Source organism: Lepidothrix coronata, unplaced genomic scaffold (genome assembly GCF_001604755.1).
Source record: "Lepidothrix coronata isolate B3197 unplaced genomic scaffold, Lepidothrix_coronata-1.0 Scaffold169, whole genome shotgun sequence".
NCBI lineage: Eukaryota > Metazoa > Chordata > Aves > Passeriformes > Pipridae > Lepidothrix > Lepidothrix coronata.
The window spans coordinates 1,497,053-1,641,231 of NW_016690349.1; the positions used below are offsets into that span (position 1 = coordinate 1,497,053).

General features: G+C 39.3%; 1 protein-coding gene across 7 annotated transcripts; it reads left to right on the top strand.

The window, feature by feature from the left end:
- The first annotated feature begins 2,387 nt into the window (after positions 1-2,387).
- On the top strand, positions 2,388-86,603 carry DICER1 (dicer 1, ribonuclease III). 7 transcript variants are annotated; one of them, XM_017829830.1, is made up of 31 exons: positions 2,388-2,498; positions 19,889-19,954; positions 20,861-20,961; positions 25,081-25,233; positions 27,339-27,531; positions 28,430-28,592; positions 29,005-29,135; positions 29,750-29,884; positions 30,673-30,833; positions 32,110-32,278; positions 34,278-34,750; positions 38,417-38,549; positions 39,462-39,704; positions 39,799-39,953; positions 41,356-41,488; positions 41,948-42,023; positions 43,144-43,283; positions 45,549-45,728; positions 46,542-46,755; positions 46,837-46,990; positions 48,502-48,684; positions 48,998-49,103; positions 49,195-49,370; positions 49,652-50,435; positions 51,811-51,966; positions 55,209-56,091; positions 58,145-58,413; positions 60,967-61,129; positions 61,223-61,298; positions 83,138-83,203; positions 83,397-83,552. In XM_017829830.1, the coding sequence occupies exons 5-31, from the start codon at positions 27,388-27,390 to the stop codon at positions 83,521-83,523; spliced, it is 5,793 nt and encodes a 1,930-aa protein (XP_017685319.1). In that variant the 5' UTR covers positions 2,388-2,498; positions 19,889-19,954; positions 20,861-20,961; positions 25,081-25,233; positions 27,339-27,387; the 3' UTR covers positions 83,524-83,552. The 7 variants fall into 7 exon arrangements, with proteins under 7 accessions (XP_017685319.1, XP_017685324.1, XP_017685317.1 ...); XM_017829835.1 differs by lacking the exons at positions 2,388-2,498; positions 83,397-83,552 and adding exons at positions 2,579-2,725; positions 86,565-86,603; XM_017829828.1 differs by lacking the exon at positions 2,388-2,498 and adding an exon at positions 2,579-2,725.
- The last annotated feature ends 57,576 nt before the right edge of the window (positions 86,604-144,179 follow it).

A 144,179-nucleotide genomic window follows, 5' to 3' on the forward strand; every position in this document is an offset into this window, starting at 1 on the left:
CAGCATCACGGCTGGTACCAACGGGAGGGAACAACAGAGGTCACCATTGTCTCGCAGGAAGGAATCTCTTCAGAGTCCATTTTAGAACCTGATGAGACGAGTGGAGCCAAAAAGCCCCGTTTCCACTGGTGTGATTACAGAGTTCTGTAGCATGAACAAAGAGAATTATTTGTGACATCATGATTTTTTTAATGTCAATTTTCCTCCTCTCTAACAGAATTTTTTTTTCCTGTTACTCAACAGGAAGAAACAGAAACACCATCCCCCCAACCTTTACTGATGATTTTTTAAAAAGGGGGAGATAAATGTCTCTATTTTCTTGTCTTTTAACAGTTACCCTACAGAGTAAAGATCAGTATTTCTAGTCCTAAAGATATGGGGAAGGTTTTAACTTGGTACATTGTTACTCATTCTTTTCTGGATTTTAATAGATGGGCTATTGTATTCTTTTCATCCCACAGCCTGTTTGCTTTGTTTTTATGGTTGGTTGTGTGTTTTTTTAACCACGATCTGAATGCCAACCAGTTTGAAGTATGTGGAATTTTTTAGAGTTGCATATTACATTGATGACTTCATCTCACGTTAAAAATCTTTGTAAAGAATTTGTGAAATCAACATAAAAGTAAATTCTTAATTTAGGCTTAAACTCTGAAGGTTAGCTGTCATTATACATATATATATATATATATCTGTTTCTTAGAATGAAGAGAGGTTAGTGGGGATAGAATTGTAAAGAATAGCACAAATTTTATCCTAACTGTGCTTTTAAATCAAAAACTCCTGTCAGCAGGCAGGCTCAAGGAGGAAGTAGCTGTGGAGAAAGACACCCTTTTTTATATGAAAATAACTTCCAGAATTCTCCTGGCATTCGTCTGTTTTGTTTCCTAAGTATTCTGCTTGCTTTCTCTTTGAACCTACTTGAATTGGATAAAATTCACTATTTAACCATGGCCTGCATTAAGGAGGGTTTCTTTCTGTTCTACTTTATGTTGAAATAATAAAGAATGCCAATTTCCTTCAATACTTCAGCTAAAATTGGAAAAATAGACCCATATGTTCTGATGTTCCCACTGGATAAGACTGAACAGCTGCCCCTCTTCCTCAGCTTTTGTCACGGGATATAATTATTCTTCCATCCATAAAAAAACAGAAGGATGCCTGTTCAATGCTAAAAAAATACCTAATACTGTAACATTTAACAACATGGGCATTACAGAAGATGTGCTTTAAACAGCAACAGAGGTTGAGCCAAGAAAATACTTAATTTGATATTATGTCTGGCCTCTATATCAATTTTAATCTGAAATAATTTTACTAAGGTTGGTTTAAATTAACCTTAGAGTGCTCCAATTAGCTTTATCTTCTCATATTGATTTTGTAGGCACAGTTATACTAAAGAAGATGGCAAGTCCCTAGTAGAGAGCAGATGGGACAAGGGAGGCTGAACCTCCCATCACAGATCTTTCACTGGATACACACTGCCTTCAGCACAACTTACAACGACAGTGGCTAGCAAGACGTGGCTTTGCATTGCATTTGTGGTCATCTTCTTTACTAGGCAACAAGGACAATCTCTAACCAGTCCTTATGCAAGTGTATGTGATCACAGGACAGGAGTCTCTTGGTCACCCGGCTTAACACAAGTGTAACTGGCTGAAGGGTTTTGGTGGTGGAAAAGCCTTACTCTACATCACCTGTTCAATCCCAGATATCTTAGGACACTTTTAAAAAAAATAGTAGTAGTTAATAACATCTACTCAAGCAAGGGCGCATTGCCAAGAAACTGGAGTGAGACTAGTGGTGCAGACAGTCAACAATCTGCCTCAAGCAATGACAACGGGAGATGCTGTTTTTGGGAGCCCACATAAACCCAACCCCTCCCCGCCATAATTTATTCTTTCTCCGCATGGGCCCACAGCTGGGCTAACGGCTCCCGGGTGGAAAAGCAGCACTTTGCCTTTGGCAGGAAGGTCACTGCTGATGGAATTGGCCACCTGTGTGCATGGAGCGGTGGCATTTTGTTACACAGTCACGAGAGAGTTCAGCACTGCTCTGTCCATACACTGCTAAAGGGGGGTGGCCTTTTTCCCTACGGCTTGCCACGCGACATAACGACGCCATTCCCTCAGATCCGCCTCTCCATGGCCGGCCCAGCCTCAGTGGCTCCCTTATCCCCACAAAGATGGCGGGCGCCGCCTCCCGCCTCGGTGCACGAACCCGCCCGCGCGCCTGCGCGGCGGGGCCTAGCGCCTCGCAGTCCTGCGGCGGGGGAGGGGAGCGCGCACGCACGTGAGCGCCCGGACGGCCCGGCGGCTCCGCGGGCCGCCGCTGTGTCCCGCTGTCCCATTGGCCGCCTCGCGAACCTTTCACCTTTTACCCGGCCCCGGCAGCCAATCGCCGGGCTCCTCTCATCGCGTGGGGAATGCGGAGCGTGCGGTCTGCGCAGGGCGGCATTCTCGGAGCGGGGTTGCGCCGCGGGCGCTGGGCGGCCCCCGTTGGTACGGGCGGGAGGGGCGGGGGCGGCGCTCCGTTTGCGTAGCGCCGGCCGTAGCGCGGGGGGAAGGGAGGGAGGGGGCGGCCGTCCCGGGCCCAGGTGAATGGAGGGACCTGACAGCTGCGGGGACTGAGGCGGCGGCGGCGGGGAAATGGCGGCGGCGGCAGCAGGAGCACAATGAGACGCGGCCTGTAGTGGGGGGAAGCGCCGGGCTGGGTCCCGTCCGAGCAGGTAGGAGATGGCCCCCCGGGGAGCTGCATGGCGGCCGAGCGCGGGTGTGTCGCGCCCGCAGCTCCCGCGGCCCCGGAGCGGTGGGATGGCGGCGGTGCTTTCCTCCCTCCCGCGGGGCCCGGGCAGCGCTGCCCCGCCTCCGCCCCGGCGGCCCCAGCACTGGCCCCGGGCCCGGGGTCGGCCCGGGCAGCTCCCCCGGCGGCGGCGGGGCCCGCCCGGCCGGGCCGCGCCCCGGCCCCGCTCGGCTTTGTCTGTGCTCAGCGCCCCCGGGGGCTCCGCGGCCCTCCCGCCGTGTCCTCGTGGGCCCGAGGAGAGCAGTGGGGATTGTAAAGGAGTTTCCAATCTGCAGCGCTGGTGTTAAAGGCGATGTGAGAAACTCCTGTGGCTCCGCACGTTGCTTCCTTTCCATTCTCTTCCACTGTAAACGAAGGCAGACGTTGTGCTGTGTGATTGTGCGTTGAAAAAAGAAAGGTTAAAAAGATATATATTACTTCACAGGAGTTTGTTGCTGTGTTAGGTAAGGTAGCCTGAATAAGTAGAAAAACGATTGTCATACTGATACCTGTTAAAAAAAAAAGGGATCTTTTTTGTGTATTATATTTAAGGAGAAATTAGTGTTTCAGAAAAGTGAATCTCATAGTGACTGGTGAATCTCAGTTAGTAGCTAATAAGTAGTCCGAGGAATGTTGGCACTTACGGTGATCAGTATTCTGAGTTCTGAGTATTTTGGTGTTAAGGTTCTGGTCTTCAAGTTATGTGGTGGACTCAACTGGTGAAAGTGCATAGATTGGGAGATTGTTTTCTCTTTTGTTTCCCTAAACGTGGGAACCAAAACAGTTAACTTTGCAGACACTCGGTTTGCACCGTTTTACACGTTTTCTTCAAATAAGCCGCTTTGGATGCTCTGCTGAAATGCTGATGGCACGTGTGTGTTCAGTAGGCTGGGTGGTGCTTGTTTTAGCAAGTTCATACAGACACAAACTGAAGTTCATTTCTATTATGCCATTATTATTCTAAATTCTTCTCTTAAGAGAGTCTTTCCCGTTGTCTGTCTCTATAAGATACATTGTGGTCTGTGACCTTTGAAGGTGCTACTAGAAGTTTTCAGCTGGAAGGTATAGTGTTTAGTAATTGGACTGTTACTTTATCAATTAATCTGTAGAATTAAAAATGACGTAAATATTTATTCAGAAGTGTTGACCCTGAATTAGCTACTGCAGTTCTTTAAAGCATCTTAGTGATACAGTTCTGTGAAAGTGGCAGCTCAGTACTTGGCAATCACAGCGTGATGAATACTAGAATTAACAATTAATTGAGAATGAAATGGCATAAATATGCCTTTGTATAAATCTGTTTTGAGTCCATATATGTAATACTGAATGCAGCTTGGGTATTTTCTCTTCATCTCTCTTCTACCCTAAAAGGACTGTATTAAACTTAGAGAAAGGTAGATGGAAAATCGACTGAAGCTTTTCACCCGGTGAAGGACATACCACTGAAGGGATAACAGACATGAAACAGAGAGTCATGAAAAAAAATAGCATAAGGAAGTGTTGTTTGTTTGTTTACCCTGTTTTTGAAAGATTTCTGTATTCTACAGATTGGAAAGAAATGCCATACTCCTTTACACTGTGCGTAACTAAAAGACGTGGTGCAGCAGCCTATTGGGAATGCCAAAAGTTTACAAGAAAGTGGAATCTATTAATTTATACTGAAGATCATCAGAGACTATAAAAACAGGAGTATCTTTTCAGTCTTGGCAAACAGCAAGGTGGCTGGTTCATGGTACTCCTGCTTGCCCTGTGATTATACTGTTTCATACATGTCCACCACTGGTTACTGGTAGAGGGAAGCTAACAGAACTGTTTTGTCTGATATGTTACACCAATGTTTTTCTAGAAGTTATTTTTTTATTTTTTTTTTTTTTTTTAGAAATACCTTGGTCATCTGTAGCCTACAGGAAGGAAAAAAGCAAACCCTGCAGTTAAAAAACCCAATATATTGCCATTTTTTTTGTGCAGTCCATATATGTTTCTCATTTCCCGCTTTAAAAATACGTACTTTGCCAGTTTTTCAGCAAAGTGAATGGATTGGCTTTAGCACAGCTGATCAGAATCCAAGTATCAGGACTTGACCCATGTTTGCTTTCAGTATGAAGTGACTAAATGTGCATTGATCTGTACTGAATGCGAATTACTGGCAAAACCAAATGCAAACACGTGTATTCTTCCTGGAAGAGCAAGGATTCATTTAGTAAAATGGATAATAGAGCTGAAATACTCTGATTTCTCTTTAGATAAGCAAGAGTTCAGAAAGATTTTGTAAAGGATTCTAGGCTTTAGAGGTGACGAGCATTATAGGAAGTGCTAAGACTACAGACAGGATTTTTATTTCAGGGCATAGGTTAAGTCTATCAGGCAGCAGGTAGAACATCAGAACATTCTGAGATGGGTTGTTCTGTTATTCTGTAATTCTCTGTGACCTTTTTTTTCCTCTCACGTAGGTGATACAAACTAGGGGGTACCCTGAACCTGCTAGATTGTTGGCTCCTGTGTCCTGATGCCTAGCTATGTAACCCCTGACCATCTGTATCCCATCACCTTCATGTGTTCAGCAGTAATTTCTTCAGACTGATAACAGAACTTTGATTTTATTCATTTATTTATTTTTTTAGGAAGTGGCTGCCTTTAAAGAAACTACAAGTGTAATTATAGTATTGTGTAGAGCAGGAGTGTCTGTATAATTGTGTGCAGTATGCTTTTAGAATACTTTATACTGAAGGCTAAGAATAGTTGGTGTAGATCAGAAAGCATGATTTTTCTTTACATCTTCCAGATATCTTTTTATCATCCTTTATCCTTTTGTGACTTTCATATGTATTGTGATAAACCTGAAGAGAAGAAACCTGATACATAGTAAAAACTAAAAGTTAACTTTTTAGCTGAAGTTACTGCAGTCTTTATTGGAATGGCAAGGTTTGGTGTTCAAACTGTGTTGATCGTCTGGGGATGTGGTGGATTTAGGAATGTAATTAAAGTAAGCATTCTAGAATGCATAATCTAGAGAACAAAGCAGTGCCCACTTTAATGTATGCCATGATATTATATTAGGTGAACTCTTGGTAGATCTTGTACACCTTACTTAGTAACATCACAGTTTTTCAAGTTTGTGTGTTGAGCAGTATCTCTCAAATTCCCGTGTTATTTCTGCTCTATCTTGCAGACTACATTAGTTAAATCAGTTTTCCATGACATTTGTCACCTTCAAATTTATGAGGTCAAGAAGCAGAGAACTGAAACCAGTATCAAGGAATTTGCTTGCCTTGTTGCACAGCTGCAGGTGTTGAAATCCCCTTCTGGTGGAAAAAAGAAGGAAGAGCAACTTCTCCTTTCATAAACACTCCTGGATCCAAGAGACTTTAGTACCGCTTGTCGTGACCTTTCCTTGAAGTGCAACTTACTTGTGAATCTGATCTGTGTTTTGGTTGGTGTAGGTGTTACTTTTGAGTCCCTTCTGACCAAGGGAAAGAACCAAAAGTGTTCTCTCTTGATCTTTGATAATATGTAATAGTAGAATAGCTTGGTTTGCTGTGCTTTCTTTCTCTTTATGTCAGTGGCTCTGTACTTCTGTGATGTAAGCAGGCATGATCTGTTTCTGCCTGTGTTTTAAATCTGTTATTCTTCATAAAGAATGAATTCCTTGGGATTCATTAAATAAATGTGAGAGATCTGAGATGCAGCAGGGTGACTGCTGACTTGAAGGACTGATTGCTGGAAACCAGTTTGGGGCTGTTTTAACTGGCCTTGGGATTTTTTTGGATGTTTTAAATTGCTTACCAGTATCCTGGTGGGTTTTCATTTGTACACAGATGCACACACAAAAAAAGTGACCCCAACCCCCCCCCCCATATTGTGAATTATTAAAAACTGATTGCCAGTGTCTGTCTCCTCCTTTTGAATCTGATTCTTGATAAATCATCAGGCCATGTAGCAGCCTTTTCCTCAGCTGAGGTGCTGATAAGTAGCTGGGTAATGGTAATAATAATTGGTCTCCTTGAAAATAAGAATTTTGAATTTTTTTTTTTATCTTCTATTTTTGAAAACTGAATTAGAGTTTTTGACCTGCCCACTTACTGACTGCGTAAATCTCCTTTGCTTAGGAAGTGAGGCAAATACATCTTGCTTTTTGAAGTTAATTTGTTTGACTCCATTGACATGATTTGGCTATGCATGCATGTCTGGGCTGGCTACCTTTGCAATTCATGTTGCTCTTTCATTTGGAAAGTCTGATTTGTTTCTTATCTAGATCAGGTTTCTTACAGCTTCTTTTAACTGTTACTGGCCTTTTATGGTGTTTTTTGCTCTATATTTTCTTGTTCAAGAAGAAATGAGCAAGGCCTGCCTATCTGAAGGTGAAGTTGCCTTGTAGCTGATAGTAAAAACTTCTAGAGGTTCTCTGGGGTTAGGACGTTTCCCAGGATTCAGAAGACCTAATTTACCTTACCGACTGGGTTTTGGCAAGTTAATTTAGGTATCTTTGTTTTCACCCCCTCCTTTCTTGAACTTTCAAGTGTGTAAATAAAAGGCAGTTTTTAGATGTTTATGTATTTGCCTCTGTACATTAAAACATTTAAATATGTTTAAGCTGACTTATGAATTGGGGTTTTATGAATTCATAATGTTCATTGATTATATTTGATTTTCTTTAATCCGGATATTAGTGTCTGGTATCAATCTCAAGTAAGACTTCTAATTCCTCACTGAAGCTTTGTATTTCTGAGCAGGCAAACCTGTCTGCCTTGCTATACCTTTGTGGTTGATGGCTTTTGTTTTTGGAAGAGGACATAAAATGAAAGAAAATGCTTACAATATAACCTAAAGCTTTGATCAGTCAATTTTTTTTAGTGACCCACAACCTTCTGCTATCTTTCCACTGAAGTTAAATGTCTATATTGGCAACTTGCTATGTAAAGTTATTAAGAAGTGATGTGAGGTCTGTGAAAAATTATTTTTTTTTGGGGGGGGAATCACATGCCCCTCTCCCCAGTTCCTGAAGATTCGTGGCTCTTGCTGTCTGACATAGTGCTGTCTCAATGACCTCCAAGACTGTAGAAACCAAATTACTCTTGGAGATGGATAATGAGCATGAAAAAGTATACTACTTCTTAAAACAAAACAAAAAAATCCCCGAACGAACCGATATTTGAACCTCTGTTTCTGCTGCATGTTCTTTGAGTCCCCAGGAAGATGTGTGTGTATTTGTCATTTATTCTTCTTGCTACTTAGTCTTCCCTGTTTCTGTGTGTGAAACAGGGAAACAAAATAAGAAGAAAATTGGAATATGAATATTTTCTACCAGTGTAATGAACAGAATCAGCATGAATGGCAGAGACTGTAAGGGGGAAGTGACAGAAGGATGTTACTGAGAGCCATGGGATTATCTTTCTATCTCTTTCATTATTTCTACAGTTACTGTCAGCAAGGTCTCATGCACTGCCTTACAATTTTCTGCTACTTGTAAAAAAAGTGTGTGGGGAAAGTTTTCCCTTTCTTCATTATTTCTAGAGAATATTGAACTCTGTCAGTGTCAGCCTCATGGGTTCATTGACACTAAAGAAAGATAGCAAGCTGTGACAGGGCAATAAGAAGCTGTCTGTGTACTTTCAAAGATTATAAATAAAAAATAAATGTATACCCAGGTGTTCAAGTCCATAGGTTTATATACTGAATAGATCAGTTGATTTGTCTCCTGTTTAATCACAAAGACTATGAGTTAGTGAAATCTTCCACTAAAGAAGTGTGGCTACACCATCAGCGGAGGGATTTGATAGGAATGAGTTTGAGCAGTGACAGGTGATGAAGCTCTGGAGGAGGAAGTGTGTAGGTTTTAGGAAGGCAAAGCATTTTTGCCTTCAAGTATTTAATTGAAAAAAGGACTGGAAGAATGCCAAAACCATTTATGAGCTCCCTGGGTCTTTGAAAGACATACAATCAGCTTCCAGGAGATGAGCAATTTTCCCTATAGTAATCTTTGCATAGTTGATACTTTACTGTGTCAAAGTTGAGAAGTTAAACCTGCCTTGATTAATACTAAATTGTCTGGAAAATGGTCTTCTCAAGACTGTATTGCCTAAACTGAATAGAAGATGAGTTTCTAGTGACAAAATTGATGATTTATTAAACTATTGACCATCCTACTGTATGAGGGTCTGCAAGGAATTATTGAATGATTTTAGGGAAATGTAGTGACTGGCATAATGATGAAGCAGGTGCTGATTTCTGGCAAGCATTTGGAGTTGTATGCCAATAATGCTTCTAATGTGTACATTGACTGCCAGCTATTAATAGTTGTTAAAACCTTTTATCGGTTCATCCTGTTACTGCTGTCTGCTGTCTCTGTTTCCTTTTGCACCATTCAAATAGTTATGGACTACACAGCCAGAAGTTTTGGATTTGGAAGTTTTAGGTTTATTGTCATTAGTGTAACACCATTCAGCAACAGTTGGCAGTAGAGAAGAGAAGCTGGTGTATGATTTTAAATGACAGTCAAAAACGTGTTGAATCCAATTTCCTTGTTTTCTGTAATGTAGGCAGTCAAGTGGCTGTCAAAATGGATGACAACCTTCTCCTCATGCCAGCTCTAATACTCCTCTGATTCCCATCAGCTACTTAATTCAGCTTGCTGTACCAGGAGAAAACTTGCCTAGGTCAAGGGAAAAAAAAATCACTTGGTTGTAGCATGCTGAACGAGTTTTCTCCCAGAGAGTCAGGCAATTGTCAAAGCTGTTAGAAGGAGCAGTGACAGTGGGGCTGCTTCATCTAGCACTAGGTTGCCATCAGATTGAATCTGCAGTCTCATGAAAACTAATCCAAAATACCACTTTCCACTTGTGTTCCTTTATGAATACTGACTTTTCTCACCTATTAATTGGAATAATTGCTTCATGTTTTTCTCCTCTGTCTACTTTCTCACTTATTGTTAGTAGCTGCTGTTATAAACAGGTGTGTTATTACAGTAATCTTGTTGTTTTGTGTATGAAAGTCAGCTGTGGAAAATCTAGGATATGAACCAAAGTGGGGGGAAAAAAACCTTACGTTATGTTATGAAAGTGGAATAAAAATACAATTGGATTTAATGACACTTCTTTAGCGAGTACTATTCTGAGGTATGAGCTTCTTCTTAGCAAAGGTAACAACAATCGTAGTGTAGTAGTTGAGATAGAACACTTAGACTGTAGCTGTTAGCTTGGGAAACTTCAGATCTGAAGTTATGCCTAGTTTAAAACCTCTCATTTTTAGCTAGTGGTAATTTGGAGTTGTGACTCTGTAATTAGGGATCTGTACAAGAAAATGCTTAAAATTCTAGGACTTATTTTCCATTTTTCCTCAAATTTAGTTGATTATATGTTCCAAGACAGTAGTAAAATCAGATACAAATCAATGCCTAATAACATAAAAAATGAATGTTTCCTTTATCCAGTTTTCTAGTCTTATGAAAGTGATGGGATGAGGTTTTTTTGTAATTATATGTTCAAGTTTTTGGGTATAATTTGATTAGCTTTAAAAGCTTTTGAAAGTGCTTATATTTTAGTGAGGGCAGGGGAAATCATTGTCCTGATTTAAAAAAACAAACAAACCCCCTAAAACCAACCACCATTCCCCAAACAAAACCCAAATCAAAACAGAATAACTCCCTAGTTTGTTCACCATCAACCTGGTAGAGATTTGTAATCCTTCGTTTGAAATCAAAACATTGGGAACCCAAACTATCCAGAGCAGAAATCATTATATAATTATGTCGGAAGTTAAAAAGTAACAAGTTGAACTAGTTGAGAGGAAAACTTTCTGATTTTCTTCTCCACAGCTTGAGTGAGATGTTTCTCCCCACCCCATAAATTTGCCTTCAGAGTAGAACTAGGAGTGGGCCTGGCTATACAAATTTTCCAGACCATGGTTTTGGAATTTTTTTTTTTTCCATTGGCTAAACTCAATTTTGTGGTGAAAATTGACCACTGTTTTTGTTAAACCATGTAATTAAATGGTGGTACATCTTAGATATGTTTTTGATATCGTATATAATTGAATGGTGATACATCTTAACTGGCTATATTAGATCTTTAGTCAAGAATATCCAAAATGTAAACAGTGTGCTTCTCAATGTTACGAGTTGAGCTCTTCAAGTATGGGCTAAACTCAACTCTTGTTTCCTGTTGGATTTATAGGATAAACAATATTTACGAGTTCAAGTTTACAAGCATACTTCTAAGAATATTGGTTGACTGTATGTGTAATTTTTATATGAAGTGGTAGCCAAAACTTAATGCAGAAATATTTTCAGTTGATATTACGTGACTGTCTAGAGGGTTAATTGAAAAGATAAAGTCAGCAAACCTTAATATAAAATAGATTCTGTAAAAGTTTGCATTCTAATTAGGGGGTACATGATCATGGAGGTGCTGCTCAAAACAGTAAATTCTTTTACCTGTTAGGCCTGTGAGGAGCATAGGCTGGATCTTGGGCTTTAGCTTGCCATGCATTTTAGATGGCATTTCTGCCTAGAAAAAAAACCCTTAACTGTGTCCCCCCAGGCTGTGGTATTTGTTGTTAAGCTTCATTTCTAAAGTTTTATGGTAAAGTGAATTAGCAAGATCATTTCATCTAAGAAACAGTTTATTCTGTGTGATTTCTTTTATTTTGTTGTTATTGTCTGACTCTAGGTGTGGTCACAAATTACCTGGAAACAGTTGAGGAGACAGTGTATAGATTGAAGAGTAAGAGCGATGCTCTTGGGTGTTTAACCTTCCCATATTAAATGCATGTTCAAGTGAGGCCTGGGAACCTTTTATCATACAGCATTTTGTCTTACTGCTGAGTGAAAATGAAAGGGAAGCGATAAAATGTAAAGTGGCTTTCCTATGTTTTGTCTGCCTCAGAGATGTGTCTCTTCTGTGATTACTTTGACTGTACAGCCAACTACAGATTTTTATAAGCATATTCAAGAAAGCTAAAATGAAATACCAGTCTAGTGAAATGATGGTACGTTAAACTTCTGCATATGCCACGTGTTTAATCGGACTAGAAGAGGAGTAATAAGGTCACTCTTCTCAGTGACAGCTTGTTCATAAGAGTTTAACACACTTGTACTTTTCGAAATAGCTTCACTGCTTTAGTTGATTAGTCTAAGTTTGTCTAACCGCTTGTCTGTGCAGCAAGGTCAAACTTGTAAAAATTATATACCTTTAAAATTTCATTTCAAAACTGTATTTCTCTTGCAAGTCTTAGAGGCCTAGACTTACAGCCTATGGATGCTTTTTCAGCATTTTTAGTATGTATCTGGAAGATGCAGAGGTAGCTTGAATTGTAAATTATGATATTATGAAAATGGCCATTTTTAAAGTAATTAATTGAAGAGAAGTGAGAGATTTCCTGTTGTTCAGTGTTGAGAAAGCAGTTCTGAGAAAGAAGAGGGAAATCTCCATTGAAAGTTAGGAATGTAATCTGCTTAAGTAATTGTGAAAGTCATACTAATCAATTATCTGCCTCTTTGGGCATCTTAGTGCATCTGTGTATGCCTACTCAAATAAGCAGCTCATTAGCTGATAGAAGCAAATGATTAGTCAATGAAATTGAAAGCCAGTTGTATTTAAATATTTATTCTGCATAATTTAAAGTTTTTTATTTATTATTATGAAAAATGTAAGATGTGTTTGCATGAATTAAGGTGTAAATTCTTTCCAAATACACTGTAGTATGCAGGGAGAAAATTGTTCTATGTAATTAAATATACCAATTGGTAAGCTAAATGCTATGATTACTTGAATGTTAATGGCTGTGATGCTGTTCTCCTCCTTAACCAGATGGCTGTATTTGATGGTTGTGAATCAACCTAAATGATATCAATATGTATGCACTTGTTTCTAAAGAAAACTACAAAAGCAAGATAAGTTCCTAACTGACAGAAAGGGTAGTTATGCAACGACTTTATATGTAAGCCTAACCAATATAAATCAAGATTAAATTAGGGGTGTTAATGCCTCTGATTTAGTTGGACTTGGTGTATTGGGATGTTAATAGTGAAATAATTTACTTTAAAATGCTTGATTATCACCCTGTTTTTAAGCAAAATTATTTGGTATCTAAAGACAAAATTTTAGTAAGGTGGCTTGTTTTTTTTTAATCTGAAGTATCTCTGCTTTTCCAAGACTTTGGTTGCATTCATGTTTTCTGGTTTGCTTCTAGAAACTTGCTCCTTTCCTTCACACTAGATTGAGTTCTTTGTCACTTAAATGCTGGCAGTGCTGCTTCTGATCCAACATATCTGGCTGTGTATTCATTACAGCGACCCTGATCTCCACTTCTGTGCTGTGCTGCTTCATGGATGTCTTCAGAGAGTCTGGATTTGATGGACCTCTGGAGAAACAGTCAGTCTGACCTGGAATTGGTCATCTGCAGGGTACTGTGAGGATAAATGAGAGCAAGAAAGTACTCCTAGTCCAGTACTCATTGCTAAGTGAAAGAATTGAAGTGTTTACAGAGCTGCCCAGACTTGAGGAATGATACAGTGAGAACTGCAAAAGATTGTGTGTGAATCTGAACTTTCCCAGATTCAGAATGGTGGAGATATGTTCCACCGCTTGTCTCATTCTGCTGTCATCTCTGTCAGAATGTTACCTGCCAGGCTGTCACTATTTTTTTTTTTTTTTTGGTAGGTCTTAATGTATCCAGAGTAGAACCTTAGGACACCAGCAGAAAGGGGAGCTATATCAGGCTCTGCTGATGCAGCTGTCAGGTCAGCCTCACAGAATTTGGCCTCATTTTTTTCTGAAAACTGAGAACTAATGAAATAAGAAAATGCCTCAGAGTTTTTGCTGATGGTTGTTTGATGTTGGCTACTGAATGTTGCTGCAATCAGCAACCTGTGAAACGTCTGCTGCTATACTTCTGGTTATTAAATGATACCAGACATAATGATCGATGGTTAGGCAACTTCTGTGCAAACTGCAACTAACATGGTAAGAAAAGGATTCTTTCTTTGGTTATCAAAAAATAGAAAATATTAATTCAGTGCTCGTGGAGCTGGTAATTCCAGATAAAGCAAGATCTACTGTTATTTTTAGAAAAAAAGTCTCTACTCAAAGTTGTATGTTTATATTCCGCCCTAAAAATGTAGTTCACAAGTGATTGAATTACAGGACTGTGTTTTAGTATTACAGAAGGAAGTAACTCTCTTTGACTGATGGCTGGACCAGGGTCCTGTAGATACATGTGTCTTTTTCAATGCAGTATTGTGCCAGCTATACAGACAGGATCTGGAATTGAAACAACCATAGGAATATATTAATTCTGAGTTGTGCTTGGCAGAAGAGATAATTGGCAGGTCCAGTACTGTATTAACTTAGTTACATTGCTTCCAGAACCCAAACTAGTGTCAGAAGCCATCAACTGTACCACTTTCAGGGATTTAATGCCTGAAAGTTATTACTTAGGCCTGAGTAATTTTAGATAATAATACAGAAAAGTGTAATTGTTTAACAATAATTTCATTTTCTTTCCTTCTAATCTACCTCTGTAATCATTAAATGAATATTTGGTAAATGCTGTATTCAGTAAACCACAACTTAATTTTGTCTGGAACAATCCTTTCATTTACATAGCTGGGAATACTTTTGCATATATGCAGGAATAGCTTTTGCTCCATTCTAAGAAATGAAGGGTAAAAAAATTACCTCCCCCTCTACCTCCCTTTCTTTTAAAGTCATAGTAGCAAGAAAAGCTTCAAAAACTGAAACAAACTGGTTTATCATTCCACAAGGAGGAACAACTTGGATACTGTTTTTTAGCCACATTGTAAGAGTATCCATCACAATAAATGTAAGGTGCAGAGCTAATGTGGGAAATAGGACTAATGGTGCACTGGGCTGAAAAGGTCTGAAAAGGACTGAAAGGACTGAAAACTGTAATGTAGACTTGGCGTTAGAGACAGAGACCTGTTAATATACATTGAGAGAACTCTCTCAAGGTCTCAATTTTTCCTTTTTTATCTTGCATTCACTCTGCTTCTGTGGAAGTTTGAGAGATGGATGAATCAGGAAGGGGTCTGTTTTCTGATTTGGGTCTGTGCCCTGCAGGGGTTAGTGGTGCTCAGTTGCAGCAGTGTTGGAGCGACAGGACCCTTTTGAACCAATTACTTCACAACTGACATGGTTGGCGGTTTATCTGTTCAACCTTGTTCTACCTTTCCTAGTTGATCAGAATGGGAAAGGCTTTCAAAGGAGGGGAAAAAAGCTTTAAAATATAAAGCTTCTCAGTCAATATTTAGACTCCTATAACACCACATACTAGGGAGAGGAAGATGTTCCAGTTGGGTTTTGTGGATCTTGAGTATTTTTATTTTTTTAATTCAGTCATGACTCCATATTTACTCCTAAACCTAAGACTTCCATTTTAGACATCTGTTAAAAATAAAGTTTTTTATCATCAATGAAAACTTTGAAGTTACTCAGCACAAGAAGAAGTCCTCAAATCTTTGCAAACCATTCTAGTTTTTTCTACCTCTACTTCAGGACTGACAATACACAAAACAAGTATGTCTCATCTTGTACTATTATTTTTTTACCACTTTATCTTAGATAAGGACTTCAGCTCTCCCATCACTACCTTTTTGCCAAGTAAATTCTTGAATATATCTGATTCAGTGTCAGTATCACATCAATTGTTCTGGAAGGTCAACAGTGCTACAGATAACATGTGATATGAAAATACTGCATGAGGCTTCAAGCTTTATACTGATAAAATGTAGTATTTATGACTTCTCACCACTTTGGAACCCCAGATAGTATACAAATCTTGGCTTTATTGGACAATACTGAAAAATGAAGATTGATGCATTAAAAAAAATTAAAATTGTTAATTGATACGTTCTGCTGCAGTTTGTTTAACCAAAAAAAATTTAAAAGAATGCTCATGTTGTATTCTAAATGCATGTATTTACATGGAGGGAAATAACAGTATCTTTTCCATTTTGCAGTTAATTCAGATCATTTTACAATCATGCACATTCTTGCCATCATGAGAAATTCTGTTCATCTTCTCTGAGAGTCCTTGAAACACTGTTTGTATGCCACAGAGCATTTTCATAGAACTATAGAATTTCACAGCATTTAGATTGGAAAAGAACCATAAGATCCAACCATCAATGTAATACTGCCAAGTCCATACTAAACCATGTTCCTAAGTGCCACATCTACACATCTGTTAAATATCTCTAGGGCTGATGTTGACCACTTTACTGGGCAGCATCTTCACCTTTAGACATTCTTACATATTCCAAAAGAAAAAATTAAAAACACCAGAAGCAGGGACCCTATGGAAATGTCTTAGAAATTATTCGCATTTTTTCCGTCAATAAAATGAAAGAACCAAGAATGTTTTTTGTTTGCTGTGGGTTTTTTTTCTCCCTTTTGGTGTTCTCTCTCTGGAGATTGGATTCTGTGGTATTGGTGGAGCAATTTGGGAGCAAAAATAATTTCTTTATGCTACATATTTTTATGAACTTGACTTCATCCCAGCTTCACATAAAAGAAAATTCCGCAAGTTTTTCGCAGGGTAAGAACATGTGAAGACTAGTAGTGTAATTGCTGAGAAATCTTTCCTTTTTAGGAAGACATTAAAAACTACAAAGCTTAAAATATGGAATAAATAATGTGCTAACTAATAAATAATACTTGTGCATTTTAAGGTTGCACTAGGAAGAGTTAGTTTGCACAGTTAACAAGGAACACTTTTTTGGGGTGATCTAAGGCTGGAATTCGTACACTGGTTCTTGGGTGATACTTAACTTGATATTATGACCAACTATAGGAGATTCGAACTCTCATTTTAGAGTTGGTAGAAGTTTTAGAGCTTTATTTAAAATCCAAGTATCTGTTGGTGTTGCAGGATGCAATTACTGACTTCAGAGAAAGCCTTTTGTAATGTAGAACACTTAGTAATTTTGGATGTTGTGGCACAGAGATAACAGAGCTGTTGAATATGGGGAGCTTGACTTTTAGCCACATGGAGAGAAAAGGTTTATGTTTATGCAAATAATGGGATTGAAGTCTCCACATGGGGTTATATTCAGGGGACAGCTGCTGCTTTTACTTATCCTAAGCAAGAATAATTAATGCTTTGGAACTGTACTTGCCTCACAGCTTGCCCCCAAATTGGGGAAGAGAGAAATCCCTGCCCTAATGTCTGCTTAATTGCCTTCCTGTTGAAAGACATAGGTGCCTGAAAGGCTTGAACATAACCTTTAAATAAAGTAAATCATCACAAGCAATTAATTTGGTACCCAGGTAAAGTACCAAATGATAAAGAAATGCATGGACATGATCGCTTATCCCTACTTGTGATGCTGATATGATAATACCTATAAATTAGAATCTATAAATTTACCTGTGATTTTTCTATGCAGTGGCTTGAAAAAACTCGAATTAAATATGTGGCATAATTTAATTCTAATAAGTTTAAATCTAATAAATGTTTTTCAGAGTGCTTGTATAACTCAGATTTTTTTTATTTAGAGAAGTGTGTGCCCTGAGTGTAATTTTTTTTTTACCTGGCTTGTATGGAGAAGGCTTAGTTCCTTGGATGCTAAGAGTATTTTGTTTTGGAGTTAATCTGAGGCGGAAAAAAGTTTGTACTGTTGTTTCTGACTAACTTTATTGTTTGGATCACAATAAACCAAAGAAAAACGGTTGAAATATGAAGTTGCTGGAATAACACATGCAAGAGAAGGATAAGTCCTGTTTTATAGTCACCCCTGCCCCCAGCATCTGCGACCAGCTGTAATTATAGACGGGATGCCAGCCCAGAAGGACTTTTTCCTTCCAATCATAATGGCAGTTTTTACCTTACCCCCTTTTGATAATGCAGGAGTTGGGTTCATGCTGGAATTCATTTGTATTTGTATGGAGATTATTCACTTTATCATAGCTCTATTGAGAGCTTAAGAGCCCAATTGCATAGACCTTCTTGCAAGATAACTTCATTTTCAAGTTGTTAACAGTTTAAGTGGTGATTTATTTGATGGAGAGAATTGGATATTAAAGCACAAGAACTTTGATAATCTGTTTCAGATTCAATCAGTTGCTTATAGTGTTATAGCAGGTCTTTTACTCTAAATTTTAGTCATCCTTTTTTGATAGCAAGTTGGACATCATATGAATGTGATTATTTTCAAGGGCTGAATTCCAAACCCATGAAATAAAAATAAAACCCGTTGATTTGTTTGTATCCTCTGGTATATTCGGATACCTGGTTTTTGCATTAGCAAGTGTTTCAGTAGCAAATAGCCAAGATACTTGAAGGTCTTGGCTGAGGTTTGCAGAAGTAACTAGTGGTTTGCTTGCAGATTTTTAGAGTGCTGGAGATTTGCAGAAGTACCTGGTGTGTCACTTCCTGGATGCTTCTCTTGATGTCTTTACAGGAACCGATTTTTTTTTTTCACGTTGGTGCTTTTTTTCTTGGAGTATTTGTTGTGTTTGTGGTGTGTCTTGGAGTTAAGACTCTCCAAGTAGCTCGTTATCTTGGAACTCTCACGGTCTACCCGTTGAAAAAATGGGTGAATTTTGAGCTCTTAGAAGAAAATGTAACATTAAAAAAAAAGGGTAGCATTGCTGTTTGATAGCACACATTGACATTGCTAAAAAATAAGTTTCTAAAATGTAATTACGTGATTCATTTTTCCTTTTTGCCCCTTTTGCTTGTTTTTAACAAGATGCCCGGACGCTACGGAGCAAAATTTTTTCTATAAATTAATTTTTCTTTTTAATGCGGTAAAACCAGCCTTGCCGGCTGGGGCTCCAGCGTGTGGGACGTTCAGTGCTGGGCAGCCCCGGGCTGTGCCGCTGTCCCCAGGGCCATCCCGGCGGCAGGTGCCCGCGGCCGGCAGCGGGAAGGACCGGGAAGGATCGGCCACACCGCACCAGGCTTTGTCTGAGCGGGTGCACCAAGGCCATTTAGATGCTAATGCGATACACGCTCGCTGTTTTGTACTAGACCTTGACTGCATCTCAGGAATGCGGCCTGTCTGGTTTTGGGTTGGCATTCAAAGGGCCCACTGTAATTCCTGCCTGCCGATCGATTGATTAAAGCCGCGGTCTTCTGGCTCTCGGCTTTGATGTGCCAAGGAAGCGGTTTGGGTTGGTGGAGAATTACATACGTTTTGGTTTTCCAGATCTTACCTACTGATCTGGGTGCTTTGTGTTTGCCATCTGCGATTAGGCAGTAAAGTAAATTTGCTCTGTGAAGCCACACATGGCATTAGCTTTACTGGCAAGGGTTGAGCCTCCTTTTCTGTTCGTGTTTGCTTTATGCTGGGGTAGCCAAATGCTATATTGTTCCTTTTAGCTTTTCTTGCAAATATAGTGGGGAGTACATTTCTGTATTTTTACCGTGGATGTGGCAGTTTTCTGTTATTAGGTTATTTTCTGGTTGAATGGAATACATATTTTCGTTCATGTTTAGAGGCAGTGAATAAATGAATAACCTAGGCATAACAGGAACATGTTATAATAAATCTAAGTTCTACTTACTGCATCCTAGCAGTAATTTGCTGTATTTTGTCGTGAAAAAAGGATATATTTATGTATGCTGCAAACAAGAATTTAAAATGTAGCCCTGGGAATAAAATTTTTGTAGGTCTATTTTATACATGAATGCAGTATTCATCAGATTTTCTGTGCTGCACTCCTTTTGTATTCTTGTTGTAAAATAAAACAATAACTGTTTATTTTGTTTTCTGGAAAAACGTACATTTTTCCAGAATTTTCTTTTAAATGTGTTGAATGATAATTTTTTTGTAGATTTCTTTACTGCGTTAGGTGAAGTATGTAGAGGGAGCACAGGGGAGGAAAGCTGTAAATCTGTTTGGCCTCAGCTAGCAATTACTTTAGCAGATAAAACAAAACATGCAAATATCTCCTGAGCACTTAAGGCTGATCTTTCAGACGCTGTCTGTATCCCTAGCCAGAAAAGGACATATGATAATTAGATTTTGAAGGACCATGTGTTCTTGCTACAGAGCTAAATATTAAAATGCAAGAAAGCAGACTACCACATGGCACAATTGATTTTTATGGCAGTTCATGTTAAAATGCTCTCTCTTTATATTGCCTTTTAGGTTACCTAGGGTGAAACAAAATTACAGCCTTGGAGACTCTGGAAAAGCTCACCATCAGCATTTGAGGTAAAAATGAACATACTGAAGTAATCTTGGGAGTGTCCTCCTTGTTAACTTTGTGGAACTGATTGGAGTAGAAATTTTCATCAAGATCCACTTTGCATTTAAGTTTTCAGTATTGATTTAAAAATTTTCTCTTTTCAGGTCTGGGGAAACTCATACTTTTAGGTGTATATATTGTGTAAATTTTTTATTTTAGATTTTTAAGAACACTTTGGATCTGCATATATATGGTATTTTTGCTTTAAGTTATATTTTTATATTACATGTAAAAATATATTTATTTGACTAATGTATGTAGAAATTCACTGTCATGAATGACTGTCTTTCAGAGTTTTATGTCTAAATCACCATCTTAAATGCACAATATTTTTACTTTTACTAAATAAACACGTGCTAATGTAATAGGAAGAAATGGTTGTTGCTTTTTCATGAGTTGACTGTACTGCTTGCAGCTACAAATTGAAATAATTTAAGGAAGTTCGAATTCTGATTTAATTTTTTTAATGTTTAGCTCAAGTGAAATCAAAGTGCATGTGCATGGAAAAAGCAGTACAATTTTACAGACCATAGTAAAATTATATTGAACACTCTACTACTGTATTTCTCATATGAACCTGTTATTAATAATAGTAACCTGTAAATAGGATTAGGGAAGTACATGCACATTTAAGCTACCAAAAATTATCTTCTATATCACTCTTTTTTAAATTTTAGTTTCTAATAGTAAACTAAAACAATTCATGTTCAAAGTGAACTTAAATAATTCATTTCTGTCAACCAATTGTAGTGTTGGCTCAACACATTTAAATGTTTATATACAACTGAATTACCACAATTAACCCTGCTGTCATAGTTCCCTTTTCAAATAATTTTTATAGTTCATAGTTCTTTGTTGTTGTTGTTTTTAAGAGCCGAAGCTTGCAAATTATGTGATTAATCTACAAGCTGATATCATGATGTCAAAATGCAGTTCAGGAAGCATAAACACAGAGGCTGCGGAAATTAAAACGGTAAGACTGTGCTTTGTAGTGTGCAAGAAGCAGGTTCTGATGTATCACTGCGCTGTGTTCTATTTTGTATTTAAAGCTACTTCAGAACGATAGATTAATGTAACTTCTGTGTGAGGTTACAGAAATTTACTGTGAATTTCCTTGGAAAGAATAATGAAAGTAGCTACTTCATTTTATCCAGTAGCATAGATAAAGATGTTTGTCATGAAACACATGCTGTGATATTTCTTCTGAAGCTGAATATGATTAGAAATCTATTCAGTTTTTTAAAAGGATGTCTGGGCATTTAGGTATTTCTTATGGATTTTATATTCCAATATGGTTGTGTTGGTGAATACAATCACTTAAAAAAAAAAAAAAGGATGAGGAGAGGGCTGATACAAAAGGTTAGAGTTATAATTGGATTTATATGTTGTTCCCAGTAGGAGATAGAAGGGAAACGGTGAGGAAAGAAAATGACAAATTGTTAATATCTTAGTTTCAAAAGTATGCTTCAGTTAGAATTATGAATTTGTCAAAAATATGAAAAGAGGCTTTCCAATTAAAGCTACACAGCAGAAGAATGGACCTGTGGTTTGAAAATGTAGAGTAGACAGAAATCTAGTTTCCTGTTCTAGCTGTTCCTCACTTTGCCTCATGTCTTAGGTACCATTTACTTCATGTTTTATGTTTTGTCCTCTGTGTTAAGGAGGTAAAAGAAGAGGAGTCTGCTCTGGTTCTACACCACTGATTAGGCAACTGCATAGATAGGATTGTTGCACAGGGCTTTATACACAGCGTTTTAAAAAATGAAAGTTTGTTCCAGAATCTGGCTGCATGTCTATATTCTTTAAAGGAGAATGTTTATTCTCAATGCCTCATGCACTGGTGTCACTACAGCCCTGATTTTTGTTTTCACTTTGCACTGCTTTACTGGTAAATGCCCTCCAGCCCGTGTGTGTTATGCTGATAAATAGTGCTGTAATTCTTGTAATTCTTTTACCATAGAGACTGTTCCAGTGTACAGCAGCACAGCTGTTGTGTGGACGGTGTCTTGTTGGTAGAGCCAGACTAATTGCAACAGAAAGTGTTTATTGGGCTTTTTGCATCAAATCCAGGTTTGGTCATACTGATGACTGAACACTAGATGAAGGACTTAAGAGTTTGTGCAGTTTTCTGAGTCTGCAAAGCATCATGTTATATTCCATTTCTCTCCTGTAGACAGACGTTTAGGAGGAGCGTGCCAGGAATTCCAGCTGTTAACTGTTGTATTACTTGTAGAAATGCTTCGGAAGCAGCCCATCCAAATGTAGAGCCTCAACGTAATCTTTATTAATAAGCTCTGTAATGAAACTTTCCTGAACAACAGAAAGCAGACTTTACTACTTTGGTATGCCTTGGGTAGGCTATTAGAGGCCAGTGTTCTGCTTGTGCTGTTAGACAGTTCTGTACCAGAAAAATAGAACAAATAAAATTCTTCTAGTTCACAATAAACTTTCACAATGAATATTGATGATTGAGCTAGTGAAACCAGGGAAGATGGTCCTTACAGGAATGCTTACATTTGAGCTTTGTTTGTCCTTCTTGAAAGGGAACACATCTGAAATACCTTTTTTTTTGTTTAAGAACATTCTAAGACCAAGTATAAAAATTGCTGTTAGATGATGCACATGATAAAGATCTTTGAAGGATAAGAGATAAGGAGTGTCTTCTACAGCTGTGTTCTGTGTTAAAGACAGCATAATGTAAGACATTTCTGATTCATCTTATTGAATAATATTATTTGACAGTTGTTTGATGTTTGAGTTTTGGGCCCTTTTTTTTCCAAATAAAACTGGGGGTGTTTGGTTTGGGATTTTTAAGTTCTCATAAGAGAACTGAAATGACGGGAGTAATATTCAAAAAATTTACTTTTGTAACGTTTTTGGAATATCACAGCAAAAGTCAAATCCTTTTAAAAAGTGTACTTTTAAAGGAGGTTTAAAAACCAATGTAGAAATCTACACCCTCACCTGGGCAAAAACAATTCTTGCCACTGAATTCTTACAGTGTAAGTTGATGTGGAACACACTCAGTGACATTATTTACATTTTGTAAATGAACATTTACATTAATTTTGTACTATGTATTTTATATTTGTAATATTTTGCATTTTGCTTTCTACTTGGTTCTCCCTTACCCAAGTAAGAATTCTATTTGTTAGAAAATTCAGCAAGTTAATGTTTCATGTAGCACTTGAATGTAGAAATTGCTATTAAGAAATTGCTTTCAGACTTTTTAGGTGTTCATGTAAGAGAATATGATTCTATTAATTTTTTTATAGTTGCGGTTTATTTCCTTTAGAATAAGTGAATTATTTTTACCTCTTGAGGTTTTTTTGGCTGATGCTGAGAGTGTTTTTAGAGAATAATTTAGACATTCCTGGAAAAGATGAAAACCTAAAGCATTGGAAATAATTTCTGTATCATGAGAATTATATTGGGCACAAATTAACAAATCAGTGTAGAAAGCAAATGAAATACATTGCATATGGCAGTAAGAACTTCTTAACTTGGTATGAATATAACACAAACTATGCATGCAAATGGTGGTAAAAACTTGAAAGATGCATCCCTGTGACTCTGGTCTCTTCTCTGTCTACTTCAGTGTCATTCCATAAATGCTTTAAACTGTCCTCTGAGCAGAACTAGATCCAGGATGTCTTATTCTGAGTGAGAGCCCTGGCTGGTGTGGCTTATATTCCTTAGTGCAGCAAATCTTGAATTTTTTGTGCACCAAGGGTGGCTTCAACTTGGATACAGTCATGTGGCTGAAAAACCTACACATATAGTTCTAGAATTACTGAAGGTTGGAAGAAACTGCTGTTACACGTTATTGACTGTTCATTCCCAACCTTGAATACCCTTCTGAAATAAAGTTCTTTAAAGGGGTTAGTTCTAGCTTTGCAGTTCACTATCTGTTCACATAAATGTGCATTAAAGTAAGGACATCAAGTTGTTAATTCTGCTCTTAAAACTGTCAAGATTGATGGTCACTGTTATTTTAGTAGAACAGATAAGCTTGGGCACTGTGCTGCCTTATCAAGTTTCTGTAACTAGTCTAAAGCCCCAGGAAGCAAGATTTGTTTCAGGTGTTTCTCCCTCCAAATTCAGCTTCAGCAAGTTCTTACAGTTTCTTATTCTATTAATTTTCAAAATAATGTAGTGGACAAAGATGGAACATCATAGCAAGTATATTTATTACTCAAAGCTGGCTGAGCAGGACTAGTTTGGGGTTTTTTTCTGCTTCACTGTTAGCTAGTTTCAGTTAGCTCATGTTCAGTCGATTTCTGTCCACAGATTCGGAACACATGCACTTACATCTCAGATGTTTTCAATTTAAAATCTGTTCTTCAAGTAGATGTGTTTTTTTGCTTTTTATTTGTAGATGGTCCTGTAGTATTTTTCTTTTATTGAAGAACTTGATATTCTTCCTTGCTATTGAAATAGAAACTTAGAATGATACAATTATTGGCTTACTCCCATAATAATGTTGACATTGATCTTGTCAGATCTTATATACTTCCAGTACGAATCATAGAAATGAAGGCCAGGACTAGGAAACTTTATTACAGCAGAAAGTAACAGTGATGGTTTAGGGAGGATAACTTTTTTTCTTTACCTGAATTAGCTCAAATTCCTTCCCACTATATGATATTTCAAGTGTGTTCAGCCTTATGTGAGCTCAGCTCTGCTATGGTTACAGTGGCACGCAATGCTGTTATGAACGTGCGTATACTTCTTCCTTTGCACTTCAAAAGTTTTTTTGAGAATGCTTTTTTGATCTCAGTGACATGATTGTACTTTGGGGAGGTTTTTCATGAAGATACACAGAAACCAAAATTGTAGTTTAGAGTATATGTTGTTTCACAGCTTTTCCAGATCAAGCTGGAACTGTAGGTAAGTCTAAATTCCCTTGCTTCTTGCAGCAGGGTAGCTAACCTGGTATCACTGTTATGAAATGTGTAGCAAAGGAGATAGAATTATTTGTCATATTGGATCCTATGTTGTTTTTTATTAGCAACCTTTCAAAATAAGGTTGGTTTTCTTCTCTTAATTCCCTCCTGGCGATGTTATAGAGCTGTTTTATATGTTCTCAAAGTTGTAGTTACCATTTGAAAAAGAAACACAACATAGGTGGAACAGTAAACAAAGAAGAGGTGCTGCTCATCTAAAGTGATTTATAAAACTGAAGTGACTGGGCTTACATAGAAGAATGATTGAGGAAACAGCTTCAGCTTTTACTATGGAAAAGGTTTGTTGGTTTTTTTTTTCCCTGGTCCCTTCTAGAAATTATTATGACACCAATGAGGCCTCTTTTTAAATAAATCAAACATAAGGGTTTTTTTTCACAAATTGCTGTATGTAAGTAGAGAAGCATGCTTGAGACCCTTTCAATGAAGTATTGTAATCATGATAAACACAAGAGAGGGGTTGGTACTAGATGATCTTTAAGTTCCCTTCCAACCCAAACCATTCTATGATTCTAAGGATTTTTTTGAATGTGTTATCAACTAGTGCTAAACTCATTGGAATATGAAAAGAGAAGCTAGATATATTAAAGGAGAGCTTTGTCTATAAGCTTGGAGAAGGAGGTGTTGGGGATGACACACCTTTCCGTACAGTTTCTCCCTTCTTCCCTGCTCTCATGCATCTAAGCCGTCAATTCATACAAAAGCTTCTCTAAAGGTTAGCAGTGCCCAGAATTTCTCAATGCTTTCTACTAGTGGCTGGGGAAGATTGTGTGTCATGCTGCTGTCCTTGCCACATGACTGATTTAAGCTGATCAGTCACACATTGATTAACATCAAGTACACTTGGTGTGAGAATGCTCAGTAGATCAGAATGTCAGGGATGATCAGATTGCTACATGAAGCTGTATAACAAATAAACTGTTCTATGATAATGTATCTTTCCTGCCTGTTGTCTCCCATGACCCAGAAGTCCCAGTGGAGGAACAGCCACGAAACCACTAGTTCCAAAGAGGGAATGACCCGGAACATCTTTAGTTGTGCCAGATTAGAACACTCTATAAAGTTACTCGTTGAATTATTAGAACAGAACCTGTGTGCGTGTGTATGCATTTTTTGAAATGTATAGAAACAATCTGAAAATCTGCAGGAGTCTTTTTTTTTTTTTTTGTATTACAACTGAAATGAATAAATGACATGTTACTTATTTTATGATGTGTGTAGGCTGTGTTTTTTTTGTTTGCAGCTAAATAAAGTAATATCATATTGATTGATTTTATCTGTTTAGGTAATCTGAAATATTCAGGCTGAAATGGTAGCTTAGGTTACAGGACTGAAAAAGTAAATGAAAAGGTTTGCATGAGTTTGGAGACTGATTCCAAAGCAACTGAAAAAAAACACTAAGAAGTTACATTTACCTTTTTCAGTAAGTAGCGTTTGCTACTGAATGTTTGTTTTCAAAAGATAAATAATTCTTTATGATGGAACTTGATGTATAATGTTAATTCAGCTTAACCACCATGTCCTTCTGGGCTTTCTCTGACACTTTGGAAAGAAATGAGGCAAAGCTTTATCTCTTGTTTTTTACCTTGATGATTCCTAACAAGTAGCAAATTTTTTTAAGCCCCTCTGGTGATGACGACTTCATAGCCTTAGTAGGAAAGTGTTTTCCAGTGCATAATTGCCATGGAGTTCTGAATGCTTTGTTTGTTTACCAATTTGAGTATCTTTCAGGAAATTGGTGGTTAACCTGATATGGATCCAGGTCTCCATTAGTCCTTATCAGAGTCATCAGCAATTATTTATAATGCTTCTGCCAGTTCCTTAAAAAGATAACCTTATCAGAATGTGTTATTTGAAAATACTGAAGTTCTTGTGTAGTTTCTGTTCTTTTCCTGCCAGTTAGAATAAAATTCGTGTTTGCGTGCGTGTAAAGGCTTTAACTGGTCACAGGGACTTCTTGGTTGGAAAGAAAAATGGAAAATCTGATACTTATGCCTATGCTGTAGAAAATCAATGTTTTTCTTTCCTGAAGTAAAGCTAAGACAGCTTTACTTTTTAAAATTTTTTCTTCAAGATATTTTAAATGAGATTGTGAGAACATAAATGGAACTTTATATTAAAATGTATGTGTGTAAATCCAAATGCCTGGAATGAACTTTGCCCTGTAAAGAACAGCTTCTTTTGAATTTCTGTTGTACTTTGTTAAACACACATCTTCAACTGGAAGAGTGCCTGTAAATTTAAAATCAATGTTTTCTGCTGAAAATCGTATGAGAAGAAGAACTTTGGTTAGTAAAATCAAGTAATGTCCTTTTCTTATAATAAATTTTCTCTTCTTTTTTGGGATTGCAACTGTATCTAATACTGTTTCTTTTTCTTCTTATAGTAGGCTGGGCTGGAACAAAAATGCAATGAAAGAAACACTGGATGAATGAATGAAAAGCCCTGCTTTGCAATCCCTCAGCATGGCGGGACTGCAGCTCATGACCCCTGCTTCCTCCCCAATGGGTCCATTTTTTGGACTACCATGGCAACAAGAAGCAATTCATGATAACATTTACACGCCAAGAAAATATCAGGTACTAGTGATAGTACTAATAGAGTAATGTTAAAAAAAAGTACAGTTAAATCCATTAATTTAATGGAAAAAGAGCCAGAGCAGGTGGAGAATGTGCAGTGTTGCACACTGCCTAAGCATGTCTCTCTGAACTCCACGTGTTGGGAGTTAATTCTTTAGTTTGACTTTGCTCTACATTTGTTATATTCCCATTCCCTCTTCTCAGTTTTCTTTAATGAGCAGAACAACATTTAAGGTGAGTATTCTCCTGCTCTCTGCAGAACGCTGTTACGGACAAATAGAGTAAACTGTGACTCTCAACTGTATGCACACATCATGTCTTCTTCCCCCATCTTATGTCTTCTATGTAGTAAATTTTGATTTTTGGTTTACAGGCAGGTCAAAGCAGCTCTGTAAAGTCAGAAATCTCTTCAGGTTACCTTGTTTTTCACTTTAACATAAACTGTTTCTGAGTTCTAGAGTTTCACTGCAGAGGTGCCCAAAAGCCAGTATTTTGTTAGTATTACTGAGGAGCTTCAATCACCTTGAGCTAGTGTACTTGCTTATTTGGCTGCATTGGTATATGCAATTAGATTGAAAAGCTGTAGCTTCTTCTCACAATGTATCTAGTAGCAGAATCATCTATTAAAAAGTCATAGTTAGAAAGCCACCTGAGAACAAATTGTGGCACTGAAGGATTTTAGATTTAGAAGCTGGACTATATATAGTGTGTTAATATTTTTTAAAGATTGTAACAGTACATTGTTATGAAAGAGAAATGTTAATTCTGTGGCAGTGTAAAGATCTCAGGATCGAGGTACTACTGACTTGTCTATAGTTTATTTATCACTTGTGTTATTTTTTGTCAGCTTTTTCACTGCATTGCTGCAAGTAAGGACATTATTATTTTTTAAACCTAGGTTGAACTGCTTGAAGCAGCTTTGGATCATAATACAATAGTCTGCTTAAACACTGGCTCAGGGAAGACTTTTATTGCAGTACTACTCACTAAAGAGCTGTCCTATCAGATCAGGGGAGATTTCAACAAAAATGGAAAAAGAACTGTGTTCTTGGTCAACTCTGGTAAGACAAAAAGTTCCTAAACACACTGCTAGTATTTCCATGGAATATTCTGGAACAGATGTTGTCTGATAGCAAAACTGGGAGAAACTGTTGCATAAAGTCTTCAACAACAAGGATGTGATACCTTTAATCTTTTGTTTATAATCACTTTAATATAAACTTTTAATATATATTGCATGTTTTGTTTGCTAGTTTAAAGTTAAGACATTGAATCTGAAGTGCAATTTAGTTACCGGTCTGTTTCCTTGATGTGGTTTTGCATAAAGACAGTTGCCGTGTACACCTGGTTTAACATTAGTCTAAGCTAAAGATCCTGTTATAAAACCTAGTGTTAGGTAATATGACAGACATCTTGAAAATCAGTGTATGGAAAGACCTTTATGTGAATAAGGTTTATTTTTTTTTTCTTAAGCAAATCAAGTTGCTCAACAAGTGTCAGCTGTCAGGACACATTCAGACCTTAAAGTGGGAGAATATTCAAGTTTAGAGATAACTGAATCATGGACAAAAGAGAAGTGGAGTCAGGAATTCTCTAAGCATCAGGTAATGTATTAAGTATAAACTATAAGCTAAATGTACAGTGGGTTAGGCTGGGTCAGAATTGATTTCTTCCAATTATACGTTCAGTTTTTTCTAAAAGAAATGCAGCATATTGGTATTATTTGTGTATTAATTTTGAGACAAAACATGTAGGCATTATGAGGTTGCTTTTAAAAAGCTGTCCTTTTAGTCTTTTGTTTTCAGTCTCCTGGACTTGTAGTTCATGATGATGATTTAAGAAGATATTTTGAGTGTGCATGCTATACCTTAAATGCCATTAAAATTTTGTTAAATATTAGGTTAAAAATATGATAAAATTGAATGTTCTCTGGGGATGCAGAACATTGACATTTTATTCCTGCTTTTTAAAGTACATGCTTTTTAAAGGCATGTGAATATATATAATCTATATATATAAACCCCTTCAGACAGATTATTCTCTCCTGTAGAGAATGTTTTATTCTCTTTTGTCTTTACCTGGTGTAGGTAGATGAGTAGGGATTGATATTTGCTAATGTTGTGTAACAAGGCCTGCAGAAGGCTTTCCTCCTTCACCTTGGTCTAAGACAGCTGATACTTTTCTTGTACTGACACGTGGTTTTTTCCTTTCAATCTAGGTTCTGGTTATGACATGTCACATTGCTTTGACTGTTCTGAGAAATGAGTATTTATCCCTGTCAAATATTAATCTTCTGGTGTTTGATGAGTGCCATCTTGCAATCCAGGATCATCCATACCGTGAAATTATGAAGGTGGGCTTCCATTGCTTGAATGTTTTAATACTTGGTTGAGAAGGAGAAGTCGGCGGGAGGGCTGGGGAATTGGGAACCATTTAAGGCAACTTTTTCTACCAAGGAAAAATATTAGTGGAACTGTATGTTAACATGTTCTGGTACTGTGAAATTACTGCAATGAGTTAAGACTTCAGTGATATTAAAAGATAGAAAAATAATGTATTTACCGTATTTTATAGTGGGGATTAAAGAAAAATCTGGCATTAACAGCGAAGCTAAATTTATGGAATTAGGGGAATTTTTTTAATTCATTGATAAAATATTTGAGTTCGGGAATGGTATGTACTAATCATTTTTTATTATTTTTAAAATACTGATTTCTAGAGATGTTTCTAGGACTCTTTCCAGAATATTTTTGGCTCCATGTGGTATTTGGCTTATAAGTGAAAGGCATAATAAATGTATTTTCAAATCTCTCTCCAAGTGCATGTACCTTTTTATATGGTGTGGAAGTATAATATATATTGCGTCACAAGAATATTTTGTATAATGCTAACTGTTTATATTTTTTCTACATTGTAAATATTTACCTTTAAATATGATGGCTGTTAAATGTTGTTCTGTTTTTAGTTTAACTTCCAGTCAGTAGAAGAGAAAATATTAATTCAATGTTTAGTTCCTTTTGCAACACCTGGTATTGAAATAAAAATTTCCAACCTAAGCATCTGAAGTTTGCAGTTTGCTAACTTGATAGTAGGTTTTCAGGATAACTGTCCTAAGGAATTTAATTTGATTTTACTTCACAGATCTGTGAGGATTATCCATCATGTCCACGAATTTTGGGATTAACAGCTTCCATTTTAAATGGGAAATGTGATCCTGCTGAGTTAGAGGAGAAGATCCAGAAACTGGAGAAAATTTTAAAGAGCAATGCTGAAACTGCAACTGATTTGGTGGTCTTAGACAGGTGTGTTCTATAATTAGAGCTGTTAAATTGATGCTTGCATATTCATTTTGGAATAAACCAGTAGCAATATTTACTCTTTTAAATTTTAGAAAAGTTTGTGTGTATGTGATGCCACTACTTCTATTTAGGGCAGAGATGGAATGTTCAACGGCTTTTTGAGTACAAAGGCTGATTTGCCTTGATATTCAGAGATTTTATGTAGTTGTTAAAAAACCAAAACCAAAAAAAATATCAAAAAAGACATCAAAACAACTGAAAAGAACCTCAAGGAAAAAAAAAAAAACACCAACACACCACCAACCTTAAAAATTCACATTCCATTAAACATTTCTGAACTTGCAAAATGCACTCTTATGTTTGGAGTGTAACTGGTTCATGTCCAGTATATGCCATAATGTTTCTATTTAGAAAAATGTTGCAACATCCACAGTACAATATGTTCTTAATATGGAGAAGTTGCCTTTTTTTCTTCTTTTTTTTTTCCCCCCCAAATGAGTAGCCTGGATTTTAAAGGCTGATGAAAGGCAGAGAGAGATGAGAGGAAGTGGTAAATACTTAAGTAGTAGAGGAAGTGAGTTACAGAATCTAGAATCCTGTGAATGTTATTTAAAATAAAGGTAGTAATAGTGTAATGACTTTTTGTAGGGGAAAATTAGGGTGAAGTGATTTCCATGTATCTTATTTTCTTGCACCAGCTGTACTGCATTGTTGAGTTTCAGACAAAGTTTTTAAAGTGGTTTTTTCATGTTCTGGAACAGATGTGTGTGTGTGAATGTTTTAAATGCATTTTTCTGAACTTGTGTGAACCATTAGCTTTTAAGAAAATTTCACTGCTATTCAAGAGTATTTTACTTGTGTAAACATAGATACATAGACATAAATTTACAGTATGTGGATTGGTTTTGTTTTGCATATGAAGAGAGTACACTTTGGAAAAACAAATGAAGATGATGGTCAAGGAAATTCAGTTTATTTTGCCTTGAATTCTGCAATATTTGAAATGAGGATAGCAATATTAACATCCTTTTTAGGAGTGTATTAGGATGAACAGTATTTTAGAATGAAGTAGTTCAATATTTGGGGTGGTGGAGGTTTTTCTCTACTAAAGTATTTATTTAGCTGTATAACTACTAATCATTAGTAATTCATGGTGGGGAAAGAAATGCTCTTGAATACGTCATGCTGCTGTTGTATTTGATGTATAACCTTAAGAGGGTGAAAAAACTGTGACTTTCAGAAGCTGTGTTTATTTAACTTGTTCTTTGCCCTCATTAAGATATGCTTCTCAGCCATGTGAGATTGTTGTAGACTGTGGACCATATACTGACAAAAGTGGGTTGTATGGAAGATTATTAAAGGAATTGGATGAAGCACTTGCTTTTCTAAATGACTGCAACATATCTGTACATTCAAAAGAAAGAGATTCTACCTTAATTTCTAAGCAGGTAAGGATATCAAGCTGTGTGAGAAACCTGGGGAATAGGAATCTTACAACTGTTTTTCTTTGCCATGTATGTTACATTACTGAAACCTAACCCAGACATTCTAGACTGTCTGAGCCAAAAGACTTCTGATTGTTGGATTCATTAACAGTGCAGGTCTTTTCATAAGTGAGTGGGGCTTGAATGTTAGCCATTGATTAGAACTTCATCTGGTTTGAGATTCAGATTTGCTTAAAGCACTGAAACAATTCTGCACCCTTTTGTTATGGGTCCTCATCTCTGAAGTCAAAAATTTGACGTCTTCACAATCTCCTTTGACCTCTGAATAATTCAGTATAGAAGAGGAAATAATGCCTAAGGAAGTATTTGGACTGTACTCAGTTGTATTAAGAGTTGATAGGAAGAATTCAGGCAAAAATTCCAGCCATAGATGTACAGCGTCTTCAGTTTATCTTAGAACAACACTGGACTAGTGCCACACCTCTGGGGTGGAATTTGAATCTCAGGCTTGCCCCTGACTTTCTCTGTGTTTGCCCCTATGTTGTCATGCCAGATGGCAGAGTATAATCCAAAAGGTGTGGTGTATTGAGCAGGGACCTGTCATGCCTGGAGTCCACGCATGGTTTTTTTCCCCCCACTTGGGCTTTGTGGTTTGGAATTGCTTCCCAAGTTACACCTATGTAGGTGTATAAGTCTTTGAACAAGAAGTCACTAGTGAGTCACATTCCCATAATAGTGCATGAGAAAAGTGGAAAATGTATTTTTAATTCAGCCAAAAGTATTCCAGTTTCCTTTAACATTCTTGGAAACTGAGGACTTTGATGCTGGACCATAAAATACTATTTCATCCAGAGGGAAAGATGGTACATAAGGCAACCTAGCACAGCTGCGTGGGAAATGGAAGTCCTGATTACTTTTGTACTAAACTTAAAATGTACTAGGCTAAAATATATAAGGAATGCTGGCTGAAGGCAGTCTCCATGACTTGCAGAGTCCAGGAGAGTGGATTAGCTGATAGATTTCTAAAGCTTTAACCCTTTGTGCTTGTTTTCTGATCCAGTAGCTCTCCTAGAAGATGGAGGCATCCATATTAGGAAAAAGAAATGAGTTTCAGCCTGAGGTGCTTTTTATCTTGGCACTGGAGAGTATCCAGCCTCTATATGTAGTTGCAATTAGTTCAGATGATTTTGCCTTTAAGTCCTACAGCTAACAGACTTCACAGAGGGTAGTGTAAAGATGATAGCCAGTTCTTTGCTTTGTCACAGAAGGGAGGAAGAAAGGAAAATCAAAGCAGCAACTATCATCCTGACTGTTACAGTTGAATTTTAGTTCTTCTGTTGTAATATAGGACATCCAAATGAATCTTTTTAAAAGACCATCAGATGGTACTCAAGTGCCTATGCTGTTTTCTCTGAATAGGGTATAGTTCTCTCTTTTTCCTGTTCCGCTCACACACAAACCACTGTGTTTTGTTTTTCCTTTGAAAGGGTAGACTTGCTAAGGCCAATGTACAACTTTCTGGTTATATACTTTTGAAGCCCTGCCAGCTATCAGTAATAAATAAAGTAAAAATGCCCAGTAAACTGTTTATTTTATAAGTTCTGTGTTATATATAAAGGATAAGAATTTCTGCTTTGTTTATCTAGCTGCCTGAAGAAGTATTCTTCTTATTAGTATAATTATCTTAGGGTAAATTTCAAATTACAATTCCACAAAATTGCAAAATATTGACTAAGCTTGGGGTTTTCTTGAGATTCAGAAATGTACAGAGTTTGAAGTTGATTGATGGTAATTTAAGAGGAAGGGGGAACTTGCTCCATTAGAAACACCAAAGTTCCCAAGGTCACGTAAATAACAAAAGCAGACTTCTGCATATTTTTATAACAAAACAATTGTCATAATTCTTACAAAGATTGTACTGTTAGAGAAAAAAGCCCCTAGTCTTAAATGAATAGTTCATGAATGTACTCTTTGAACTGATATTTGAATTCATTTGTTGTAGATATTGTCAGACTGTCGAGCTGTGTTGGTTGTTCTGGGACCCTGGTGTGCAGATAAGGTAGCTGGGATGATGGTGAGAGAGCTGCAGAAGTATATCAAACATGAACAAGAGGAGCTGCACAGGAAATTTTTATTGTTTACAGACACTTTCCTAAGGAAAATACATGCACTCTGTGAAGAGCACTTCTCGCCTGCCTCACTTGACCTGAAATTTGTGACCCCAAAAGTAATAAAGCTGCTTGAAATCTTGCGCAAATACAAACCGTATGAACGGCAGCAGTTTGAAAGTGTTGAATGGTATAACAATAGGAACCAGGATAATTATGTATCTTGGAGTGATTCTGAAGATGATGATGAGGATGAAGAAATTGAGGAGAAAGAGAAGCCAGAGACTAATTTCCCATCTCCCTTTACTAATATTTTATGTGGAATTATTTTTGTGGAAAGAAGATACACAGCGGTTGTTCTAAATAGGTAAAGCTTTTTGTTTTTTAAAAAAAATATTCTGAAGAAAAAAGGCAGAATCAGCTGCCAGGATACTGTCATGAATATGTAGGGGATTATCTTGTATTTTCAGAACTCTATCTATAAAGTTGGTTTAGGAGATCATTCTAGATCTATGTAAAGCAGGTGGAGTGGATGGGAAGAGCATGTGTCTTTGAAAATTGTACTCAAGGGCTTGTTTCAAACCTGAGTTTGTAATTTCATTCCTTTAGAAGGCAAAATGTGAAATACTGTATGGAACCTCTAAAATAGGCATATACTGTTCTGTCTTAATCAGTCTTTAAATTTCTATTTGCAATGGATGTTGGAAACTTCTCTAGCTTACTGAGTGCAATACTTCTGGAAATTTTACCATTACCCTACTAAATCATAGTATTATATGATCCAAGTCTACAGAAAACCAAATTCACCCTTGCACAAATATCTCTTAAGATTTACCAGTACTGCTTTCAGAGTGTTTGTAAAATGCCTATTCAGTCAAATGCTGAGTGCTTTCTTACAGTCTCCACCAAGAAAGATATGAACCTGTGAGTATTTGCCAATTTGCAATACTCTAGTTCCTTATCAGTTCGTGTTCCTGAATGTGCTTCGTGTTAGTTATATATGACACTTAATTGTTAAATGCTGTTTGCCACAAACTATGAATTACGTGATTTATTCCTCTATCCCGATTTTGTTTTTCAGTAGGTTTCTCAGATAGTGTAATAAATGTCCTGTGCGAGGTGTTCCTTGTGTTCTGGATACCTCTGAATCTGACCCCTGCGTTGATACATTTTTGCCCAAGTCAATAGTTTGAATGAATAACATACTCTTTGATCTGCCAACTTGCCTATGTGCGTGTTCTCAACTTTATCTTTTCTCTTTGCCTTTTTTTGCATTTTCAAGTATGTTCACATAAATCTGCAAATATGAGGCAAACTAAGCTGTTCAGTAAAATGAACATATTCTGTTAATGACTCCTGAAGAAATAACATTAACAGAATCTGATAACATTTTTGCTGAGCTGAAATGAGTATTTCATTGCCCTGCATGGAATGAACAGAACTGGGAAAACTTTATTCTTCTCTGTTAAGTTATGAATATGATTTAAATCATACTGGTTTTCTACTGTATGTTCTTGTAGACAGTGATTTATACACTATACAGTATCCTAACTGGTGTTGAACCTGACAGAATATGATGTCTAGATGAAATAGGTAACCAAATTCTGACATTTTTAACCTCACCTTGGGATGAGGTTATTGGCTGCAAAATATAAAACTGTATGTAACTTTTTGTCCCCTTCTCAAAGCTAGTTACCAGACTCTCAAAATGCTCCTTCACCTCATGTAATACATGATCTCAGAATACATGGCTGACCATCAGACCTGAGCTGTTGGAATTAAGACTGGAAGCCTTCAGTGGAGAACCTCACTACAGGCTTATTTGAGTGGAGTAGATTTAGTTCAGGACCTCTGCTGATGATAATTAATATATAGGGGAAAGATTGCTTCCCGAATGAGACAGTCATGAGTGTGTGAATTAGTGTATCACAACTACTTCAGCTTCCAGTAATCCAATATGGATCATTCAATAGAACTAACTTAGAAATAGAACTTCTCTTAAAATGTATTTATTATGGTAGTATTTAGAGATTAGAATACCATTTTATTAAATCCATGATGACTGAGGAAAGACAAGATTCATGGCATGTATTTGTACTTTCTGGGTCTTTGATTATTATTACACTCAACTAATGGAGTGGCTCAGTTATTGTTTAATTTGGTGTATACAGTTGAGTTCTGGTGCCTATACACTCCTTTTCAGAAGAGAAGACATTTTCTAAAGCCCAGTTTCCTTCCATTTGCATTGCTGTACGTCTCAACTCCCTTAGGGAGAGGTTGGAAAGCAGAAGTTCTTGTATCTATTTGAAGAACAGTACCTGTTACCTTCCACAAATACTTATTTAATCTCAAGGTTGAAGTCTTGAATGTTTCTCAGTAACTTGCCCAAGATGTGCAGAGTGAAATGTTTATTCAGATGTTTTTAATTGTCCATTTCTATAACAAATGAAATTAAGTAAGAATGTTTGAGATGCTTAGTAGGTAATCAATCTGTATGACCTGACAGAAATACCATATGAAAAAAGAAATATTAAAAATCCCAGGATTTCTGGCCAGTTATTAACCCATACTTTCTTAGTATATCTTTCTCAAGAGCCTAGAGACTGGATAGAGAAATGTAACTCTATTTAGCCTTGAACTAACAAATCACATTTGTAGCACAGGATGATCCTTATAGTCTATTTCTAGAAGGATTTGCTATTTGCCACTTTTCCATCTTTTTGCCTATATTCCCTTTCCATTCCAGTTTTAACAGATGGCAAAGGGAGGAAGTCTTCAAGGTGTTTTATGTTCCCATAGATTTTGTTAGAAATAGGGACCAGGAAAGGGGGCAAGACTTCAGTAGTTTTTCAAGGGTAGAAAGAGCAGGGAGAACTTTGCCATTTTCCATCTGGTTTGGCAGCAGCTCACTGGGCAGATGGTAAGCATGTAGCTGGGGACTGGCACAGCACCCATCTACTTATATATGAGACAGAACTGCTAGGGATTTATCTGGGAAAGGTTGGAATTGCTGTTGGAGGTGTACAGAGGCAGGGTGTTCTTTGGCTGTGAGGAGCACCTGACAATGGACACGATGCATGTGCTGTTGAGCAAAGTAGTGCTGCGATGGCTGTAGTGAGACATGCAAGGGATCTAATTTTTTATATTTTCATTTGGATCTGCTGCTCAAAAGCCTGTTACAGTTGAGAAGTCCCAGATTCTGTCCATCCTGAAAACTGATCAACTAATGTTGCTACAGTGTACTTAGTTTGATTGCGCATGGTAATGGTGGTTTTAAATCCATAAATGTCTCATTCTAAATTTAGCACATTATTTGTACAAGCAATCTTCTACCTTGTCTTTGAAATCAGAACACTGCAGAAGGCAGTCTTTCCTGCTTCTGTAACCTAAAGAATAAACTGAGAGTAAATAAATTGAGAGCATGGATGCTCCTCATGTCCCTGTTCAGTATTGCTTTTAAAGCATTGGATTAAATTCTCTGAGTTAATTTCACAATTAGTGAATTTCTCACTGGGTAGGCTGATCATTGCTCTTTAGAAAAACAGGTCAGTATTTTGTCACCAGTATACTTGAACAGGATATATCTTCTAATATTAAGTAGAATTGCAATATTATGTTTTAACCTAAAATGTAATATCTTACACTGAGGAAACATACTTTGTTGAGGAAGCAGTTACAGGTCTGTCTTCTAAAATTAAGCACAGTTAACAGAAAAAGAGATAAACAAAAGCAATTGTAAGTAGGGTGCTTTAGCAGCAGGGAGCCTTAGAGTAATAGGTTGGTTTAAAAATATCTAGTTTTACTGTGATAGGTCTGAAATGTGTGTGATGCAGGGCCACTCATGCTGTATAGGTATGCAGTCTGTCTTGTGTTAACCTTACAGAGCTTTTTGGGAAGACTGCAGTAAGTTTTTGTTAGCGTGGCTTAATTGTCATGCTTCCACTTTTTCTTTTGATGTAGGTCTTAAAAACCTAAAGATTTTCTTCCATTTTCTGGGTTGTGTGACTTCTAAAAACACGTGTAATATTTTTAGGTTGATAAAAGAAGCTGGCAAGCAAGATCCAGAACTGGCTTACATCAGTAGCAATTTTATAACTGGACATGGCATTGGCAAGAACCAGCCTCGTAACAAGCAGATGGAAGTAGAATTTAGAAAACAGGAAGAGGTAACTTCAAGAAAAAAAATCTAAATTAGCAGTACCTTCAGAACTTTTTTTGTGTGTGTGTGTGTGTGTGTCTTTAAAAAGCAGAAAAAGCCAACAGGCAGAATCTGGGGCAAAGTCATGGGAAGTTCAGAGAATACCTTTGGTTTAACAAATATGCACACTTATTGGAGATACAGATGTTGTTCATAAAAAAAGTAACAACGTGTTTAGAGATGTTGGTATGTCATGTTACACAAACAGAAATTAAAACTTCACGTAAAATCATGTTTGTGTCTAGTCAGATCTAATTTTTCCACATTTGTGTAAGTGGTAATATAGTAATACTGTAAAGAAAATTAAGGTTGCTGACATATTGCAGTAGTTAAGCTGGTTTTAATATTTATCTTTTATAAAAGTGAATTTCGTAAATCATTAAATGATATAAATATTAATAAACCCCACGATTTTTAAATCAGTTAAAGCTCATCCCAACTGGGTTGTCCTCCTTAGTATTATTTCATATATAGTATAAATATCAGAAGTGCCAGCTCTAGAATATGCTCTATCCCTGAAGATGCTTCAGCCTCAGAATGTTTGGGAAAAGATGCTGTCCTGAAAGCAGCTTTTTTTTTCCTTTTATACCACAACTGAAAAATTGTAAATAAATAGGGGGAATCCTCTCCATTGCTAGTGGCTATATTAGCTTCTTAGACTCATATGATTCCACATATCAGATTTGATTCCTAGAAATCTACTGCTTCTGTTAAATAGTCTTGTATTCCTGAAAAGATTTTTGTAATAGTTTTGCATTTGCATATTTAGAAATATTTTCCCAGTGTCCATCTCACCTTTTTCTTATTGCCTTTTGTTGAATCTCATGATGGAAACAGTTCTTGGACTAATTTCTCAAATTTATCTTCATTACTTTTGCAGGTTCTTAGAAAATTCCGAGCACATGAAACCAACCTACTTATTGCTACTAGTATTGTAGAAGAGGGTGTTGACATACCAAAATGCAACTTGGTGGTGCGTTTTGATTTGCCCACGGAGTACCGCTCCTATGTGCAGTCAAAAGGAAGAGCCAGAGCACCAATTTCCAATTACATTATGTTAGCAGATACAGACAAAATCAAAAGTTTTGAAGAAGATCTTAAGACATATAAAGCAATTGAGAAGGTATGAGGGCAGATGAATGGGCCTGGTCTGGTTAAATGTTTCATAGTACTTTTTAAGGGAAAAATTTCTCATGTTCTGTTCTTGAAATGTTAAGATCCTCAGAAACAAATGCTCAAAATCTGTTGATACCAATGAAACTGAAACCGAACCCATTGTTGATGATGATGATGTATTTCCACCCTACGTATTGAGGCCAGATGAAAACAGTCCAAGAGTTACTATTAACACTGCTATTGGACACATAAATAGGTAAGAGGCATATTTAATTTTTACTTCATGTCTTTGAATAAAAAGTTTCCTAGTCTGTCTCACAACATGAAAGCATAGGCTGAGGCATTTTACACATTTCCTCTTAGGCATCTTGGCAGGATATGCTCTCCCAAAGAAAGTGCTCACAGCAATTTGAAGGCATTATTTGCTATTTTTATCTTTATCCTACCAGAGGTTCTAGCACTGATAATAACTGTAGTGATAATGATTCCTGTTTAATAAAAAGCTTCCCTGAAAACATAGTTTCAAAATGGATAGTTAGATTGGTTTTTTTGCTTGTCAAGCTAGTTTTGAAAATAAATAAATAAAAGAACTGTTGAAACTGTAGTTAAATCTTCCAGTTCTAATATTCACATTTGTAATAGCAGTCTGTTGTCGTCTTTAAAAACCAAATCACAGTAATAAAGGTAAACATAATAAAAGTCCACAAGACAGGATGGTATACTTTCAGGGGAGCTGGTCAAGTATCAAGTTCGTAAGGCCAAGACAATTAGAGGAGGTTCTTAGTGACAGGAAGACGTAGATGTTATTAATACTTCAAAAAAAAAGGCAAGTAAGAAGATCCAGGGAGCTGTGGACTGGTCAATGTAACCGTAGTCATATGGAATAATATGGACCAAGTCCTCATCACAGCAGTTTCTAGGCATGTAAAGAAAATGGGGTTGGCAGAAACCAACCAAGCGTTGCTGGGGGCAGTTTTTGACCAACCAGACTTCTTATCTCCAGTGTGGTTGATTATGAAAAGCCCTGAATGTCATTTACTTAAGTAAAGCTTCTGATGCAATTGCCAAAGTGCCTTAGTAGCTAATTTCTTGAGATGCAGACCATTTTGATTGACTACCTGGTAAATAAAGCCTGTCAAAAGCCTGTCACATTTGAAGGGTGAATGGTAGATAGTAGATGGTTCAAAGGCTATCTGGCAGCTGGTTATATGTGGCATTACTCCTCTACTGTTAAGAGGTTCAGCATAGTTTAACATCAGCGTGTTTGCATTTAATACTAAGTTGGGAGAGAGGGAAGTGAGTACAAGGGAGGAAAGGCTACTGTTCAGAGGGAAAACCATGACAAATAGGAGGAATAAGGCAATAGAAAAATCAGGAGACAATGCAAAACCTGAGACCTGAGATGAGATAGATGGACCTGTGCATCATTACAACCCTGGAATGACCTTGCTGTGGAGACCTGGTGTATATTAAAGGACTCAGAGGTCTTCTGCTCAGTAGTTAGTTGAATATTTGTCAGCAGTGTACCTTTGCAGTGGCCAGTATGGCCTGAAATCATCTTCTGTAGCATCCACACCAGTAAGGCAAGGTTCCACTGAAATGTGTTTAGACTTCAATTTGCAGGTTTTGATGATCTGTAAAATGTTTTGTCAACTTAGGTACTGCGCTAGATTACCAAGTGATCCATTTACACACCTAGCTCCCAAGTGTAAAACCCGGGAACTACCTGACCATACGTTTTACTCTACTCTCTACCTGCCAATCAACTCACCTCTTCGAGCTTCAATTGTTGTAGGTATTTGGGGAAGAAAAAGCATGGAAATAAGCAAATATATTGGTCTAAGAACTGGTCTGTGCTGTTTCTAGAATTAGTATCATAGTTGTTAATGAAAATTTTTTCCGTATTGTGCTCTGTAACTGTATTTAGGTCACTGTTTATTTCTATTATAATCCATTTTCCATCAGTTACTGTTTATGCCAAAGGCAAAAATATTTAGATATTCTTCCAGGGCCTTGTTGTTTCACACATTTGTCCTGTATTGTTTTTGATCGAAAGTATGTCGAGTTCTTGTAATTCTGGTTTTTGTGGAAAAACAGCGTAATCCTGAATATCTTCATAAAACTGTCATCAATGCATTTTTTTAAAAAAACTTTGCTTACTTAATATGCTTGTGTGAAACTAATTAAACAAGTATGGTAAGTAATGTGCTAATCAACCAAAGTTTTGATGAAGTATTTAAATGTTTATAGGGTCCTCCAATGAGTTGTGCAAGACTGGCTGAGAGAGTTGTAGCTCTTATTTGCTGTGAAAAACTGCACAAAATTGGTAAGAACTGAAAAAGCAACCTCTTTAATAAAGTATGTTTTATAGTTGAGAAATTGCGTACGGTGTAGATGATATATGTGATGATATATGGTATACATGCATTTCTGCTGTAGCCATCTATTGTAGCTTCCCTTTGCTTGCCTTGTTTTGTAATATGATCATGTACTTATCAATTTAGCTTAGATCTTATAAGCTAAAGTTAAATTTTCCAGGGAAATCTTGTTATATAACCTATTTTGTCTTAAACAGCAAAACCANAGATTTTACCACTGAATATACTTATTAAAAGGGAAATGAGTCTTGTTCTCTAGAAGATATTGATTATAGGTCAGAAACTATATCCTGCAGCCAAAATATAACTTACCTTTTAAAGTGAATTCTGACAAATTAAAAGATATAATACACAATCCTAAATTTATTGTTTTCTCTACTGTATCATAAATCATGTTCCAAAAAAAGTACATTGAGGGACTACTTCAGCTCTCTTGTCTCTAGTAAATATAATGGAGCGTGTTCTTCGCTGTGTAACATTTTGAAGAGAATTCCATGTTATGAGTTTTTTTGATGAAGTACAGAAGTATTTACGTATCTTTTAAGTAAAAAAATTTGTAGGTCTGGTGTTTATATTTTATTTCTGAATTAAACCCTTTGATCACTGAATTCATACCGATAAATGTATCCAAGAATAACACCCTAATGGCTCAACGCAGTGTTGAAAGTGCATCTTCTACAGTAGTAATTAACTGTTTAGAATGATAGAGTAGTATAACTGTTCCCTCTTTCTTGGCATAACTCCACGTGAGTGATTTTTAAATTAGTATTTCAGTCAAGGATTGCCTTTTATGGCCAAAAAGAATTCATTGGTTTTTGATATTTTCATTATAGAATTCAGCTTTTTAATTTCAGTGGGTTTTACTGTAAATGAGTATTTTTGCCCAAAATTCAGTCTTTATCACTCTTTCCCCAAAGTTCTGCTTTTGGAGCCTTGCAGGAGTGTGTGTATTTTAAAAACTTCTGTGAAGTGTTTTCATGAGCAATCTCATCTGATGTGTAGGATGTGAAGGAACCAAGATTTGATTGTTCATAATGCTATTTCTTCACACTCTTTCATAATAATCAGGTGAACTGGATGATCATTTGATGCCAGTTGGTAAAGAAACGGTTAAATACGAGGAGGAACTTGATTTACACGATGAAGAAGAAACCAGTGTTCCAGGAAGGCCAGGCTCTACAAAACGAAGACAGTGCTATCCTAAAGCTGTTAGTATCACTCACTGCTGTCCACACCTCTGATCAAATGCCTTATGTACTGATGAGACAGAATTGCTAACTCTTAATCATATAAGTATTTTTTACAACATGTCTTACATTTATATTGAAAATATTTTGCAGTTTAAATTCTGTGTAAAATTGCACTGTTACCTGAATTTATGGTACCACATGTTTTGGAAGCATGCGTGTAAGTTCAAGGAGCGTACACTTTCTGTAGGGCTGGTTGACTGTATTAGCCTGGTATGAAAATAAGTGTGAGGAAAATTGTCCTGCAGTAATAGTCTGTAAAATATTTACCTTCTCTGGCAAATGCACTAGAGCAAAGGAGGAATTACTGGCTTTCTAGACAAGGAGATGCACGGGGCTAAACACAGAAATAGGTGGAGTTTTTTTTAGATGCCCGGTTTAATTTGGGAAGTTTACCAATTGAACACAATTTCATAGCTTCTCGTTTAAATCTTAGTATATCAAATAAGTATACTTTTACTATTTTCTCATTTTTAAAATAGTTCTAAATATTATACTCAATATGCCAAAAGGTATACTACAGTGCTGCATTAAGTAACATCCACAGTTCTGTTGTAACAGGCTTCAACCACATCAGTTTGTAGTGTTGGATTTCTTAAATGGTATGTGTATGGGAATTTCAAATACTTTAAAAGTAAGGAAAAATAGAGGAAAAAAGCTGTGTTAGAGTATTTTGCAACTACTCTGGAACCTTCCTTCTTCCCCTGCAATTGTTACAAGTTCTGTCTAAGGTCCTTCGAATAGGACAGGTACCTCATTCAGAATCTGATAATATGCATTTCAGGGAGAAACTGATAGTCTTTGTCATATGGAGCATGGACACCCACATTAGTGGGCTCTAGTGCTGTGTTGTACCTTCATGTGCAGCCTCAGTTATGGTGATAGCCCTTCAGTAATTCCATTCTTGCCATCTTCCACATGCCCCAATTTTATTAGTAGTTCCAGTAATCAGTTACTAGGAAAGTTTTGGGAAGGATACCATGGCATCACAGAGGGAATGACAGATGAGAAAACCTTTTTCATGCAAGACTCCACGAACACTTTGCATCTTTGCAGTGTTTCTTGGTAGGTTGTTACAAGTACTTTTCTCTGTCCTCTTGCCTCACTAGTGATTGGGGTGACTCGTAAAATGCAAGATTATTCTATCTTGTTCAGAGGAGTTGATTTGTCTAGTGATGCATCGTTCTTTCTCAGTTTTGTTTTTTTTTTTTTAATAGGGAATCTAAGAATATTTTTCCTTGCTTTTGTCCCAACTTTTCACATCTGGAAAAGAGGCTTTGGCAAATGTTTAAGGTCTCCAAGATCCTCTTGGGCTTAATGTAGTTATTAAACTTATGAGTAATTTTCCATTAAGTCAAGGCCATAGTTTTACTGCAGTGTAACTTTAAAATCCAGGACTACATGTATTGCAATTTAGTTTTAGACAAACAGGAGGATCAATTTTGAGACCTGCAAAGTAATGAACTCCTACCAAACATAAAGCATGGTTTCTTAATGTCTGTGACAAATACAAACAGTAGAGTTAAAAGTACTGGTGGCTGAGTGTTCACATCTGCAAACTAGAATTGTTATGAGAACTCATATAATGTCGTGCCTGGGCAAAGGGGCAGTCCCTTGAATTTTGTTTGTTTGTCCCAGGTGTATGAAAAACATTTTTGATACTTTTCAGTTCTGCTGGAAGAAGAATCTGTGTTAATGAAGCTGCAATGAAGCTTTATGTGAAAATTGAATTACTGGGATGTAGATTTTTTTTTTTTGCCCCCCCACCCCCCGTTAAGGTCCAAAGAGCTTGGACATAGTGTGCTCCAGAGTTACTGGTTAAATACAGACATTGGCATCAACACTTCAGTTGTATTTATGGTATTTATATATTTAAGTGCTGCCTGTGTTCTACAGTTAAACTGGCATTTTTAAGACAGGGTGGATAACAGAGTAAGATCAGGGATGTAGCAGAAGTTGCCTCTTGGCTAATAGGAAGATCTGGGAGCACCGTGTTCCCTTGATGCAAGTATTTGGACAGATTTCGTGGCTGCCATACCAGGCTGCTGACCAAACACTTTTGCTTAAGAAAAAAACACTACTTGAGCCCAGATTAATTTTTTTTTATTCCTTATTTTTAGCAATGCCTTTCCAAATCAACATGTGACACCTTGTTCAAAGAACAGTATTTAGGTAAACTTCTCTGATTTTTATTGTGTTAATGTTTTTTCTTTTTTTGATTTTTAGATTCCAGAGTGTTTGAGGGATAGTTACCCCAAACCTGATCAGCCCTGTTACCTGTATGTAATAGGAATGGTGTTAACAACTCCTCTACCTGATGAGCTCAACTTCAGGAGACGAAAGCTATATCCTCCTGAGGATACAACAAGATGTTTTGGCATATTGACAGCCAAACCTATACCTCAAGTAAGGAAACTATTTCCTTTCCTTATTCTACATGCCTTACAACCTGTTGCTTTCCACTTGCTCCCCCCGGCAAGACTGAAGAGTTGGAAATGACCATGAGTACTGCTTGTATCTGGCAGCCTCAAGAAAATAAACAACAGTATCCATCCACTCAAGTCTCCACTTTTTGTGTTTATGGATAGAACTATCTGTTCTATTTTGGCCTTTTGTTTTACAAATTTATTTTTTAGGATTTTGCACTTGCAAATCCAAAATGTCCCTCCTTCTTTGTATGAGCTATGACAGGAGTTGACATTTCAGCTACAGAGATGGCCTCCACCCCACTACCTTATCTATACAAAAGCTATGGTAACAACTCCTCAGCATTCCTGGTCTGCAGCAGCAGCAGCAGAAGTTAGCCATGTTTATTGAAATTGGCACCTCTTGCTTTGGAAAATTTTTAGTAGACATTTTCTGTTGGAGAGACTCAGTTGAAGAAGATTTTTTCAAGTTGTATTTTTTGTTGTCCACATAAAAAAACATTTTTTCCTTCATAATAGAAAATACTTTCTTTTCTACCTATGTTTTATAAAGAGAAGAGCTGTAAAGCACAAGGAGAACTATTTAAAAACCCAAATCAGTCATTCTTTAAGCTTTCAAAATCTCATCTGTAATTGAAGGTCATCACAGTTCAAAATTCTGATCCGATTTGATCCAGTTTGCTGTGGGGTTAGGCAAGCATTACTTCAGCATCTGAACTAAACAGCCAGTACTCTGTAGAGGAATCCTACTCTGAATTGTCTTTCGTGATTTCTTTCGGTTTTGTTTCTTTAGATTCCTCACTTTCCTGTGTATACTCGCTCTGGAGAGGTTACAATATCTATTGAGCTTAAGAAATCTGGTTTTACTCTGTCTCTGCAAATGCTTGAGCTGATAACGAGACTCCACCAGTACATTTTTTCACATATTCTTCGTCTTGAGAAACCTGCACTAGAGTTCAAACCCACAGAAGCTGATTCAGCCTATTGTGTTCTACCTCTTAATGTTGGTAAGAACAAAAATTTTGTAATTTACAACTTCTCAGAAAAGTTCAGCCTGGAAAACTGAGTTGTGCATTTTCCTTTTTAAGTTGATGACTCCAGCACTTTGGACATTGACTTTAAGTTTATGGAAGACATTGAGAAATCTGAGGCACGTACAGGCATTCCCAGTACACAGTATACAAAAGAAATGCCTTTTATTTTCAAGTTAGAAGATTACCAGGACGCAGTTATCATTCCACGGTGAGTACTCTATATTTAGGTATGTACTTACTGTATTTATACAAACACTTGTAATAAGGGAGTGTTAGTATCTGCAGCAGAATTGCTTTTCATGAACTGTATGCCAGTAATTTGAAGGTATCTGGTTGCGTCTCAAACAATTTAAAGATTTTTTTTTTTTTAATGAGTAGTTAATCTTATATAGTAGGATTTAAGTGTTTAGGTCTCCCAAAACTCATTACCTTTTTATTAGAAATAGTAGAGCTCACCACAAAACTTATGTAGTATTCTGATAAAACATTGCGACTTCATCAAGAGCTGGCCTACTGAAACTAATTTTCGTTTGGAAGATGGAGTGGGAGTCCTGTTCTCTGGTTACTGCTTATTCACACCTAAGACTTGCTAAAGGAAGGTATGCTATTGATAGATGGGAAAATTACAAGTGATAAAGACCAGTTAATGGAATCTTTATATTGAGTGGTATTCATTTTACGTACTGGATATGCAAAGGTTCTCCAGAATTGGTAGGCTCTGTGGAGGCTTAATTGTTCCCTGTGGACTGACTGGCTTGTGTTGTATCTAGTATATTGTAAACAACAGTACTTGCTAAATATATGTAGAAGATAAATGTAAGTAGTTTGTTTTGGCCTCACCTGTGTCAACACTTTTTGTTTGTTTTTTTTTTTTTTCCCCCCCCCCCCCCAAGAAGCTGAAAAGGTTCATTAATAGTGTGAAAATTTTATTTGGAGATATCCATTTAGATATTTGCATAGAAACTTAAAATGATAGATGCACCAGGTCAAAGTATGAAATCACCTACTATGCAAATCTAATTATTGAATATTGATTTCGTGATTTTTCATCATTAATATTATTTTCCTGTGCATGTTTATCACCATAGTTTCCAATGAACATCAGTAGCTACAGTAAAGATGTTGCAGCATTCTGGCTCTAATTTCAGTCTTCTGTATTACAAGAACTGCATTGTCCTCAAAGGGCTTGTGAACTTACCTTGCTACATATTTGAAGTTTTGTATTCCGTTTGGGGGGTGACTTGGTTAAAAATGACGGTTTAGATGTGAGGTAGTACAATCTTTGTATGCACAGGAACTCTATTTGTACTGATGTAGAATACCACGTAGGAGACTAGATAATAAAAAGATTATCTCATACAGATTGTCAAGTTTAATTCGTAGGTGTTTGGAATTAAGAAATTATAATTTGCAGCATTACGGTTGTCCAGAGCTTGATTTTTCTATTGTGTATTGAAGACATAGATCCTCCATTTAATTTAAATGTTTATCTGTAGAGGGAATTTCACAGATTATAGATTGACTTTATTTGTCCTTATCATAGAGCACGTCTCATTTAATATTTGACTTAGCTAAACAAATGATTTCTACAACAGAAAAGAAAGCTACCAAGCAAAAATCTCAAGTGAACTGTTTAACTGTAACTCCTGACCACATTAGAACACAAGGAACTTAGCAAAAGCTTTACTGTAATGCCAAAATATTATTTTTTTTTTTTAGGTATCGAAATTTTGATCAGCCTCATCGATTCTATGTAGCTGATGTGTACACTGATCTTACTCCACTCAGTAAATTCCCTTCCCCTGAATATGAAACTTTTGCTGAATATTATAAAACAAAGTATAATCTTGACCTAACCAATCTCAACCAGCCACTGCTGGATGTGGACCACACATCTTCAAGGTAACAACAGTCATATTTGTCTGATGTTTGTAGTTTGACAGTAAAATGCTTTTTTTTCCCTTAAATTACGGGATAAAGCTGAGGGCTTGTGTCCTCCAAAATAATTACCGATTTTCTTTTTCTTGAGACCTACCTGACTTATGTAAAACCAATTATAACTCAAGTCCATTTTTTCCCAGATGTAATTGTGCTGTCACTTCACAGCACACTGAAATTGAATACTAAGAAAAGTCATCACTTTAGAAAGTTTAGGCTAGTAAGTTCTGTTCATGAATTATGTACTTACATCACAGTATTTTCACATGGTTTTTAGACTTAATCTTTTGACTCCTCGCCATTTGAATCAGAAGGGAAAAGCACTTCCACTAAGCAGTGCTGAGAAGAGGAAGGCAAAGTGGGAAAGTTTGCAGAATAAGCAGGTAAAATAGAAGTATCTAATTCAAGTGGACTCCTTTAATAGTGATCTGAGAACTTTACAAGGAAAATTCTTTTCTTCCCCCCTCTCCCCAGATACTGGTTCCTGAGCTTTGTGCTATACATCCTATTCCAGCATCATTGTGGAGAAAAGCAGTTTGCCTCCCCAGCATACTTTACCGCCTGCACTGCCTTTTGACAGCAGAGGAACTAAGAGCTCAAACAGCCACTGATGCTGGTGTAGGGGTTAAATCACTTCCTGCAGATTTCAGGCACGTATTTTTTCAACATGATATCTGAATTGATTGGAAAACAAGGTGGAAGCTTAACTATTATTGTGTAAATTGTAAAACTGATACCCTTTGCTTAACTCCTGTCACTTCTCAGTAAAACATAGTTGAAAAATATTGATTTTTGAATGGTGAAGTTACATGCTGCAGTCACAGTTCTTTTCAGAAGGCTATTACTCTTTTCAAACATGTATGTGCATGTAGAGTCTTCTTGCCTTGTGATAACATTTTTTTGTTAACAAACCCCGCATATATTTTTACAGATATCCTAACTTGGACTTTGGATGGAAAAAATCTATTGACAGCAAATCCTTCATCTCTCTTCCTAACTCCTCAGTAGTAGAGAATGAAAATTACTGTAAGCACAGCACAATTGTAGTCCCTGAAAATGCTGCACATCAAGGTGCTAATAGAACCTCTTCTGCAGAAAACCATGACCAAATGTCTGTGAGTTACAGAACATTGCTCAATGAGTCACCCAGTAAACTCCAAATTGATGTCTCGGCAGAACTTGCAGCAATTAATGGTGTTTCTTATAATAAAAATCTTGCCAATGGCAATTGTGATTTAGTTAACAGAGACTTTTGCCAAGGAAATCAGCTGAATTACTGCAGGCAGGAAATACCTGTACAACCAACTACCTCATATCCCATTCAGAATTTATACAACAGTGAGAACCAGCCCAAGCCCAGCAATGAATGTACTCTACTGAGTAATAAATACCTTGATGGAAATGCTAACAGATCTACCTCAGATGGATGCCCCAAAATGGCAGTGACCACCAGTACTTCAAAAGCTAATAATCTTTCAAAAGACAGAGCAGATTCTGAAAAGAGCCCTTCCACTGGGTACTCCTCAAAAACTCTCGGTCCTAATCCTGGTCTCATTCTTCAAGCTTTGACTCTTTCAAATGCTAGTGATGGATTTAACCTGGAGCGGCTAGAAATGCTTGGTGATTCATTTTTAAAGCATGCCATCACTACGTACTTGTTTTGCACTTACCCTGATGCTCACGAGGGACGGCTGTCATATATGAGAAGCAAAAAAGTGAGTAGTAACAATCCACTGTTATTATACCAAAGGCATACTGTAACAAGCCATATATATGAAATTTTTGCCAGAAGACTGAATGGGAACAGGTTGATTTAATTCCACAGCTTTGCTGATTATACATCAAGTAGCATGCATATTAGGAATAAAAATACAGGACTGTGGGCTTAATGTTGTAACTGTGCTTGATTGAAACTGTTTTCTGCAGTTCAGTTTGAAGTCTAAACCAGGTGATTATGAACCTAAGAAAGAATAGGATTGAATAGAACTAAAAGTTCTGGGTTAGTGAGGACATTTGGTGCACTGAACATTAGAGCTGTATTGAGTAGAAACTCTTAACAGGAATGCTTGAATGAAGCATTGAGTTACAACACAGAGCTTTAGGTTATACCTGTACTTGGCCTTTCCTTTGTTTCCTCGATAAGTTCCTTTCCTGGAAAATTTTTAGCATGCTCTTACAGACACACTTAAAAAGGAAACAACAAAAAAATCTTACAAAACTGTTGCATCAAAACTTCTGAAAATATTTTGGACTAAATGTAAATGGTAGGGAGCAGAGTCTTCAGTTCTACTGGAATAAGCAATCATGTGAAAGCTTTTGTTCGTTTTTTTTCTTTCCCCCCACATAATGTGATAACTTGTATTAAATAGTAAGGCTTTGATTGTCTACCTCTAATAAAATGCATCTCTGTGGAAGTGAAATAAGTTGCACTATTCAAATAAAAGAAGTGATTGATTATTCACATTCAAATTTCAAGATTCTAAAACATGAAAAATGTGTTTGAAAGGAGAAAAAAAGATCAGAAGTTGATAGTTAAAAAGGGAAAGGAAGTATGTTTGTGTCTGTGAGAATGCATTTTTCCCTTCCCTTAAAAATATCTAAAATCATTTTAGAGGCTGTTAAAATAACATCTGGATTATGACTTAATAAGATTTTTTGTACAGAATGGTTTTAACACTTTCTACTGCCAAGGTTTAGGTCAGTGTACCCATAAATAATAATTTTTCATTCCAGGTCTAGTCTGAATGTTGATTACACTGGTAATTAATAACACTTGTACAGGTTCTATTTACTGTTATTTCAGAAGAGCAGTAAGTTTGTTTTGCAATTAGAATATAATCTGTTAGATTTCTTTAACCGAAGTTGTCACACCTGATATGCTTGGCCTCAAAGAAATATGAAAAGCAAGATGTATATCTTGTTTTGAGTTTGCTATACTTAGAAAAGCTGAACTCCCTTTTGAGAACTAGAGAAAATGCATAATGGTACAAGATCTGGCTTGACACATAAAATTGTTATGCTCCTTTTGCATTTTAACGTATTTTTATGTAAATATATGTCCAGAGGTTTATGAGAATGTTTTTCTTAAAGGTCAGCAACTGTAACTTATATCGCCTTGGAAAAAAGAAGGGACTGCCCAGTCGCATGGTTGTGTCGATTTTTGATCCTCCGGTCAATTGGCTTCCTCCTGGTTACATAGTAAACCAGGACAAGAGCAACACTGATAAGTGGGAGAAAGATGAAATGGTAAGACTTCATTTAACTATGTTGATGGTAATTGTTCACGTGTCTGTATCCTTTCACCCCTACCTTCTCCTGCCCCACCCCCCAGATACTTTGCCGTGTTTTCAGCCAAAAAAAAAGTAAATCTGTATCTTTTTTTTTCTTTCTAAAACTTCTCTGTCAGTTAGAGAAAATGAGAGGAAAACTAATTCTGAACCTGAAGTAAGGAAATCTTATTGCACGTCATCCAATAATGAGTGTAGATATTAACAGAGAAACAGAGAAGAAAAACTTTCCTGCTTATAGTTAGCCTGCTCTCACGAGTTTTTCTGAAGTTTCTGTTGCAAATTTTAAATGATAAAGTGTTATCATCACTGCTTTTGCTATATGTTCAGGCAGAACACTGTCTGCTTTTTAATAAATAATGAGTTCACCTTTATAGAATATATTAAAAGGAGTTAGTGTTTTTCATAGTGCTGAGGCAGAACGAAGAGTAGAACTGACTTGAGAAAATGTTCAGTATTGATTGCTGGTAGCTACACCGTGGGTATGACTGAGAGCTGCTTCTCATCTGAAGTATGTGCTGGCTTAGACCCCCACTATCTTATCACCAAAAGCTTCAGAATGACGAGTCTTAATGAGAAAAGGTTCACATTATTTTCTGACTAAATGCATTGCATGTTGAGAGTAGAAGGTGATGTTAAGAAATACCAGTGATCACAGCAGTCAGTAACACGATCTTGAAATGTTTGAAACTCGTTTGGGATTCAAGGGAAGGAGGTGGAGGGACTTTTTTCTTTTTCCCCATTCTGAAGACCACACTCGGATTGTAGTACCACCAGAGGGCACATGAGAGGACTGTTAGGTGGATGTACCGTGCAAATAAATGTTTATTGCAGAATAAAACAACCTGATTATTGTGGTTCTGTATTGTGCCAAGATTTCATTTCAGAGAGACTTGCTGCTATATCTTTCTGGCAAACGAGATAGTACATTTGGGACTGGAGCTAATTGTTGGTTTTCAAAAGGTTTCAGTTCTCTGCAACTTTTCAGTGGCCTCTACCTTGTTAATAGTCACTGTTTATTTGTAAATAAAACACACAATTTCAGACCAAAATGCAGACAGCGATGCAAACACGTAGTGGAGGGTTTTGTGCCAAGTAGGTATTTGGCTTTCTTGGATGTAAATTTTGTTCTTCATCCATGGGATGATGGTCTGTAAGTGGAACTAGAGATCTCGTCTCATTATGATCAATTATTACTAAAACATCCTAGTCAAATGTTAGTATTTTTAGTGTTATTAAGCTTTATTAAGGGAAAGGATCTTTGTTCTTTTTATCAAATGACTGATTTCCAAAAAAGTATAAAAAAAGCACTTATGTGTATTATTTAAGAAAAAGATCTTTCTTCTGGGGTTCACCGTTGATTTATTTTTTAGTGCTAATGATAAAAAAGTCAATGATCAGAATTGCTTCCTGGCTTCTTTACCCACTGTTCATTCTCATCACTTTAGAATTTTTTTTTATGTTCAAGAAGCAATATACAGAGAACGTTAGGATAATTCATGTAGCTGTCCTGCTAATTAGAATTTTATTTTAAGAAAATTGCGAATGAAATTATAGTAAAAATTTAAATTTTATAATTTGTTAAATCTTTGCAAAAACAGACACCGAAACCTATTTTGGGGTGTCCATATAGACATGTCTCATTCAGAGAGTTATTTTTATTTCAGTGACAGTTATGACAGGTGATGTGTAACAAGAAAAAATCAGCACTCACTCCTGTTGGGACTGGTTAAAATAATCTTACTTTAGGCATTATATTACTACAAGTATCCAAAGTAACTATCTTAAATCCAATTTCAATTTCTCTTTCTGATCAATTTAAGTTACAGAAGTCCCTGCTGCGTGTATGTGAGATGAGTAATTACAGCAGCAGAAATTCTTCCAGCAGAATGTCTAAACTAAGAACTTCTATAACCACTTCTTTTTTCCTCTTCTCTTACTGAACTTAACTAAGCCTGCTCCATCCTGATGAGGAACACTATGGTCTATTTGATCCTTAGATAGTTTTAAGTGCTGCCTAGTGCACCTTACAGCTGCCACCCACCCACACCTCTGGATGGGTGTGCGTTTTGCCCAAAGGGAAACGTTCCCAAAGGACATCCCCATCTGGTTCACAGATCTGCAAGATTTAGTGGCCGAGCCCTACAATATGACATGTGTAGGTTGAGGGCAGATACAGGCAGTTTCACTTGATTCACAAAGTGTTGGCTTTCAGGACGCAATCTAGAAAAGTGCTTTGAATCTGATCTTGCTCCTATCAAATTCAATGTCAGAATCCCTGCAGGCGTCAGTGATGCCGTGTTGAGCCTGTGAATAGTCCTTTTGATGTTAGGAAGACTACTGGTGCATTTAGCTGATATGTTTAAGTGCTTGCCTGGATAGGGGCCATGGCAAATTGTAAAGCATTATATAGCTCAAGCATATTTGTGTTCAGTTTACAATTTACAGCAATCCATACCAATTTGCTCAATATGAGCAGGGAAAAGACATGAAACTTCATTAGTTTTGCCGTTGTGGGTACGTATGTAAATATTAGAAAATTGGTGACAACTTTGCCTTTTCTTTTATTAGTTAAGGCTATAAGAACAGCCCAGAAAGAAATAAAAAAGACTGAATAAACTCCCCATTGATGCGTTTTTCCATTTGTGTGTTCCAAAACTGAGATTATCACGATTGTGAATATAGTAAACCCTACAAGTTCCTTATTTGCCATAGAAGGATGTAGAAAGAACCTTCAAAATTACATTGATTCAACATTTGTAATAGCCTTACTTAGCAGCTGGAGAGAAGGATGTACCCAGAACTCTTTCCCTAAAATTTGTTAGAGTTTTCTTTTGTGTACTTTGGTGTGCAAGTGTATAATGTTTAGTGGATATAAAGCTCGTTGTATGTGCATCACATTCAAGTATAACCATGGGTTCCAATGGAATGCAGCATGTGTATTATGCAGAACACACACTATTATAGGTTATTAATAAAGCATTTGTGTTCCAGGGCAATTATTCTAGTCTTGGTTAATTAACACTAGTTAACACTAGTGTTAATTAAATGTTGTATTGTGCATCTGATCAGACAGTGTAATTAGGAACATAAAAATCAACCTTATTTTTAGCAGACACTTCTCAAATCCTAGTCTTCTGATCTTTCTGGAATAAAACTGTCTCATTTCCCTCTTCATGTATATTTTGTGTTCTTTCATAGACAAAGGAAAACATGTTGGCTAATGGTAAACTTGATGATTATAATGATGATGAAGAGAATGAAGACCTAATGTGGAGATCGCCCAAGGAAGAAACAGACTTTGAAGATGATTTTCTGGAGTATGATCAGGAGCATATCAAATTCATTGATAATATGTTAATGGGATCAGGGGCTTTTGTGAAGAAAATTTCGCTCTCACACTTTTCAACCACTGATTCAAACTATGAATGGAAAGCACCCAAAAAGTCATCCCTGGGTAATGTTCAGTGTTCATCAGATTTTGATGATTTTGACTATAGCTCTTGGGATGCTATGTGCTATCTGGACCCTAGCAAGGCTGTTGAAGAGGATGATTTCGTAGTGGGCTTCTGGAATCCCTCAGAAGAAAACTGTGGTGTTGATGCAGGAAAACAGTCAATCTCATATGACTTGCATACGGAGCAGTGTATTGCTGATAAGAGCATTGCAGACTGTGTGGAAGCCCTGCTGGGCTGCTATCTGACCAGCTGTGGTGAAAGAGCTGCTCAGCTTTTCCTGTGTTCATTGGGGCTGAAGGTGCTCCCTGTAATTAAAAAGACTGATTGGGAAGGCACTTTATGTGCTACGAGAGAGAACTGTAACAGTGAGCAGAAAACTATTTCACCAAACTCTGTTTCTGCTTCTGTAGCTAATTCAGAGCCTTCTCTGTGTAAAGACCTGGAGTATGGCTGTTTGAAGATTCCACCGAGGTGTATGTTTGATCACCCAGATGCTGAAAAAACCCTTAATCACCTTATTTCTGGTTTTGAAAACTTTGAGAAGAAAATAAATTACAGTTTTAAGAACAAGGCTTACCTTCTTCAGGCATTTACTCATGCCTCCTACCATTATAATACCATTACTGGTAAGTTGTCTTGAAGAACATCTACAGTTTTTCTCCATACTGTAAATGCAAGAGAAGTAGTATATGTTGTGCTCCCATATATATTCTGGTTATAGACATCACATGTTACTTTAAGAAGCCAATAGTCTCTGAATACAAAATCTTAGAAAATAGTATTTTGCCCAATATTTAGAGGGGGATACTTGCTGAGTCTGTATCCTAATCACTATTTATATTTTGACTTGATGCAGACAGAATGTATTTACTGAAGCCTCACCAAGTTCCAAGAAAGAGCAGCATTTATCACCAATGCTGTATCACTAGCTGTATGAGTGACATTAGATCCTCATTTAACAGAAACAAGTTCTTGTAGAACTCTGGAAAGTTGTCACGTACTTCAGGAAATAGCAGTCATATTTAGCAAATCTGTTCCATAATTGTATTCCAAGAATATTATACTTTGTCTGTACTTACAAAGATTAATTGTAGACTATACAGTTTTTATTAGCTGAATGATCTATAGGATAGCAGAATATGGAGACTTCCCTTTGAAGTTGTGAATTTGAAGGCTTAATTTAAATGTAGGCATTTTATTGAGTAAATATTTAAAGTCAAAGTTTGAAGTAATTGACTAAATCTGACTAAATATTAATTTCAGATTAACTGCATAATGTTTCTGTACATGATCTCATGAAAGCTTTTTCATCAGTAGAAATTTGTATTTCTGTAATCTTTAATTGCATTTGCTTATGCTAATTAATGTGATATTTGTTCATTCTAAAACTTTGCATATTTTCCTACAATAATATGCAATCAAAAGCAAAACATAGCAAAATTCCAACCCTATTTGTAGTGATTGGCAAATTCCTCTGCAGCCAACAGTCTGAAATTTTTCTCCATAGTGAATTGGTCTCTTATTCCAAGGAGTGAAAAACCTCTGCTTTAATTAAAGAAATAAGTCTTTTTGAAATGTTACTACATTGATAAACAGTTCTGACAAAACACTGAAATGTTCCTTTAGTTTTTCGTTCTAGGTAATGTTACCCACATATATATTTACTTTTTACAAATATTTCACAAAACCTTCAGATAGAAGGTAGATGATTATTTATATATAGATGTGTATATATATGTATATACATATATATATATATATACATAGACTAACAGAAACGGTGAGACATAGCGACTACTTAAAATTATGTTGTCAGTAGCAGAAACTTTTGATTTCATTTCTTATCTACCAAGTAAGACAACTGTGAATTGCTGTTACTTGTAACTTTTTTTCTTAAGGAGTAGCTAGGAGTTGAGATGTGGCAGCCTCTTATGTTCAGTTGATAAAAAAGCAGCTTAGTGCTAGCCATTTCACTCTCATGTTAACTTCTGTAATAGTTGTGTCTTCCTTCCTTCTCTACCTACCTATCCCTATTTGCATTCAAGAGGGTTTTTGCTTTTGTTTATATTCTAAAAATAGATGTTCATAGCTCTCTGTTCCCATGGCCACTGTCAATTTTCAAAAAAGCAAAGGCTTGGCAATTTTAATTTCCGGTTTAAAAGAACTATTTGAAACAGGAATCTTTGTTGAAGGTTTCTAATGTGTGGCAAATTAGATGAAAAATCTCACATTTTATGTTCCCCCTGCTTTTTAATACATGGCTTTTTGTATTAATTTTTTGAGTTTTGATTGTTAGTAGTTTTCAGATCAGCCTGCTGGTGGAAACTCTTAATTTTACTGTTTCTCAACACAGCGTGATGATCTTGAGTAAAAGCATTAATTGATTATAAGCACAAGTGTTTTGTTAGCCTGGCAAAAATTAACATTTTGTTCAAAATTGGCTTTATTATTGATATAATTTATGTTTTTTCCTGGTTTCTTTTTTTAGTGATTCATTAGCAATCTCTTTAAATGCAAAGGTACCTGTTTTAAAAAATAGATTGTCTTCTCTGAGCATTTGTTAGTTTGTGGAGTTTACATGGCAGCGTACCAAACCTCTTATCCAGAAAGGCCTGGAAAGAATGTGTGTGTTAAACTTAATTGTGGTGTTGTACATTCTTTTATTTCCAACGTTTTAAGATTGTTACCAGCGCTTAGAATTCCTGGGAGATGCAATTTTGGACTACCTCATAACCAAGCACCTTTATGAAGACCCACGGCAACACTCTCCAGGAGTTCTTACTGACCTACGATCTGCTCTAGTCAATAATACCATTTTTGCATCATTAGCTGTAAAGTATGACTACCACAAGTACTTCAAAGCTGTCTCTCCTGAACTGTTTCATGTTATTGATGACTTTGTGCAGTTTCAAATGGAAAAGAATGAAATGCAAGGAATGGATTCTGAGGTTAGTGGAAGTAGAAGAAATGTGTTCGGTATCTGATTTGAAGCATGTCACTGGATTTCTTAGCGTGATGCACATTTTTGTAATGTTTTATGAACACAGCAGCCAAGAAGCAGGCTCCCAGTAATAAAGGATGCAATATGGAAAGTAAAATAGTCTTTTCAGAAAGTAGAAAATCAATTAAAACTTTCAGAAATTAATTAATTTGAAAGCAGTTTGCCTCTAGGCTTTTCTGTGACACTTGATTTTAGTCATTGTTTTGTTTTTGTTTTGTTAGAACAACATGGGACACGCACACTTAGCTTGCTTCCTTCTCGAACTGATTGGAAGCACTACTATAACATAACATTGTGCTGAAGGGTTGCTAAGTTACATTATGCTGACTTGAGGTAGGATATCTGTGCAACACCATGAAAAATACTACCTTGGCACGGTGCTGGGATTATTAAGAGATTTCTGCTATTTTCTTCTGATGGTTTCTACTGGAGCAAGTGTTACTGCACTCTACTCAAGTATGTTTGACGTTCCTAAAGGCTTCATATCTGCTAGCCAGGGAAACATTATATGCATCTTTCGAGTAAGCCACTTGAAAAATAGTTTCACTGAAGACCTGCAAACAAAGGTCATATCTTGTGCTGTGCAGGAAAACTGATGATAATGAACCTCTGTTTTCTGGAGAGTGTACTAAAACTAATTAATTTATATAAGCTGCTTAGGAGATACAAGAGCAAAGGCCTGGTGAATCAAATTCTAATCAGGATCTGGAAGAGATGGACTTTATCTTTTCTTCAAAAGTGTTATCCATAATAGTTTGTCTTCTGCAACGCTGACCAATCTCTTAAAAAATGCTCTTGTCTGAGAATACTCCAGAACTAAGTTAGCATTTACTCCAGCAATACACCAGTACTTTGCTTTTAGTAATTTTGTTTCTGATAGACAATTTAAAAGCCTGGGAATTAAAATACTTCAGTCACATGTGTGTGTTTCTAGCCCTTGCACTCTGTTGCGGAGTGAAAACCATGTTTTATGGGAAAGATTCATTAAGCATTGACTAAGAAATTTGTCACTGAAATTTAGATAATATAAATTACTTTACATTAGAGGATCAAATTGTTACTTGTTTTCTACACAGTATGAGTGAAAAGGCTAAGAACTTATTTTAAGAGCTCATAGTAGTGATTTTTAGCTTTGTTTTGCTTAGTTTTTGCTTGTGTGCAAAAAGATTGCCTAGAAGCCTGCACCACAGTTGCAACCAAATTGTGTGATAGCTGTTTCAAATAAAATCCTTGTTTCATTCTCTCTATGCCTGCTCCCTATCTTGGTCTGGCACTGAATTACTGAAACTCTTATTTCATGAGTTAATGCAAGAGTCTTTGTTTCTACAGTTCATGCCAGCTAGAGTGGTTTCCATGTGTGTCTCCACATCATCTGCTTTTCTTATTTTCAGATCTCACTCCTGAAACATCTGTTGTCCCTTGCCTTATAGCTCTTAGTTTCGCTCTCCTTCTGTTATTTCAGTATAATTCAGAAGTGTTAGTTTGCTCTTGGTATGAAATACACTATTCAAAACAGTTGAATTTATTTTTTACCATCAAAATTCCCATTTGCACTGTTGTATGCATTAGGTCTGACCACTTGCTTGATTTATTTTAGGTAGAAATACTGGGTGGAATATGTTTATGAAGCATTATGGTCTCTCTTAAGAGGACTAAATCAGATTTTAAACCCCAAATAATGACCAAATGGAGTGAGAGGGTAGCTGCTGGAGGAGAGGACTGACAGAAACTTACTTCTTTTTAGGCAGAGGAGCATAACAAAAATTTTGTTTTCAAGTTACTTTGTAGTTAGGTGAATGTATATTACATGTTTTTGAGGTAGTTTAGTAAAGGATTAGGTTACTCAGGACCTTTAAGACATACACTGAATGTTTAGTTTTGCTGATGAGAATAGACTGTTGTCTTAAATCGGTAGCATAGAAGAAAACCCTGTCTGCTACATTTAAATAGCTAAGTGTGCCTGTTAGCTCAGTCTGGTGTTGATGGTTTTCAGTTCTTAATGGCTTATTTTACTGGTGCCTGTTTCATGCTTGTCTTCAGGGGTAAATAAGGTAAGGAAAGGTACATGCAGCTTTCATTCAGAGATTGGACTTACAGATTTTAAAAGCCTTTTTTTTGGAGATGTATAATGTGTGAACTCCTCCTTTGTTAGGAGTAGATTTCTAATATCAACTGATGGAGCTGAGTCTGTTTCTTATTGGAAAAAACAGACCCATGGTGAAATCCTACAGAATTATTCTCAAAGTCCTCTGTACACAATGCTCATTGGGAATTATTTTTTTTTTCACATTTGAAAAATGATACATCTAGCACCTTGGTTTCATTGGGGAATAAAAAACCAATTTCATAGTGGAAAGTTGTCAGTCAAAAACAAAGGAAGCAGCACAGGATATACATTTCTGAAGATCTTTGTTTTACTGTAAGTAAAACAATTGTTTCTCTCTTTTCCCCTCTCCTTCCCTCTCCCTTCCCACCCTTGTCTTTTTTAAATTGCAAACAGCTCAGAAGATCAGAAGAAGATGAAGAAAAAGAGGAAGACATTGAAGTACCAAAGGCCATGGGGGATATATTTGAGTCCCTTGCTGGTGCCATTTATATGGATAGTGGAATGTCTTTGGAAATGGTTTGGCAAGTGTACTATCCAATGATGAGGCCATTAATAGGTATTACTGGCTTTCAAAAAAATATTAATTCTTAAGTGCCGTCTGCTATGAAAAGAACAGAGCTAATTTTTTTCCACTTTTTTTCCCAAATAGAAAAATTTTCTGCTAATGTACCCCGTTCCCCGGTGCGAGAATTGCTGGAGATGGAGCCGGAGACAGCCAAATTCAGGTAAGAATATACTTCCTTTGGTACACACTGACAGAAGATGTTTCTATGCTGTGCTTCATAAGCTGCTAGGAATTCTTAAATGTCAATTAAGTACTTGTAATTTCTTTTGCACTAAGTATCTAACATGATAATTGTGTCCACTGTGTGGTTTTTTTTCCTTGCATAGCTTTTTGAGAAATGTAGTGATTTCTGTTTAACTTTACTGCTTTAACTTCTGTAGAAAAGAGAATGTAGGTCTCTTATTTCACATTAACTTGCCTTAGGCAGTAAGTAATTCTTGTGTATATTTTTGCAGTCCTGCAGAAAGAACTTACGATGGAAAGGTCAGAGTTACAGTGGAAGTTGTAGGAAAGGGAAAGTTTAAAGGTGTTGGCAGAAGCTACAGGATTGCCAAATCTGCAGCTGCGAGAAGAGCACTACGAAGCCTCAAAGCAAATCAACCTCAGGTCCCAAACAGCTGAGACTCCTCTTAAAACTAAATGAAATGGGGGGAAAAAAAATCACATACAATTAAAGCAAACTTAAAAAAATGTTGATGTTGAGAGGAACAAATTGGAAGACAGAATTTAAAGTTTGATAACAGAATAGATAACAAAACATTTAACATGTATAAAATTTTGGAACTAATTGTAGTTATAGTTTTTTGCGCAAACACAATCTTGTCTTCTTTCCTCACTTCTGCTTTGTTTAATCACGAGAGTGCTTTAATGATGACATTTAGCAAGTGTTCAGAATAATTGTTGTCAGGTCCTTTTTGGTTTACTTTTATTGTCAGTACAGCTTTGCTTAGTGTTAGAAGGCGAGGGAGCTTATGCCTAATGCAGTTGCTAGATTTATATATAGTAATCTTGAAATTCTTCAATCTGTGCACTAGTGCCAGTCATAAAGCAGTTGATAAACTGTACTGGATGATTGGGTATAAGAAAGATTAAGTGTGCCAGTATTCTCCTTTTTATTTTCTTTTTTTTTTTCTCTACGTGTCATCTTTTTACATTAAGATGACATTCCCAATCATTATTGCACTTATTTGTTAGGGACAGATTTTAATTGAAATGGCTGGCATACTGATAGAGTGAAACTTCAGTTTCCTTATGCCACACAGTCTTGCATAAAAAAAGGTTCTTGCCTTAAAAATAAATAAACCCTCATTAATAATCTTTATTTTCTGATCTCTTTTGGAACAAACTGTTTTACATTCCCTTCATTTTGTTATGCATTTTACAATGATACAGCTCTATATTTACAGTACAACTCATTACTATAGCTGTGACTTATTACAGGATTATAATAGAAATTATATTCATATGTATGTAATTAGGTTATTTTTAACAATTCTGAGGAGGTGGTTAGTCTACAGTTTTTTTTATACCATAAACAAAATATGGTCTTTGGCTAAAATTCCAGTTTTACACAAACCTGCAAGCTAGATAGTTCCAATACTGGAAACAGCAACAAATAATTGCACAGTGCAAACTGTCACTCTAACAAAATAACCTTAGACATATCACACCTAAGATATGCTGCAGATTTTATAGTCAATTGGTTACGTATTTAACAAACAGAGCACCTTTACACTTAGAGATATTTCCACGTAAATTTCTTACTGTACTTTTCAGAGTTGCATGCGTATTTCATCTACCAAAGCTGTGCTGTTAAATAACATGAAAGTTGATGTTTGAGATATAACTGCCGTACTTTTGATACATCTGTGATTTAGGTCCTTAATTTAGAGAAACTAGCTCATTGGTGTTTTGGTCTACCAGGAGTACGGGGGGGGGGAAATCATACTTTTATTTTTTAGGCTTTGCCTATACTTCTTTAATTAGATTTTCGTAGGCACTCTTCACTTAAATACCTCAGTTCTTTTTTTCTTTTCTTTTTCCTTTTTGTTTTTGCATGCATTGTTTTTTTTCTGTTTTGGTGCTATGTTTATATATTATGCTTGAAATTTTAATTTTTTGCACTGTAACTATAATACCTCTTAATTTACCTTTTAAAAAAGCTGTGGGTCTCTTATTCCCACCAGTATCAGTAGAGGTTTGCTGCAATTTTGCCCTGTTAATTATGCTTGAAGTTTGAGAAAGCAGAGCAAGGTGTTTTAACGTTTTCCAGCACAATAGTTTGAACTTGATGCTGTGTCTTATGTATTAAATTACAAATAAATACTGTATTTCCTGCTTTTAAACCATATTCCTTTCCTCACAAATGCACACTAAAACAAAACAAAAACTGTCAGCTCTTGCTTTCTTAACAAAGAAATAAAATAAATGCCTTAGTGACAAGGGGCAGACATTAAGCTTTTCTGAAATACAGTTTTCAAAAGTTCGTATATTTTCTATCAGTAATTTTTCATTCTGTGACAAGGACCATTCTTGTATTTGAAAGCGGCTTGTTATAGTAGTCAGACCAATAACTAAAATAGTAGCTTATAAAAAATTCTAGCATTTGTTTGGTACTTCAGTCACAAAAATATAACAAGGATATAAGACCTGCAAGTGTAAATTATATGGAACAATAAAAACATGCATTCTAAATTTTCAAATGCAAATTGCTTTGTGTTAGCTGTTTAAAAATTTTTTTTTAAAGAAGTTACTGATTTAAGCTGTAGCTCTCTCTTTCTGGTAGGACTGAAGTTTCTTAGAGAAAATACATGATTAGTGATGTTAACAATTCTGTGTTTCTGGCCAGACATCAATCACTGGATTAAATCAGACCATCTAGAAAGTCTTAAGTAGTTTTAATTGCATTATGAAAAACTAAAATTTAGGTTAGTCTTTGAACACCTAAAGTTTCTTACTGATTGTTACAAGGTTGTAGATTCTCAGGGGTTTCAGGTAATTGTTAGCAGTAAAGTGCTTACAGAGTGCTTGGATGCAAAGAAAATTAACTGAACTTAATCTGTGTTTCAGAATAGTTTAATGATCACTTTGTTACTAGATAAAGCCTATGAATTGGAAATCTGAAATGTGTAGTGGCTGACTATAGTTTCTGCTGCTGATGCGTTTTTAAATGCGTTTTAAATGCCACAATTTTTTCCAGTGTGACCTCATTGAAATATTTTTTTATCCTTTTGAGACAGAAAACCCACATTAGTTTCCATGTTATGCATCTGTGTGTTTTACCCTACAGTTGTTATGATTTTGATACTGGACAGTGTATGCTATTAAAGACCTAAATCTGATCATTTGAAGGTTGGGATAGAAGTCACTTGACATGCTATAAGCACAAGTGTAAGTGGACTGTTGCAGCCCATCTTCAAAAGCAACCACACAGGCTCATCATATATAGTGTGGGGGTTAATTGGCATGAACCTTGGTTTTTTTAATCTAAGTCCTGTTATACTGTACTTTAAACAGTCCTCCTAACTATGCTGCGTTTTTATTTTTATGGCTTTTTTTTTGCGCTGTTCTGTTCATGTAGCACAAATAAGCATTGCACTTGGTACCATGCTTTACCTCATTTCAAGGAAAAAATGCTTAACAGAGAGGAAAAATGTGGTTTGGCCTTGCTGCTGTTCTGATTTACTGAATTTGAAAAAGATAGTTTTAATGCCTGCAATGTGTCATTTACTTGCACAACTTAAATAGGTCATTTTGTAACGTCTGTGGCATTTTTACTGTATGTGGAAAAATACAACAAAGATGTGTAACAACTCTTGATTGTATTTTAAAGCTATTATTTTTCTACTGCATCATTTTACTGTTACGTGAAGTAATTAAAATTAGAATGACCTCTGACTGACACTCCAGTAATTATCTCTGAACAAACCAACATATTACACATATAATGTAGTTTTTGGGAAAAGACAGCCCCTAGTAACTTGGTCAACCTCAACTAAATCTGTGCTCAGTCTGAATACTGAGTACCCAGTAGCGACTTCTGAAGTGTTTGTTCAGCTTGATGCTGCTAAAGTCCATACAGAAAAAAAAGCCTACTATTTTTAAGTCTCTTTACACAGTAGTATGTTGTGACTGCTGAGTACAGAACTTGGACAAGAACTAGCTTTGGTGCTGGGGAGGAATATAATAGTGGCCCAGCAGTGAGGCACTGGATCCTCAGCTGGTGCAAATTGATGTGGTATCATTTTAATCAATGGAACTGCATTCTTTTACACACATGAAAATCTTGTGCTTGTATGTATGTTGCAGAGTTTGGGTTTTCCTCCTTGTAAGCCAATACAGAACCGTCAACTGGAAAATGTGGTTTTTATGTTACTGCATATGACATAACATATGCTACATACTCTATGCATTTATCTGTTTAGAAAGTGAAATCTTTGTATCCTAGTCACAGCAGCACAAATGACAAATGGCATCGTGGTCTGCTGTGATACTGCACTTGCCTCTGCCTGACAATATTCTGGGTTTGTATGTTTTGGATGGGTTCTTCATGAAAACATTCTCGTGGAAATCTCTGTATTTATTACATGAGAGAAGCAAGAAGCATTTTGATTTTTGATACTGAATTACTGACATTGATCCTTTTCCAATTGCTTAAATTTTCAAGAAGTTAATTTCTTTACTTTCATATTAGGTTTTAAACTTAAAACACTACAGTTCATGACCATGAAATGTAATCTAAATATCAACTGTAAATCTGAATTATGTTAGCAAATATCTAGAGGTCATTGTAGTATACTCCACTAGCAGTTAAAATTAATTTCTGTCAAAGCTAACTACATTTCTTAAAAATAAATTTTATCCAATAAAGTCCTTGGGTTTTTTCCCTCTTTTATTTGAATGGCAACCACAGACTACTTTAATTGCTTTGTAGATGCACTCAGAATTTACTGCAGCAGCAAGTTGGAGAGAAAAATGTTTGTGAACAATAATTGGAAATTGCAGGCATTTTTATTGTAAATAGTTTGACTGAAAAGATGGTTAAAATCAAGTAGAATGAATAACAAATATAATTTGATGGACAATAAAATATTTACCATCACATGCTGCAGCTGTCTTTAAGGGACATAAAATGTAATTCATTCATACTGTAATCATGCTGCAGAAGTTTGCAATCTGCACCTTATGGATCACAATTACCTTTAATAGTTTTTTGTAATAATTGTAGCTGAGTATATCTCCAATAAAGTTATGGTCTGTTCACCTTGTATTGTCGTTTTGCTTTTATTTTTAATTCCTCTTAATCTCCCCATAAATCTTCTAGAGTTTACAAAAAAATTGCTTTTCAGTCTAAATAAAAAAAAAATTGTGAAAACAGTATTTCTTGACCTTGCTTAAAGACAAGTCTGCTTGTCTCCTTTCTCTGATGGATGAACTGTCTTCATAGCTATGTGAAGACTCTTAAGGGACACTCAGGTTAAAAATGATGGTGTACGTGGTACGATTTGATCTCTGTGTTGACCATTATACCTGCAAAATGTCTGTGGGAGCTGGGAGGCCCCAGAGCACAAGGGTTCAGTAACACAGGTTTGCACAATCGGCACATGTTTTAAGAATAACATGTTCATATTAGCTAATAGTCTCAGCATTAATGACATCGATTTTAATTATTTTTCTATTTGTTTTCCATTAATATTTCACTTACCCTGGATATTGAAAGTGTGTTTTTAGAGTGTCCTGACTGGCACACCAGTGTCATGTATCTGTGCAGACAAGGCAGACCTGCCAGACAAAGATCAGGAGTTTTCCTTTCTGAAAACTTCACAGTGTAGCAGTCAGTAGCTTGACATGTGCAGTGGTTAACTGTTACTACACATTTTGCCTTAGGTTGTAGAGAAAAGCCTGCTGAGCTGCTGGTGGGCACAATCCCTTTTTCTGGGACTTAGAGGAGCAACCAGAGTTCTCCAGAAAGTCAAAGTGTCAAATCAGTAAAGGTTCTGCTTCAAAGGCAGGTGACCACATTTTTTGCCAGTGTGGGAGCATCACCTCCTTACTGTAGATTTTGAGTACAGCTTAATAGTAACGGTGTTGAAACTGTATAGTGTAAAATAACTTCAGGTCCAGAAACAGAGGAACAGGTTTGGTGCTTGTCTGGTCTTTCCTTAATGCTGCTGCCAGAGTCCAGGTGCAGGATCTATTCCTTAGAGGAAATCTCCATGTCAGTGGACACAGGCAGTAGCGACATGTAAGCAGGTTTTATTTTCCTCGTAGCTGTGATTAGGTCTTTCCTATTGTAGAATGTGAACAGTAATTTCATTTTGGTAAGCAAAATAACCAAGGACCTTCCCGGTTTTATGGAAACAGTATCATTTACTTTGCTGCTTAACCATCTCCACTTACCCGACTTACACTATTTTTTCAACATTACTTTTTATGTATATTTTACTGGAAGTCTTATGCTTATTTTTGAATTGAAGTAATTTTCTTCTGTTAACTTGAAAATTTCCTGTAGTTTTGAGTTCCTGTCCAGCTCTCTGAAGTCACTGGGAAGACATCCACTTGGGCTCTGTAGCTTGTATGTATTCGAACTTAACACAAAAGTCCTTCAGACATAAGTGTAAATTCCAGATGTCAAGCAAAAGGTGAGAAACAGTGATGTGCAAAGGCAGCCTCTGCTGTTCCACTTCTTTCAGGCTCTTAAATAAAGTGTGGCACATTGACCAGCTGCCTACTTCTGAGATAACCCACCTACTGCAGTGAATATCCAGCTGCTTATTCTTTTCTTTTGCCACATGGGCAAAATTTAGAGGGGAGGAACACAGGCAGTCTTCGTCAGGGCTTTTATTGGCATCTAGGATGCTTCAGCTGACTGTAAGACAGACATTGAGGTGCTGGAGCGTGTCCAGAGAGGGGCAACAGGGCTGGTAAAGGGTCTGGAACAGAAGTTTTACAAGGAGCAGCTGAGGGGCGTTTAGCCTGGAGAAAAGGAGACTAAGGGAGGACCTCATTGCTCTCTACAACTTCCTGAAGAGGTTGTAGCCAGGTGGGAGGTCGGTCTCCTCTGTCAAGTAACAAGTGACAGGACTACTAAAGGAAATAGCCTTGAGTTGTGCAAGAGGAAGCTTAGATTGGATCTTAGCAAAGATTTCTTTACTGAAAGCGGTCAGGCACTGGAACAGGCTGCTTAGGGAAGTGGTGGAATCACCATCCCTGGAAATGTTCAGAAGGCATGTGGATGTGGCACTTGGGGATGTGGTGGTGCTGGTTTAATGGTTGGACTCAATGATCTTAGAGGTCTTTTCCAACCCAAATAACTCTGTGATTCTGTGATGATTCTATTTCAGGTGTGCACTCTGCAGACAGCAGGACCTGGGCTAACTCCCAACATTTCTTTGCTGTCAGTGGAGCCACATCAGTAGCTGCAGGGCACTATTTGGTTTTCCTGCCCTTAGATCATCCTTTCAAAATGAGGTGAGCTGAATGAGGAAGAGGCCCATTCCTCCCCAACCTGGGGCTGGCACTCAGCTGATGACATGGATCCCACATGGGATCCCATGTGGTACCCTGAAACTGGAAATGTTCTTCCAGGGAAAATGGTGGAACAAGGAGAAAAGGAGATTTCATCAGGCTACAGAATGGCCAGGGAATCACAAGTTATTGCAGAGTCACTCTCATCTTTTGCCTAAGTGAGGATCGTCCCCTCTAGTGCCACTTGAACTGAAGCAGGGGAGTACGAACTCCCCTGTTCCGGCAGGGAACAGCTGTTCCGGCATTTGCAATAAACTGGGGCTAAGTTGTGGACTTACCTAACTGAAGCACTGAGTTCCACAGGGGGGGACAGCAGGATCACCAGATCAGTCCTCAATTATATATTCCTTTAAAAAAGCAGGTTTTACTGAAATAGTTGAATGGCGCTTTGGCATCAGTTTTAGGGTAAGGTTTTTAACTTTACTTAGTTTCTTATTTATACAGCAGTGTAGAGAGAGGAGCAGTTCTATGGTTGTATGCATTGCCTGTCTCACAACTACCATCATTAGCAAAAAAGGGGCAGTGAACACAGATCTTGCTGAGCATAGGCACCTGCTTCCATGTTTTTATACTTCAGCCACTTAAATCAGTAATTTTTGCTGTTGTGTATTCATTCTTCAGTCACCTGACTTTAGACAAGACCCAGGTGTCTGAACGAAACCCTCCCTGAATCCAGTAGAGCCTCAGTAGCTTGATAGTTAGGATTATTGAGTCATAGAATGGCTTGGAATGAAAGGGATCTTAAAGATCACCTAGTTCCACCCTATCCCACAATGGTCAGGGACACCTTCCATTAGAACAGGTTGCTCAAAACTCCATCCAGACTGGCCTTCAACAATTTCGGGGACTGGACATCCACAGCTTCTCTGCCTGTTTTAAGATCTGCCCTATTCTCACACAATTATAGCAATTAATACCATTTTGCAGCACCAATTTTAAGTTAAGAAATTATTGCTTTCAGGGTGATTCTAGCTAGAATAGCAGGGCATTATGTTCCTGCCAGCAACACTCATCACCTTTTTCCCAACTTTACATAGTAGATATGCTCCAGGCAAAAGAGATCTCATTATACAAACAAGCATGGCATAGGCAACTGTACTCCCTGTCTGGCCAACTGGCTGCTGTGCAGGGCTGTGCCAGCAAAAACCTCGCTTAAAACAAGGGCAGAAGTTCCTAGGACGCTGCCTCAACAATGGTGTTGAAATTGCCAGTGGTGGAGATGGAAAGTGAACTATGGACGATTTAGGAACCATTTTTTTCTGGACCTTTGCTGGGCTTTAAAAAGTTGGCCTTTCTGTGGAATCTGTGAACCAGAAGGGTTCCTGTGTGGAGCATTGAGCACTGCCTGCCATGGAAGGCTGAATTCCCAAAGAATGCCACTCTCCTCAGCAGGTACAGCAAGGCAGAGGAGAAGGGCAAGTCAGACCTTCCCCATCCACCTTGCAGGGCTGAATCAAACACACATCCTTGTGCATGCACATTGCAAGGGAATTCCTTATTTTACTTAAAGTTGCAAGCTGCTGAATTACTGTAAAATAATCATACAGCAACCTCTGTGGAAGGTTTCTTGCAAAGTAATGTTGCTGTGTTGGCAGGTTAGCTAAGGTGAAGGGTTACTTAATGCAGCATCTAAATAAATGCAGCAGAGCCTTGTGGCATATAGGCTGTAGGAACTAAACTAGATGTGAGTACATAGTCTATGTAGTCTAGATATAAAGCAGCTGCTTTTTGTGTAGGATATGGTGCGTGGATGTGTGTCAGGAAATCCAAGAAACTGCAGTGGTTGAGGCAAGGAGTGATGGGGGACCTGCATAAACACCTGAAATCTATCAACAAATACAGAAAGTTGTAGACTGGAAATATTTTGGAAGAAATGCCAAGATTCAGAGACACTTCAAATATACAGACGAAAGGGAACAGACCTGGGCAATCCAGCACATAAATCAACTCCCCAGAAAGGGGTGAGCAGCGCGAGGGAGGGCTGGGCAGTGGTGGAAACAGGCAGAACCAGAGTTTGCATATTCCGACATCAAATTTTAGGGTGGCAGTGGGACTTGAGGAAGGGACGGGGAAGAAGAGACCAACTGAAGCAGAACCTTGCAATAAGCAGAGATTGACCTTGGCCACTGGGTACTGCAGAAATCACTGAGCAGTTTTTGCCACTTCCAACAAACTTTAAACTTCAAGTATCCCGAACTTAGTCCTCTGATGTCTAAAACAAATCCTGAAGAGTTTGTGACTCAGCTGTGAGGGCTCCGTGTCTTAACTGCAGTAGTGAAAGCTGTGCCTTGCATCCAAAGCAAGTTTGTGGTGAGAAGAGCTGTGGTCTGTTCACTGTGCCAACAGTAAAGGTACAGTTTCTGAACCAGCCACACCACAGGCAGCAGGCATGGTAGAGTTGTGTTTTGTAGGTGGGAAACTGTTAGAGGTAAGACTGTAGTTGTGGCCTTCTGACATCACTGAGCTTAAAATCCTCTCCTGTTTTTCATCCTGTCATGATTGCTTACACTTCCTCAACCCCACATTGGAGCTACATTTCCTCATCACCACATTGGCATGATCTTCTGGCTTTTTTGAAAAAACATCTCTGCCCTGAGTCTTCACCAGGATATGTCTCAAACTGAAGAGAAGCAGGTTAGATTGGTTCTCTGGTTGCAGTCTAATAGGCAGGAGTAAGCCCATTGGTGGTGATTTTCAGAGGACAGTTTTAAGCTTTTGACTGATTTCCTTGTAAAGCTAAATCTAACCTAACGTTAAGAAGTTGATTCCTTGCCGTGATCAAAGAGGTTCTGAAAAGGTCCTGGATGAGACGAGGCTGAAGAGATTTGAGGCTAACATGAAGGCACAGGAGACTACTTTGGCACTTATGGCAAGTATGAGGAAGCAGATGAAGCTGCGATTGGAGTCAACTGAGGAGCACAAACATTTTTCAATGGTGTAGGTAAAAGCAATCTTTGACAGCCAAGTTCTGACTCAGTCAATGGCCTAGCAAAAATCCCTGCATCTGCCTGATTTTTTCCAATATTGCATTATTTTTGTACAATTTCACCTAGTTGCCCACCACAGAGGTATCTAGCCAGTGGGCTCCCATTTTCTTGGAAACACAGCTGGGGTTATCTTTGGGGAATCTAGGCAATGCAGTGTGTGGATACTGGAGAGAGGGCCTTCAAGCCTTCAGCTCAACTCCCTCAGCAGCTGCACCACAGGGAGGTTCATCGGTTTTTGTGACCCACTGCCTGAGGGTGGGAGCTGAAGGCTGCAGGCCGGCCCTGCGGTCGGGACTGCTCACCAGTGATGGTTAGGTCAGAAATGCTCCGAATTGTGCTATGTTCTGCCACAGCTGCCTGTGCACCTCCCTCGCCTGCAACTGTGATTATGCCTTTTATACGATGCTCCTGAGACTTTGGTATAAGTTTCTCTGCTCCCCGTCCCCAACCATCTCTCTCGACTGTCAGTGTTTATAATGGCTGTGCACAATTCCTCTCCTCCCCTAACCCTCACTCCACCACAGAGGCAGCTGTATTTCCACAGTGAATGAAGCAATTCCTGTATGTATGATTTTAAAGTGCTCTGGGACCCTTTGGGAGAGAAGGTGCAATTGTACAAGAACAAGATATTATTAAAACAGGAATCTGTGTAATAGGTGATAAATTTTGATACTGTATGTTTAATATAATATGACGGTTGTAAATCCAGTGAATTACCATAGGTATTTGCTGTGCAGTGTGTTTATGAATTGTTTGGGCAGGTGTTTTTCAAGTCCCAGTTCTTCACACAAAATATGAATTATAGGACAGTTTAATAATATTCCTTACTAGACTCCAATATGCCACAATTAACTACAGAAATATTATCACTTGGTGGCTGAGCTTGGTTGCTGATTAAGTTCATGTATAAGAAGGGAAATGAAAAAAGCAGCAGAGAGAAAAGAGACCTGCACAAGTTAACTTTTAGATCTCCCTTTGATCTCTTACAAGCAAATATCTTTTAAAGCTGCAGAAATCAATATTTTTGGTATTGTTCAACTGTGCTTTACATGTGCTTCCACATAGCTTAGAAGCAGCCTATTTTGATTGCAATAATGAAATAGTTCTCTAAAAGTTTATATTCAATAGTTACACTATTTATATTTATTGATGTGAAGGGATATCTGTACTGCACATGTTATTTGAATGAAACCTTGTTGTATAACTTTTAAATCAGATCCAAAATAATGTAATTCAGGATTACATACGGTCGGAATTTCTTATTTTTATTTTTTACTGACTTCCACATAAAAAAGACTTATAAAAAAAATTTTCCTGTCTATGAAGAAAAGAGAAGTGCTGTATTTCACTCTTCCATCTGCTTTTGTACTATGAGCTAAATCTCTACCTGAGCTGATATTACACCAAGCAGCACAGTAGTAAACTATTGAGAGGTAGGACTGAGGAGAGCTTTAAACTTAGAGACTGAAGAACATCTTCTCCATCATGATAGGATTTTGTGAGTGTAAACCAGATTGTCATTAGTTTTATGAAAACCTTTTGCTGGTGTTCTTTGAAGTGTAGAGTCCTTTGCTTGCCAAGTAGGTGTTTGCAGCTCCGGAGGAGCTGACATGACTTACACACTTCTGTAGCCATTGCTGGCACCTTCCAGATGAGTAAAGCTCTTGGCCAGGTCTTGGAGGTGCTGTGGTCTCACTGCTCCAGCTGATGTCCAGAGTGGCTGAGGGTCCTGGTCATCACTGCACGCCTCTCCAAGTCCTGTCCCACCATGGCTCATGCCTTTCTGAGCACCCAGGAGCTCAGCACCACTACATCAGGCCCATCATTGTGTGTCACTGGATCTCACTAGCACGACACTACAGGCTGGTAGCTGGGATGGAGTCTTACTTAAATATTTTCTTTCCCCTTGACTGGCATAAGGAAGGCGCCTGCAGCCCTCCCCCCTCCCCACACCGTGCCTCCTGTATGTGTAAAAGCTGCCCTTGGCCCCAGATGATATGTTTGCATTTCATAATTAATGCTGAACTCGACTTGAGGCAGATACGAAAGGACGATTTTTTAAACAGATGTTGCAGGTCACTTGTAAGTTATTTGTCAAATAAGTTTCAGAGCGCAAGCCGCTGCTTTTGCCATTGTAACCAAAGGCGTATTCTGTTCAGCAGCAGTAATTACAAAGCCAGGGCAACGCAGGGAAAATTCATCTTATTTAAAAGTGTTTTAGTGTCACCAAACAGCTTGCTATGCTATTAGGCAAGTTTTTCTAGACACATTCAAGTTGAGGATTTTAATTTGTTTGAAGTATTCTCTAAAACAGAATTATGTTGGAGTTTACATAAAATGAGAGAATGACATGAAAAGTTTTAACTTAAGCAGCAAAATATAAAGGCTAATCTTATTTAAAAGTAATATGTGTATCTTGATTGAGTGCCCAGATACACTCAACTGGGACATTTTAGTGGAATCGGTTCTAAGCTGTTACACTGAGTTATACAGAGTAGATTTTCCTGAGCTCACATTGCCAGACCTGAAATACTCTTGTGGCTGCATTTAATAAAGAAACGAAAGTCTTGGGTAAGGGGATATGATTTTTTATGACAGAAGGAATGCAAATAACTTTTAGTCTCATTGCCTAGACTGGGTTTGGTCTGATTTGATGGAGTTTAATAATGACTTATAACCTGTGCTGACAATGTGCAGACCCGCACAACGTCATTTAACTCATTTATTCTGCTTGCTGTAAAAACAAAGAGATGGCAAATAAATATATGGAAAGTTCATTGTTTGTCAGAGGGCCCAAGCCAAAAGTTTTCAGTGACCTTTTAAAATATAGTCCCAGGCTAGTACTAAAATGTCTGTCACTCAGCGCACACACTTGCACAATTTGGCCTTTTAACCCGTGCATCTTGTTTTTCTCTCTTTCAACTGGTTGTATGAATTTCAAATCAGCTGCAGCTATTTAAGTTTTTGCATTGGAGGATTACTGTAAATTGCAGTCTGACAATTACAATGTACAGCGCACAGGAGAGTTATTAATGGATAGGCCTACTGATGGCCTTTCAGCGCTGACGAGGGCCTGGTGTTCCTCACCCGTAATTAGATCCAGTGGTCGGGGTCTGCATGGATGAGGCAGAGAAGGGGGTCGACCGGGGAGCGCTGCTTTATCAGAGGAAGATATCAATTGATCAGAGATAGTTACTATCGGCAACGTCTAAATCTCTAATTCACCTTCTTCTTAATGACTTGTATTGGCTTAAGAAGCTAAGTCATTTGACAGCACGGAGCTCGGCTGACAAAGCCGCGCAGGTGGTTTTAATAGAGGATTTCTGTTGCTTGAGATTTCACTAAAGACGGAGCAACAGTTCAACAGACACAACAGAGGCCAGTAAAAACCTCGGTCTGCTGCTCTGCTCTCTGAGGGTACCAGTGGGGCTCGGGCTGCAGCGAACCGCCACTCCCATTTACACAGCACTTTTTCCCTTTGCAAACCCAAACAAGGGCTCTCTCTGAGGTTTCAGTATTTATTTTAAGGAATGAATCTTATGTGGGCATAAATTATATTTGACAAATCAAAACCCTTCGGGGGGGGGTGTATTTGTTTATTTTTTTTATTGCCTTACAAAAAACATTTTCTAGAACATAATGTTCCTGAAAAATTAAATACGCTTTTAGGACAGAGTCCAATGCCCAGGAAGAACCAGTAAGCTTTGTAAAATCTGAAGACATGAAGACAATGGTCTTTTACCACTGAAAAAAACAGAAAATCAACAGACTGCAAGCCAAGTGCTTAGATTAGATGTGGCTTCATGAACCAAAATGTCAGCTTTTTAATGAAGTAACCCAAGAAACAATGGTTTTGTGCTTAGATTATCACAGTGTAAATCCAATAAGAGATGGGCACCTAACTCCTCAAGGCGCTGCTGATCCAGCCCTGATCTTTTCTAGAAGGATTACAACCACCTGCCGGGAAGTTTTCCATGTAATAAAGCTGGTAGCCAAACTGATATTCACAGTAGGTCCCAGAGACTTTTTATTATTATTATTATTATTATTCAGATGATGTATACCCATGGGAAATATAGGTTTGAGTCTGTTAAGGCTTTTTTGGGGGGGTGAGCATTTGTGTAAAATCTTGTTCCAATCTCTTAACACATATTGAAGTAAAATCTAATTGAGTAGATCACTTGGCGTAGGCAGAACTTTCTGTTGTTGTTCTTGAGGGAGAGCTCAACAGAAAAGCAGGTCTGTGAGACCTTGCATTGCAGCCTTGAGTGGAAACATATTTATCAGCACAAAGCCTGCTATTTTAAGCTGTTCTGGAACTAGTAAAACGGAGGGACCTTTCTTCTGGATTCACTACCAGGTTCATGACCTCAGTCCCAATACCACTTCTGGATTCATGTCACAGTTTCTACTTGTGAGCACTAACTCGCCATTTGTACTTCCAATGAACTTGCAACCCAACTTTGTAAGCTATAGCTTTGCAGCTCCTAGGTCAGGTACCACTGGCCTGAAATGTTAAGAATAAACACATTGTGCACCTGTAGCGTGCTGTTATCTCTAGATCTTGAAGTGTGTTTGAAACTTGCTAATTATAGTTTATCAAGCTCTGAGTGTTATCCCTGTCAGAGGAGAAAACAAAGCCAGAGGGAAATAAGTAACTCTTCCAAAAGCAATAAATTGTTAAATGGCTTGCTAAGTAATTTGCTTAGACAGGGATACTGAATAAACTACAGTATGGATTGAAATCCTGATCCTTTGATACTGATGGTGAGAGTCACAGAATCACAGAATCATTTAGTTTGAAAAGACCTCCAAGATCATCAAGTTCAATCTTTGACCAATCACCACCTTGTCAACTAGGCCATAGCACTAAGAGCCATGCCCAGTCATTTCTCAAACACTTCCAGGGATGGTGACTCCACCACATCCCTGGGCAGCCTGTGCCAATTCTTGGCAACCCTTTCAGTGAACGAATTCTTCCTGATGTCCAACCTGAACCTCCCATGGTGCAGTTTGAGGCTATATCCTCTCATCCTGTCACTAGTTGCCTGGGAGAAGAGATCAATCCCCACCTGGCTACAACCTCCTTTCAGACAGTTGTAGAGAGCAATAAGGTTTCCCCTGAGCCTTTTTTTCTCCAGACTAGACAACCCCTACTCCTTCAGACACTCTTCATAGGACTTATTCTCTAGACCCTTCCCCAGCTTTGTTGCCCTTCTCTAGACTTGCTCCAGCATCTCAGTGTCTTTCTTGTAGCAAGGGGCCCAAAACTGAACAGAGGTCTCAAGGTGTGGCCTCACCAGTGCTGAGTATAGGGGGACAATCACTGGGCGCACTATTTCTGATACAAGCCAGGATGCCATTGGCCACCTTGGCCACCTGGGCACACTGCTGGCTCATGTTCACCTCCTGTCAACCAACACTCCCAGGTCCTTTTTCACTGGGCAGCTTTCCAGCCACTCCGCCCCCAGCCTGTAGCATTGCATGGGGTTGTTGTGAATGAATGCAGGACTTGGCAATTGGTCTTGTTGAACTTCATACCTTTGGCCTCAGCCCACTGATCCAGCAGACCCATTGGCTTCAGTATAATCAGAAGCATGTGCATTTTGCTTTATGTGAGGACAGTGCACAGAAGCCCAAGTCACAGATAATTATCATGTAATTATAAACTTTTGTCATTAAAATGAGAACTGTCATTTTGAAGCTGACTGAGATAGCTAGCTGGGGTGTCGGTGTCATCATGAGTTTAATGGGGATGTATCAGCAGAAAGCTAACTGAAGAATGGTGTTGAGGTGGAGGGCTTATTCTCTGTACAATGAAGCAAAACAAAAGCATGGTCATAGCAATCATCTTCAACCCAAAATGTGCCTATTCTGCCATGGACAATGAGGAATGTCCAAAAAGTGCTTTTTGGAACAGATGTGTAGGTCAGCAGTTTGTTATAAAAAATGGTTTTATTTTAAAATTGCATGTGCTTATGCCCTTAGACTTCTGCTTTTTGTCTTTGGAGTTACATTGTGAAGGGAAGGTTTCTTCACTTATTTTCAGAGTAATCTGCACAGTGAAAAGCTGTTACTGTCATCTTTGGGTGCTAAAATTTAGTCACAAACTACTAGTGATGGTGAGGGGAATAAGCAACGTGGTTCTTCAAGATCTCAGCGTGTCACAGAAAGGTGTTTTCCTCGTACTGTGTGTCTTGTGAGAGCTGCTAGGTACTGGTGTTGGGGCAGGCCTGAATCTCCACCATTCTGTCTGCAACTACATGCCAAATAGACAAAAGTTAAACTTCTCACTGAGGAAGAATTTGACACTAAGAATCAAGCACAGTCTTTTCTCTTGCTGTAAGTCTGTCTTTTTTATTATTTAATTTTCTTTTAACTGTGGGTTAGAATATTTCAATTTATTTTGTTTTACCTATTTTGAAGGACTTGCTGAAGGAACTGTTTTGGATGCAAAGAGCAAACCTTGATCACTCAGCCCTCAAAGGTGACAGTTTTGGCATGTTTGGAGGGTTTGAAGCAGGAGGGTCACATTCTTTGCTCGTGTTAAAAGGAGAACCTCATCTGAGTCAGTCAAGCTCAGTTCATTTACAAAGAGAAGATAGGGTCCAACAGTTTGCTCTGTAATGGTTTCCATAAGAGACATCTCGACTCAGTCCCTGTAATAGTGTCTGTGATGTGAATAATTGTCAATCTGTTAGCAATTTTGAGCAAGCCTGTTAGCACCATGGTCTGATCAGCTGAATTTTGCAGAGAGATGTTGCTGAACCAATCTGTTGCTCACAGTCACATAGCTCTGGCAGTTCATCTCTTCCTACAGGGCAGAATAACATGGGAGCTGCTGATATTCGGTAACTCTCCTCCCTTTTGCTGGCCAATCACGATTGTGCCCCACTATGTAATATTTCAATGCAAACATGCTTATTCAGTTCAATAGCTTTGAAGGAAGTTGCTTTCCTGCTTAATGCCCATTAGCTAATGACATTGGGGTAAGCTGGTCAAAAGAGGATACATAACTGGTGACCTTATTCTACCAGGGTGCCAATGAACCAAGAACAAAATATGATTTTGTTTGTGCATTGAAACATGTGTCTATACCTCATGCTTCTTCCCCAAGCAAAAAGGTTTACTAATTCAATCTTTAGTACACATCTATATATATACACACACTACATGTGTGTGTACATGACTTGCTTATCTGTGACTTGCATGTCAAGCCATCTGACGACAAAACAGAGAAAACCACCAGCTCTCCAGCTTCTGAAGTGAAGCTCTGCTGCAAAAAGCATTATAATGAATAACTGACTTCTGTCTTAGTGGTGCCTTCATCTTTTTATTCCTTTTAAAAATAAAGTCTGTTTTGACTGTTTTGCTATACTGTTAACAGACGGACACACTCAAAATGTTGGCAGTTTTGTTCAAGACTGGATTAATATAGGTTTGTTATTTTACTAGCATATCCAAAGGCAAATAATCCTACTGGACTCCACCCTTCAGCTGTGAAGCAGGTTGTAAATCAGTCCCTTTTTTTGTTGTTTTAAAAGTAGTTTAGGAGCTTTAAAATGGAATTTAACATTATTACAGTCTGCTTGAATATTGTACAATTTCTAACTATTTCTTCTTTTTCATATCCACTTTCCTGCCACTCAGAAGCTTCTAAAGAAAACAGTGCAGTCACTGCTAATGCCAAGGTGTAGCAGAAGTGCTTATACTGTTCTTAATGACTGTTCTCCCCGAAGTATTTAGTTGCCATAATTTTTAGCTTGCTAGGAAAACCCAACATTTACAGAGGGAAAGAATAAAGGCCAGGTTTTCAGACTTTGTCTTTAAAGCTTGAATGGGTAAATTTGTCCTTGCATCTTTACCTAGGAAAGCTCCAGTAGGTGCACAGCCAACAGTCCTTGTCCCTATGCTGTCCTCCTTAATGTATCACTATGGAAAAAATATTCCACATCTGAAAATACGGAAGGAAGTGGCTACTGGGTCAGGAGCCAGCAGTTCTGATGCTAGCACACATTCAGGCACATCCGTCAGGCACTCCATGACCTGTGAAAATTATATCCTAAAATATCCCTGTTTTTCTGTTTCTATTTTCAAATTGTGGTCTCTGGGTTTATTCTATTTCCTTGAAGTCAGAGCAATGTAATCTGAATGCTGAAGGAAACTGTTGTTTGAGCTGATCTTCTTAGATGTTTGACTGATTCTAAAAATAGGGCCTTGCTATCCATTAAGATAAGACTGAAACGCTGGTGACATTAAGCATAGCTTTGGTGTTCTGGTCTGCAAAAAAATGTCCATCCTGTCTAGCAGGGCCATTGTGTTTGTCTGGTCTCTCAGACCTGGGCGAGAGGCTCCAGTCTATCAAATGTCACCTCCCACCATGTCCTAGCAGCTACTGTCCCCAGAGGTAGAGGCCCAGTGAACACAAAACGTTTCAGAACTCTTGTGATAAAGTTTGTGTACTCTGGAAAGCAAACCTGCTTCTCCCTCACCTCGTCCACTTCTGATTTCATGTCCCTAAACCCCCTTATGCTTCTTGTTTTCATTTTCTTTGCAAGGCTCCCTTATCTGGCCTCCTGCTGGATCTCACATTCCCCTTCACATCCTGCCCCTGTGCCGGGAAGGGCACATGGGATCAACACAGCCTGTGTTGGGAGCGCTTGGCCTCACTGACAGACCAGCATCTGTGCACAGCATGCTGTGCAAACCCAAGGCTGCTGGCTGTGTCAGAAGCATGTTTAGAGTTTCCCAAATGTAAGGACTAAGAGGTGAAAAAATTATGATTTTTAAGTCCCTGTAATCTAACCACTGTGTAGATTGACATCCAACCTTGCTTTGCTGCCCTCACAACAGTGTATTCCCACCCCTGCCACCCCAGCAGCAGTGTTTGCAGCCTGCACAGCGATCGAGGCATGGGAACTATTTTCATCGCAGCCTGTCCTTGGGTATTTTACTGTTTTAAGGTCACATTAGCTTTAAGCTGGATCAGGTTCCTCATCTGACCTACTCCATAACTTTGGGAGCGCTGGCATCAACAGGAGGGAGAAGGCAGGGCTACTGGAGGTGGGGGAAGCACAGGCTGTCACCAGTCTCCCCTGCCTCTGGTTGCGAGCTGCTGTGAGACCACCAGCTGTGTGTTCCTAACCTGCCTCTCTTGTCACACAGCCATGGGAGCATCACTAGGACCAGCTCCTGACCTGGTGCTCAGGTTACTTACTGAGCCAATGTGTCTGTATATGGCCCCATGGCCACAAAAAACACATTGGAAATGGATGACAATGGGTAGGTGAGGGAGAGAGCTGGGAACGATTGACAGTGGGTCAAAGTAGGTGTGGTGTGAAGCCGAACCTGTTTGAGGGCACGGATCAAAGCACCAGCTCATCGTGTTCATGTCAGACAGAAACAAGTGTTTAGCAATTTACTTTGGGGGTCGGATAGAAGTACTTTACTCAATACTTCTACAAGTATCAGTCTGTGTGCTGAGGCTCTCTCCCCACTCACCACCTTCCCCACCCACTACACACACAAAAACACGAACACAATGCCTTCTTTGTTTGCGTGGAAGAATGCTCCATGGGGAGCTGCACATCCCAGAATGCAGCTCTGTTTGTGTCTAGAGATGTGATGGATCACTGTGGGGAACCTTAAATCTCTACAGTGCTCAGATCTCTATCAAAAACAAGGGCAGCTGGACTAGCTCCATTTAATGTAAACTACATGAATAGCTGGATTCCTTACCACCTTGTCAATGCCACCCCCAACTGCCAAGGCCTGAGAGCCCCTGAGTCTACTGAAACGAAAAGGAGGTGAGGATTTTCTTTGACTTGGATGCAGGTATTTTAAAGGGAACATGGGAAATAATTAACACATAATTAACCTGTGGAACTTTCTGCCAGGAAGTATTACTGAGGCCAACCACTCTGCAGGGTTAGGAATTTATATGAATAATAAGAGGTCCAAAGTGGAAAAGGTATCAGCCTTCAAAGTAGGGAGGACATCATTAACCAAAATGAGTTAAGGAGATGGTTTTCTTATGAATAAATTATTTCCCAGTGGTCTGTTATGGGATGTCTTGTACCTTCCTGTGAGGCCTCTGGGAATAGCTACTGAAGAAGACAGTAGAGTACTGGTCTGATCCACTCTGTGAAGCATGTTTCCTATTAAATATACAAAATTGCAGATGTACTCTAGAGCTAATAGAGCAGCACCCACTCTGGTTCCTACTGTGCTCCAGAAAATAACTGCTTGTTCAAACGATGTAAAAAAAATATATCTTATTTGATCCTAGATCAGTCACTCTTGTAGATCACTATTATTTGAATGGTTCATTGTCACTTCATCTCACTGGAAAGTTGTTTACTAGAAATGAAAAAATATATATGGAGGAAGTCATTCTGTTTAGGGAGTGGGCTACATAGAAATGTCAGAACAGACAAGATTGAACGGCCATCCTGCCCAGGATGGACCTTTGCAGTGGTCTGTAGGTGCCTGAGGAAGGGACATAAGCAATGGAGTAAGTGAAGTTGTCCTTCCTGGTAAATGATCTGATTGTGGCACTTCATATCTTGTGGACTCCTGGAGCTTGAGGTTACATCCCTACCACATACTTTTGTTTTGTACCCTGTTCCCAAGGCCATAGGTTTGACTTCCTTTTCTCCTTTACCTTGCAAGAGATCAAAGATTTTGCTATCTACTTCCTCTGTAGCATTTGTGATTTTGCACATTTCTACTCTATTTCCTCATCTTAGCCACCCCAATACACTTTTGTAATTTCTTTTCAGTCAAAGTACTTTTTCCACTGATTGCTTCCATGTAAGAAAGTTCAAAACATCCTTGTCTTTTACTGCCCTTCATGGACTTTTCTCCAATATTCTTGTTGCCTTTCCCTTTTGAATTCTGATGCATCCTGCTAAAGACTGGGTAGCCAAAACAGCATCAGGGATTCACGATGTAGGGACACTGTGCATTTACTCACTGGAAAATGAGCACTGTGATTGTGTTCCTCTGACCCCAGGATCACATTTCTCTTTAGACTGCTGTGAAACCCAGAGCTGATACTTTCAGAGGACAAACCAGAATGAGACCCAGTTCTATTTTCTAAGTAGTTTTTGAGTCTGCTCAAGGAGAACAACTCCAGGAACAACTCCTTCAGACAACTCCTCGTGGGTATTTTCTTTAGTGGGGAAATGAAAAATGTTTTTTCTAGATTTTTCACAGGAATGAAACTGTATTGAATCAGACCAGAAATGTATCTTGCCCACAGCCCTGACTCTCTGACAGTGGCTTGTGGAGGCTTAGGGAAAGAACCAGGTGTTATACTGTGATATTTTCTGTACATATTTTCCATACATATTTTCCATATTATACCAGCCTGTGGCTTGGGAACTTCTTGGCCAGAAGTTACATTTGTTTTGGTTCTCACAGTCCTTGGGGGACATTTTCTCTGTTCACATTCACAAGGATTTTTTAATACCTTTTATTTCAGCCATTTATTAATCTGCAAGAGGAACTCATCCTTATCCTTGAAGACCCTTGGTCTAAGGAAAAGTGGGTAAGAATTTTGGTTTCTGACCTTTTTTTGAAACTCCAGACTCAGTCATCTGACAACCATAATAGCCATTGGCTATTATAAAAAATATCTTTTAATATACTTTGAACATTAATGGAAAAGCATATTTTTCCATTTTTCTATATCCATATATTCCATTGTCCATATCCTTTTCCATTTGTCTATCCGCATGTAGAAACCCAAGGGGATTGCAGTTCATGAAAGGTCTCCAGCCTAGCTTGAAACTAGCAGCCTCAGAGCGTTTGGAGACGATGGAGAGGTGCACAGATCTCCATGGGTTATTCAGCCTTCTGCTGCCATGACTGCGTTGTTATCAGTACCCAGCAAGCCAGACGAAAGCTACTCTGCTGTCTGCTCAAGTCGCAGTCACGCCTCCAGGTTGCAGTATAGACACCCCCCCTGTCTGAGAGTGTTACGCTACATGAGTTCTTCCAGTTATAATAAATTTGCAGTGAAATATTAAACACTGGCATATACATTTTTTTTGGCAAAAAGAAGCAAAAGTTGGAATTTAAAACTGTAATGCAACAAGTGAGCATGCAGATTTATGGACTTAACAAACACATACAACTTTTGAGACATGCCTAGCAGACATCATGCTTTTAAAATGTCACAGTTCATGTAGCTGTCACTTCAAACACTAAAGAAACTGGCACTCCCAAAGTGCTAGCAAGCTTTGACTGGACAGTAATAAGACTCAGAGATCTAAAATTAAAAAAGTGTCCAAGAAAATGTATAACTTCTTAAAGACCTCATCTTGAATGTTTTATACCACACTCCAGTTTGCAAAGAAATGGTTGTCTGATCAGCTAAATAAAAATGAGATCTTTCCACTATACCTTTAGTAGAGGAAACAGTGCTGTTTGTAATGGAGCAGCTTCCATGGGGAGAGTTATGAGCCCCACTGACTGAAAAATATCTTCTCCTGAGGTTTGCTTGCCTTTTTCTGGCAGATATCTAATTGGTGATCCTGATGTTTTATGTCATGGCCAATCTGAATATCACTGAAGAATAGGATGTATTGTAGTTCTGCAGTTATCAAAAGCCTCATTTTAGTTCACAAGTCAGACAGTTGTTCTTTCTGTTACAGTGTTTTAGTAATGTCAGCTTGGAAGTCTTACTGTAGCCTATTTTGGCAAACAAGGTACGCTGACCTAATTGAGACCTCTGGTATAAACAGACAAAACTACCTGGATTTTGAGACCTGCTGCCTTTCTTGTCCTAACAGCAGCAGACAGACACCCCTATGGAAGCAACTCTCTCCTGCTGAAATGCACCAAATTGTTTGATAAATGAACATTTTCTTCCAGTTCTTCAGAAGGTTGAAGTAAATATTAAAGCTCATAATACAGGAATGCTTTTTATGAATTCCAAACAGACTTCACTCTTTGAAGAAACATGTTTGTGTTTGTGTTTGAGTTTGAGAATTTAAAGATACAAATTTTCTGGTGAGCTGAGACAGGAGAACTCTGTAGTGAATTTATTCTATGCTAACAGAATATTCTGATGCACAGCATTAAATAATCCTAGATCAGATGTTTTACATGTTATTTTCCATTTACCAGAGTGTAATGTTACAGCCAGCTGTCCTCTCCTCATCATCCCAGAGATGCATTGGTTGTATTGGGTTTTCCTGTCCTTAGGGTTAGTTGTCAGCCAGATCAGTTCCCTCATCCAACTGACCTCACCTCTCCGAGTCCTGCTGTGAACATAGCAAGGGACAGGTATGTGTGGCTGAGCACAAAGGAAAGAGCATTTCATGTCCTTTCAGATACAGGCTCAAAATCACATTTTTCCAACTTCTAGTGCAGCTGTTGGACACTAATTAGTGCACTGAATACCTCATTCCACTGAATTCCTTGTTTCCCTTGATGACTCCAGTCACAATTCCAAGCCAAAGGTTTCTATTGGATATGGTGGGATTTGGCACTTTGACTTAATTAAAGCACATAAAAGAAGCACAGCTAAGTCTCACCTATAAACATGGAACCATGCTTGAAATACATTAGGATGAACAGTTTTGTTGTAGTTTCCTCTTTCTTATATGAAGAGTTCCTTTTGTGAGGCAAATGAAAATAAAATGGAAAAGAAATACTCTTCCCTGTGGAGATGAAGAAGAAAAATAAGAAAGCCCATTAAAATCCTAGGACTAAATAGTAATAATAAAAAAAGAAAAAAAGATAAGAAATTATTTCTGCATTGCCACAAGGACACAGCAAAAATGAATGTTGTCTGTCAGTCAGTCAAGTTTCTTTTCTTGTCTCTCCTTAAAGAATTGAAGAAGCAGCAAGAACCATGATGCCAATACACTTCTCAAGTTTACTGATCTCCATTCTTTCCTCTGCCAAACTGCCAGGCTCCTCAAAAAAGACTTTTAGTTCACGAAAAGTTCAAGAATTGCTAGCTTATACCTAGAAGGACTGAAATAAGAGATTTTAAGTAATTCCAGACTTGTTATTGAGTTAGAGTACTGTCACAACAGAATATTTTGTTTTGGAAAGTTTGGGTTTTTTTACATGCAACACAAATCTAAGTAGGACAAAAAGAAACTTCAAGAAAATGAGGAAAAGAGGAATCTCCAGTCTTTGGATTATCAGATCCTTTTTGCTCAGATTTTGTAACAGGCATGTGGTGGGATACAACAGTGAACAGTAGTTTTTGAACAATACTATGCAAATACTTGCCAAAAAGTAGCTTCATGGATAACTTTCTTCTTGTTTGGGTGGGCAAGACCCCTTGCTAGTGACTGCAGCTGTAGTGTTACTGCCCAAAGTATGATAGCAATTTTATCAGTTGGGGACACAATGTACACAATCACAGCTGAACTCACGGATTTGCCTTCCCTGAAGCAGTTAGCAGGAGGTACCATCACAGGCCTTTTAAGAGCTTTCAAGTATTTAGGACCAGCTTTCTCAGACTGCCATTGAATCCTTGAGAACACACGTGCCAAAACCATGAATTCTCCACATATGACTACATGTCCTGTATGTCCTTCCCCTTCCGGTGCATGTGTATCACAAGCCTCCTGCTTCCAGCTGGGCTGATTAGGTGTGTGACTAGAGTTGACTGGCTAGTTGGGATGATTTCTTTAATTACTCCACTGGGAAGACTAAACTATTTTCCTAGCTGTATCCAATGAGCTGGCTGTGTATTTGACACTCTCTATTTACAAGGAGATGACAAGGCAAAATATTTGGTATAGGGTGTATTGGATGGATGGATTATGCAGAAATCTGGAGGTGGAACAAGCAACATATTTAAGAGAGGTACGGATGTGTAGGTTGAAACACTTAGACTATAAGCCTATGAAAGATTTGAGTCCTTTATTCTTGTGTTGCCCTAGATACCAACATGAGTGAAATGGAAGAGTGGCTCATTGAAAACACTTTGGGTTCCCACAGACCAAAGGGGTTTTGAAGCTGGTCTGAGGTGAGAAGGGAGACTATTGAGGGTCTTGAGATGTTCCTTGCATCCCAGTGGCCCTCGTGGTGTCACAAGAAGTTTCTGGAGGATCTGAAGTCTCTTCTGACAGCCCATGGGGATCTGAGATGGCTTGGATACTGGGTTGGTCAGGGTGAACATTTGCACTGGCATCTCCCAGCACTGGGTGCTGTGCTCACATCAACCCCCACAAAGAGACTACAAAATAAGCTGCTTCTCACAAAAGCTGATCTCTTCGGCTAAAAGAATTAATAAGAAAGACACAGAAAAGGAAGACCAAATGCCCAGTGGGACAGTGTGGTGTGGGCAGCCTGCATGGTGACAGCCTCTCCCCTGGGATGCTACACGTGTGCCTGGACAGATCTAGCGGGGGACGTGGCCCCTGTTACCCTCCGTTCAGCACTGTATATTTGTCACCACGAGGCATTGCACATTTAATATTTCATAAGACTTGTATGACTTCCAAGGCCCATATGTCATTAATGAGATGAAAGTGTACAAAAAACCCTTTAATCCCAGGGACAGCAGGGCCAGATTTTTACATTGCTGCTATCATATGTTTCTTCTGAGCCCAGAAGTCTGTGATTTCTCTGGTTTGTCCATTAAGATATTTCATGTCGTCTTTAGTGGCCCACAGGCCATCTAACAGTTCTTGGTCCTGCTTCATCAGGTGGAGAGGCTACAGTCTTGGTGGACACACCTACTGAAATTAATGCAGAAAGTTGCCCACACTGTCTTGAGTTGTAAAGATCTCCCATGATAAAAAAAAAAATACAGATTTGTGGACAGGATATGCTTGTGTGGTATATTGGTAATAGCTTTCTCCTCATAGAAATATATATTCAAAAAGATATAAAAATGTTAAGCTGTCAAAAAAGTGATTGAAGCAGCAGCTATGTATTATTTTTCAGGGAAAAAAAATGCTCATTTGTCACTGACCATCTTCTCTTGATGTGGTTATCCCCAATTAGGCTAAAAGTGCTAGAATTACACTATAGTGTCTGCCAATTCAGCTTTACAATGGCTAGATAATTATAGAGCAAGAAAATAGTATGTCTAGAAGGGTGTTAACTGAAGAGCAAGGGGCCATGTAAATAAACTTGACAATGATATTGAAAGGCAAGAAAAAGACACTACTGGATAATAGCATTATGATGTGTAGGAGTTATTTACATGCAACCAGAGCTTGTCACAAATAATGAGAATTAGAGGAAAGTCCCTGCCCTTGGATGCCAGGCACACCATGGAACCTCTTTGCCTCCAAAATACAAACATGGGAGTACACAACGCAGAAAATTGGAAACTACATCTTCTCACTGGGCCTAAAACACGGTCACAATGTCAGTGTAAAAATGCCAGCTCTCCAGGCAAGTTCCTCTTCAAAGGTGTGATAGTTTTCACCCTAGGCCTTCCTGGAGACCAGCTTGTAACTAGGAAGGAACTAGGAAGGTGACCCAGAAAGTATTCCATGCTATTCCTTTACATAAACGGGGGTATAAATAAGGCATAGATAAGAGAGCTCGCTCTCTTCTCTTTCGGCGAGGTTCGAGAACGGTGGGTCCCTGTCTTGGTCTTGCTTATCTGGACTTGAGGCCTACAGTGACTGCTGTTATCTGCCATGCATGAGGGGAGAGTGCTGGGCTGTGTCCAGCCATCCTGCTTCTCTCAAGGGAAGTGGTGAGATTTTGCCAGTTCTTTATTTTGCTGGTTACCGGGTTTTTAGATTGTGCATACCTGTTTTGCTTCTGTCCCTTTTTGTCCTTTTTTTGTCCCTTTTTCCCTTCTCCCTTCCCCTCTTCCCTTTTATGAAGCTATTTGGGGTTTCTGGGGTTATAGGCATATAGTATTCTCACCGTATATATCTGTTTTATATGTAAAATATATATTTTTGCTATAGCTTTAGCTGTTTGGGTTTTTCTTCCCCTCTTTGGGAAACAGGCTCTGTTGTCATGTTTTGGAGACCTGGCAGGAAGCCAGCTCAAAACTTGCACAAAAGGTCAGTCAGCTCCACAGAAAAGTGGGAAGGGGAATGTGGGACATGAGGAAGTGCTGGGTTTCTTTGTAGAAACCATGTGTTTTGGGTGGTGGGGGAACTCCAAAGAGATAGCAACACCAGATACTACTCTGGCCTTACCTTCATCATCAAATAGTACCCACAGAAAGGTTAGACAAAACTTCCGTTGATTTCTATGGATTTCACCAGACACCTTTATAGCTTCAGAAGGTCTTCAGCCTCTTCTGTGTGTAAAAAATGTTAAATTGCACAAAATGCACAAAATCCTGCATCCTTCACCTACTTAAACCAACAGCATCTGCAAGCCACTTGTAGAGCTTGTCTACATCTGAGCCTGCTCTGCCCATTTTCTGAAGGGCTTTAACCTCTCTCTAAACAAGCACAAGTTTTCCCTGCTATGGCCTGTCTTGACCAGAATTTATGGTTAATGTAGCTCTATTCATTATTTGAAATGGTGATTAGCACAGATACCACACTGTGCTAACAAAACCCTGTTGCTTTTGGCCTGCTTTGAGCATGGGCAGAGCAAGACGATGTTTGCCTGGAGAACACTGTGTAATTTTCTTTTCTCTTAACCAAAAGGAAGGCCTGACAGTGTGAGTGGCATCTGCGTACGATGCAAGCAGGTGAACGATTTGCTGTGCTTAGTGGCCGAGCTCAGGGAAGAGTTAAGAGGCATTAGGGAAGCATTGGGGAAAGTGAAAGAGAAAGTGAAAGAGAAATTGACGGGTGGAGTCACACCCTTTCACCCCCAAAAGCAGGAGATGGTGAAGCCCTGCCCCTCCTGCCATCAGGCAGTTGGAGCAAACCAAGTAGGTGGGGGGGAGTGGAAAGAGGTCCCTGCCCGGGGAGGTAAAAGAATCCCCTCCCGCCCCCCATTACCTCCCCAGGTGCCCTTAAAGAACAGGTATGAGGTCCTACACTCTAGGAATCTTCTAGACTGCCTCCTCTCTGCTGTGTGGAGTTCCCAGCAGACATCCAGCAGGTTAAAGTCACCCACGAGAACAAGGGCCGGCAATTTTGAGACATCTGCCAGTGTTTAGAGGATAATTTCCTGCTCCAGCTGGTAAATGAGCCTACCAGGGGTGGGGCCCCGCTAGACCTTCTGTTCTCAAACAGAGAGGGGCTGGTGGGAGATGTGGTGGTCAGTGGACATCTGGGGCACAGTGACCATGAAATAACAGAGTTTTCAATACTCAGGGATGCAAGGAGGGCCATCAATAAAACCTCTATGCTGGACTTCCGGAGGGCAGATTTCAGCCTATTCAGAAGACTAGTTCAGAGTGTATCCTGGGAAACAACCCTTGAAAACAAAGGGGTCCAGGAGGGATGGACATGCTTCAAGAAGGAGGTCTTGAAAGCACAGGAGCAGGCTGTCCCAGTCTGCTGAAAGGCAAGCCAGCAGGGAAGATGACTGGTCTGTCTGAACAGGGAGATTTTGAAGGAAATTAGGGTAAAGAAGAGAGCCTACCGATTATGGAAAAAAGGGCTGGCTACTCAGGAAGAGTTTAGGAATGTAGTTAGGTCATGTTGAAAGAAAATTAGAGAGACAAAGGCACAAATTGAACTTAATCTTGCCACTTCTGTGAAGCATAACAAAAAGTCCTTCTACAGATACATCAATAGCAAAAGGAGGGGCAAGGAAAACCTTCATTCTTTATTGGACATGGGTGGGAATATAGTTATCAAAGATGAGGAAAAGTCTGAGGTATTTAACACCTTCTTTACCTCAGTTTTCAACTGTAAGACAGGTTGTCCTGAGGACAGCTGGCTTCTGGAGCTTGTAGAAAGAGATAAGAATCTGAATAGCTCCCCTGTAATCCATGAGGAAACAATTAGTGACCCGCTGAACCACTTGGATCCCCACAAGTCTATGGGACCAGATGGTGTCCACTGAAGGGTGATGAGGGAGCTGGTGGAAGAGCTTGCCAAGCCACTTTCCATCATCTACCAACAGTCCTGGCTCACTGGAGAGGTCCCAGATGATTGGAAGTTGGCGAATGTCACGCCCATCTACAAAAAGGGCCAGAAGGAGGACCCAGGAAACTACAGGCCGGTCAGCCTGACCTGAGTGCCTGCAAGATGTAATGGGTTTGTTATACTCCCTGAGAGAGAAAAACGGAACTAGGATAAGTCATTTGATGTATATTCTGCCAATAAGATATTCCATACTATGTTACCGAGTAAGGTGGTTTCAGGAAGAAAAGCGTCGGTTGTTTGGGAAGCATCTTTATTTTTAGCTCTTCTTTGTATACATATTGCTTATAGTGTTTCCTGTCTTCTTGTAAATATAAATAATCTTTTTTAGCAGTTCCAATTCTAGTAGTTTTTTTTTCCTTCTCTCTCTCCTCCCCCCCTCCACCCCTTCTTCCAGAGGGACTTGGGCGCAGGCGCAGTGGATACCTGGTGTTCAGCCAAAATAAATGATAACACAAGGTTATGGAGCAGATCATCCTAAGTGCAATCACACAGCACCTACAGGATGGACAAGGGATCAGACCCAGCCAGCACGGGTTTAGGAAGGGCAGGTCCTGTCTGACCAACCTGATCTCCTTTTATGATCAGGTGACCTGCTTGGTGGATGAGGGGAAGGCTGTGGATGTGGTCTATCTGGACTTCAGCAAAGCCTTTGACACCGTGTCCCACAGCATACTCCTGGAAAAGCTGGCAGCCCACGGCTTGGACAGGGGCACCCTGTGCTGAGTCAGGAACTGGCTGGAGGGCTGGGCCCAGAGAGTGGTGGTGAACAGGGCTGCATCCAGTTGGCAACCAGTCACTAGTGGTGTCCCCCAGGGATCAGTGTCGATCCCAGTCCGGTTTAATATCTTTACTGATGATTTAGATGAGGGAAATGAGTCCACCATCAACAAATTTGCAGACGACACTAAGTTGGGGGGGAGTGTCAATGAGCTGGAAGGCAGGAGGGCTCTACAGAGGGACCTGGACAAGCTGGAGAGATGGTCTGATTCCAATGGGATGAAGTTCAACAAGGCCAAGTGTTGAGTCCTCCACTTTGGCCACGACAACCCCCTGCAGCACTACAGGCTGGGAACAGAGTGGCTGGAGAGCAGCCAGGCAGAAAGGGATCTGGGAATTTGGATTGACAGGAAGCTGAACATGAGCCAGCAGTGTGCCCAGGTGGCCAAGAAGGCCAATGGCATCCTGGCCTGGATCAGGAACAGTGTGGCCAGCAGGGCCAGGGAAGTGATTCTTCCCCTGTACTCAGCGCTGGTGAGGCCACACCTGGAGTGCTGTGTCCAGTTCTGGGCCCCTCAGTTCAGGAAGGACATTGAGGGGCTGGAGCAGGTCCAGAGCAGAGGAACGAGGCTGGTGAAGGGACTCGAGCACAAGTCCTATGAGGAGAGGCTGAGGGAGCTGGGGGGGCTCAGCCTGGAGAGGAGGAGGCTCAGGCGAGACCTTATTACTCTCTACAACTACCTGAAAGGAGGTTGTAGCCAGGTGGGGGTTGGTCTCTTCTCCCAGGCTGCTATCAGTAAGACAAGAAGGCATGGTCTTAAGCTCTGCCAGGGGAGGTTTAGGTTTGATATTAGAAAGAAATTCTTTATGGAGAGGGTAATCAAGCATTGGAATGGACTGCCCAGGGAAGTGGAGGATTCTCCATCCCTGGAGGTTTTTAAGATGAGACTGGATGTGGCACTTAGTGCCATGGTCTGATAACCACAGTGGTGTTGGATCAAGGGTTGGACTTGATGATCTCAGAGGTCTTTTCCAACCTGGCTGATTCTATGATTCTATGATCCAGCAGAAGATCCTGCTCTGAGACAAAGTCTTTTATCTGCACTGAAGAACAATCAAGGATCTTACCCTTAGCTAATAAATATCTTCAGGATTTGGCCCATAGAAATGATAAAAAGGATAAGTATGTCAGATTATGAGGTCTACATAAGATTTCTCAATTTTTTTCTAACTGTGGCTGTACATTGACAGAGACACTATGCCAAAAACTACCCCATATCATGATATCCCGTATGTTGCATAATGCCCCACTTTGTTGGGGGTGGGGTGGGGAAGAAAGCCTAAACAAACAATACCCCTTAACTTCCAAATAGAGCAATGCAAATTTTTAGATCTCATGGTGACACAGAAAACTTAAGAACTGGAAGCAAAATCACTATTCAGATTGAAGAGCAGGAGAGCAGGCAGCAGTTGCCCTCCATTTTTGAATAAATCAGACACATGTATTATTTTTAGGTCACTGTCCTGATTTTGCAAGGCTTCATTGCTGTTCCTGCACAGGAAGGATGCATCCCACTGCCTATTGCCCTCTCTCTGGAACCACATTGCCTCCCTGTTATTTTCTGGCAAACACCTTGACATGGGGAAAGTAATTTTGCTTCCCATTTCATTTTTTTTTTTTTTTGATACAGTGTAACATCTGGGACAGCAGCCAGTAGATGCCATCCGGATTGCCAGTGGCCAACACAGTGTGGGCTGAGTGGGTTCTCACCTACAGATGCTTCAGTAACATCCCATATAGCATCCTGTGATGTTCAACATCCTGTGTGAGAAAAGCCCTGCTGCTTTCCTTAAGAACCATTTCCCTGCTAAGTAAATCTCATACTGACAATTTTGAGGGAAATTGCAGTTTTCCAATTCATCCCATTAAGAGCTGTTTTCCATCAAAGCAGTCAGTGCTCAGCTGTAACTGAGGTTGCTGTTTGCATTGCTGGTGGAGCACTGCCTGTAAGGGTATGCAGTGATGTAGTGAAATGACTGACTGTATCACTGAAGTTCAGCCTGGTGAGTGCTTTTACCACCCTACCCACTGTCCTAGTTATCTCCCTAGTTCTTCCCATGGCTCTCCACAATTTCCCCTCAGCTCCTGCCCTCAACTATGGTGCAGGGCTACAGATATGGCTTCTTTGAGCTTGAACAGAAAACTGAAAGAGGGTAGATTTAAACCAGATATTAAGAAGAAGTTCTTTACTGTGAGGATGGTGAGGCACTGGAACAAGTTGCCTAGAGAAGCTGTGGATGCCCCATCCCTGGAAGTGTTCAAGGCCAGGTTGGATGGTGCTTTGAGCAACCTGGTCTAGTGGAAGGTGTCCCTGCTCACGGCAGGGGGGTTGGAACCTGTGGATCTCAAAGGTCCCTTATAACCCAAATTAATATATGATTCCATGATAAGAGCAAAGTTTGAACATTAGTTTTCATCTGGGGAGTGTACAAATGCAGCCTACCGCAGCTGTGCTACATTGAATGTTTTCCAACCTTCCCCTCTAGTCAGGTTTCATATCTTTATCTAGGGAAACGTAAATACTTCTGAATCTGGCTTTAAGAGATGAGCGTGTCTCAATGGCCCCTATTTTCTCTGAAACAGGCCGTATTCTTCCCAACTTCTTCATGCTGAGGTAACACAGCTGAGTATCCTGGTCCCATGCTGTCCCATGAGGGCACTCCTCCAGTATTTCACAATGTTCAAGAGCCGTTTCCCATCTGGGCTCTCTCCATCTCCCCCTGTGTCAATCTGTGCCCATGAGCAAAACTGCAGGGGACTGTGCCTTCCAGCCCCACATAAGGCATGTCTCTGTGTGGTTGCCTAAGCCTCATGTAAAGCAAGACATTTCTGCCACAGGGGCCATCTTCTCTCTCCCTACTTTGCTGTTGCCTCTTTGTTCTTCACCTGCCTGTACACCACTGTACAGCAACGTACAGCAATGCACGTTGCTCCTAGTGGTTTCATGCAGTTGTGAACTGTGTAAGAGTAGAGGTGTGCCCAGGGCTCAAAAAAATCATTCAAGGTAACCACAAGGGCTGGGATGGGCCAAGGTCTCAGAGATTTCAAGGTTTCACATTGATGTCTCCTGGTGATGCACCGAGCAACTAAAGTCCTTTTCAGGAACTGTGCTTCAAGAAAGAGTTGTCCTGCTTTTTATACCTTTCAAAACCTGACTATAATATGCATTAAAATGGCAAAAACACTTAGCTGGATCTCAGCTGTTAAATCTTCCTGGCCTGGCATCTTACTCAGGTGTTTGAGTTCTTCCTTCCCTTCTCAGTTACCCTTGCATGACCTGGGGGAGTGAGGCATAGGGGCACTTTAAAACAATCCTCTTAGAAGTCTGTCTCCTTCTCTAGGCACTCAAGTACTTACAAGGCTCTGGCCTGTTGGCACCTTAACAAGCCTCTTATCTCTTCATATTTCATCTATTTCCAGGAGCACCCAGAGTCTGAGAACACAGAATTTGGTGTATCTGCAAATTCTCTAACCAAATAAGCTGATTACCAAACATACTGAATAACTAAGAGAAAATTAGAACATAATAGGAAGGTTACTTTATGGCCTTTTAATGTGTCCTTTCATTTCCATTCACTTGGAAAGAACCTGACTAAATGGCAAAAATAAGTACCTGTTGAGTCACTGGGCCAAACACATTCCTGATGTAAGGCCAATGAAGTTACACTTGGGACAAGTTTAGCTCTGTGAATTTAGGTATGCCTCTGTTTTCCATGTTGAAGGACTCACAGCTGATGGAAAACACAACTCAGTATATTCACAGAATCCACGAAATGAACCCATGTTTCATGTTGTTAAAGTCTGAAGACATATTATATGTTTCATATTTCTTGTCAAATAGCCCTCAGAATGCTGTATCAGCCCTCATGGTTCAATCACCCATGAAAGCTGATGTAGCTGGCCTTTTAGGATTTGTGCCTCTTCAGGCATGCCCCAGTGAATGGAACAGAGCCAGGGCAGAGGGATAAATGCCCCTTACTTCACAGAGAGGTATAGCATAGGGAGTTGTGAAAAACTATTCATGACCTTCAAAGCATCTGAGCCTCCATCCCATGCCTCCCTGTGGAAGGGAGCACAGGGGAAGGCACTGGAGCAGGACTGATGTTGTTTGCCTTTGGGCCGAGCACATGACAAAAATGCAGTTTGCAGTTACCTTTCTGTTCCCTCCTTATCACTCCCCCCCTGTTGTGAGCCCAGTGCGTTCAATCCCAAGGATCTATCCCAAAATATTTAGCTCATTTTGTACGTATTACCTTCAAGTAATCATACACCACTGAGTCATACATCATGGGATTAACAATCCTACACATGGTATAAACAGAACCTAAATAAAATCCCAGAAAAAGGATATTGCTTTTTAAATAAGTCCTGACAGCTGTGGAAAATATTATGCCCCAATACAACCCTCCCATACGACATACATTAATATGAAGAGAACCCCAAACTGTTCCTCTGGATATTTTGTAAGGTTTTATTTTATTATGGATTGGACATATTGAAGTAAGACTATAATCTTATTGTGCTCTGACCTGCGCTTTTACTGCACTGTATAAACAGCAGTTACTATGTTAGATGGAGAAATGTTTACAGAAAGAAGAAATAAAAACAAACGGATTTATTGTGTTGCAGAAATTTGAAACAGGGCTGAAAAGCTGCCCATGTGTTTTGTGCTTGTAAGACCTTTCCCTGATGGAAACAGACAGCTTAAACATGACAGAAGCACAGCGAGGTCCTGCACTATCAAGAATAAAATGTAATATCCGCACAGCACTGACTCTCTCCAGCCAGCCTCACCTACAATCAAAGCCCTTGCTGTTGTCTGTTCACATACAGCAGGTTTGGGATCTAGTTTTTTTAATAGATTTTGAAATTTTTTCAAGTGCTAGTGAAAAGTGCCAGATTGACAGCTCTGGAGTCTGGAGTCTCTTTTTAACCATAGAAAGAGTACAGCACGGGAAATGGCAGAACAAACTTCCTTCCCCAGCCCGCTCTCCAGCCCCAGCAGTGCCAGAGAGAATGGAAGGACGGAGGGTAATCCTTCTCCACAGGTTTCTCCAATGTATTAAAGCACCCAGGGCAAACAGCCACCAGCCTTCATGGGCTGCAGATTGGTAAGTTACCCAAGGCACCCATAAACCCAGTCCATGCACACAAAGCACCGGGGAAAACAAGTCTCCATTTTCATAAAGCTGTTCTTTTTCCCTTTCTTCAAAAACCTGACTCTTTCTCCAGACAAAGATCATTAGAGAAAAATAGACTTTTTCACATGATGGTTTGGCTTCTTCCCGTTGACATTTTTATTGACAAAGCATATCAAGATCAATGCTGGCATGATCATTTAGATCTTTCAGTTTTCCAAATTCTGTGTTTTTGGCAGAAAAGAATGGCTAATAAACATGTCAGTGATATCTTTGATAAGAAGATTGATTAACAACATAATATGCAAAATCTTCAGCTATAAAACACAGAAGTGAAAAACTGGCCTGTTTTCAACCATACAAAATGGAAACAATTTTGAAATTCCTTAGGATTTTTCTGTTTCACATTTCAACCAACCTTGTGATCTTCCAAGTCAAATCTCCACAGACTGTTCAAAAAGGAAAAAAAAAAAGTTTTCTTAAAATGAAATCCTGGCCCCACTGAAGTAATCTGCAAAGCTCTAGTTGAATTCAGCCCAGATAGAATTTCACCCCTTATTTGTACACTGAGCAAATCTGATCTGGAGTTGGTAACACATAATAAACATGGGACCCTGGGATGCCATTTTTAGTCACTTTTCAGGGGAGAGCTGTGCTTTAATTTATTTTGTCAACTGTTTCCACTTAGGGTTTTCCTATTAATGCTTCTTTTACCCGCTGCACAGTAAGGTTATACCTCATATAAGTTCTTCTCCCTTAAAAGTTGTGGTACTTCTGCAAATGTTACTCTCTTTGATATGTGATTTCAGAATAATGAATGCTTGTCAAATTGATTTCTTGCTGTCTTAAAATAGGTGGATGTGTTAAGCAATTTGCACTAGGAAACAGGCATGATATGACTTAAAGGGGCAGTCTATCCCTTTCAGACCCCCACTGTAAAATTTCTGAGATTAACTCTATATCACATAACACCCTGAAAAATCCTGTCAGCCACCAACTAGGACAAGAAAGGTGACACACAACCTTTCACCTTCATAAGAGAAAATCATAGTCCAGGTGCTATTCTTGGTGACTTCAAGAATAGTTCATAACATTAAATAAGCCAGGAACATAAAGGGATTATCCTGAAATAAGAATTAGTCAGAAAACAGAAAAATAAAGTGAAAAAGTTTCCCAATTTTTTTTCTCTTGTAGCAGTGAACAGTACAAATCCTTCCCTTACAAAGACTTTCTTGAGAAAATAAAGACTAGATGTTCTGAAAAAAGCTCATTGACAAATACCACTTTTTGGGTGGAAAATTTTACTAAGTAATAAATAAACAATTGTATCAAAATTAGTTTTTCTAAAGCTAAAACCATTCAGATTTTAATGTCTAATCCGTTGGTTAGTTCAGGGCCAGGATAAGTCCTGGCTGACCCTTCCATGCTCCAGCTCCATCCATCCTCCCAGAAGTGCAAGGCTCCAACACCTCACTTTTCAGGCTTTGAGCTGTCAGCCTTTCAGCTTATGGTAGTTTTACATATGGAAATAGTGTCACTATATCACATTAAATGTTGAAAGGAGTACATGTCAAGGAATTATCATATTGGTATAGAATCCTGGGTTTTGGAGGAAAGAAAGTTTTTTCTAATATATGTATATATGTATTTAAAATGGCTGTTTGAAATTGCTTGGGGAAGCCTTAGGGAAATGCCTGAACACAGGTGATGGTAGGAAAATAAACATTAATTACACAGTATTGTGAATTAAATGTATTTTAGACTCACAGTAAACAGAAAATGCAAAAACTTAGCTATTCCAACTTTCTCTGCTTTGGTGGGATCAACTTTATGTGTTGTGTGGAGTCTGATCTGCATCTTCCTAGCTAGGTGAAAGTTTTGAAGTAATCAGAAGCATGTGACCTATGCACACGGTCATCTGTCTGCTTTCAGACAGCAGAGCTCATGAGTTACTGTGATACAGGCAGGAATCAAGTGATTCACTTTGATCCTGGAGAAGCTTCCTCAGCCCAGCATTGAGAGTACTTTACAACACCATTTCTTGCCAATCTGTTAGAGGACTATAACTGAGAAATGTTCACAAATGTATGAGCTTACCAGGTCTTCAAAACCTGCTTTGTAGCAAAAATTGAAAGAAATTAAACATATTTACTTTGTCAGACAGAAACTGGGGCATGGTTGCAGATGAAAGAGGAACAGCTCCAACAGCTCACTGCTGCTCAGAGGGATAGCCTGGGTGCATGCCCTCTGTTCTGGAGGCTACCTGCACACCCAAAATCTCTTATGGAGAAATGATTTTGGATATCAGATAGGTCTTGATTTTATCAGTGCAAAGGAAATACAAATCAGTGGCTGCAAAGGGAAACTTTACAAGGCAGTGATGTTTTCTTCACAAAAAGAAGCCAGCAACCTCTGACTGCTGGAACAACTTCTCCAAGGCTGTAGTGGATTGCCCAAACTGGATATCTCTGTTAAATTTTCCAGCTCAGCCAAAGGGTTTTGGTTTGGTTCAGGAATTGCTTCTTGGCCTTTGTTGTTTTACTGCCTTTGTTATATCAAAAGTCAGACTAGATGATCATAACAGCCCCTTTCAGCCACCAGAACTTTGGATCTATTATACAATTTTAAGAAATCCCTACTCTGGCTCCAATGAGTTACATGTGGTATCGGTGAAAGTCAGTGGAGAATATTGCTTGTTGAGGTATATGCATTCCCAGTGTATCACTGTACAAGTAGGTGCTGTGCACAAAAGAAAGATAAGTGAGCAATTGTGTGAGTATGTAAATGAAACAAGATGATGCACTACACAGAGAACGAGAGCATGATAAAATGAATCTCTATGTAAAACCAGCCATCTAATGGAAAAAGCAAGAACAGATGGTGAAATAACTCTCTAAACAAGCTGTTGCTTTAGACTCCGGCTGTCCACAAACAAGTTGCAAGTATTTCTGATCCATGGTCCAGTGATTAAAGAGATGAAATTCAAAGGAAAAAGTGGGGGAACAAAAGAGGGGGGATAAAGAATGCATAAAACCCCAACCCAGTTTAAGTTTCATAGTGGAATATCAAAGCAATATTGAAATATAGGAATACCAAATACCAATACTTTATTTTTATGTTTTGCATTTACTGAATCAGTTTCAATTGTATGAAGCCCTCTGCCCTTAAGCCCTATGATATAAATTTTATTGGATTTAAAGGAAACAGATTGAGAGTCTGGGACAGAAGTACATATATATTTTACCAGTGCAGATCTTATGGTTTTGCCAGAGGAAGCTTCAAAACCATTTGATGTGCTGCTTATTTAATATGACTAACATATTCAGGAGTTGGGGATGGGAAGAAAGAGAGAGGTAAGGGAAGGCAGAGAGATCTGTGCAAAGAACAAGTAATGTTGTCCCCCTGGAACCAATAAAGTGATCAGAAGCTGCAAGCGTGCCTGGGGAGATGTGAGTGAGTGAGTGAGGGAGAGAGGGAGAGGGAGGTGGTGGAGAGAAGGGCTTCTAGCTGCCAGCAAGGCTAAGTAATGTTTCCACCTAAGTTTTTGTCAGTGAATGTGAATGCTTTAACCTCATTATTGGACAGTCAATTGAGATGATGATGGCCATTAATGCCCAGTTGCCAAAGGCCTGCTGGCAGAGGGGCAGCCAGATGTCCCTTTGTGGGTGCTACCCAGGAGACTTCACCCCTCACGCTCAGAAGTGACCGTCTGGCACCTTCCCTGCAACCAGCTAGCAGGTGTGGAGCCCAGCACCTCCCAAACCCCTTGGGTACACAGTGGCACTTGACAGTGTGTTAGCCAACATTTGAGTTGTTTATTGCTGTCTCACAGTTGGTTATCAAGAGAGAGGAGCAGTACAACACTGTATCTCTGTCCCAAGCTTTGCTCTCCACTGGGTGTTGCAGGAAACCGTTGCACTTTTGTCAGTCCAAGGTTTAGTGTGGAAATTGGAAATTCAAGCCACCCTGGAGCAAGTCCGGGAGAAGTCCTGGGCACAAAAAGGGAGCTGGTCTCCCTCTTTGCCTTCCAAATATTTCTTAAGTCTCTGAAGAAGAGGTGCCTGAGGCACCTCTCCAGTTTTCAGGAAAAATGTGGCTTTAAATTGAAGTCTGCTGCCATTTGTAAAACTGACAATCAGTGATCTGGTCCTCTGTTAACAAACAGTCTGTCACCATGGTGGGGAGAGTGTGTGTGTGATACATTCACATTTTCTAAAGATTTTCTGTCTGCCACCTCCACTTCTCCCTCCTACCAAGGCCTTCCAGCTGGGATGAAGGCTGTACCACTGGAGGACTTAGGCTGCAACTTCCTCAACTTAAAAAAAAAGTAAAACTGTATTCCCTACAGATATCTGCTTTACTGAGATAATGAGCAGTTCATTGGTCATAACTCCTCATCCTGCCAGCTTTAACTATATGTTCCTTGAGTTAGCTGCCAGCAGAGCCAGCTGATGGTGGTGACCCAGGTGGTTGAACCTCTCCACAACGGGTGTCATCATTTAGGATGTTAAGAAGGACAGGGACTTAGTCCCTATTTTACTTTTTCAACTCTTGTATGTGAGAAGGTAGAGAAGAGCAAACTTCTTCCTGGAGAATATAAGGAAATGTGGAAGGATATGTAGAAAGCAGGGGAAGCACTAATATTTCCTTATGGTTTGGACTATGTCGATGCCTCCTGGCCATGGGAAAGCTGAGGAAGTTGGAAGATCCTGGACTTCCATAGGTGAGGTAGGAATGGGCAAGAAGATGAAGTCTGTAGTCATGATTGTGTCAGCTGTTGATCTTGGGCACTGAGGAATTCAAATGTTTCCATCATCATTGGTTAAGTAAGAGACTACCAATGGACCAGCCTACCAGTGGGTAGGAGAAATGGAGTTGTTTCTGAGGGAGAGGAAGCTATAGGAGGTAGATGAAACTGAATGCAAAATGGATGTCAAACTGCCTTTCTTGAAACATGTGGGGCTGGGTATTTAGTTCTTGTGGTCAGTGACTGGTCTTCTTCAACCATGAGTAGCTCTGTCTTGCCTGAGTATCCCTAGAGCTGATCCAGTCACAGAGGGGAAATGGGAAGGCAGCATCACTATCGGGAAATTAAGACTATAGAGTTGTGATTGTGGCCTCCACTTACGTTACTCAAAATATTCCAAAAACTGTGCCAAGAAGAGGTAGGACCAGGCAGTTATATTCTCTGACATCAATGGGCAGTCACACAGCTCTGAAATGTAAGGTTAATATCTGAAGTGCCTTAAATTCACCAAAATGACTATTTGTATAAACATATATACTGCAGAGTAATTTATTTAGGCATTTGTCATGGCAAGTGTTTACTATGTCTGTTTATGTTGCCATTGCTAGGTACTGTTTTTAAGTCACTCTACCCTCAGAGTTTACACTCACACTTACACTAATGTGTCATCACTTACTTGTCACTAAATTTTATGTATGTAATGTCTTCAATAAGAGATAGTCCCAGCAAAGATTTTCTAGAAAAATATTATTCTTAAATCAAGTTCTGAGTTCACTTCAGCTGTATTTGTTCTCTGTGACTATTGTAGAGAGCAACTTTGCTAACAGTGATATTTTCAGGAAAAATGAGTGCTGAGCAGATGATATAGAAAGTATACTGTAGCTGTAACCACACAGAAGTGTTCATTAACACCTATCCTGTGGTAATCCAAACAGAGACAGTAACACGTAACATGTTCAAGAAATTTGATGTTGGATATTTTTAATAGCTTACTAGAAATAATTTTTGCACTGATTTTTTTTTCAAGAGAAAAAATATTTGGATTTTAAAAAATTCTTTCTCCTTCTGAAGGAGCCTGTATTAACCAACCTTAAAAATCTGAAGGAATTCTCGTGGTATTCTGTTTAGACATGAAAATTTAGTGATCAAGAGTTAAAAATAATTCATCTCAATAAACATATTAAGTAAAAAAATTATGTTTGTCAGTTATTTAATTTGAGAACTAAAGGTATTTTGTGGAATGATCTGGAACAGAAATAAAAGGGTAACTTCTGCTCAGTTATTTGTGGGATTTCTCAAAACCACACCGAACATACCCCACTGGTTTCATGATAATGTGAAGCTAGAATAAAATACTAATGTTTTCCAGTGATAAAACATTTTTCTTCCTTTAATTGAACTCACTGGACTATAGTATCTAGGCTCTGAAAAGAAGGTTATTCCTATGCAATGTGTAATATGTCATCCTGTGGTAGAGGAGGGATAACCATAATGCTAGTAATACTGGACAAAAAAAAAAATCATCCATGTGGCTGCTGAAAGAAAACAACTATAGCATTGAAAAAAAATATTTACTATTGAATTACAATGTGTACTAAAACTTACACTATAAACAGACTTTCTTGTGCATAATCCTGATTAATAAAATGGTTGAAGGATTTGAATATTTTTTAACTGATGGTTCTGACAAGTTAAGGCTAAATATACATTACAGCAACCGCTGTAGCATATACGTTTCATGCACAAATGGAGAAAATAACATGTTGACTGTAATTTCATAAGACCAGAGGAATCAGTCTCAGATTCGTATCTTAAGATAAAATGGTGCAATTACCATTGCAGTCCATCTTTCTGGAATATCTTCAATCAAAGAAAAGTCAACCATAATTGTGGATTTCAGTGGAATATAGATGTAGCAAAAATGTTTCAGACCACTGTGATTACATCATCTGCATCTTGAAGATCCTGTGCCATTCGCTCCCAAGCCCGGCACAGCCACAACTTGCTCAGTGCATTGTAAAGACCAGTGATACTGTACAGATGAACAGGAAACAAACAAAACCCAATCAGGGCTTATAGGGATTAGTGTGCCAACATATGCAGACTTTCTAACATGCACAGAGAATGCTGGGAGAGGCTTGGGAGTCTTGACTACAGTCCCACCCAGCAAGATTGGCTCAAGCCTGTGGTGGGGGGTGGAGGAACCAGGACTAATGCTATTGCCCATCAGGGGGTCCCTCTAAGGTGACCATCAGGCCAGAGGAAACTGCCTCTTTCTATGGACAGTGACCTCTGGGATACCTGGAAGTTTGACGAGGAGCAATTTCTCGTCCTTGGGGAAAAAAGTAAACAGATCTAAGAAATTAATCCCCGTGTTAGTGGGGCTAAGACATGTGTCCTCTTTCCCACTCCTGCAACGTGGATCACTGGGACGCTCTTGTTCTGGCACCTCCTGCCAAAAACTTCTGCCTGCTTTGAGGCACAGACAGTTGGACTTGTCGTCTACAGAACTATCAGGTTCGTGATGGATGGGAGAGGAACAAAAGGCAAGAAGATGGTGAGGAGCAAAAGAGAGGACAAGAAGGATCCCCTAACACATTAGCATGCTGAGTTTTTGTTTTTTTTTTTTCCATCCCACAAGGTGCTGTGTATACATTGTGTATCCTGCTTCTCAGCCATAATAGACCAATGTGCCATGCCACATATGGTGCCACGGACCCCTTTTATTTAATCCACTCTTGAAAAAAAATGCAGTACCGTTGCCGTCTCACAGACTTATGCAAGTTATAATAATCACGATTTTAATTTTTCCCGCAACTTTGAGGCTTAATAGCTTTAAAATCTTACAAGTTGTAAAAACAATTAAAGCAATAATTTTAAAAATAAGCAGAATAGGACCTTCAAAAGAATGTGAACCTTTAACACTTCACAGTTAAATAAGGGCCTTGTAACACAGTCACTTGAAGGCCAGCCCTGAGAAAACGCAGAAGCATCCTGTGAATTTGTTGATGCTAGTTCAGACAGACTGTTTATTTTCATGATTTCATGGAAGAATTTTAATTTAATGAGTGTTTTATACACTAATGTAAAGCATAGTTTCAACCCTATAATTATAGTGTCAAAATATTTCTGCTTAAACAGCAGCAGCTGACTACAGAAATGTGATTTACATCTGAATTGTATCAAGGGGACACTGCTAAAAATAATCAGCATGTGCCTTTTAATTGAATAAAAAAATTAACAAAGAATATCAATGTATCTCTCAGCCTAAGTCTTTCTGCCTTTCATATAAACGCTCTGCTTATTTGCTTATTGCCTTTTCAAGGCTAAGGTTTCCAGAAAAAGTGTAGGCACAGAATGGCCGTGTGTCATTTTGCCCACCCATTTCTCCCTATTGCACACAGAGCGATGGGAAATTGCATGAGCAAATTGTCAGTTCCTGTCATTGAGAGCCTACATTTTTTTAAAATCTCACCATTAATCTTTCAGCTCGGTTTTAAAATAACCAACTGCCATCAAGAAACAGGTTTCTCATGCTGCTTAAGGCTGTCAGCAGGTTTTGACCAGTTCAGGCCACATTTTGCTCTTGGAATGGGGTTAGAAATCTTTTGGTTGTTGTTGCTGTTGGAGAATTCACGTTTTGAGGTAATGCCCAGGGCAGCTTCAGACAGGAGAAACCTTGGGTATGTGCTTCCAATCTATTTGCACTGCCACACCACCAGAGATGGGAACACAGCCCTGCTGCAGCTGCCCTGGTCTTTGTCTAGCCCTTATCCATTTCAAGGCAGGATTATTCTCTGTTTGTCTTACAGTACCTTCTAGAGGCCCCAGATGAAATGGCATGCCATCGTGCTGGGTGTTTTATGTACTTCACAGAGACAGTCTCTTCCCTATAGAAGCTACAATCTGCAAGCCAAGGCACACAGAGGAAGGACCTTTACCCTTACTTTGGAAATGAAGGACTGATGTTGAGACTACATCCACATCTCCTGTGGGTGGGAGGACATGGGGCCCTTCTGAACATATGCCTCTGCCATGTGCTGACTCCCTAGTGGGTAATGCCTCTCTGAAATCTCCTGTGCTCACAGTACTCATTGTAAGAAAGGGAGAAGGAGTAAGCAAGGGCACCATGGGCTGTGTCTCCAGTTAGGTTGGCAAATGCAAACCTGGGAGCACATCATAGCATAGACCTGACCTTCAGTCTAGAAAACTTCCAGAATTATGAAAATTATGTTACCTTCGAATTCAACCAGGAAATCTGTGATGAAGCAACAAATCTTTTCCCAAGATGTTTTATTTCATTTGCGCAGGAGAATTTGGAAGAGAAGCTGATGATGACAACTCAAGTACACAAGTATGCCCATGTTTGGCCTGTATTCGACAGATGCAATAGCCCACTTCTCCTCTTCTATGCTTCTGAGCTTTGTGGGTTTAGGTTAAGCAAATCTGTCTTGCTTCTTATGCTCAAAAAGGGCTTGAGACAGATAGCTAGTCAGCAGGAGGTCCTTGCTCTTTTCTTTCAGCTTTCGGCTCTTCCTTTGCTCTTTTCTAGCCTAAAAAGGTATGATTATGGCCTTGTACAATCAGTATGTGATCATGAAAGCATCTGCAGATTAGCAGGAAGTTTCTGTTATGTGCGGCTAAATTGTATAAACATTGCACGTGTGCACTGTATATTGCATATGGGCATGGAGGTATATGCTTCCATACACAGGTGTACATATATAAAATACTGTGCTTCGCATTTGACGAAGTATGAATTTAGGGTCCTCTAGAATTCAAGGCTTGATCCTGATTCTCTTCTGTGTGCTACCTTTAGTTCATTTTTTTCCTGAAGCACCAGATGCTCTCCAATGCCAGCAATGTGATATGAAATGTTTTTCACAGGGTAAGATCCTAAAGTTCTGCTATGGCTTTTCCTGACAGTAGGATCAATGTATGGATGAATCTGGTATTTGTATAAATTTCAATGTCTCTGCGGGAACTGCATATGCTCTTTTTATTTTATACTAAGATTCCACTAAATTGTCCTTTGGATTTATTTCAAAGAAGGAAAAGGGGAGAAAAGGCAGTAAAGATTGCTCTTCTTATGCTTTAGTTGTTTTTTTAACTCAATTATATTTTGACAATTCTGTATGAAACTTTGGAGTATGTCTTTGTTTAAGCAGTATATCTTCCATAGGAATAGTCAGTTAAACGTATATGGCTAGTTTCAGGCATAACAAGCTTTGACAAGGGCATTTAGCGGTTGTAATTCAAATCTAATTCAGAACATCTTAGCGCTGGACCTGTCAAGCACTTGAAATGCACTGTAGCTGCAAAACCAAAGGATATGGTCCTAGTCGTGCTCTGTGTGGCATCAAGCTGATGTGTCAACAAGAGCAGTTACAATTACAGGTTCTTTCAAGCATACTAAACTAATTTACAGTACTCTGAAAATGTGGGAAAAGGCCTTGCTAGCATAAAGGTATATGGGACTTTCAGACTGCAAAGGCAAGGCAAGTGGCATAGCCATTTCGTTCAGGAGTTTAAATATTATGTAGTTTCAGTGCCACCTTTGGGGGCTTATATTTGTAACTAGATATTCTATAGATAATAATAGATTTGCCTTGCAGCCATCAAATACCCTTGTCAAATCCTGTTAGAATCACATTGCACATTTATTTGAAACCTCGGCCTAAAATGCATGCATTTGCTAAGTGAGGATGGGGTCCTATTTGTGCTGGCACTGACTGGTCCTTTCTGTTTGTCTCCCTTGTTTACCTGATAAACACCATTTACACTGGCTGCAAAAAGCTTAGGCTTCTGCTTACCGGGATTAGAAAACTTAATGCAAAGGGAGAGGTCTTCCCAGAAGCAGATCTGATCCAAGGATGTCCCACAAAAAACAAGACAGAATTACAGTAACCAACATGTAATTTTAACATCACGATATAAAAAGACTTGATTTTAAAGTGCACCAGTGATTTAAAGCAGCTGCACACATTTAGAGGGCACTGCTTTAATGTGCTCACAAAGGCTAATGGAAGCTTTTACAAAAGAAAAAAAAATCAGGTTTTATGATTTATCTACTTTTTATGCACAACATTATAGGCTCTTCCCCCAGGGACTCATAAATGTGATTTTTACTTCCCAAATTACAAAGCTAGTCAATTATTTGCGAATGAGTCATTCATTCAAAAGTGTCTGTAACGGGATGTGTTAACCATCAGGAAATTTTACACCAATTGGAATTATAAACACCAGGGTAAAAAAATCTCTTGGCCAACCAGCTATGTCTATTCATGAAACCTTGAGTAAGGAGTGCAGTATAACTCGTGCTGGAGAAGTCCTGAGAAGTTGATTTGGAGGGGAGGAAGGGTGGTGAATTTTTTTTCCTTTTTCCTTTTGATTGTATAAAATGTGTTTATTTTATTTTGAAATAATGTAGTTAGCAAGTCTGCAGCAACTTGCAGTCAAGGCTCCTAAAGCACCTTATAAACCTCCATTGATTAAGCCTTGCAGCCATGTACAAGTGTAAGGCACTATTAGTCCCATTTTATGGAACAAGAAGCTGAGGGCCAGAGGTGGCTGCTGGTGGGCAGACACACAGGCTTTTCCTTTGGTGACCAAAACTGCACCTCCCTTACCTCAACTCCATCAAGAACCAAAGGAGCAGGTTTAATTTCCACCTGCTTCCCTCTCTATCTGGTGTTTGCCCCCAAAGACTTGCCCTGACCCACCCAGAAGTCATCCCTGGGGTTAATAGCAAGCCCCAGGCACGGATGTGACCAATGACTTGTGCCTAAACTAGTTATCGTAGAACCATAAAATACGCTAAGTTGGAAGGAACCCATCAGGATCATCAAGTCCAACTCCTGGTTCTGCTCAGGACACCTCAAGAATCACACTTTGTGCCTGAGAGCATTGTTCAAATGCTTCTTGAACTCAGCGTTGCCAAAGGACGTATTGCTGAAACATCAAGTTGTCCTTTTGACCACTATAAACTCTTGCTGTATCCTAGGCCAAAATTAGAAAACCTCTGGGTGTCTTCATTAGTCACTAGTTCTCCAAAGAGAGCAGCAGTCAGAGAAAAAAGAGGAGAAGCACCTATGAATACATACATATGTCTCTGCTGACATTTCCTCTGCTCCTGCTTCATGCCTGGGCAATCTATCAAGTTCGTCCTCATCAATGCATCTCTTTTCTGGGGAAGATATTCAATCTTTGTTCTTGAAAAAAGATGACACTTGTACACGTATTTGCAAGTGAAGGTTGGAAAAGTAGAGATATGTATTTATAGTGCTACTATTTTTAAACTATGATTAGAACCTAAAACATTATTTCTCTTTTTTTTTAATTAATTTGAATGTTGTAAATAACTTCAGTGATAGAAATGTTTACCCTGGTTCTGCACAGAAAGCATAGGAAAGAACTGTTGCTCTCCTTTTGTGACATCCTGGCTTTTCCACAACAACTTCTGAAAATATATTTTAGTACAAAGCAGATTCATAAGTCCTATATGAAGTCAGGGTGATGCAACATCTGAAATTTAAATCTCAGCTCTTCATACCCAGTGGGGCCACTGGTTCCATATGCAGAATACCCAAATGCCAATGTAAGAACAGAAGTGAGGTCATTGAAATCTTGGTAAGAAGTCATCCCATGGCAACATCCTGATGAGATCACACACCACTGGTACTTGGAGCCTAAGCCACACAAAGGGTAATTAAGAGTTGAAGAAATGCCCCCCCGCCCTGCTAGGGCCTTGGCTAAATAGTGTGAAGGATGGGGAAAGCTTCAAGTACAGGAGCCACTGCCACAGATCTCATGTGCAGGCAGATGCAGAACAGCAAGAGGTGTCACAGGACCTACAGCAGGACAGTGTGCAGCAAGGGCTGAGCTACCTGCCACCGTATGAGCCAGGGAAAAGAGAGATCTCAGCTCTTACTCCCACTCCCACCACTTTCATAAGGTTCATTTTCTGAGGCTTTGCATGGTGCTTTCTTTCCTTTCTTTCTAGTTAAATCTAGGCCATCGGAGTGCAGAACCAAGTACTTTGCATCAGGTATTTCCTTGCAGCTGCATTTCTGCTGGGTGGGTTGAAAATACTGTAAACACATGGCTGGCACAGTGAGCTCTGTTTTCTTTTCTCTGGAAATAGAAGAAAAACAAATCAGGACTGCATGAATCCTCAAAAAACCTGGGTGATCAGAATCTGTGTCCAGATTGGAATTATGTGATATAAGTCCATCAAAATGACAGAGGAATGTATGCTATTTTAAGATAGCAATAAAGCCAAAGCATGCTTCTAAATAATCGAGTTCCTTCCATATCCTGTCTGCAAGTAATGCCATTATCCAAGCCAAGGCTGGATCCTACAAAGACTTAAGAATGGCGTTACCATTAAGTGTGTGGGCAGATACACTACCCTCAGAAAAGCCATACATAACATAAAATTAAATATAAATTTAGCTGTTCAAAGAACTAATTTATAATAAAGCCAGTTATGTGTTGCTGAATCAGGCCCTGAATAGTTTGGCAGTGCAGGGTGAAAGCTCTCCTTCTGTAAATTACTTTCTGTGAAACATTTTAACCGTATTCCAGACAAGTGGGAAGATTAAAGAAAAAGGTGGGAAATTTCAGAGAAAAATAGATTTTCCTAAGTCTTAGTTAATACTTCAAGAACTTGTCTGCTACATAAAGCTAACGGGTCAGTTTTAAAATTTTTAAGTATTTTCCTGACGTTTATTTTTCCAAAGAAATCTAAAAAATGTTAAGTAGCTTGAGCTCAGGTATTATTTACAGTGGAAATCAAGAATTCTTTTTTTACCACCAAACTCACATGCCAGGAATCTGACATTAGTATCTGAACCACAACGATTGAAAATTAAGGAAAGTAAGGGCTATTCTCTTTGTCATCACACTTCCACTTATAGTGATATGCTCTTTTGTTATTAAGCAGGCCCAATCAAAACAAAAGGGATACTGTTTCTTTTATGAGTAATGCACTAACCCACCAGCAGAAAAAAGTTCACGTAAAACGTATGGGTTCGGACAGCATAAGATTTATTACGATGGCTACAAAAATTATTCCTTCTTAACAGCACTTAAATTGTCTAATTATTCACAGCTGTTTTCAATTTGTTTCAGGTTCCTAATTAGGGAGTAGGGTCCTCTGCCCAAAGCCTGAACTAGCACTGCAAAAGGCTGAGAACTGTTTCACACTAAACCAGCCCAGCCCTGGGTCTGATTAGTGGAATCCACTGCAAGGTAATTTGTAATTCATACTTATCCATCTGCCTCCTGCTGGGCTGAGATAAAGAGAGACACAATTTCCTTCTTGTTTGTATCATTATTTTGATCCATCAGGGCAATCATGGCAAGTCTTGACAGAAAGTAAAAAAAGTGGTGCTTGCTGTTCGTTTAGAGGAGTGATGCAGGGTAAATAGGCATATTTGGGAACCAGCACCTGATAATCTTAATTGACCTCTGGATTTGAGGATGGGAGATCCTTATTAAATTTAGCTTAACAGCAGGAGGCTGTGTGCCTGAGGGGTTCTCAGGGAGCAAACAGAGGAGCAACCTACAGGTAGGAATGATTCCTGGGGGTTTAGAATTCCATAAAAGACAACTTGAAGGATGTTACAGCAGGATGCAGCTGGTCTTTGCCGATTGTGGATAAGGAGCTAACAGTTTACTGCTGAGAAGAACATGCCAGTTCTATTTACATGTGTGGGACCCTAAAAGTGGAGGATTAGAAAGTTCAGAAAAATTATTCTTTGCAGGTCGCCTCAGATCTGTCCTAGACATTTTCTTTCCTTTGAATGCTTCAAGCATTACAGTTTTAAGAAGTCAAAAGCCTATGAGGCTCCATGTTCTCCCTCTACCTGTGAGGCTGTGTATTTTGCATCAGCAGCAAATGTGTAGGTGCAGTTCCTGTCTTTTCGTGCATGAATTTGCACTTGGTTTGGAAGACTGGCTGGGCACATACAGTAAAGGGATCTCAAGCCAGTTTCAAAGGAAGTCTTACTGGTTTAAATGGGACATGAATAAATCTTTAAGGTCACCAGCTGCACTTAGCTGGCCTCATTAAAATTCAGGTCCTAATATCTGTGGGCAAGTGCATAAAAAAAGGTTATGGGGTGAATTGGTCAACAGATTTTAAGTTCATGTGTGTTCCCTGTGGACTCCTCTAAGGAAAAATTCTAAAGAGTTTAATAGTAAAAAAAGGACCTATGTTATTTTTTTAAAATATCCTATAGGATTTAATAGGGAATTATATCCTGACTATGGACATTTTTTTATGGTTCAGATAACTGTAGGCAAGACTGATTTGTGCATTAATGCATTTTTCTAGTGTGTCTCAATTATAGAAACATCTGCACTAAGTGAACTTGAAACCTCTTTGATTCCCTGTGCAAATTCTCACTATTCAAAAGTCCTCATGTTTTCCTATTTCTTGCCTTTAGCTTAATAGTTTCAGAGTGGGTTGCAATAGTATGTAACTGTGTAGCCTACAAAGGGAAGTGGGACTTTTTAATACGGTTGTTTAAATCTTTCAGATTCTACATTCAAAAAACATAGGTAGCTCAGCACCAACTGATCTACTAGAGGTTACTAGTAGCAACTGTTATCTCTAGGAGAGACAAAGATTTTCAGCCTAAACAACTCATGCAGCACTTTATTGGGCTGGGGAGATTATTTGAATCCTCTCACAGTCATAGTTGTTTAATGTAAGGACAGAGTTTTGTCTGTTTTCAGCCTGGTACAGTGAGGTGTTGGTTTTTTTTTTTATTATTATTATTACTTTCTGCTGTCATTTACACTAGTGCAAAATTAGCATAAGTCTTTAAGGTGGGCTATATCATAACGTGTGGGACAGCAGAGAATTTTCTTTTCAGCTAATTGGAGAATTAAATACTATTATCTTAAAACACATTGTTAAGTTTTTAAAATCCTTTTCCAGGTGCACATACCAAGGTTATAGCAAGTTGTTCTTAATCTGAATGCGTTGGGCAGCACAGGGAAACTTCTGCAGGTCTGTGCAGTGGTGAATGGTTTCAATTCACCATTTACTGCATGGTACCCCCAAAGTACAGCTGATATCAGCTCCAGGCTACCAGCTGCATGCTCACTTGAGTGAGATGGCATGATGCCAGTTCTGACTGTCTGTGAATGGAGCATAGGGGCAGTGTCTGCTTTCCAGCCACTTCTCCACACCCAAAATGTTTTCACTGGCATTTTTCTGCTATTTTTTTCCCACCTAAGGAGGTGTGGATCCCCTTCCTTCCAGCTGGAAGTGAGCTACAAGCAAGGGGTCTTTGCTGTCATCTCACTTGATAGAAAAACATTCAATTCTGGAAAGTTTTGTGTCCAGGCAAGCACAAATATTTAAAAAAAAACCAAAAACCAACCAAACAAAAACAAAACACCAAACCAAACAGAAAACCCCAGTGCTAACAAATTATTCCGGAAACAAAGACACTGAAATTAATTACAGTCATCACCATAATCAAGAAAGTCACAGTGGGCAAACACTGGGTCCTGTGTCTCTCTTCTTAAGAAAATGTGAGGAAGACTTCCATTTTGATGGATAATCTGGGAACAGGCTAAGCAGGTTGCCCAGTATCACCAAGGAGTCTGTGGTAGATTTCAGAATTGAATTAGAGGTTCATGTCTCATGTATAACTGTTCTGTTTTCCTTTAAGTCTCTGAAATAACTCTGCTTAAGCCTTTCCACCTAGATTACACATCTTGGCACAGCTCTCTTACTGGGGCACAAAGCTCTGCTGAGTCAAAGCATGTTAACTATCACAGTTAAGGGGTATCTGCTGATATATACACTTCTCGTCTGTGTATATAAGGGCAAATTCCCACTGAAATCAGTTGAAAGTCTATTGTTAATATCACTGACCTGGAGTAAAAGTGTTTGCACTGATTTGAAAACTCGGCTTGTGCTGTGACCGTTGCTGTTGTTCGTCCTCTGTCCAAGCTTGGCAGCAAGTGGATTTTGATAGGAGAAATGACATTGGCAGCTTGGAGATGCCTGATAACTGAGCCTTGAGAAGGTTCATTCTGGTTTTGCACTTTTGTGATAGCAAGCTGAAATCTGTCCAGTAAACTCAAATCATTCTGAAGAGCCTTCAGAAAGAATTATACCAATATAATTTTATGCTTGTATGAATCATCCCAGTGTTTTGTTAAATCTTAACTTACTTTACATTTTAGTCATTCACTGGGACACCAATAAGAAAGAAATAACCTTAAAGAAAAAACAGCTGGTGACTCAAAATCAAATCCTGCTAATATTTCTCTCTCAATAAAATTGGTATCACTGATATGAAGGCAAATTCTTCACATTATATACAATATGATATACTATAATATATAATAGAATATATATGCACACATAAACCCCTAATGCTTTAAGAGCTAGGATTTAGAAAATACATAGGGAAGCAAAATTACATTCACTGCTGGACACCCTATTAGCAAAAAGGATCTAGAAAAACTGGAAGGACTTCAAAAGAGATGTTCAAGTGTCTGGGAATCTGGAGGAATTGAATTTTGAGGAAGGTTTAAAGCAGTTAAAATCTGTATCTAGGAATTAATGAGGAGGTGACTCAGAGCTCTGACTCACATCAGAGTTTTTGGCTAGTATATGAAGCTAAATTTAAGACAGGTCTGGTTTACTCTGGGCTGTAAAATGCCATGGTTTTGATACAGCTTCACTGAATCATCTCCACAGTGGGACTTAGACCTCAAGACATGGGGCTGGAAGGGGCAGCCAGGGCCAAAATGCCCAAGAAGGTGCTTAATGATTCCCAAGCAAAGCACTGGCATCTGGCTTAGGAAATTTTACCCAGCCACCTCATCTGCGGGAACTTTGTTTTTTGTGGGTACCAGTGTCTGCAAGGCTGGAATATAAAGTGCTGCTGTGCCTTGAACTGTTGACAAGGTCCAGGTCCCACTTTCTAGACACTGTTGTCCTTGTATGTGGCAGCAGTGTTCCACCAGGGGCTGTGGTCCAGCTGGGAAGCACAGGGATGCAGCAGGAAAATTCAAGTATCTTGCAAATGGCTGATTAAGACATGGGAGGAATGGAGTCATCTGCTCATGGATGCAGACAATTTCCAACAGAGACAGACCCTGAAGTCCAGGTAAATAGGCAAAGCAAAAGCTCCCATTCCTTGTAGCACAGCCAGATTAGAGGGAATTCCAGGAACATATATACACATGAAGTCAGAAAAATACAAATTTCATCAAGAAAATTTTTTAATGGTAAGATATTACATTGTGTGTGGACTGCTTGCTCTTTCCCCCATTTTTGAATTTTATTTTTTTTTTAAACAGACATTTTTTGCAAGAACTTTCTCTCTGCCCCTCTGGGAATGTTCTTGTTGTGGGACATAGTTCCTGTTATGAGAGATTTTTTATGCTTAGGTATAGCAAAATCATGTTACAGGAGCTAACACTGCTCTCTATGTTTATTGTTGTCCTCTCAGACAGGTTGGTTGATTTAACACACTTTTTTCATTCCTGACAAAAATTACTTCCTTTCAGGTATTATCTAACAAATTAGGTATATTTTCATAATGAAATGCTACGCTTTATTTTAATCAGTCACAAAATGAGGACTGCTCCTGCAAGAACATTAAAACTGACTTAAAGGTTAAGATATTGATATTGACATTTTAGGTGTGAGAAGATCCATTTCATGACTGTGGCTTTATTAAAAAGGGACTCTGACTTGCATATCCAGGCACATGGGACACAGCACATCAGATGCTGATACCACTTCACTCCAATGTGGCCTTTATGGGGACTGACTGATAAACTTTTCAAAAACTAATGGACTCAGTGTATAAATTTGTACTGATTCAGACCATTAATTGCTTCTGTTTCCCCCATATTTTGAACTTCCTTTTCTTATTTTGTTTAGAAAAAAAAAAAGTGTACTTATCCTACTTAAAACCATTTCCTTTTCCCTCTTCACGAAGTGGAAAAGCAGAGATGTGAATTAGTAAACATAAAAGAGCTGATGCAACAGCCTGTTGTTGGAAATCTTGAATCCTAATTAAGGGAAAGAAGAGAAAGTGACCTTTGGAAAGCAATAGAGTTGTAATATTTTATGTATATGATCATTTGGAGAACTGCAACCGCTTTTGTGTTTGAATTTAGAAGTGGAAGGTAAGATATTATTAATGTAAGTGAAACATGCTTCAAGCAAAGAATAAAGCAATGAATCACGTTAAGTGAATTTTTGAAGAACGTGTGAAGGATGTGCTCCTGTTCCCGAATGGTTAGTTTCTTGCAAACAGGCTGTTAGGTTGAAACTGTATCTATGGTTTGCTGTTTAATGAAAGAGAAAGATAAACCGGGGAGACTACAACAATAATGAAAAAACAGAAATCCATGAGACGGGTTCTGTGAACACTTCCTCAGGGAGAGGAAAGGCAGAAGGGATGGATTGCTAATGACTAGAAGTAGAATGTTTGATGGCATTACCAGGCAATGTAAATACAGGCTAATGGCCTCATCCTGCAGCACCTCTTGTGAGGTGCTGAGTGAGCAGCCTCAAAACTGACAACAACCAGCAGCAGCCTAGAGTGTTTTAGGATAAAACCTGAAGTTACAGGGAATACAGACCAGGGTTTCAGTCCCTGCCAGCATTGTTGGTGGGAATGTGGGATCTAGTCTCCAGAACACACAAAATCTGGGAGTCATTGTCCCATTCATGTTTCTGTCTATGGTAGCCTGAATTTCATAAGCCTTGTACTAATTTCCTCTTTAAAAACTCTCATTCTTACAGCTACTTAGGGAGACATTCAGGTCCTGAAATATAGGTGATTTCCAGCCACCCCTCCATAAGGGCATGAGCCTCTTGCAGGAGTCTTCTGTCACTACTGCTGGCCTTGTGCTAACGTCCCAGGCACCCTCAGGGGTCCAGGGTGGCACTCAATACCTACAGCTAGGCACTGGTACTACTCCCTTGGTTCCAACAGGAACTTCTGGAAGCAAGAGTTGCTTTCAGTTTCTTTCATTAATTCCTCCCCAATGTTCCCACTGCACTTGTACATGTACAGGTGAAACATTCCTCTTTAGTCTTCTGGAGGCTGGAATTCTGCCTGGATAAGAATTGGTTTGGATGTAGCAATTTTTCATACAAGTATAGCGATGTTAGACATTGCAAGTCTATGAAGAGAAAAGTACCCATGGCTACTGTTGTCTAAAAAACCAAAACTGCCAATGGTCATTAGAACAGAAAAGCAGAAGTTCTGGCACTGCAGCAATATTATATAAAAGTCTTCTTTATGGGTCTTGGGGCAAATTCAGCTATTGTTTGTATGCATGCACTCCTTTTGAGTGGCTGTTGTTCTTCCCATGGATTTGAGAGCACATTCCCTCTTGCCATTTTCCCTTCAGCTGTACAGCTCCTTCTTCATGTATGACAGCTTTAAAACAGCGAAAAAAGTACTCTTTAACCCTACTGACCTTTAAGCACATGACCTGTGAAAACATCGTCTTCTTTCTATCTACCGTACTCTGTATATTCAAGCACACCTTTGACATTTATGTTTTCCTGAGGCAGTAAATTTTCCTTCTGCAGACATAGAAGTAAATGCTTTAATTAGAGTAAATCTGACTCTTTAAATTAACTAGCTACATCTATACCAAATTAATTACTAAAAAGGGCTGTGTTTAAGGAGTCTGGATGTTTCTAGTATTTTTGAAGATCATGACTCTATTTTTCTACAGCTTCTCAAGAGACTTAATCTCTGCACAAGTGAATAATTCCAGTTCACTTCAATAGGACTAGTATGTGCGTTGCACGTTACGAGTTTGAGTCCCACAATTAATGTGAAAGCTGCTGCTTTCCCTTCCAGAGAAAAAACAGGACTGAACAAGGATGAAGGGAGGCATCTTTAAGTCATGTTGTCTACAAAATGGATATTCCTGGGAGCAGGAGATGTTTGAGCCCTTGAGAAAGGACCCTGGGCTTTGTGGTCAGCCTGGAGTGGGAGGTGGGATATCACTGTGCCAAGCATGGAGCTTGAGGCACAGGTTGTGTCAGAACATTTCTCTGCTACCAGCCTTGCACCAGCCTTGGCTCCGGGCAGTCACTGAACTCAGCTAGCTCTGACCTACTTTTAAGATATTGTGCAGATACAGCCATTGAGTCCAAACTGAAACCTATAAATTACTTTCCTGCAATTTTTAACAGGAAACGCGTCCGGCCTCCGTAACGATAACTGTCATAATTGAAGACACTCTTTAAAACTTCATTTGGTTGAGAGAGGAAGCTATTTGAAGAAAATGCCAATCCCAAACCCTTTTTGTGAAAGAAGCCTTTAAGACTTCCAAAACCTTCTGTAACTGTCTAGCATAACTTAGAAATACAGATTTCTGAAGATCTCTTTTCTTGATTAAACTCTCTTTCTTACTGTTTTTCCTGTATTTCACAAAATTCTGTTAATTATATTGAAACCTTGGCAAGCCCTTAGTTCATATTTTGTTATGAGAGAATGCGTTTTTCAATTTTACAGAGTTTTCACAATATCTTTTCCCTAACTATGACTGTTGCTGCTCAGAAAGCACCGAGTTTGTCCAAATCTCTGTCACAGACGAAAGCTATAATGGAAAACAGAAATCAGAGTTTCCTCCACTCTGATGGACTTCCTCCTTTGTTTTTGTCCTTAAACACTTTAAGAGGAGAACAGGCTGTATTCATAGAATCATAGAGTCAACCGGGTTGGAAGAGACCTCTGAGATCATCAAGTCCAACCCTTGATCCAACACCACCGTGGTTACCAGACCATGGCACTAAGTGCCACATCCAGTCTCATCTTAAAAACCTCCAGTGATGGAGAATCCACCACTTCCCTGGGCAGCCCATTCCAATGCCTGATTACCCTCTCCATAAAGAATTTCTTTCTAATATCAAACCTAAACCTCCCCTGGCAGAGCTTAAGACCATGCCCTCTTGTCTTACTGATAGCAGCCTGGGAGAAGAGACCAACCCCCACCTGGCTACAACCTCCTTTCAGGTAGTTGTAGAGAGTGGTGAGGTCTCCCCTCTGCCCCAGCACTGCCTGTAGCTTGGAGTCAGGCTCTTTCCCAGGACATGGTTGCATATCCAGTTTAGTGGAAGCATCTTTGTGTAAGATTTTCCACTCCCTTGGTTAAAATGATGACCCTCAGTGGCTGGGAGTGTGAAGACTTTTATATCCATGATGCCCTGCAAGGGTGTGAGTAGCCAATGTGGTGTAGCAGAGCTGTCTGTGTGCAGCAGAGCTGGCAGGAGGGACAGTGGTATCCCACTGACCTAACATCACACAAAAGCTGCAAGAGGCTTTCCTTGTTTTCCCAACTCGCGTGCCTGTGAGAGGCAATACCAACCAAAATGTTCAGGCATCCACTGGAAAGCTGCCATTTATCATACGGAAAAATACTGATTTTTTTAAGCTTCTGCGAAGATGGAAATATAGCATCATGAGGCCTTTCTCTTTGCCGGATTTTGTGGGAAAAGCGAGGTGTGTCTGAACCCATGCCATAGTGTCCCAAAATTTCTTCTCACTAAATCTGAAAGATTTGGACCAGCAGAAAAACCCAGCATCACTGGGGGAGCAATGTGCGCAGTAACCCTGGGGGCCCACTTCCTGGGTGAAACCTGTGCATATCTGAAATCTTCTGGCTAAAGCCAGTGACATGACCAATGTTTTGAATGGACATCATTCAACTAAGAGGTGTTGGCCCTGAGGGTTTCAGCTGTTGTGAAATCTAGGTAAGAGTGTGTCTCTGAGGTGAAAGTGCCCTTCTCTTTGAATTCACAGGGACCCTAAGCAATTCCTCACTCCATTCACAGAAAAAAAAGAATGGAAATAAAAAAATAATCGGAAGCAAACTAGGCAAAGAACAGACCTTAGCTGGAAAAAACCAACAGCAATACAGTACTTTCCGCCCCTTTATAAGTCTGATGAATGATGCTTGCAAAATCCTCCAAAATTTTTAAGGTTTCTCCCTCACCGTCACAGAGAAAAGCAAGTCAGAAATTAAGCCACTGATCCACCGAAGAGTTCAAACTCTACTGAAGGGTAGAAGCCAACAAAGCTGCCAAATTCATGAGGCCATGTTCACATGAGATAACTGTCCAGATCTCATGCTGAAAATAAGTTTCCTTTCTGGTATGCATATGAAACCTTTCATTTTCTCCATTGACTTTAGTTTTCAATTGTTCTAAGCTGGACTGGCCATCTCAGACAAAGATGATAAATAAATAAAAGAGCATGTTTGCCGAACAGATAATTTTCTGACTTCCTCTTCTCAGACAAAACCTGCTTAAAATAAGCAATACCGAACCAACCGGTGTGATTAACAAAGATGTAATTAAACTAATGTTCTGGATTTAACACCTGTAGGTGCAGGAGGTTCCACAAGCTGCTGTGAACTGCACCACTAGCTTTCTTCCTTTTCTTGAAAGTTTCATCCACGCTCTCGAATAAAAGCAAATTTTGGGTCATTTTGCTCCTGAACTCTTTAAACTGGCATCTAGCCTATAGACAAAATAAAACAAGGAAGTGGGAATTTGAATGAATGAATGAATAAATGAATACTGTGAATTTCTGAGGATGTCAGAAATGGAGCAAATAGTAATCACAGCTACTGATAGAATGATAATTAATAAATTTCCAGATTTTTCCAATGGTGTGCTGCTGCAGTGACTCCAGCTAGGTTTTTTTTCACCTGTGGATCTCACATTACATAATGAAATATGCACATTTCATCATTCTCTTTTCATAGATGATGAGGTTGATGCACTGAGAGAGTCTCACGCCCAGTGGGATAAATTTATAAAAGAATTAACAAAAAGCCCTAAGTGGTCCAAGATGTGTCCCTGTGCTGGGTTACCAAGGGACATTGGCCACATCCAGCTCTTCCAACAGGTGATCAAGGGCAGGTAAGGGACCAGCTCCCTGTTCTGGATCATGGCAGAGATGTCCCCTCTCAAGCACTGCCCCTATGCAGAGCTACACAGACAAATGCTTTTTTGGAGAGCAGGATTTTGTATGTGGTCTGTGACATAGCTCCTGGACAGGCCACTGCCCCAACACTGTCCTTGGGGACCACATTGTGAGTTCCCCGAGCAAAGGGGAAGAGAAAAGGGTAAAATGTGGTAACAGAGGCACAGTACCTGGTGAAGGGCATCTGAGCAGTACCTGAGACTATAGATGATTTTACCTTTTAATTAACTGGCTCTGGGGTTAAATCAACTTCTGAGGCCAGAGACAGACTGTTCTCAGTAAGTAATTGGAGTCATTTGCATTCTCCAACAGGTTGCAATAGAACAGATTTGGCAGCTGACTTTGCAAGTGACCCCTGCTAAGGCAGAGTATGTTGCAAGTCACTCCTGCTAGTTTAAAGTAGGGTGAGAGTCATGCAATTATAGCTTTAGTGAGGCTGTGCTGGTCTGAAGCATTTCCAACTTAAAGACTCACTGAGTAACTCTGAGGATGTCTCTTGGTATATTTAATCCCAAAAGATACTGAGACACTATAAAACACTGATGTAGTTTTTGTGTATGGGTAAGGCCCAGATCTAGGTATTCAAGTACAAAATAGCTACTGAAAATGCATAAATATGGCATTTTAATATCTCAGAAGATCTTAACCTGAAGTGTTAATTGAATGAAAGACCTCAAACAGCTGCAACAGGAGTTTTGTCAGATAAGGACCAAAGGGTTTAGTCTTAACTTAACAAGCAAATAGTTTTAAAACCATTGATAACTGGGTGAAATTGCTTGTTTGGGAAACTCAGAGATGCTTTTGTATAGAAGTGGCAGAAATGCTAATGCCATTTTTTCTTTCAGATCAGTGACAGAAACAGAAGTATTAAGAAACCAGTTTTTGAATGTTACCCACAAGTTTAATATCTCAGTGCAGTTTTGTGAGCCTGCTGAATTTGCCTGTCTGTAATCATTATTAGATAAAAAAAGACTTAAAGGTAACTATTTAGGTTAAAAATTATAACTTTCAAGTGATCATCTGCACCCTGTCATTTTGACTTCTTAAGCCTGAGGTTTGCAGAGCCTCAGGCAAAAGCATTACTGTTACCGTACCTCAGATAAGATGCGGCCTGGCTTTTTTTATATATAATATTTATTGGATATTGGGCATTGCTAAAGGGGATCTTATTTTAACTGAAGCCAGATTTTCTGTAGTTAATAGAGTTAGGAATGGTGTATTATTTTCCAACTTGGACGGGTTATTAATACTTATAAGTTGTGAACATGGAAAGAATTCCCATAAATCTGTGCAGTGCACTGCATCCTACGGCAGAAGAGATAAAGATGTAGAAAAGCTGCTGAATGCCTGCACATTACACAGCCCCGATTCAAGGACCCGATTGTGCTCTGGGGCACCCTGGAGGAGAGGATGCCTGAGTGGGGCAGTCAGTGGCTTCTGGTCCCAGGGTCAACTCTCCTGGTCTCCAAATGCCACGTTCCAGTTCTGCGTGTTTTCTATGTGTGTCGTGATAGTCCTCTGACTCCCAAAAGGGTGTACTGGAGGAATTTAGTAGAATGACACAGAAAAAATCTTAAATTGATGACTGATTATTTTCCTCCCTCTATTTCAACAGGCAGAGTGGGCAATATATTTTTTATCGGTTGATAAAAGGGACAAGGATCATTCTCAAGTTGAAATCCTCACTCCAGTTAATCAGAGATACCATATTCAGACCTTAGTGTCCTGTACCAGATTTTGAATCTAAAGGAGGTCATATACACCTGTATGTGTAGATCTGGCATTTTCGTGCTACTGAGCCATATGTAATTAGGGGTCATTTTTATTCAGGCTCCTCTTTTCAGTTGTGTATATGCCTCCCTTGCATGCACAAGCCTGGCATTCATGCAAACCAGGTGCATGCAGAAAAGAATTTTGCTCTGACTATGTATTTAGCCAGCAGTAACTAAGCTCTCCAAATTCTTCTCCGGAGTGCACAGGGCTTTGTGTAAAACCCGAGACAGACTCTCATTCTTACCTTTAATTTCTCAGTTGTCTTATTTAGGAATCCAGAGAAGATATTCCCAAAATACGACACCTCTGCTGTTGTTTCACTGCATGACTTTGGGCAACACAGGGAGTGCAGAGCCCTGCGAGGTGCTGAGGGCTCTTGGCACCCTTCTGACAAAACACTTAAGCATGCTATTGAAATCAAAAGAAGGACTTGCTGGCTTCAGCATGACCAGTGCTTGTGCTTTCTTTGGACAGGGTTGGAGCATTCAGTTCCTTATTGGATCCAGTCTTTGATGGTTTTGTTCCAGCTCTCACTTTCCCTCACTGACTGTAACCATGCAGGATATGGTACTCAACCTGCAAGGATTTTGTGATGCTATCCTTTATGTAAGAGAGAAACTAAGGAAAGTGAGTTATAAATGTCAATGTATTATTTTGGGAAGGGTTGGTAGGAAAAACTCGTGATATATCTAGACTACTTGCACAATAGCCATTACCATCACTCTTTTACACCTTCTGTGGACTTATTCTCACTGCGCTGTGCAAGGTCACACTGGTAACCCCAGCTTTATGGAGGTACAACTAAGGGAAGTTAAGTGACTTCCATAGATCACAAAAATATCAATGGCCATGCAAAGACTCAGGTATCTTACTCAGGCTGTGACTTCTGAATTGCCTTAACTCAGTGCTCCCTGCCAGGCTCCCAATTCTGCTTCCACCTGCACTCTTGTAAATCCATCTCATCCATTTACATGTCTCTGCTCTCTGTCTCTTGTAGAAAAGCTTATGATTCACCTTTAAGTTCTCTGCTGCTGTATCTCACGTTTGGTAAGGAGATGATGGATGAGTTCACTAACACCGAGGTTGGGTAGCTAAAGTAAAGCTTACTGCACACACAAGTACCGAAGTGAACAGCCCTCTTTTGGAGATTTATGGAAGTGATGTCATATGTGACTGCATATGCATTAAGCACTGACCATACCCGACAAAAAAAAGCAAAAATGGAACCTCCCCTAAGGCAAGATCTCCCAATGCATAATTAATGCACAGAATGTGTGGATGGTCACATCGCTTACGCTGGGCACCACAGAACCCTCAGCAGCAGCTTTCTGCTTCTCAACAGTGACAGCTTCCAATACGTGGTGGTGGTGTTGAGGGGGACACTGTGCTTTCTTAATGTACTCCACAATAAACTCAAAAATGAGTTTTCAATTAAAGAGTGACTTTCTAACATTTTTAGTTGTGAAAAATGTAACTGGCTGGTGTTAAAGACAGGACATGGGTCTGCTTGGACCTTTGGACCTGGTATATGTACTGTTATGATCTGCTGACTTTGTCACATCCAACATTCTGTGGTGAGGAACTGTATGACCCATCTGGTAGTGGAATTTTTGTTCTTAAAACCTATTTTAGCAGAGTACCACAGTAGTTTGAAAAATAATGAGTGTTTCCAGTTTGTACCACACCAAAGATGTAAACACTAGCCTTTCATTTTGTCTTCTGATGAATTGAAAATATAGTAGCTGACTGGGAAATGTTATTGAAATGTTTGCTGTTAACCAAGGTGTGGCATCCACACACCTGTACAACTCAGATCACTGGGGGATCTCTGTGTGACATCAGCTATGTCGAGCCTTTCCCTCCAGGAAAGTCTTAAAAGAAAAAATGCCCTTCCAGGGCTCATAAGCACTGTCAAGTTACGCTGTGTTAACTGAAGAAGTCAGTTGGATGGCGCCTTCATCAGCCAGAACAGCTACACCTGATGGGGATTTTGAGACAGTTCACAGACCAGCACAGTAACATAAATTGAAAAAGATGTTGGTATTTTTGTTTGTATATTAGGCTGTGAACACTGAAGGCTTCTGAATAGGAAGGCTGCTTGGTATTCTCATCTTCTCATAGCTGCCATAACTTGGGTAGATAGACTGGCCAGGTAGGGAGCAGAAAATTCTATCCACCACAACTTGAATGGGCAGAACTTGTGAACCACAGACTGCTCCTCTTCTTGTCAAACTGTATCTCTTCCACATGGTTGCCTCTGCAACTGCAGAAGAAAGCAGTATTGCGAACTGAGTGTGTTTTGATTGAGGCAAGTCCTTGTGAGACATTTTCAAAGCACCTAGATGGTTACTTCATTGCTTTGGTGACAAACTGGACTACTCCAAAGGACTGTTCGTGTATCGAGCTTTGGAAGCTTATTTTCAACAGGCATTTTCAATGGGGCAAATTTGCCTTTGTTACTGGATGTGTTTTTCTCCTGGCAAACTCTCAGCTATGTGCTCTGGGTGTAGGGCTAACAAGTTTGACAAGGCAGGTGTTCAAAGAGGGAGGGCAGCTGGACAGGTACCTGTCAGAGTGCAGCAGGCTTGGTAAACTGCAGAGGCATACCTTGAACTATGGGCAGTGAAATGTATAACCCCAGTTTGCCAAGAAGGCCTTAATAACTCCCCAGCACTAACAGAAGGAAAAATTTTGGAGTATCTGTATGTGGATGACTCACTCATTACAAGCACTGAGATGGCGGGTTAGCATTTTCAAGACCACATGGATAACTACAGAGCTTATAATGTGTCAGACGTCTGTGGTTAATTTTTAAATGTGATGACCATCTAAATATACAAGAAAAGCTTAGGACTCTAACTCACATGTGGCAGCAGCTTAAAATCAGACCTCTATAAGGGATTTACTGCACAATACTAAGGAAGTTGCTGTGTTTACATGAAGAGCAGATAGAAAGCTTCTGAGGAGGCTTGTCAATATTTTCCCTTTTTGTTCTGACATAATATGATGTATATTGAAAGAGGGTAAGTTTAGATTAGATATTAGGAAGAAATTCTTCACTATGAGGGTGGTGAGGCACTGGAAATGTTGCCCGGAGAAGTTTAATCCCTGTCAGTGTTTAAGGCCAAGCTAGATGGTGCTTTGAGCAATCAATCTGGTCTAGTGGAAGGTGTCTCTACCCATGGCAGGGGGACTGGAACTAGATGATTTTTAAGGTGCCTTCCAACCCAAACCATTCTATGATTTTATATGATACCTCTCTTTCAAATGGGAGGTGGAAGGACATCCATTCTGCACCTAAAGCAATATGATCTACTCAACACAATGGACTTTGTAGCAAAGCCTGATAAGAAACTGAGCCAGCTTAGTGGAAATGATCATAAACAAGGGAAAGCAGAAGGAAGCAAAGGAAGAGGTTGTTGTTGAGCCCCTGGGGGTGAAGTGACACTGAAATGACTCTGAGGCAAGTTTCTAAATTATGAGCAAAGATAGCACATGCTGTTTGCCTCTCTGTTTGCATTGTTCAAAGAGATGGAAATTTATGTACAGTCACGTAAATGAACTAGAGTGCAGCAAGAAATATCTCTGAATTTATCTTCCATTTTTTTCTCTAATAATTGCTTCAGGATATCAAACCCCGGAGGATAAATATATGGTTACCCTTTTGTTCCCAGTGGTTAGACAGTATTTAAAGAAGCATACTAAATATTGAAAGACAGTTGTGTACATACGTGTATGATGTCCTGGAGATCTTGTTGTATGTGTGTGTGTTTTCCAAGCCCATTCCCGAATAGAATGCCATTACTCCACAAGCCGCACAATGATTTCATTATTGGGAAAGGCAATCCCATTGTGATTTCAGTGCGCCTGGAGTTATTAAAATTATATCAAACATGGTTTTAATTGCTATGAAGGTTTTAGTTGCTTATAGCCAGGAATTTAGCTTAAAATGTCTGCACTCCTGAGTTTAATTTCTGCAAACTTTAATATCTTCATGCAATAAGCCACTGAGGTATTTCTGGTTTTAGAACAATATACTAAACCATTCTGACTTCTCCAGGCAGGATCAGTTTAAAGCTTTGATTACCTAAGCTTTAAATCCTTAATCTGTGCTTGGAAAAGGCAGGGGAGGGCAGTTAGTGGAGAGGGGCAGGATTTGCTGAACGTCCAGCCAAGTATCTACTGAAAAAAAATGAAATAGATTTTCCATGGCACAGATACATGTGAATTTGCCCAAAATGAAAGCACAGCAGTGTGCTAATTTGGAAAGGGGGGGAAAGGGGGGAGGCATGCACGTGTGGCCCATGCGTGGGCTCTGGAGCTGGGGACAAGTGCCTGTGCTCCGCAGTCCTTGCCCCTTTTACCCCTCACAGCCATGTGTGAGTAAATCACGGCTGTCAGTATGGTAGCAGCTTGATTAAAGTTCAGGGGTTTAATAGATCATTTTAAAAACCCCAAATTACTCCCACTCCCTAGTCGATCCACCTGGACCCTTGCCCTAGGTGCATGGCAGTTTTCAACCAGCACTGGAGAAGCCAAGTCTGGGCCTGAGGTTCCTGCTTATTCCCCCAGGATCTTCACTGCAGACCTAGACCAACATTCTCAGCTGTATTTAATCTGCTCTGAGACAAGCTGGCTATGAGAAAATGCAAAGGAAAAGGCACATAAGCAAAGACATGGAAAAACTTGGACAGTTGGCCTGCTTTGTTCACTTGGTAAACTGGAGGCTGGCCAGTAACAGCGGAGCTCCCTTGGCAATACAAGTCTGTTCCAATTAATCGTGTTTAACCATTCTAATCACACTTTAGCACATTAATCCTATTTTCAATCCAAAACACATCTGAAAGAGCGGCATGTGGGCCTTTTTATAGCAACCGCAAATCAGATGTAACTGAGAGACATAGGGCCCTAGTTTACTCTGCACTTTCACTGAACTTAAACTTAATAAAATATGTGACTGAGTTGTGGTTGGATTTACTGCATGATGTTGATGCTTCCACATATAAATAGATCCCTTAAGTAACTTAAAAACCTGTCAGAAAGGGCAGTGAAAATTTGATTATAAGGTAACCAGTGCGTGTGTTTTCTAACAATGACATTGCTCCTCTGGTCAGTGGTATTTAGAGAACTTTTAAAATTTAATCTCCTTATGGATATAAATGATGCTACACTTGGAATTGCAGGGCTGCATTTTTTGCCTAAACCACTCTCAGTTACAAAGAATTTTATGGCTTCCTTTAACCATGAAAACAAGATAAAGCTGTTATCTTCTCCCAAGCGTGCTTTCTTCTGACATCAAAATAAATTTTAAAATAGCAAATTTTTTAACTTTATTGTATTCACCATTCAACAAGTGAAATAATATTTTTGATTTGTACTCCTGATAAAAAGTGACTGCTTTGCATTGCTTCTGTGACTTTGCTTTCAATGAGAGATGGTCTTATTAAGGCATAGATCCATGATGCTGCATTTTACTCTACTCTGTAGATTTGCTTTAAGCTGAACAACAGCAACAAGAAAAAAAATTGCATTCAGGTATGTCTACCCTCAAACCTCTTGATGTCTTTAGAGCCCAAATCCATGTTTAAATGCAGGATTAAAAGAGGTACATTGAACTGTAAGTTATGCAGAAGAGTTCGTGTTTGAGCCTTGAACTTGTGAAGTGGGAATGAAGTTATCAATTCCTGCTAAATGAATTTAGAGATTCAGAATATGAGAAAGAAAGGTATATAAGAAAATTCTGTCTTAAAAAGGAAATTCTTGGACAATTATCAGGATTACATTCTATGTTTGGTTTTCTAAGTAAACACTTGTGGCTTTTTATGTTGCAAATACTAATCTAGCAAGATGCATTAAGGGAACCTAAATGCAAACTAGAAATGAGCTTATTCAGGTAAGCAAGGTTTTATTAAACAATTTAATTCATTCCAGTTCTTTTGGAAAAAATTGCAGGTTATGGTTAACGTAGTGTATCAGACAGGAATAGCGTTCACAGAGCCACCTGCATTTAATATAGAACTGTCAGAGATCTCTACTCACTACCACTTACCCAGAAAGAAATATGCAACAACTTGATGAACCCAGGACTTTTTAATATTAAAAAAACCCCTTCTTTTTCTGAATACAATGGAAATACAAACTATATTTATGGAATTTTGTTCTTTGGTAGAATTTATATGGGGGTTTTTTGAGCTTATTGAATTAAAAGTCATTTTGGCCCCTTCTGTGTGCTTTAGTAGCCACTGGAAAGCGCTATTCACTGGGAGTGTAATCAAACAGAGAATTAAGACAATACATCTGAGGCAAGTCTTATAAAAGGCTTTCCCATATATCGTGAAAGAAAGTCTGAAAAAATAAGTTAGTGCTTATGACCTGGTATCTGTGGTGAGCTGACAGTGTTGGCTTCTCTCCCATTGCTGATGAACGGCATGACTGGAAAAAATATGAAACTCTTTCACTCCCTGCTTGCCCTGCAAGATGGGGACAAGGTAAGGGAGGCTGCAAAGGTCAGTTTTTCCAATACAGGAGCTTTGAGAAACCTTACTACACTAGGCTGCCTTCACAGGGATACGGAGGGGGAAAACTGCTCTAATGGGAAGTTAGGAACAGTGTGAATTATTTATTTTTCACTATCTGCACTATGGCCTTCAAAAACTTGGCACAGTGAAATAAGTGAGTTCATTTTAGATTTTAAGGAGGAGCTAGGAGGCAAATGGACAGGCACTTCTACATACCCTAGAAGATGAACTACAGTCAGCAAGAGTTTGTTCACCTGTGATTCGGGCAAGCAGTGATACTTTGTCTTCTGCAAAGCAGACCCAGTAAGGGACACGGGGTTCAATGTATTAATCTTTCCCCTCTTGAAGTTCAGTGAGTTTTTTGCCATCTACTTCAGCAGAGCCAAGACTAAATCAAAACCTACCTACAGTCCCATTTCACCCACAAACTTTGGCAAGTGCTGTGAGACTCTGCTGAACCAGACAGAAGAGAGGTTGATGGATTTACTTCCTTCCCTATATTACGAAACCTTTCCATGGTTTGTAATAATTCATCCTCTGAAGGGAAGCTCTGCAGCAGATGAGAAGTTGACCAGACTGTTCTGTCCAGGTGGCAGTGGGGAAGCTCTGTGGCCCTGCACCCCGCAGTTCAGGTCTGACATTCCCCTTCACTGTCCACTTGCCTGCATAAAATATCCATTCACAGCAGCCTAGAAAACCTCTGGAGCCAAGCAAATAACATATGCACCAGGAGTGGGTACCTGCTGATGTTTCTCAGTGCCACAATGGCACATTGACTCTGTGCCAATGCCTTCTTTTCAGTGGCTCCCAAAAGTAAATCCTTCATGGGCTGATCACCGTTACCTCTAGTATGTCTCAAACAACAGTTTGAATTTCAGTCTGAAAATGTTTTCTTCTTTCAGGTTAAGTTTTGTCATTGTACTACGGTACCACAACTGCTCATGTGTTCCCAAAGACTTCATGTGTTCAACAGGGCAAGCAGACTGTACAGATAAAGTTATTGGGAATTTATGTGTTTAAGTATTTTGACATTACAGCAAAAATATTTCCCAGAGCAACAGGTTAAAACTTACAATTTGGCCATCTTTATAGAGAGGATAATCCTGTTGCTTAAAAGAATGTTTATTTTTATCTATCATTTCAAATAAAGGATGAATCAGAATATAAACTAGGTATGAAAATAGAAGTGATTCATTAAGAAACAAAGATCTAGGTGTAGTTACTTGGCCACCTCCTGGATTATACAATGCAGTGGATTTCTTTGGCTCAGCATTATACTCTTGGTCTCCGTGGGAGATTGGGATAGGGAGGCCTAGATTATTTGCTTAGTTTTGCTGTATAAAACGAGAGTAACTTCAGTAGTCTAAATCCTGTAACATTATTATCCTCTAGGCAGCCTCTGGAGCTTATCTTGATTAATACCCATGTAAATAAGATCACAGTCTAACTCCCAGAATCAGTTTGGGAACTTTCTATAATGCTAATTTTAATTCAGATTTAGTTGGTCTATAATCTCCTCCAACCTCCTGTTTTAGCAGTAGGTCAGATAAAGCCAGGGGCGTAAGAGCTGCTGTGGAAGCTCTCTAATTCCCCTTTAGGAATGTCATAATCCCTTTGTCCCAGGATCTTCAAGAAGAAACTCCCTTTAAAAGAGATGCTTTTATCTTTGTCTTGGGATAAGATTTTTGTATCCAAGACAGCTCTATTCTCTGGAACAGAAAAAAAAACTTCAGTGCATATCTAACCTCTTGGAATGGCTTGGAAACCCGTTTTAGATGCACTCATATATTCCACAGATGAATGAAGGGGTACCATGTCAGGGTCCTGTTGACTACGTGGTAAATGTTTATGTGTGGATTTTGTGTTTAATGTACTCATGTGACTCAGCATTCTGCTGTTCCTGATCATTTGGACTGAAGAAGCAGCCAACACCCAGCTCTGTTGTGTTGGGAACAAGATAGCCCAGTCTGCCCAGAGGCTACAGCTCGAGCTTAAGGCAAGGTTACTCTTTATATTAAGTGGGCTTTAGCCCAATATCTTTCCAAAACTTCTGGATCACCAGACCACTATCAGTTCTTAACACTTCTCATAGCCCATATTTACAGTAAAACTTTTAACTGAAATATGGTTAAATCCACTGCTTTTTGTGACCCAGTCGTGGATCACTTACCATGGCCTCATCATGTCTTCCATCGAAACAAGGAAAACGATGACATTTATGACTAACTCCTCAATAGGCGTGACAGACATGAAGGTCCTGTTAAAGCTGCTGGTTGTATTCCTACTATTTCCTTAAAAAAATTCTTACATACACTTTTTTTTTTTGACTAAGAATTGTAAGTTCTAGATGACCTACAGGTTAGCCTGTAGGATAGGTCATGCCTGTTGACTTAGATGAGTGTGTAGTATGTGTCAAATATCAGCAGAAGTGCAAAGAGCACCTGGAGAAAATGCTGTAGCCTTTATTTTTAGAGGAAGCAGTAAACAATCTGTATGTATGGAAGTATGTACAGGTACCACCTTGTGTCAAGAAATCACATCTAAAAATACAAGACTGAATTTCTCAAGTGTAGAAGAGCACGAGACCTCAGCCCAGGACTGTTCTCAGTTTGTCTAGAATATTATAAACTTGGCAAGAAAACTTGTTTCCTGACCCAATACTTTCTATGACAGCTGAAGTCCCAGGAACTAAAGAAGACAAAGTATGTAAGTTTTGGGCCTGAGAACTTGAAGTCAGTGGCTGAAGGTAAAATTCAGTGTTGTACTAAAGGAAACTGAAGCCAGTTTCAGAATTTTGCTTGCATCAGTGCTTTTACATGTGAGAAAATTAATGTATTTTAATTGTAGTAGGGTCATACAGTTTTGCAATCTGGATGACACCAATATATGTTTGTCAAACTAGGTAAGTATTTACATTTACTTAATTCTGAGCTGTAGAGTAAGGAATCATATTTATTATTCAGGATTGGAATTTCTTTTAACAGATATTTTAGTTCATTTTATAAATTGCTGGGAGGTGTCCTAACAAAGTCTCTGTAACTCTTTTGCACAGGACAATATGAGGAATATAGAGTTCTTTGTAGTTTCCTGTGCATGTTGGATGTGTTTAATGCACACACATGATTAAAAAAGAAAATAGGTGCAATCTTGCAGCCTTAGGGGATTTAGATAGGGAGAACTATCATAATCTCGTCCCCAGAAGGGATGTTCCCTTATGCTTGTTTGTTTAATGATGCTGCATGTTGACCACTTGAATTTTGTTGTAACCTTGAGGAGTTGATGCTGCCCTGGGTGCTCTTCTCTGGTCAAACTTTGGCAGAATGACAGCCTAAAGAGAAATACAACAGGCTGTTGGACTGCAAGCCTCATGTCAAAGTCACTACGTCACCGAAACGTCACCCACCTCACATTGGGTGAGAATTTCAGCCAGCTGCATTTGGCCTTTTCACCCTTGTCTGCAGAGACATAAATACACTGGTGTGCTTGCACATTAACTCAAACACGTCAGAGACTGTCTGTGGAGCTGAAAGCCCTACTATTTTAAAAAAGGGAAAGCGAACCCTAAACGTTATAATGATGTAGTTAAAATTAGAAATAGATCCAAGTGGAAATATGGGGAATGAATCCAAGTTGAAATACAGAGGCCGAACCCATATTCTCACCCCCTGCTTGCATCTGCAGCTCTGAAAAGAGTCTAGGGTGTGTTTGAAATGCATGCAGGAGATTTGGGGCAGGTCCATCCCTAACTGCAGTTGGTAATGGTCCCCACAGGACAAAATGCAGACTCACAATTGAGATCTATGTTTTCAGCCTTCATTTGGTTTAGACATTATCAAGGCAAGGATGCAGTGCATTCAATGTCAGGGCCATCTGTTTGAGATTTAAAAAAAAGAGGACTCCATGCCCTCCTGCGTGGACATAAAGATGTGGCCTCCAGCTCTATACCTCAGTCCTTGTTCTCACCTGGCTGTGACCCAGCAGGATGTTTGCAGCAGATTTAGAGCTATGCAGACTTTATCCAACATCGCTGCACTTCCCACAAGCACGGCATCCCTGGGGGGCTGTAAGGGCAGCCACATGCCCTTTCTTAAACTGCTTCCAAAGTACATTTTTAACAGAGCTGCAGCAAGCTTTTTTTTTTTTCCCTTCATTTCAGTCCAGCTATGCCTGATGAACAAGTCTGAGAAACCCAGGTCAAACTCACTGTTAATTTACAGAGTTCAGGAGAGTGAGGATACTTCTCATCTATGCTACAGCCTATGGACTTTGGGGAGAATTTCAGCAGGTGAGCTCCCCCATGAAGCTCTGAGCAGTGGATGATCACTGCCTGTGCCTCAGCAAGCTGAAGTGTACCTCTGCTGCACAGCAGTGTATCCTCCATCTGCCACTGCAGCCTGGGCAGTGCTGCTCTCAGGAAAGCAAAAGGATGCCTACAATCAATTCTTTCCATCCAGTCTAGTCTCCAAGCAAGCAGACACTTTGATAACGGGACTACTCTGTGTTTTCAGAGGGACATGAGGAATGTGAGGCCTTGAAAGGCAGAGGATGGGCTCAGAGCTCACTGCTGAGGTGTGTTTGTTTGGGTTTGACAAATTTAAGTTTTCCTTTGCAAACCCAAATCTTCCTTTTGAAAGTCTTTGAATTCCAGCTTTGAATTCCAGCTGCCTCAATTTCAGGCAGGCAGATTTTGAGTCAGATCCCTGTGGTTTTGGTTAAAGGTTATATCCACAACTGAAACAAGCCTTAATTTAGCCAGTTCCTCTTGGGAAGAGGGCCAAAAGATTGAGGTTTCTGCCATCTTGAGCACAACCTTCATAAGAAATGCTCCTGAAGTTTCTTTGCTGTCAAATTCAAGCCCTTCATGCTGCTTCAGTGTGTCACCCCAAGTTAAAATCTAAGCAGAACAGATCACAGCCTGAATCCTTGAACTTTTGTGGGTGTTGGGCAGGCATGGATTATAGTAAACAGCGTTCACCCTGCACTTTGCTTCCTCATCACTAGTTGAGATTTGAGACTGCTACAGTTCTTACTCCTTCCTGCTGTTCTGGCCTTGGAGATTCTGATTAGAAAAAGAAACAGAAATGCCAGAAAAAATGAGTGGAGAGAAGAGGAAACTGCCAAAACCAAGCTGCCTTGGGACATATTCTAACTGAAGTGGTACAAGACAAGAAAATCTGTGGTCCTGTTGTGCTCGTATTTTTGGTCTCACACATGCCCCGTAGAAATCAGGATGTGACACAGGCAGAGGAACACATGCTTTCATCTCACATACGATTCTATTTGTCAGATAAAGGAACAAATTGCCCCAAGCACAGTTGTGAAGTCCTGCTTTGTGTCTGTGTGATAGCACCTGCCCTAGTGACCAACTGTGGGAATTGACTGAGGGACTCCAGAGCTAAAAGCTCTGTGCTCCTAGAGCTGCTGTGTGGCTCTGGGGCCCTCCGTGGAGATCAAGATCTTGTCAGAGAGTACTTTTGGGGCACAGAAACGTGCTGAATGAAGGTTATGAACCTCTGGGGACTAGCACAGGACAGGAGTGGGAGAGTGCCACTGCTGATGTATGACAGTATAATCTCTGTAGCTCTCTGCATTCAAAATTTAGTAGCTGTTTCTTCAGACTGTGTTGCTTAGAGGAAGCTTTTAAAAATACTTTGACAAGATAAATCTGTTTGGGTTCATCACTGGATATATTATTTTATAGCAGCAGCCCTTTTTCCTTGAAATGGATTCCCAAGGCCTCCTTCCCCTGATGAACAGCGACATCCTCTAGCGCAGCAGCGCCTTGGCAAGAGGAATGTTTTCCCAAAAGGCTGTTCTGGCCATTGGCTCTTTAAATATAGCAAAGAGTAGCTGCAGCAGCCCAGAAGCAACTGCAAGCCATTTTAGGTCCTGTCATCACTCACTCTGTCTCCTCTTCCAGCTGGTAGCTCTTGTCGCATCTTTCTTTCCTTGTTCCAGAGGAGTCTTCTGGTGTTGATAACTATTCCTTATTGCTTCTAATTATTCAACTGGTCCAAAAATCTTCTCCCCTTTCTCCTGTGTCTGACAGGGATGGGTTGCTGCTTTTTCTCTTGTGACTCAAGAGGGGTGTGCCTTGGGAGGGCAAATAGAAGAAATATCTATTTTTAGCAGTGTTGATGTTGACCACAAAATCCCTGCTGTGCTGGTGTTGGGAAACCTGCACTGAGATGCATTTTGGTGTGAAACTGGAGTGGCTTTCTCTCCCATGTTTCATAGTCTTACCTCCCTGTAGGGCACAAGCCTCCTTGTGCTCTTTGGATCAGCTGCAGGCTGAGAGAGAGGGAACAGGGGAGGAAAGGGGATTGCCTCGCCTTTGGACTACACATTTGTTATTGTTTCATTTTAATTGTCCCTGGTAATTCTACACTGCAAGCCTCTCTGTGCATCTGGGGAAGTATGACTGTACAAAAGCTTCTTTTTTGTTTTTGAAGTATTTTTTCTTTCATTCATTCTTCCGCTTTTTTCTGTTTTCCTGCATCTTCGCCTTTTTTTTTTTAATCTTTACAAAGAAACACCACCTTTCTTTTTCTTCTAAGTTATCATTTATTTCTTGTTTAGTTGGGTAGCACAGGAAAAGGTAATTATTATTACTACATTTCGCATTATATAGGGATCATGCTCTGTCACAGCTGCTGGCCATATGACCAGCCTTTCTTTGGGGAAACTCAAAGTGCTTGGTTTCACTGTGCAATTCTGCACTCATCCAAAACTCGCCCTTGTGCTCTTATGTAGTCTTGTGAAAAGGTCATTTAGTTATGAATTAGGTGTAGACGTTTCACAGAATTTTAAGTAAAATGACAGTCTTGACATCAAGATATAGAAAAAAATGTTTGTTTGTTTGTTTTTTTCTGACAGGATTGCAGAGGTAATGATTTTAGTGGGTTGCATGTTTCAATATTTTAAGTTTGAACTAAGCAGAAAAACAGTATTAAATTTTCAATCCCACTCTTTAAATGAAAATGAGATACATTTTAGTTTAAGGAGAGATACAGGTTCTGGGTTGTGATGTTGGCTCTGTGCTCACAAAGCTGTGAGCTGTTTATAAAAATCTGTTAAAGGGTTGTTGCACAGAGAAAGTTACTGGACTATAAGGGTTATGGAGGTACGGAGAATATGGACATGTAGATTTTTATATTTTCACATACCCCTTTGATATCTTCTGAAGCTTCTAGAGAAGTAGGTGGCGTTGCACATTCACATCACTTACAGCTCTGTTTCAGGAATATCTGCCAGCGGGGGGAGTATTTTGGGGAGCAGGGGAATGATCAGTGGTGCCCAGCAAAATGGCTCCAGCACAGGCAGCTCTGCCAGTCCCCAGACCAAGGGAGCAACACAAGCAGGAGGGCAGCTGGCACAGGTGAGGAGGAAACCACCAGCAGTTCTGGGTTTCTGCATCTCCTCCTGCTCAGTTTGTGCAGCTTTCACAGTGGTGTTTTCCAATGAAAAATATGCATCCAGGGGCCAGAAGCCAGATCTGCTCTTTCTCCAGGGCTCAGCCTCAAGAACCATACTGGTGGTGGTTGGGCCATTCTGATGTAAGGGAGAGGTGGGTCTAAACCATCAGCTTGGGAAGGACACCAGAGTAGGTCTCCTGCTTCATGAGAGATTTTTGTAGCCACTGAGTCACTTTGAGAAGTTTGGCTCCTATTGCTCCAGCTTTGTTTTTGACTGAGAGTAGCCATTGCCTGCCATGCCCTCACATCTGATGCCAATGTGTGCTGAACCTCCCAACTGGAAGTACTCACAAGTGAAAGTATGAGATTATTTGTTTACCACAAATGGATTTGTCTTTTCCAGGTGTTAAAAACTCCCCTTAGCCTTCACTGATGTGCATCCGGGCTTAATGGGTAGCTTTGGTTTCCTGAAAGTTGTGGTTAAAATGAAGGTTTCTTCAAGTATCAAGGCACGAAAGCAGCTAGACTGGATTTCTGAGCTCATCTAGTTGGGTTGCCAAACTGCACCAAAGGAACACAAGTCTTCACCTTTGCATGGTGTCTCCTCCACCCTTGTTCTTGCTCCTCTGTTCTGACACGACTCTTGCAGAAGCCAAGGGAATCCCTTCTGAGAGTGAGGGTTATCCAACATGGTCCTCCCGTGGCGTGATGGGCAGCATGGCCATGCATGCAGATGTGGGGAGGATATGTCAGCTGTAGAGCTGCAGAGGCACCAAGAAGCTGTACAGAAGCAGGAACACTGTGCAAGGTTGCTGCAGGCGGGAGCTTCTTCAACTGCCACAGACAAAGTATTTTTCTGCTTTAGTCCTTGGATGAATCAGCCTTGGTGTCTGTCAAACAATGTTGTCTATTTGCCAGTGGGCAGTTATTTCTCCTTGGTTGTTGGACAGACAAATGTCTGTGGGTAGGCAGACACATGACATCCTGGATACCAGAGTAATTTTTTTCCCTTTTCCAAGAAATGAGGGAATTGCTTCTCTTTGACTGGGAGGAATAAACCACTTGCTGAATGCAGGTTTCCAGTCCTGAATTACAAATGGCTTTATGGCTCTGCTGCCATTATCAAACTTGCGTTTTGTTTTTTCCTTCAGAGGAACACTTGAAGAATACTCAAGAAAATGTAAAATGAGAGTAAAAGCATAAGGCTCAATTTTTGTCTCACTGGATGCAGAGCTCCTGCTGACTTACATTATACCTCAAAAGCAATTGTGGGATCAGACTGGGATGTTAAGGGGTGGTATAGAAGATATACCAAGGTGGAGGAGGGGAAGGAATGGGTGAGTTTACTTTAAATGGAAAATTTGCTGTTAGGCTAATAAAATAATATGATACATCTGGGTTGATTTTCTCCTTGGCAATAGAGGATTGGTCTAACAGCTAAGCCTTGGTCATGGCTGACTTGGACATACTTTAAACTCTATGATAGGGTTCTCATATCCCTTTTTCTTTTTCTAAAATCATGACAAGAGGAAAGTATTTATTACCAGGAAGGCTGAACCCCTAGGCAAGAAGTAGTCATCTTTGATTTAACTTTCCAGTGAAGTTGCTGAATCAAATGTAGTTTTGTTTTTATCTGTTTGCATGGAAGGTTTCCAGATAAAACAACTGTTTTAGTGACCTGTGCACTTGTATCATGTTAATTAGGTTTGAAAACTCATATATTGTTTTCATAAGGCTATTACATTTTCAGTAATTAAATTAAGCAAAAAATAAGGATGCATAGAATAATATTTATTATTAATACCAGACTCGAAAGGCTTACAACATGTGAATTGAAGGTAAGGGCCTTGAAGACAGCCTGAACTTCAAAACAATGTCAAATAACCTAGTTTTTCAGCAAGTCGTTACTACATGTATTCAAAGAAAGCACTGATAGAGTGAGAATTATCCCACTAAACACCCGGGCTTCTGGTGCCACTTGAAACTGTGCAGTTTCTGGGATCTTTACTGCTTGTATAACTGTCTGAATGGGAATGAAGCTTTAACTCCAGTTGAATGGATAGGAGTGTGATCTTGTGCTTTGTTGTGTGTTTGAACATGGGACAAGGTCTGGGAGGCTGCCTGCATGGTCACCTTTCCCGGGAGTAGGACAGGAAAGCGAATGGCATGGGAGCACATGAAAGGGCTTTCCAGTGGTAGGGGCAATTCAGGTGTTCTGTCTGTGTGAATCCTGTGTGTTGGTTCAGATAGGAACAGTCATACCGTGTCTGCCCAATCATAGCTACCTATCCCATTTGGTATCCCATCTGTGGTGGTAGCCAACCACAGATGTCTAGGAAGAAGAACATGTATACAAACAAGGCAAAAATATTCCACAGGATACAATCTCATTTTCCAGTGATATTTGAATTAAGGATTTTCTGAGACAGAGGTTGTTTCATATAGTCACTGTGAATGTTTTTTTCTCTTTTATCCAGTTTCCGCCTTAATTTGAGTTAACTTTTGGCCCTTCTTCATGTTGTACAAAGCACAATTTCATTTGGTTTACTCTGAATCTGGGACCTGCTTCCTTTCTCTCTTGGCCTACACCTCTAGGTAATATGTGTTGCTCCTGGTGAAAAGCATCTTAGTGTGTGTCCTGTCCTGTACTGACAGGCTGTCAAGAGATGAGCCTGTGTCAGTCCATTTCCTCGCTTCTGCCAAGTGGTGAGGGCAAAATTTTGCCTTCAAAATATGTTTAAAATAAGTAGACATTAAAATAACTCCATGCTGTGGCTCTGACCACAGAGATGAGAGCCAGCCCAGTTAACATACTGTCTGGGAGCAGATGTCCTGTATTGGTCTTGGTGTGCTGGGAAGCCACCAGACTCCAGCTGCAGCATAGCACAGCTGGACTATCCCACATGGCCAAGCTCTGACACCAGCAGCAGGGTGGCCAGTGGATTCTATTTCATAAGGTTTCTGGCATTTCAGTCAGGGGCAAAGGCAAAACACTGCCTCTGGAAAGCCAGACCCCTGTCAGCAATCCAGGCTGGCACTGCCTGGCTGGGCAGCTCTGTGAGAGAGGACCTGTAGGGATGGTGAGCAGCAAGCTGGGCACAGACCTACTGAGGAGGGGCTGTGGGACCAGGGTTTGTTCAGCCACAGGAGAGACAGCTTCAAGGGGACCACACAGCAAGCCCCTGGTACCTAGAGGGAGGTCATGGAGAAGATGATGCCAGGCTGTGCTCAGCATTGTATAGAATCATAGAATCACTACAGTGGAAATATCTCCAAGACCATCAAGTCCAACCTTTGACTGAACACCACCATGCCAAGCAAAGTATAACACAAAGGGCCACATCCAGTCATTAATGCATGGAGGGATAGAAAAAGGTGACAGGCGCACACTGGAACCAAAGGGGTTCAGATTGGGTACAGGGAAACACTTTCTCCCTGTGAGGACAGTAAGTGGTGAGACAGGTTGCCTGGAGAGGCTGTACAGTCTCCATCCTTGGAGGTTCTCCAAGGCTTGTTCTGGCTTCATGGCTTTGCCCAGGGTATTGGAGAAGAACCCTCCTGGAAGTACTGCCAGCCTGAAATACCCTGTTGTTCTTATGAAATATTTCTTGTGACTGAGGATGTTTATATTATCTTTCATATGTAAGTTTTCTGGTGTTTGATAAGGTAACTTCTCTCACAGTGAGGAAAATTAGAGTTTGTCTTCTCCAGGGTGCCCGTTTGCATGAAGCACAGAAGGATAGTGACTTCTCACCTCTTTCAAGTGCTAAGGGGATCAAAAGTTCCAAGGCAGGGACATGCAAACAAATAAACATGGAAACAACATGACTGCACAAGTCTCATTTCCTTAGGCTAATATCGACCTTTGTTAATGTCTAAAATGGACAAAGGTTTGAGTGAAATGTAATAATTGCTAAACCAGTCCACCTGGCCCTATAAAGATAATTAAAATAAGCAATTCATGGCAGCTAATTGTGGTCAAGATATACTACAGTACAAGCAGACTTTGCATGCCTTGTAAGCAGCATATTCTGAACTGGCTTGAGTGCATGCACATCAATCAACCAGAACAAATCTCATGGTAAACATATACTGTGCAACAGTAAAACCCATCACTTAGATCCTCCAAAGCTTGATTAAAAACCTGTGAGAGATTTTTATACACTAAATGAGCTTGATTATCAAATGTGGTCATAGCAATAGCAATGATATCTGTAATCTTGGTCTGTGTCCTTTAATGCTGTATCTCTTGTAACAGTATAAGTCTGGAGGCTCATACATTTGTTATTTTACAGGTGCTTTTAACTGGTTCTTGCATTGGTACCTTTACTGCTGTAGCTCAGGCTATCTGTGGAAGTATATTGGTTGAAGAATATTACTTTGCATGCTTACAACAAAATTTGTATAGATATGTTAAGTAGCTACATTTTAAAGCTTCTCCAAACAATAATTGTCTCACAGTGTCACTATTTATGGCAGATTTGTGTGCCAGGGACAGAGGTTTCTCATAAAGAGAGGTGTCTCTTACCTTAACTTCAAAAGCCTTTGCTATCTCTTGAACAAGTTCTTCTCTCCAGTTGTCCTGCAAAATCCCCTCCTTCTGCTTGAGCTGCCAGTCCCCAGCCCCACAGACTCCTCCAAATCCCACTGCAGGCTGCCATCTGTCTGTGCCCCATGGTCCTCAGTCCCGTGCAGCAGGACCACCTGCACTGCTCCCAGAACCTCTCCCTGGCTGTGTCCAAAACTCTTTCACTAGTGATCCCCATGCCCTGCTCAGATGCATGGCTTTGGGAAATTTTCATCCCTTGTCGCCTTCACCACAGGACGAGATACCATCAGGAGAAGGAACCAGGACTCACCCTCAGTTCTCTCCCATCTCACATTATGAATAAGCTGTAGTTACAAGATGGCAGTAGCTACAAGATGGGTGCCTGTGGGTTTGTTTTTCATGTCCATAGAAGAATAAAACCATTTCAATAAAATTCTTTAAATTCATTTCCTCACACTGCTGAAGTTGTGCTTTGAAAGGTTGCTGAATAAAACAATCAATGGCCTGATTTGGGACAGATGATGGTTCTTTGGAAATTGTTTTGGTGTAAGGATGGCACATAAACAAAGCTTTCTTCTTTTTCTTCTGGGCATCAACTGCTGGCAGAAGTAGATGATAACAGCTTCTCACACCACACCACCCATTTACATTTTCCGTATGCTGGATTTTAAGATTATAGGGTTTTAGATTCTGAGTTTGCATGTTGTATTTTACATAATAATGAGTTTGTGTCTGAGGCTGAGTTGATACATGAGAAAGCAGAACCACCACCACCACCACCCAGAAAGCAAGGAAGAACAACACACATCTTGGAAAGGAGCTCTCAGTGAGCTCTTCGTATTTTTTCAAGGAAGCATCTTCAAGTTCTGTTTTCTGCCATGCCAATGATATCTGCTTCTGAGCTTCTTGAAAGGAGTCCTACTGGTGGATCTGTTTCCAGTAGTTTCCCAGTAAAGATTTTCCAAACTGATATCAGTCAGATTTTTCTTCATAAATTTACTACTCCGTTACAAACTGTTCACCCCAATAAACTCTTGTTTCAGTCCTTGACTATATCAATTTTGCACCTCCCTGTCATCACAGTGAGGCCTGCTACTGCCTGTTTTAGCTGTAAAACATCACTCCAGGAAAAGGTAATTCTTGGGTAATGCTGTGCTTTTAACTATTTATTTCCCTATTAAAAGGAGTTTCTCTGTGTAAAGGGGGATACACATGTCTGTGCAGTAGGGATGTTACTAAGAGGTTGGATTAAATGACTTCCTGAGGTATCTTCCAAACCAAATTATCCTATGATCCTACATGCATTTTTAAAAAATCTCCCCAATCTCTTTCTGGAAATGAACTCGAAGTTAGAATTTCTTCTGGTTCTTCCTATTTTACATTTTTTTTTTGTCACTAAGCATTTGCAGATGAGATGTCTACCCAGGTTGCACATAGCAGAGTGCTATGCTGGGCATTGCATGGAGAAGTGATCTTCAGCACCTGTGCAGCATGGCAACATTCTGCAACCTTTTGTTTCCTCCATCTCTCCCTGCTTTCACTTATAATAAAATGGAAGTAACTGGTCTTTGTTACAACTGAGAGCCCATTTGTGGATGGATGCAGAAACCAGTCCTTCCTTTCTCTCAGAAACCACTTAATGTCTTCAGAGACACTTCCAGGTCTCTGCAGACGCTTCCCTTTCTGCAGCGACGATGCAGCTGGCATCAAACACTTCCTTGAACATAGTTGTGAATAGATTCATCCCACCCTGCTTGGTTCTAACCTCCTCTCATCTCAGTACTTCTCCTTTGCCTTGTTTAGTAAAGACTTTCAAAGATCACTGAGCAGAGAATGTGAGGAAACCCCATTTTACACCTCAGTGATCAGCTGTGCTCAAGCTGGATTCATGCACTTTCGCTGCCTTGTATATAGACTTTGTCAGTTGATCTAGAGGTAAAACTTATTTCAATGCATATTTTCAAAGGAAAGGGAATTCTAAGCATTTGCCATACTTTCATGCTTAAATGCTTAAAGCATTTAAATGCTAGAAAGCATTTAAATGCTAGAAAGCATTTTTTGTATCTACAGTGAGTTAATAATGAAGACAGAACATCTCTAAATACCAATCTTGAACTTCTAAACCTGAACTTAGAATAGCTGTCTGTAGATGCATCTTGCATAATTTCCTGGTCACTTGGAGTGACTGGAAAAGTTCAAACACCTTCAGTAACACTGGTTTCACTGATTTCTGACATTAGAAAAAGAGGCTTATAAGGGTAGAGTATACCACAGAACATCTTATTACTACATTGACTGAGAATGAACACAGATCTGCTGCTACAAAGAGCTACAGTAAAACTTTGCAGACAAGAAATATGTCTGAATTCTTTAGCTTGAGGACAGCTGTAATTATAATGAGCTTGCAGAAATAAGGCTGCAAGAGTAGTCTGTTCTCTTCCACTGCATGGGATTAACCATAAATGACTCATAGTGAGGCGTAACACTACCTTTCCATTGAGAGGAATGTCAGTTCTCCAGCTATATGATAAATCATTACATCTTTATTAGGGAATGGAGAATGAGAGAACCAGTCTTCCATTATATGTTTACCCAATTTGTGTCCAGCTGCTTTAGGAAAACCCTATTCCTATTTAGTATCTTAGCAGACTTTGCTAAATCCATCTGTTCTAAAGCAGTATTGTGTTAAGCACAAAATAAAGAACCCAAAGCAGGCACCAGCTGCGGTTACCAACAAGCAGGCTATTGAAATCCACTTACTCTAGCTTACTAGACACTTACGAGAAAGAAAGACCATTCTAATATATTTAAGGCTAGAACAAGCTTGTGTCTCCTCGGCTAAGACAAGCAGTTCTGATGATCATAGCTGGTGGTCTGGATGGCAAGAAAAGGCAGGATGGTCTAGTAAAAGCTCCTTTGACTTCAATAGCAATATGGATTTGGCCTCATGCAAACAATGAGAGTATGTGAAACTAATTATCCACCCATTGAGGTTTTCTCTTCACCTTCCCCCTTTCTAATTTCTAATGAATGTAGATAATTGCTGTGTTCCCACTAGCACGCAGATTAGGCCTCTGGGATTAGGCTATGTGATTGAGCAGCTAATACTAAGGGTAAACGCCTCTGGTGTTCCTGCTAAATGCATTCTTGCTAGTAAGTTAAATAATCATTCTACTAAAGCATTACCAAAAGATTTAAATACTTGTTTTGCAGACTTCTAGTAGATTTCTATAGTTTCTGACATACTGTGACATGCTTCAGAATGTTCGTTTATATACAGTTTGATTTCTTTTGATGATTGTCAACTTAAGTTACTAAAAAAGGAGAGCATTTTGTACACAGAAGAGAAGGGGGTGGAGGGAAAGCAGTATATTAGAAACATGAGTAGGTGCCCTGGCGTGTCCATCAGTCTTGGCATCATTTTATTTATACATTTTCTAAAGGATTAGAAGTAATCAGTTCCAGAGGATGTGCTCTGGAGTATTGGCAGTGTCTACTTTCTTGGCAATCACTGCAAATATTTTATACAGTTTCACATTGTCTTGTGCAGTACCAAGCACTGGTGGTTTGACGTAAACAGTGTTAATATTTTAACTTCTAT

Coding starts and splice junctions, on each gene's coding strand:
- DICER1 (XM_017829830.1), top strand. CDS start 27,388: ATGAAAAGCCCTGCTTTGCAATCCCTCAGCATGGCGGGACTGCAGCTC. Junction 34,751..38,416: donor ACAGCGGTTGTTCTAAATAG/GTAAAGCTTTTT, acceptor TAATATTTTTAG/GTTGATAAAAGAAGCTGGCA. Junction 49,371..49,651: donor TCACTTCCTGCAGATTTCAG/GCACGTATTTTT, acceptor ATATTTTTACAG/ATATCCTAACTTGGACTTTG.